Source organism: Centroberyx gerrardi, chromosome 20 (genome assembly GCF_048128805.1).
Source record: "Centroberyx gerrardi isolate f3 chromosome 20, fCenGer3.hap1.cur.20231027, whole genome shotgun sequence".
In the NCBI taxonomy this organism is placed as follows: domain Eukaryota; kingdom Metazoa; phylum Chordata; class Actinopteri; order Beryciformes; family Berycidae; genus Centroberyx; species Centroberyx gerrardi.
In genome coordinates, this window is record NC_136016.1 from 21,172,678 (window position 1) to 21,316,856 (window position 144,179).

The 144,179-nt window shown below is 42.2% G+C and overlaps 6 protein-coding genes and 3 long non-coding RNA genes across 9 annotated transcripts; 5 read left to right on the top strand and 4 right to left on the bottom strand.

Moving 5' to 3' along the window:
* The first annotated feature begins 7,357 nt into the window (after positions 1-7,357).
* On the top strand, positions 7,358-66,428 carry LOC144542973 (uncharacterized). Its single transcript, XR_013507550.1, has 2 exons — positions 7,358-7,432; positions 65,978-66,428. It is a non-coding gene; the product is annotated as an uncharacterized LOC144542973 (long non-coding RNA).
* Positions 14,201-14,653, top strand: LOC139919880 (transmembrane protein 100-like). The gene has a single exon (XM_071909747.2). It carries the CDS (start codon positions 14,201-14,203, stop codon positions 14,651-14,653), a length of 453 nt encoding a protein of 150 aa, XP_071765848.1.
* LOC139919893 (solute carrier family 2, facilitated glucose transporter member 11) lies at positions 56,117-58,531 on the bottom strand. Its single transcript, XM_071909767.2, has one exon. It carries the CDS (start codon positions 58,529-58,531, stop codon positions 56,900-56,902), a length of 1,632 nt encoding a protein of 543 aa, XP_071765868.1. The 3' UTR covers positions 56,117-56,899.
* On the top strand, positions 59,228-66,428 carry LOC139919892 (RNA-binding protein with serine-rich domain 1-like). The gene is made up of 7 exons (XM_071909766.2): positions 59,228-59,267; positions 60,526-60,672; positions 61,263-61,436; positions 61,991-62,093; positions 63,155-63,308; positions 64,139-64,280; positions 65,087-66,428. Coding segments are annotated over exons 1-7 (822 nt in total). The 5' UTR covers positions 59,228-59,265; the 3' UTR covers positions 65,187-66,428.
* Positions 66,429-86,927: 20,499 nt separating this feature from the next.
* On the top strand, positions 86,928-88,105 carry LOC144542961 (uncharacterized). Its single transcript, XR_013507527.1, has 3 exons — positions 86,928-87,005; positions 87,331-87,412; positions 87,955-88,105. It is a non-coding gene; the product is annotated as an uncharacterized LOC144542961 (long non-coding RNA).
* Positions 88,106-96,505: 8,400 nt separating this feature from the next.
* Positions 96,506-98,954, bottom strand: LOC144542998 (uncharacterized). The gene is made up of 4 exons (XR_013507573.1): positions 98,849-98,954; positions 98,178-98,325; positions 97,483-97,564; positions 96,506-96,924 (listed from the first exon to the last, which is right to left on the bottom strand). It is a non-coding gene; the product is annotated as an uncharacterized LOC144542998 (long non-coding RNA).
* A 1,976-nt stretch (positions 98,955-100,930) lies between these two features.
* On the bottom strand, positions 100,931-103,493 carry cox19 (cytochrome c oxidase assembly factor COX19). The gene is made up of 3 exons (XM_071909772.2): positions 103,343-103,493; positions 102,317-102,428; positions 100,931-101,490 (listed from the first exon to the last, which is right to left on the bottom strand). Exons 1-3 carry the CDS (start codon positions 103,422-103,424, stop codon positions 101,397-101,399), a joined length of 288 nt encoding a protein of 95 aa, XP_071765873.1. The 5' UTR covers positions 103,425-103,493; the 3' UTR covers positions 100,931-101,396.
* Positions 103,494-104,713: 1,220 nt separating this feature from the next.
* LOC139919887 (arf-GAP with dual PH domain-containing protein 1) lies at positions 104,714-134,041 on the top strand. The gene is made up of 11 exons (XM_071909755.2): positions 104,714-104,804; positions 117,207-117,334; positions 119,609-119,700; positions 123,521-123,603; positions 127,574-127,686; positions 128,816-128,962; positions 130,126-130,209; positions 131,322-131,384; positions 131,871-131,942; positions 132,962-133,190; positions 133,964-134,041. The coding sequence occupies exons 1-11, from the start codon at positions 104,714-104,716 to the stop codon at positions 133,990-133,992; spliced, it is 1,131 nt and encodes a 376-aa protein (XP_071765856.1). The 3' UTR covers positions 133,993-134,041.
* A 5,454-nt stretch (positions 134,042-139,495) lies between these two features.
* On the bottom strand, positions 139,496-142,847 carry sox8a (SRY-box transcription factor 8a). Its single transcript, XM_071909748.2, has 3 exons — positions 142,311-142,847; positions 141,091-141,344; positions 139,496-140,256 (listed from the first exon to the last, which is right to left on the bottom strand). Exons 1-3 carry the CDS (start codon positions 142,718-142,720, stop codon positions 139,496-139,498), a joined length of 1,425 nt encoding a protein of 474 aa, XP_071765849.1. The 5' UTR covers positions 142,721-142,847.
* Between the last annotated feature and the right edge of the window lie 1,332 nt (positions 142,848-144,179).

Here is a 144,179-nt window from a genome sequence, read left to right on the forward strand (position 1 = left end):
CTCTGACACATAATGTCTTCTCTGAAATGAAACACTGGCGACATCTAGTGACTAACTGCTGCACTACATCTAGTGATCTTTGCTTTATCTAATCTGTAACCTAATCTTTGGGCTAAAATGACAGTGTATATGGGACGCCTGTGTGTCGGTGTACATCACTGATGGCTTTCTGTCTCCCTCCTTTTCCTCTCTCTCTCTCTCTCTCTCTGCCTCTCTTTCACTTTTACCCCTGTCTCTCTCTTCCCCTCATCCCATCTTGTTTATCTGGTGTTTTCTTTTCTTTCAAAGTCGTCCTTTGGAGCGATGTTCCCTTTCTCTCAGCTTTGATGAGGAGTCAAGACTGTGATTCTGCAGACTTGAATGCATAATATATTTTGAAAAAAAAAATGCAAGTGGAGGAAAGTAAGCGGGTCAAGTAATGCTATTTTGTCTCTTTAACATCATTTACAATTTAGCTTTATTTATCTAATTTAGCTAAAAAAAAGACCTCAAATCTACTTTAAAGGAATCAGGCTGTTTCTAAACAACACAATGGCTGAGAAGGCGATAGCTGCTGTGTGGGCGGACTGGGCTGAGTGCTTTTCTTAAACCACTCAGTTTGAATCCCCAAGACAACCCAGTCCACCCCGCACCCGCTCTATCTGCTCCTGCTCTGCTTCCCTTTTCGGGCCAGCTGGAAAAATCTAATTATATCGCCCGTCGAGGTGAGGCTCGTTTTCCCAGAATGCACCCACCACAAATCTGCTGAGACACTGAGTTTCGACTGAGGGTGCGTACACACACAGGCGTGGGTGCGTTTATTTGAGAGGAAGACAGGGAGAGAGATTGGAATATAGACGTGTGTGTGTGTGTGTGTGTGTGTGTGTGTGTCAGTGTGAGCAGGGTGTGTGTGTGTGTGTGTGTGTGTGTGGGGGGGGGGGGGATTCCTACTAAACCCAACTAATTATTAAAGGATAATACCAGTGTCATTTAGAGTCACAGCCCATTTACTTCTGTCTACATCTAGTCATTTTTCAATGCATACCATTAGCATCAGCATCAGCGTTTTTTAAAATACAAACTTTATGGTGTCAAACGTAGCTTGAAATTGTCCCGGCTAACAAAGGCGGCCTAAATAAAAAGCCATGGATGTGACAGTAAAGTGTTTTTTTGAGGGATTATTTTCCTGGAGGAACGGAAGCACATCGTAACGCAGCGCTGAGATAAAAACTCTCAACTTTGACAGAAAGTTTGACCGAACCAAATGCTGGCTTCATGTTTCCTGTGATGGATTCTCTCGCTCTGTGGAAGTTGTTTTTCATACTGAACAAGAACGAACGGCAGCAAACGGCTTCTTCTGATTGGAGGAGAACGAGCGCTGATATCTGCAACTATGCTGCCTGTGTGCAGACGCCAGAGAGGACAGAGGGGAAACTAGACCATTGGCACAATCTTGGCACAAAAAAACCACTTCTATTATCCCTTAAAACGCTGTTTATTAACCCTGAAGCATCAGTAACAAGAAGCAGGGATGCTGGAGCGTAGCGGGGACAGACTGAGTTCACATGCTTTGCGCTTTGTAATTGCGGTTGACCTGGTAAACATCACATCACAGCAAACTAGCAATCATCCCTCCGCGGCGCACAGCATGCTAATCAGCTAGCGGACATTGTGTGGCATGAATAGCGTTGTGTAAAGCCAATCAAAGGGCGCGTTTTTGTGTGTCAGTGTGAGCAGAGCGCTACAGTGTGTTATTAAGACGGAAAAAGAAACACCAGAGAAAAAAAAAGCATTTGCAATTCAGAGTGGAGATTTTCACTACTTCTGCCCTGGGGAGAAGAAAAATAGAGACAGAGCCATGCTGCTGCTGCTGCTGCTACTACTACTACACACACACACACACACACACACACACCACACACACACACACACACTTTTTATACTGTTCTCTATCTCTAATTTCTTCCATCACTCATTTGGCATCATTTCCATTTTCTGAGTCACATTAACTCATATTTTGAAATGTCACTTTCTGTGTCGGACTATCTTGTGTGTGCAGTCTTAATAAGAATAATAATAATAACTTTATTTATATAGCACTTTTCTAAAAACGGTTTACAAAGTGCTTTACAGACCAGAATAAACTCGTACAAGACGATACAGCAGCAATAAAACAACAGTAAATAGAAGCAGTGACACTGTAAGAACAATAAAAGAAGAAACAAATAAAAGAAGGAAACAGTGGTAATAAAACATCAGTAAATAAAAGCAATGAGAACTGTCTTGTTGGCATTCAGTTGATAACCAGTGACAATCAAATACAAAGTCACAGCTGCCAATTCTTGTACTTTGTACATTTCCAAACCCATTTTCAGGACCATTTCTGATACCAAATTCATTCCCAACACGGCCTTCCATGCTAAAATATAAAGTGTGCGCTCATATTACAGTTAGGTGGTTTGAAGAAAAGTATCCTTTAAAAGCAAAAACTCTGCCTATATTCAACCTGGACTCTATTTTCCCATCTTTATCTATCGTACTGACCAAAAAAGCTTCTTACATCTTGCTTGCCTGGTTCCGGCTCTCCAATACGGTCCTCACCAAAATACCAATTTCTCCGCCCACGGTGGCTTCAATTCATAGTATTCTGTTACATCACCACACGGCTCTCTTGGTGGGAGAAATGGCGTGTATTTTAGTGTTATATATATTTCTAAATATGACGTGGGAGGGTGTGAATAGAAACGAGCGAAAACCACAATAACACGATCGTTTAATGGAGAGGGAGAGGTGTTATGACTGTCGTGGGTCCTATTCCAAAATGGGTTTCTTCATTTTTTTTTCACTATATTGTTCCTCATGGGCTTCTGTCCAAGGTAGTTATGGCTTTAATTATGCAGCAGTGCCTCTATGGCCCCCTTGGTAGCACCTAATTAGGTTTGATACCGTTTCCGCAAATCTTAAAATGATCCAGAGAGTATTGTTGCTTGTTCTGACGACTGTGGGTAAATGCTTGGAAGAGCTATCTTTACTTTTTTCTGACCACAAAAAAGCCCGTCTGTTAAACCTAAATCGAATGTACTGAACTACACACACACACACACACACACACACTCTTACAAAGTGTAAAACTGATGCATTAGCCTTATAATATTATCTGATATGTTCGTGATTTCTGCAGCCATTCACATCACTCAGTGAGTCGTGCGTTGTGCCGCGTCATTCCTCAGCGCTGTAGTAAAGAGTCTGGCTGGAACTGCTATTATCGGCTCGCGCTCTATTGTGATCTTCCTTTTTATCAGTGTGTCGTGTGTGTTTTATAATCAGGACGGGGAAAGAAAGCAGGATACAAATGGAGCCATTAGAGCGGTCTGCTCATCTGTAATAGACTGTTTTCAGCAACGGTGACTCATCATCCTATCTGCAGTCTGTCTCTCTCTCTGTCTCTCATTCTCTCCGTCTGTCTGTCTCTCTCTCGCTTCATTAGATCTAATTATCAGTAATGATACCTGTCATCACCTTGTCTCAGCCACCATGCTTTGGGGTTTAATTTATACAAATGGACCACTCTGCTCACTTTGCCTCAGCTTGTCTTGAATGATGTTGGTTGTTAGTAGCAGTTCAAAATGTGCATGCAAACTCTCATACGTGCACACATGCATAAACACATACATTGAGGCATATGCTGTTGCAAGCAGCTACAATGGAGTTTGATATCAGAAAATGTTTCAGCGATCTAAAACATCAGCGGTAAACGTCAGGTTTTGGTGTCAGTCCCTCAGAATCAAAGAGCGAGGGCTTCTTTCTAGAGCCGCCATTTTGCACCAAGAGACGTTCAACAATCATACAGGGAGAAATCCATCGTAGAAGAGGAGAGAGACCAATTTCTCCACCCACAGGAGCAGGAGAGAGACCAGAATGCACTGCAGCAGAGAGACAGGTTGTGTCTCGATTAAGAGGCGAATTCTCTACTGGAAAAACTCTCACTCCACTCTCACTATCACTCTCTCCTCCTACATGTATAACACACAGCTGAATGCAACAAGTTCACACACGTTCTCTGGGCAGTGTTGAAAGGCATTCTGGGAAATGCAGGAAATCACTAACTGAAGTAGAAGTAGATGAGGCAGGCTGAGGGAAAGTGGGTTCACCAAAAGAAGTACATTACAACACTTCATCACAAAATAAACACACACACACACACACACACACACACACACACACACACAAAAATGCCAGAATAAGATTCTATAACAATGAAAAATTTCATGATTATATTATTACATTTCAGTCTATATGTCAGTTTTGATCAACACCAACAGGTGGCCTGCGTGTGCATACAACTTATCCAAACTCTTACTGTCAGTAAATATTTAGGGATGGTATTTTCCTTCCTGGACTATTCAGTTCAATAATACTTGAGATCGCATTGTGCAGTACAGTCTGCAGATTCACTGTAGGCAAACTGTTCATCACGTTTTTTTTGCTGAGCCCAGATAATACGTCACTTATAATTCTCTTTCTCTCTCATATATGCATATGAGACAGCGTATATGTGTGTGGGTGTGTGTGTGTGTGTGTGTGTGTGTGTGTGTCTTCCTCCTGTACTCACTCTAGTGTGCTCCTGTCTTGAAGTGAAACATCCCTCCTTCCTCTCTCCTTATTTTCCCCCTCTTGTTTTTCTCATTTCTTCTGCTGACACTCCTGTCTTACACAGTGATGCAGTGGGAAATAAAGAGGTGAGTAAACTAAGACGTCCGGTCAGAGATCATCATGAGGCAAACAACCACCAAGATGAACACAAAACAAGGAAAAAGTAAACCTGTCGTCCCACACGAACGATGAAGCCCGTCTGGGCCAATCAGTGACAAATATGTCACCTTGTTTTGAGCTTTAGCTGTTCCCCCCTGGGCCAATCAGTCATTTTGAATGTTGGACTGCAGTGCTGAGATGCATCATTTCCCCAAGTTTTGTCAAAATAAAAAAAAAGTGGTGTCTGAGATTTGACACATGGATGAGCAAACGATGCAGTAAGCGACGAGCAGTAGTGTCTAATTTTGAAAATGGGAGAACGCAGCGGTGATAAGCATCATTCCCCCGAGTTTCATCAAAATCCAACAAGTAAACAAACATTGTAGCGCCCCCCTCAGGCCAATCAATGTAATTTTAAAAACCCCAGAATGGAGCAATGAGACACATTATTCCTTTAACTTTCATGAAAATCCAATCAGCGCAAGATATTGTGCGTGACGCACAGACAATTAAACAAATGTTTTAGCGCCCTCCTTTGGCCAATCAGTGCAATTTTAAAAATGCCATAAGGGGGTAATGACATGCATCATTTCCCGAAGTTTCGCCAAAATCCAATTAGTAGCTTCCGAGAAAAGCATTCATTTATTTGCAGGAAGGCATTAAGAAAAGCATCAATTTCTGTATTTTAAAGACCCCATCCTCATATAACTTACATCACTTTGATGCTACCACTATGATGGATACAATACATTTATGTTATGGAGATGGAAGAAGAAGTCTAAAGAGTAATGAGGTGGTGAACTGTAATATTGTGGCTCTGACCCTGACACTCCTTTCTGTTCGCTGCCTCTTATGTTTGCGATCTAGAAATTGAAGCTTTTTCCCCTGCTGCACTCGTTGCAAGTTGCTCTGGATAAAGTGTCAGCTAAATGCCTGAAATGTAAAAATGTAAATGTGTTGTTGTGTGTGTGTGTGTGTGTGTGTGTGTGTGTGTGGGTGTGTTTGGAGAGCGACAGATCGGAAGAGAAACCCCAGCCAATTAGTTCGCAACAGTAGCAGCAGCATCCCCCGTGCGATGGTGTTAGTGTCGCTAACTCAAAGGCTGCCTGACCTCTGTGTGGGCGTGTGTGTGTGTGTGTGTGTGTGTGCGTGTGCGCATGCGTGTGCATGTGTTTAGTGGACTTACCCCAGACACCCACAATTCCTCATAGCCATTAGTATGAGTGATATTCTCGCCTGGTGTTAAGCATATTATGTGAGTAGTGAGTGTGGCTTGCATGCTTACATATGTGTGTGTGTGTGTGTGTGTATGTGTGTTTGTGTGTGAATGAAAGAGAGACACAAGGAGAGAGAGAGAGAGAGAGAGAGCTGTCACTCCGATTTCATGGGTTCTGTGTGTGTTTTTTTTTTACGTGTAAGCATGTGTTACAGTATATGTGTGTGTGTGTTCTTGCATGTGTGTGTGCTTTGCTTTGCTTCAGCCTCATCTGAGTCCATAAATTCTCATTTCCAAGTACATATGATAATAGACCAATAGAATAATAACTAAGCCTCTAATCAAATGAAGGCAGCAGCAGCAATTCATAATCAGTCCGCTTAGAGTCGGCCTGCAGCGCGGACCCAGAATACTGATGTCAGTATGAAGAATTAGAAGTCTGTTAGGAGACTAGCATTGTCCAAAGAAGACAGACCTTTTGGTAATACTAATTTGTTAGTGTTTTTTATTATCTGGCCTCTAGATTCATGCATTTAAAATAATATACACTACTAGTCAATAGTTTGGACACACCTGATTGAATATACTCTGTTTTTCATTCTCTTAAAGCCATTTTGATCTAAAGGCTTCTGCTTAAATGCTTGAAATTAGTTTCTTAGACAAATATAAATAGTGAAGTTGATCCTATGTATAAATTTCTTTCCAAAGCCTTTGCCTTTCCATCAAGGCAAAGGGCGGCTACTTTAAAGAATCTAAAATATAAGATAGTTTGGATTCGTTTAACACTTTTTTTGGTCGCTGCATAATTCCATTTGTGTTATTTCATAGTTTTGATGTCTTTACTGTTATTCTAAACTGTGGAAAATAGTAAAAATAAAGAAAAATGCGTGTATCCAACGTTTTGACTGGTAGTGTAATATCAACGTAAGTAATGTAACCAGGTTTATTTTTGGAACTATTTCAGGTGAGAAACCATGTATTCATCCGCTGCGTAGTGGTTTTTAGCTGTACACAGTCTCCCTTCAGCCATCGTCTTCACTATGGAAACAGGGAAAGTAGTCCCTGGTAGATCAAAACAGCACGCTATTTTTATATTTTATGTAAATTTGACCAGTTTCCTACACAAAACTGCCAGATTTTGCCGCATTTCATTTTGTAATTTTATTTTTTTTCCTACCACCAATAATGTTAGAAGTCAAATACATTGGTGGGTTTAGACTTTTCATGTCTCATTTTCATTCATTTTCATGTCATGTTTTAATGGCGCTTGAAAAAAACACTAAAATTACACCGATGTTAGTCTTTAAGATTACTCACCATTTAACTTTAGAGCTGCTACAAGTTCTCATTTTCTCACTTTTGAGATAATGCTAGTCGCCTACTATCACTCAACATATGCTAAAGTGTTAGCATGGAGCACCAGAGCCAACGATCTACCGGGGACACATGGGTGATTTTGGTGTCTGTGTTCTCATCACTTAACAGGTCAGTTGACCAACGGGCCAAACTCCCAAAAACTTGGAGTGTCCCTCTGAGGTTTTAGTGCTGTAATCCCGGTCTGTCCTGTATTCAAGGTGTGTTGCTGAGAGCGTAGGAAGCGGTAAAAGTGGTTTCCAGCGCTTACAGATTGTTCTCAGTTCCATTTTAAACGTATTACAGGTTAACGAGGCCTACTGTGGAGGAGGAGGAGGAGGAGGGGGAGGAGGAGGAGGAGGAGGAGGAGGAGTGTGTGGGCGGCGGCACTTATAGATGTTACATATGACGGCTGACTTGACCAGCTGATTCTGCAGAAACACGTTCCACTGACATCGCTAATTAAGCTGCAGCTCTCACCAGCTTCAAATATAGACTTCAGCTCATTTTTCCTAATTAACGCAACACTCATCATTCTCATCTCTCTCTCTCTCTTTAAACACACACACACACACACACACAGACACACTCACCCTCCCTGTTAAAATATACTCACTTTCCTTGCATGAGGGTTATTTTCATTTACTTTTCTTCTGCTACTCGTGTGCATTTCTGTTCTCCGTGTGCCAGCCTTCCCTGGGTTGAGTTTTGAGTATGAATTTTGTTCCTGTGCCGAGTTTATTTATGTCTGATTATCTTTTATAGAAGCCTCCTGGGGTTTCTTTGCCTCACCCACACAGTTTGTATTTATTCTGTCTTGTTCCATTTTTTTTTTAATCATTTGTATCATTTGTGTTGCGCAAGTAAAACTCAGCCTGAATGTTAAGTGTTGGAGTTGTGATATGACAAAGGGATGCAGGGAGAGCTGGGTTAGTGACGTGTTTTGCGGAGGTGGAGGGAAACTTCACCTCACAAATTGAAGGATGGAAACTTAAAAGAATCATTGTTCCCTTGTGTGTGCAGGCGGCGACAATAGAATAATATGAGGTGGATAAATACAAATAAAGTTTTAAGTGTAATCCTTGAGATATTTTTTTTTGTTATTATTTTGTCCCCATCTTTGTCACTAAGCGAGCGCTCATCACTGTGGTGTTTCTGCGCTGCACTTCCCACAGATCACCTGTCAATCAAACAGTGTGGGCGGAGCTTGGATTTTCTGTTGCTGCAGTTTGAGTTTCTCTTCTCTTTGTCTGTTCAGCCATGGTGGCTATCGCTGCTCATGCTAACTACCCAGTTCTTCTTCTTCTGTTTATTGCAAACAAACCAGAAGTGCAAAAACAGATTTTTCCCAGTAAAGACCTATCAGTGAGGATGGAGAGTCGACTCTAAAAGTCGATTCCATCACGTTGATTTTGAGAATCGATTCTACTAATAAACGGAATTAGAGTCGACTCCTGTTGCAATCTTGACTCCAAACTCTGGAAACTGTTTAATTTAAACAAACTTGTAATTAATTAATTCTGATTTAGGCCTATCTATACTAATCTGTGTTCGATTGCCTGGTCTGATCCATTTCACAACAAGTGTGTGCTGGGGGGTGGGGGTGGGGGGCAGATTGTCATAGATTTTTATTTCAATGTTGTCTTATGCAGTGTCGGGAGACTGCGTTACTTTGTAAGTTTATTACTTTGTAATTTGTGAGTACTCTGATTACTTTTTTGTCTAATGTGTTTTTCCAATTCTTGTAGTAAGTTATTTTTTTTTTTTTAGAATTAGAATGGTGTTACTTTAATTTGTCTTTCATATTGTTTCATTTTTAGCGTACATTCTTTTCAAAACGTAGAAAAAAGTCCCACAGCAGCTCATGCAGACAACATGCTGCAGTCGGAGTCTGCTTGCATTTTAAACAGTGATCGACAACACACTTGGCAGCACAAGTTGCACTGCTACAGTGTGGGTAACGCAGTAACTAGTTCGTTTTCAAGGTAATGAAGTAAAAAAAACAACTTCCTTTAATAACTAACTTCCCCCGGCACTGGCCTTATGTTATTTAAAAATTGTTATTGCCAAATTATGTCCATTGCGGGTGCAAACATGAGCGCTGTAGGCGATAATCAAGACTCAGTAACACAAAACAAAGCTCACGCTGAGCAGCAGGTGTTTACACGAACTGAGAGGGACGGGACGGGAGGGGGGAGCGCAGGTTACATCACGAAGGTGTTTGTGTGGATGTGGGTGGGTGACAGTATAGGCGAGGCTGACGGGGCACGAATTGGCACCGGTGGCCCGCCAGATGGGCTTGACAGGAGGAACCTCGAGGCGACAGTCAACCTGCCAAAGCCTGTCTCAGCAGCTCCGCCGCCGCCGCGCCGCTTCGCCCTCTTGAAAATCCTGCCGGCTTCCTGTCGGTCCAACGGGCGCCACACAGGACCCGTCTCAGGTACGGCTTTTCATGTGGTGATGGACGATTTGGTTCCACCGGAGACATATGCTGGTTTGTTCCCAGCAGAGGAGAGGCATGGACGAGGGACTGGGCACAAACAGGCGACACACAACAGTGTAAACGCACACAAACACACAGACTGATTTTTATGTAAAAATGCAGCCGTCTAATCAGCTTAAATCACAAAGTGGGACTGCAGTGGAGAAGAGCATCACATCATCACTAACTGAGACCCTGTAGATTCTCCCAAATTAAATTCTGCTGTCATCCACCCACAGAAAGTGACTAATTGAAACTTATGAGTGAAATCCAAACTGTCTCCTAATCAGCAGTGAGCTCATCTCTTTGGTTTCCTCTGGTATAAAGCATCACAGACCGGCTGGGTTGGTAAACAGTTAACGATGTCATGTCTTCTGGGTATTGAAGTTCATATTCTTGAAACAGTCACCTCTTGGATGCCATTTGGAGCTGCCAACATGCAAAGTTGCCTAGTGCAGCTTTAAATATGTGAAAAATATATTGTAAAGTACTGGCAGAGAGAAATGTATTTCATTAGAATGTGTGTATTTTGTATGTAAAAATTGATTGACAAAAGATATCCGATGTGCAGTGCAGTTATTCTCCACCTTTTTCATATCAAGGACCCCTTATGTAGTCCACATTAGGGCCACGGACCCCCGTTTGATGAGATTTTGTCTCTCAAACCCAAATCTGAGAGTATTTTTATTGCTACATACAATTTTGTCCAGAATTCCAAGACTATCTGTATTGCAGGTAGAGAGATAACAGAGAAACTATGATCAAAACAGTCATTCTTCTGCATTCTCTAATTGTTTTAACTTCTTGTAAATGAAATAATGGTGAAGTTTAACAATTGATCAATTTGCTGGGGACCCCCTGGAACCCCCTCAAGGACCCCTGGTGGTCCCCAGACCCCACGTTGAGAACCACTGCGATAGTGTGTGGATCACATTAAAGTAAATTGATAATTAATTAGGTCTGTATGTCACCATGCGCTGTAGGACTGTTTTTTTCATTTTCAAATTTGGCTGGTTAAACAGTGACAGTGGCAGGTGTGTTTTGGAATCCATCTTCCAGTCTGACCAGTAGTTAGTTTCCTATCTTGTTTATGATATATAATACAGGCAGGCAGGCAGTAGAGAGTCCATGACATCCACTGAACAGGACGTTCTGTCTGTGTAGTCTGACTGGTGAATCAGTTCAGCTCAGGTCGCTCTACAAGGACGAAATGTTTCACAAATCAAAGCTTTAAAAAGAAGATTTTCAGTATTTTTAAGTCCAGGTACAGATTCCATGAAATGTTTTGAGACCACAAAATATGCAATTCATGCACACACACACACACACACACACACACACACACACACACACACACACGCACATACACAAACCACATTTCTCCCACAATTGCCAACTTCCTGGGTTGATTGGTTTTCAGAAAGATGTTTTCTCTTGGTTCTTTTCACCATCAACAGCTCCTCCGACCCAGAAGCAAATCTGTGTGTGTGTTTATCTGTCTGTATGTATATGCATGGTGTGTGTGTGTGTGTGTGTGTGTTGTGTGTATATGTACAGTAGGCGGGTGCGTGTGTGTGGGTATGTGTTTTTGTGCATGTGTATCTTAGGAACAAAGCTCCTCTTTGTTACTGAGCAGTGAAACACAAATGGGTAATGTGTGGGATCTTTCTATAGCTCTCTCTTCCTCCTCCTCCTCCTCTTCCTCCTCTTCTGCTCACTTCTCCTTTTCGTCTTTTGCCCTCCCTCATTCCTCCTTCCATCCCTACCGCTGTATTTTTTCTCGCTGTGTGTGTGCTGATGCACTCGCACCATCCATTACTAACGGCTGCTATCTGTTATTAGAATGACCTTCTTACACAAATGGACACACGCACACACCAGCCAGCGCTACACACACACACACACACACACACACACGCCTTTATTGGTATGCCAAGGTAACAGCACAATGTCACGATCAATCTCATTGCTTTACCGAGTGATTACGTCTCCAGAATAGCAGTGTTTTTTCAGCCTTTGCTTCATAGTATCAGGCGCTCTCATTCAAGCCGTATCAAGGCTCCACTGTGGCTTTGGCTAACAATAAACTTACTGCCTCAAGACGAGAAGTTGCATATTGTAGATTTAAACTGGCACAGATTAAAGCTGCACTTTAATTACTACAGCTTTAAGGATTTCATTACCCAGAAATCATGTAATGTGATTGGTATAGCAAATATATATTATTGATATGAATGACATCAACTGCCAACTCTAGACTGGCAAACTTGAATGGCAAATAATATAAATGAATAATAAAATATAAATGGCAATGTTTCATTCATTCATGTCCATGACATTCATGATGTTGAAGGTCAGCAGCTAGCTAACTAGCTTACCTAGATAGCTATAGGCTAGTATGGCTAGTTTGAACATGAAGGTCAGCTAGCTAACTAGCTAACCTAGATAACTAGGGTTAGGGTTAGATGTATGGATAGATTGTATTTTTTCAGTTAGTAGCAGAGCGCTAGGCTTCATAATATTAGCTTCCTTCTCTCTTACCTCTTTTACGTCTTTACCTCTCTTACATCTTTTTCATTGGGCTTACTTAGCCAGAAAAACTGTGGTTCTATGGCTCCGCCCATTGAGGTTTAACTCAACCAATCAGGTTATCTCTGCCTCCAGCAGCTCTGCCTCTGAAAAATCTGCCAAATAGCAGCAAGAGATAGTTACAGCAGATCCTGTGATAGATAAATTTCACTGCTTCAAGGCGAATTATGGAGTATATGGATCAACACAGGTACACACACACACACACACACACACACACACACACACACTCACACACACTGTCTGCCCTGTGACTGGTGATATGAGCCGTCCCCTGGGATGCACGGGGGCCGGCTCATGTGTCTCCCTGTCATTGTCTGAGAGGAGAAAGCAGAGCATGAACAGGGGGATGTGTTTGGGGTGAATGTGACGGGGAGACGACCGTGACAACCGACACGCTAACTCGACGGCTTTGTGTTGGGGAACACGTATGACGCACACGAAGAGGGGAAGAGAGAGAGGAGGCGGGGGAGCCTGAGAGTTTTTTTTTAATATGTGTGCATGTGTTTGCTCATACTGACATATCGCTACATATCGCTGTTGTCATGTGAAAACCCCGTAACTCCAATTTTGGCAATTTCATGTAGTCAGGATTACATGCATGAGAAAATTCAGCAACTGTTCAAAACCCCATTGAAGAATGCATTGTGGTCCAGCTAAAAACAAGGCTGTTTGTCTTATTTCCTGCTTCTGAAAAGGTGACATTTTGGAGATACAAGGTTTTCACCCAAAGGCGACAATAGTAGTGTGTAGTGTGTGACAGCAACTGTGAAATATGGAGAGCGAGACATGGAGACAGAGACACACAGTATGCACATAAATAGTGTGTGATTGTGTGCGTGTACACCCAAAACAGTATAACAATGTTGATAGCGTGTTATGACACACTGACACACGTTTGTGTGTGTCTGAGCGAGCGAGAGAGAGCGATTGAGAACAATATTGATGCCTGTTCTAGTTTGTGTTTGAACGCCATCTATGTCTCATTTCATCATCTTTGCCTTTGCAAGATGAACCAGCAGAGCGTTATTTTGATTCAGCAGCCTACAGCAGACGAAGTCGTGTCAGATTCCTCGTCGCGCCTCAACAATGAATTGAAATCTCAGAATGAGGCCACCGAACAGTTAACTTCACCCCCAGCGCCCCTCCCTGCCCCATCTCCCATGAAGTCGCTCTGCCGAAGGAGCCAATCAGAATCCTGCATCCCGCCTACCGCTTCCTATTGGCCCCGCCTCCTCATCTCTGTGTTTATATAGTCCGCGGACGTCGGCATCACAACACACACCGCGCTGCTGCTGCTGCTGCTGGGAGCAGCCTGGGGAAGGAGGCTGCGCTGCATTCATTCACACACTGACAGACGCTGAGACGACAGGGTGAGTGCATCCTCTTTGGAGATGGTCTTTGAGGCTAAAGATTCATACAATAATAATGTATTTCTGTCTTTTGGCTTGTATTCTCTCTTTAATCTTCCGCTTTTTCTCTATGACTGTGTCATTCTGTGGCTCAGCTCAAGTGCTGCTCTGTTCGTCGTTTCTTTCCGTTGTTCCTCCCTCCCAATCTCACGCCACGTCTCATGCTCATGCTGTATTTTTTTGCTACACCTCCTACTCCGGATTTTTAGACGTTCTTCTCTGTCTCTCCAACTGCAGGCACATGCTGGCTACTGTTGACAGCAACAACAATAGCAACCTCACAGGTGGCGGCAGCACCAGCAGCAGCTTCAGAGGAATCCCCCGCAGCGTCACAAGCAGCTGTAGAAGACAGCAGACGCCCGCCAAGAGGACCGGGCCGCCTTTCTCGCCTCGTTAGCCCAGGACAGCGGCTCGGAGATGGGCTGCTCCTCAGGCCGCCAGCCCCCTGCCCCGGTACTTCACCCGGATCTGGACTGCGGCAACGGCAGCGAGAGCAACACCTTGCCCCAGGACTCTGAGAACCAGAACCAGGGCTTGAATGGAGAAGGAGGCGTGGGAAGAGACCCGGCGAAACCCCCCGAGACGCTCCCCACGCTGGAGCGCCTGGCCCAGGCCACGGGCGGCACGGAGAAGTCCTGGTACCGCTGCGTGTTCCCGTTCGGCGTGATCTCGCTGGTGATCGGGGTGGCGGGCACCGGGGTGACGTTCACCTTCAACACGCTGCCCCAGACCAAGGTGGTGTCGGTGGCGCTGCTGTGCGTCGGCGTGGTGATGCTGCTGGTGGCCGCCGTGTGCTGGAGGGCCCACAGACTGAGGAGGAGGAAGAAGAAGGAGGGGGGGTTCTTCAGCTCCGAACAGGGCACTTTGTGACAGAGCGGTGGGCGGGACGGAGGGGTGGACACACAGTACAGGCGCTTCCCTCTGAGTCGGGACGGGGCGCTTCGAGACGGAGGGGGTCGACTGATACGCAGAAAGACCGGAGAGAACTTAATGAGAAGGATGAGGAGTGTGGATGAACAAACTTTTCTTCTCTGCACTAGGATGGAGGGATGGAGAGGGGAGAAGAGATGGATCGATGAAGCAATGCCGTCATATTTTGGTCCGATGGGAACTTTGTGATGGTGTTGATTGAGGGAGAAGCAGACAGATGCGTATTCAGACCTAAGCAGGAGGAATCAAGTGGATACCTGAAATGTCAGTTCATCATAGCCATCATTTAGACATCCTAAGGAGATGAAGAGGGGAAAGAAACGTCACACTAAAAATTCCCTATGTTGAGAGAGACTCCAACCCTCCTCTCTCGTCTTAATCTTTCCATACGGTAACTATGGATTTGCCTGATGGAGATCTGGTGGAGCGGGGAACCCAGGGGACTTGAATAGATCATATATCTCCATTACTGGCCTCTTTGCATCAGGGAAATGGATGAGAGAGAGGCTCCTCAGGACCTGGGAAATGGGACTTGTAGCAGAATACAGTATATGTGACTTATTTAACACCAGATTTGATTGACAGAGCCCAGCGGCCAGGACAGATTGGACCCTCCCAGTCGAGGTGTGCCTGTTTGGGGCTAGATGTGTTACGATGGACAGATGTCTGCTTGACTGATGTCCTGCCAAGCACCATCTGGATCAGCCTCAATCAAAGTCTGACAGAAACTGGAAAAGTCAAACTTGTGGTGTGTGTGTTTGTGCGAGTTTGTGTGTGCAGTTTTTTTTTTTTACAGAGACAATATTCGTACACTGTTTCATACCGAGGGAAACAGTAGCCTAAAGGTTAGAGAAGCTCATGACCAAAAGGTTGCCGGTTTGAAACCTGGCTGAGTAAATCTGGCAAGGAGAAGTGAATGAAACATGCTTTCCCCTCCGTAAGCAACCACTCTTTTGGTGCCTGTTAGCAAGTTAGTGACTCACACCAACTGCTCCAGTGGAGCTGCTCATTAGGCAAAAGTAGAAGACAGGTTGCACTGGGCAGCTCTCCGGTGTGAAAGTTTGTATCTGAAAGTGAAGCAGGGCATGGGAGAAAAAAGTGTGTATGCACAGCAAATTGTCCTGTGGTAAATAAGGCTTAAAGACCCCATGAACTGAAAAAGAACTTAATTTTACCTTTTTGCCAATGTTGCTGTACACCTATTCACCAATACAAGCCAAAAGAAAAGTAAAAAATTTTGATTTCTAGAAATTTTATATCAAAATGAGCAGACCGTCTCTTTCTAGTAAACAGCACATTTCTGTTGATGACTCATCCTGCACTCAAGGGCGGATACAAAATTTTCATCCAATGAAATTTTGATAACCGTTGGGATTATTCCCCCACCTGTTTTTTTCAGTTCAGCTAGCAACATGGACAGACAAAGGTGTGTTTTTGGCTTCCCAGACGGGGCGACGGAGTGTAGACTGCTGTCCATGTTTGATCTGAGCGGGTTTGACTTCCTACATATCTCATTAATATTCAAATAACCCCCTCCCGCTGGTGTTTCCCGTCCTAACTTTGTTTCATCGGAAATACATCAATACATGGAAGCAAATCACGCTCTCTGTGCCACTTCATGGGGTCTTTAAAGAATTATATACACACACACAGTCTCCCTTTCGTGTTCTTTATTTTTCTGTCAACATCTCCTCTTTGTGGTACCAGACACAAAGGTCAACACTCCACCTTCCCCCCCACCAAGGTAAACCATCCATCAAGAGTTAAAGTGGATCAATATAAACCACCAGTCTGTGAAGTATGAAGCTTTGGAGCGAGTGGGCTGCACTTTCAGTCCCTGCAGCCCCAGAGAGAGCAGACTCTGTGGGGCGACAGATGAAAAGCCGTTCCCCTTGGCTCTTGCACGTGTCATGGATGACCGGGGCATCGTTTGACCGCGGCGATAAATGACAAACGGCGAGGGAATCCCGTTCCAAGCAGACCGACAAAGAAAAAGTGTATGTCTGTCTCTTCCTTCGCTATCGATCCTCTACAGCAAAGCTATTCCCCTCCTCCATCCCTCTGCTCCTCGCCTCCTGCTGAACCCAACAGAGCCGATGCTGATGGACATTTGTCAAACCTTCTCCTCCTTCTCTTCCTTCTCCCCTCCGTTCTCATTTTTCTCCGGCTCTCCAGGGAAGGATTGTTTATAAACTGGATGTGAAAAATGGACGTTAAGTAAACTTTTCCCAGGGTGCAGATTTAACCAGATCTTTCCTCATGGATCGAGTTTGCTTTTTAACACCTGATGTACAGCGGTAGCCATTGTAGAAGCCCTCCTTAATGCATTTCTCCTGCGTCTATCTTGCATTAGCACTGGAAATAACTCAAACAGTAGGACCAAATTACTCTAACTCAGAAGTGTCTCTCAACTAACTAGCTACCAGACCGTTCCTTGTAAATTGCAACAGGACGGAGCCAAGATGTAGCAGTAATTCAGTGAGCATACAGGAGAATAAAGTAGGACTACAATGGCTATAGTAGTGTAATTTAATTTAATTCATGGGGGAACTACATGTACCATGGTCCTTAGCAACAGGGGGTTGAGGATTCGAGGAAGACCCAGCAGTTTCCTGTCAGCTGTAGCGATGTTATTGTGTTTGATTGCTGACTTTTTGATCGTTATCTGATGAAATGTCAGTGGGAATCAGATGTGGTCTAGTTAGTTTTTGTTAGTTCATTTATTTTTCATTTTAGAAATTTAAAGCCCGATCACTACAGTTATCATGTGGAGCAACAGCTGTGGAAGTGTGTGCTTGTGTTTGTGTGTGTGTGTGTGTGTGTGTGTGTGTGTGTGTCATAAAGACCACCCTTGGACCGTTTAATTTTTCCCGTTTTTCCCTCCCTCCTTCTCCATGCCGATTTTCCAGTTTCATGCGGTGCTTACTTGATTTGTTCATAAAACCTGAGCTGATCTAAGATAATCCGTCACAGTAATGTATCCATTAAACTGCATACATACTCCCTCTTAAATACTGAATATTATCCTAAACGACATATCATAAATTATAGGTACTGTGTCTAACCAAGAAAGTAGCCACATTTCTGAATGTATACCGTGTTTACAGTAAATGTCTTATGAGCATCTTTGTATAGACTGTAAAGACTATTTATGTATAATCTATTTTCACTAGACAGAAGACATATCTATCTCTTTGAGGGAGTTGACTGTGTCAGACAACTATTTATTTCTGTCTCAGCTGATCTAATTACAGTTCTCTTCGTCGTAATGATTTCACGTCTGTTGCTATGAGTATAAATTGAAATTGTTTCATTCCAAAATGAGATATCCGCCATTTGGATAAATACAGTAAAGCACATTATGGGTTACGATTATGAGTCATCCCTTGCTTACAGAATAGTTACATTTTTAAGTATTTAATGATCCGTTGTTGTTTTTTAATATTGACTGATTAATTTGACATGTATTTTTTTCCCCCCAAAACGGATATATATAGTTTTGGAATGAAACTATTCAGTTGTCCAAGTGGTTGTGATCAACTAGCTTTCAGTTTGTTGGCATGGCCCAGCTTTTCTTTCAGTGCCTTTTACTTGCGACGTCGATATTCCTCTGTAATAGGTGCAGTTACTGTAAGCTGTGCAGCAGTACCAGTGCCAGTAATAGAGTAGCCCAAGAGAAGCAGAGATGTTTCCATTTATTTCAGTCAAGTCACTTTGGGTGTTAATGGTATGCATGAAATTACCTTGACTCACACTTTGATACAGCTCCTTTCATAAATGACCAGAAATACCAAATATATTTGTCGAGTTGTTTATTTTTCTGTCTCTCTTAAATGTCCGTAAGATTGTACATTTTTGCTGTTTACTGTAAGTTGATAGAAGCCTATTTGCAAGCACTGAATTAAATGCAAAATGTGATTTTGGAAACAAGCCGTATGATTATTATTGCTGTCAGTTTGCAAAGAGTTTCTTTTCACCATGCTGGGAAAGTGAGTCATTATAGTGTCATTACAGAAGACTTTTATGGAACGTTTAGAGAGTCGTTAACAATGGCGCCATTGAGGGACATGCCACCATGTTGGAAGAGTGACAACAAAAGGAAAGATTGAACCATTATCACCTCTTCTTCGCTGACCTTTTCACTCATTTTATAGTATAGAAGCAGTTGCGTCACACATCTCCTAGCGACCACAACTGTTGTCATGGAGGTCCAGTAGAGCACTGGCTCTGTGCAAATAATGGCTAAATATATAACCGGAGTAGAAAAAGAGAGATAGCCTAACTGAAAAAGATTGTTGTGGTGTGGGTGCAGGCCAATTAATGTTATAGGTAAAAGTGAATGGTCCGATACGGTATATTTGACCTGAACAAACTCTTAGCTAGGTAAATAGCCAGCAGACTTATTTAGCAAAGACATTGATGGTAACATGCGAGTGACCAGCCACCACTAATGCTAATGCTCACTTTTACTAGATACGTTAGCGCTCAAATCAGATGTGTTAAACAGTAATGGTTAGCTGATCACATACTATGGTTAGCTAGCTAACAAGCTGACATTATCTAAACACAAGTCTATCTGATGTACAAGTGGCAAAATTATCATCTCCCAGTCAAAAACAGCACAGATATTAGCCATTAGCCAGCCCTATTCTGTTGAGACGGACAAGTTGTATGTTGAGAAATGCAATCAGCCATTCACAGCCACTGTTCCCCAAGAGGGGACCTCCAATATGGCCGCCAGACGGTTTGTTACATCACCTGAAAGGCCGCCTATAGTCCTCTCGAGCGTGACATCATTTTTCAGCCCAAATCCTACCCTCATTTAGTCTAATGTGAAAATGAAAAGGGGTGTAAAAACATTGCCTTTAACTGCATCCAATGATAATATTGACTATTTCTACTTTCAAGAGTTCCTTTGTTATGCATTTCTTTATTTGTTGAGATGAATTCTGAAAAAAAAAATGGCTAGCCATACTTAGCTTAGCATTCCAGCATTTCGAGGCTTTGTGAAGCGATGATAACGCAACATCCACACCATGGCTGTAAGGAAAATATTTTTAAAAATTCAGTAAGGTGTTAAAATATGTAATAACTCAGTCATTTCTATTTCTATTATTTCACCCATTTTAAGAGCAGAACAATTGGCAAATGGGATTTAAAAATCCAAGTCATTTTCGCTACTAAAAAAACCCCACATGGAAACGAATATAATCTGAAAGCCTGGAAATGACACTTTAGAGAACAATATTTTGAACACTGACTGTACCACCACCTAGGCGATTGTAACTGGTTTTGTTGTCACTCCTCCATCACGCTGGCTTTTCCCACATAACCTCTCATTAGCATGTCCAACTAATTGTGGACTAATCCAAACACTCAGCGGTGCAGGCCTCTATTGATTCCCACAAATGCAGCCGTGCTCATCGTCATCTCAGCAGCTTTGTGAACACAGCTGTGAAGATTTCTATGAATATTCAAATGAGCACCCATCCTGAACGCACTCGCCTTTTCTCCTCTTCCTCCACGTTTTCTCTACATCCACCCTCACATATCTATAAAGGATTGTGTCATCTTCTCTCTCTCTCCCTCTGGACGGAGCTAAAAATAGCCCAGGCTGTTGAAAGCAGGAGAGAAAGACGGCGAGGGTGGTGGTCTGCTGGTGGGGAGCAGGTGTGGGGCAACCTAAATTGCAACTCACAAATTACACTGTAATTACTGGTTAGTTGACAGCAACAGATCGGAATTAGATCAAATGTAGATATAGCCGATTAATGACACCGAATTGCAGCTACCACTTGTATCTATACGGGCAAATTAACAGTTACTGTATGAATATGCATTATTGATTTACTTTGGTTTCTAAATAGTGATAACTTTGTGTATAAAAACTCCATACCAGTATCTTCTTGTCTCTAAATATAACTTATCATATGCTATTAATAAAAAATGGGATATAAGGAAGCAAGGATTTAGAGATGGGAACTAGCCTAGAGCAAAAAGATAGCAGATTGGAGTTTTAATTGTACAAACATTTATCGGAGTCGTAGCCTGAGGCAGAAATAATCTCATTGGTTGAGTTAAACTTCAGTGGGCGGAGCCAAAGAGCCACAGTGTTTTGGAACACAAGTTAGCGAACTGGCAAATTTTAATGGCAAAGAAGGAACTCTGGTCAAAATATAAATAAAAATCTAAATGGCAATGACATTTTTTAATTCATTCATGTCCATCTCATTCATGAAGCTCAGCAGCTAGCTAACTAGCTTACCTAGATAGCTATAGGCTAGTATGGCCAGTTTGAACATGGAAGGTCAGCTAGGCTAACTAGCTAACCTAGATAACTTAGTATGGATAGATTGTATTTTTTCAGTTGGTAGTAGAGCGACAGGCTTCATAATATTAGCTTCCTCATTACCTCTTGTCTTTTTCACTGGGTTTCAGTGAAACTTTACTTAGCCCAAAAAGATACAATCATTAAAAGGCCAAGGAAAAGAGTGAGAGAGAGAGAGAGATTTTTTCTCTGGAGAGAGAAAGAGAGATTGCCTGTTTGTTCTTCCTCATTGATTTAGGCTAAATAATTACACTCAGTGCCCTACTTACAGTTCCACATAATTTCCACCTGTGGTCAAGCAGACTAGAGGGCAAAGCTTTAGTAATTAGTTTAAGTAACATTTAAATATCACTCTCTATTCTACCATCCCCCCCCCCCCCCCCCCCCTCATTTTTTCATTAAACTCATTTTCCCTCCTGTGGTTAAAGTCACTGTCACGGACAAATCATCTCATTAGCGCGTTCTGCTAATTAGCCAGGCATGGATTCCTTCTGCTTAGCTGCTACTCATGCCTGGCAGGTCCAGTGTCAAAGGTTGGTAATTATCATGGTGTGAAGTCACCTCACATGTTCTCCAGATCTGTCGACACATCTCTCTTCCTCTCTGCCTTCCATCCTTCTGCTCCCTCTACTTTCAATTTAGCTGCTTAATGTGAAACCACACGTGAAAAAAATCAAGTATTCTCACTGGAAAAGTTACGCATTTCCCTCGCCTTCCCATTTTCAAAGCAAACTCCTGGTAAGGCAGATGGTAAAATATCACATAATTACACACTCACGCATGCATGTGCACAAGCACAAAGGAACTACTCAGATAAGATGAGTACATGATAGACTCTAAGAAATGAGGCTAGAGCTTGTGTGTCTATGTGTGTGTGTGTGTGTGTGTGTGTGTGCAAATCTGTGTGACTGCGCCACATGCGTTCAGTCTTTATTCATTTCCCCAAGGGGCAATTTATTTGCAGAAAGTAAAACCAAAGGGCAAAATACAATGTTGTACACACAAACATGAATGCATACATACTGTACATCCATACATAGTAAAAAAAAAAAAGGAGCCCATAGTAAAAACAAACACCAATCAACACTAGGGCAATCTGTAGGTAAGTATTAAGCCTTGAAGCCAATGTGATTCGTGAACTCTTTATTTTTGCTACACACTCATATCTTGGAGTTAAGAAATGTACGACAACGGTCTTAACGCTTCACCAGGCAAGCCGCAGCTGATGGGTAGAGCCATGTGCGGCGATCACGAATGCTCATTGGTCGAGAGCCCAGGTAGAACTAGGCGTTAATATAGTGGAGAGAGAGAGAGCGGCCGTAGACTTTGGGGGAAAGAGGAAGAAAAGTCAGTGAGTGTGACAGACTTTTTAACATTAGGCAAAAGGAAAGGAATGGCTGGTAAGGTGGGAAACCCCGATGAGCTTGTGCTTTCAGTTCTATGGAAGGAAATGAGTGGTTCAGTGGGTATTTGCACAGCAGTAGGCACATGGTGTGGGGAGAAAACAGACATGGGGCCATCACTAACATGAGGGTCTGCAGTGGCTCAGTTTCCATCCCTCAGGCAAATGTCTTCAAAGTTCCTGACCAGAAGCTTTGTGCCCTTGTGGTTAGGATGCAGACCGTCTTTGTTCTGCCACCAGAACAGGTCGAAGTTGTCTATAAAATGCAGACCAACAGCAATGCAATATTTCTGTAGCCAAGTGTGAAGAGGCAGCTGAACCGCTCTGAGCTGTGAGTCGATCTCCCTGTATGATTGTTGGACGTCTCTTGGTGCAAAATGGCGGCTCTAGAAAGAAGCCCTCGCTCTTTGATTCTGAGGGACTGACACCAAAACCTGACGTTTACCGCTGATGCAAACCATGTACCCAGAAATGCAAAGTGCTTTGGCGGTTAGATATTATGGAAAACACAAGAATACAGCCCATGTGTCATGGAAGGTTGAGAGTCTGCAGGTTCACTTTCCAACAAAACATTATACCAGGTGATTTCACTGATTAGTTCCTCCTCTCTGGCTGAAGGTATCAATCAGTGAAATCACCTGCTGTAGGCCTTGGTTGGAATAAAAACCTGTCAGACTCTCTGCCCTCCGTGGCTCACGGTTTGACGCCCCTGCTGTCCCGTGTCAGACTCCCCACCCCGAACCCCCCTGCTGTACCGCTCCCCCTAAATCCTGTTTCACCCCTGGGTTTAGGTGGATTTACTGGTAGAATCCCATTTTCACCTGCTGGTAGTACTTGTGGAGGTGGAAATTGAAAAGATTTGAGCTCTCTCTCTTACCCATTACCTCCTATTGAGTTACTTATCTGCAGTTGCATGACACTCTCACTCTCTCTCTCTCTCTCTCTCTCTCTCTCTCTCTCTCTCTCTCTCTCTCTCTCTCTCTCTCTCTCTCTCTCTCTCTCTCTCTCCTGTTTCTTCTTTCTTTTATTTCTCAACTGGCAAGCCTCATTAGCACAACGATGCTTCCTAACTGTCTCATACTTCAATGAAAAAAAACAAACCCAACCAAAATGTAAAATCTTTTTCTGAAGTTATTTATAAAGTTATTAGAATATCTGCAGGGGAAGAGATGACTAAAATTCTTTGTATGGGTAGAGAAGAAGGAAATAAAATGCTAAACTGTTGCCATGGGAAACTTGGGTCGACATGGAGGAAGCAGGATAAATATATATATATAAAGAAACTGTTTCTAGTTTGTAAGCATCAATCTGCTGCTCTTTATCTCTTTCTTGAAATCATTCTGTCTTCTATCTCTCCCTTCATCTTACTTCCTTTCTCAGAGACTTCTCAAAATAGTAAAGAGGCAGTAAAAGGCAGTAAAAGAGAGAAAAAAAAGGAAAGCATAGCGGCTGAGTGGCATTTGACTTTTAATTGGAAAGAGCTAGTTAGGTGTTGCAAGTAATGACTTTATTTAACTGATTATGTTCTCTCCTCTGCCATCAGGGATGAGAGAATCAGGAGTGCGGCTTGGTTTCGCATCACTTAATGAGGAGTAGAAAGAGGTTCAACACCCGCAAAGTGTTAGCTGCCTTTTTCCTATTTATCCCGAAACATTTGGACTCAGCGTGGAAGTGTGTTAAGGTCACTGGAGCTGCTGTGTATCTTTCTCTCTCCATTTCTGTCACCGTCTTGTGTTATTTTTAATAGACATCAGAGTTTCGCGCGAACTCCGATGCTCTTTCTCTAAATCTTTTTTGAGCCTGTGTGATGTGAGCAAACCGAGAGCGTTTGTTCCCCTTTCAGATGAATCAGCAGTGAGTGACAGGAGAGCAATTCAGTTCTCATCTTTGGTTCTTTATCTCTCTCGCTCGCTCCCTCGCTCTCTGTGTTTTACGTGTGTGTGTGTGTTACGTTTCTGTATAGGAAGCTAATAAAAGGCAGCGCGTATCCGGAGAGAGCAGCTGGCTCTGTCTGACTCACTAATCAATGACCATCTACTGCAGGCTGCTACGGTGAAAATCCTCTGGACAGTTCAATTACACACACTCACACACACATGCAAGCACACACACATGCACAAACACACACTGGCCCGTTCAATTATGCACACACACTCTCTCTCACACGCTGGACAGTTCAATTACAGTGCAGCTTGGGCCTGTCACTGCCTGCAATTGATGCTATTTCTTCAGCGCACACACCCACATGGCACAGATGGCCAGACAGATGTACAGAACTGCACACACACACATTCACAAGTTGGCATGCTCACACACACACGCTTACATTTACATTTTTACATTTTATGCATTTATCTGATGCTCTTATTAAAAGTGACTTACAACGAGTTCAACTGTAGAATAAGTTTAAATTCCCAGATCGCCAGTTTTATCAACAGTAAGGAGTATAACTGAGAGCGACTTGCATGATGTGTCGCTCTATTCTGACCGATTGTGGGCGGGGCCAGACGCTCTGATTGTATCTATGTAGCGGTCTGCAGCTGCAAAGTTTTGATCAGGCAAACTATGTATTTTTTGCTGTTTGGGTATTGCCTTTGATAATGTTATGTTGTTTTATAAAGTTAACATAGCAAGCTAGCAAGCGCTAATTATGTAGCATTAATCAAAAGAACAGAAAAAAACGAAATTAAATGACTTTCAAGTTTACCATCGACTCCAACAATGGATGTACCCGTTCTCCAAAGATGTTTATTCCTGTAGTCTTTCAAATAAAAGTTATAGAGAACTGGGAAGCTTTGAATGGCTGGAATCAAGTTCTCGTCCATTCTTGTCTTTTTGAGGCAGAACTGTTGTTCATGAAACCAAATCGCATCGAAAGGGAAACAAGGATGCTTGGAAATTGGATTGGCTGTAGACCGATGACCGTAAAAAGTTCAGCTGCAGCCAACTTTTCTGCGAGCGACGTGATCAACAAGTCACCAGACGTCTCATTCATTTCCTACAGAGCTGAGCGACCGGGGCAATGTGTGGACGCTCAACAAGCTTGTTGGCTGAGTTTCCCTGGTCGCTCAGCTCTGTAGGAAATGAATGAGACTTCTGGTGACTTGTTGATCACATGTGAGCATGGGGTAAAATGCCCTAACAGTGTTCCTGTGATCCTAAAATGATCACGTAAGAGAGAAGTGCTAGGAGAAGAAATGAGAAAAATAAGAGGAGCAAAGAAAAATAGTGGGGATTTTCTTTACTTAAGATGAAAGTGAGTAGTGGAGTGACACACACACAGAAAAACACACACACACACACATACTCACTTCCATTCTTTACTCTATGTTGTGACTCACTTCAGAAAAAGGAGCCACTTATCTAAAAGTCAACAGCGCCCATCTCTTACCGGCACCATCACACTCAATAATTGATGCTTTATCTGATAGCTTCCATAAACCTGAATGATCACACCTCAATTATTCATGACTCATTTTCTTGTGCCAGGTCAGATTGTATGTTTCTTGTCAGGGACATCATTTTTTGTTACAGAGTAGAAGAAGGTAGAGATAAAATACACATTATTTCTTTGGGTTAAAAAGAAATAATGGGGAGGGTCCTATGTTCCCAGGGTCCTATGTTCCCCAGTTCAATATTCTATTAACACACATTAACCCTCCTATTGTGTTCGGGTCAAATTTGACCCGTTTCAAGTTCAAATATTTCATAAATATTAGTTTTTTTTATTGGAACAAGGCTTCAAAACAGCTATATAGACACAACAAAACCAATGGTTATCATTTTATTTGATTTTGAAGGTCCCTAACCCTAACCCTAACCCTAGAACTGGGGAACATATGGGACCCTGGGAAAATAGGACCCTTTGTCATGTTCCCATTATGTGAAGAAAGAAAAGCCAGCACTCTTAATGTCCTTTTGTCATATTTGAATGGGCAGCTATAGAGCATAAACGACGGACGCGTTTCAGCAATAAGCCATCATCAGCGTTGATGGCTTATTGCTGAAACGCGTCCATTGTTTGTGCTTTATAGCTGCCCATTCAAATATATCAGGTTGGAGTTTTAGTTAGATAAATATTTCTGGAGCCAGAAATAATCTCACTGGTTGATTTAAACCTCAGTGGGCGGAGCCAAAGAGTTTTTCAGAGCGCAAGTTAGCTAACTGGCAAACTTGAATGGCATAAAAGGAACTCTGGTCAAAATATGAATAAAAAATATAAATACCAATGTTTTAGTTTTTTCATTCATTCATCACCATGGCATTCATGATGTTGGAATCTCAGCAGCTACCTAACTAGCTTACCTAGATAGCTATAGTCTAGTATGGCTAGTTTGAACTTGAAGGTCAGCTAGCTAACTAGCTAACCTAGATAACTTAGTATGGATAGATTGTATTTTTTCAGTTAGTAGTAGAGCGCTAGGCCTCATAATATTAGCTTCCTCCTCTCTTACCTCTTGTCTTTTTCACTGGGCTTCAGGCTAACGCTACTATTAGCCAGAAAAACTGGTTCTTTGGCTCCGCCCACTGAGGTTTAACTCAACCAATCAGATTATTTCTGCCTCCAGAGCAGCTTGAATTTGAACTTATATTGCTGGCTATATAGAAACTCTTTTTTTTTCTTTTTTTTTTACGGTGTTCCACATTGCCATTATCGCACCTAATGGTTATTCCTATTTACCAAAACCACTGCACTGCCTTTTTACTACAATAATTTACGATGACATTTACAGTAATTACAATAAAGGGGTTGACTAACTAACAGCTCTGACCTAATTTCTTGGAGTTTGTATTTGCTCTAGATCTTCTTTTCACTAGCCACTGTAGTGTAACAAAACAACTAAATTATGTATCAGTGGTTGTGAGATCATGTGGCTCGGTCCGCTGTCAGCCTTCACTTACTGTAGCCCCGGGTAGGAACGCTTATAAAAGCTTCTAAATACTACCGACCTCATGCCGTCCTCTCCCTGTGGAATAATTTCCCCTCTCTCACTCTAATTGCTTTCTGAAAAAGAAAATCACTTCAATCTCTCTCCTTAGCTCTTATTTAATTTCTTTTTTTAGTATTTTGCTCCTTCGTGATCATGCTGCGGCCTCAGGAATATTACAGGTGCACCATCGCACTGACCTTTTGCAATTTCGGTCATCTGGGAACTGCTGTTTATTCTACTGTTGCACTCACTGTTTGTCGCTCTGGATAAGTGCATCACCTGAACATAAATGTCAGTGCGCGCTGTACTCTCAGCTGTTACGCTTTTCTTTAGTACCCTGTTGACTTCCCTCCAGTGTAAATGAAGTGTAAATGCACAGGGGTGGAAGCCTGCCCGCTCTCCTTCGATGAAATGTCAAAACTCTCACAGCAGAATCAATATCTGTGTTATTTAATGTCATTTCTTAAATGGCCTCACTGAAAGCAGCAAATTAAAAATGGATTAGCCGTAGCTCCGACATCCACATGAAGCACGCGCCGGTGATGGAACTGCCATAAAGCGGAGTGCTGCTTGACACTCGCCTGGTATTCATCTTGGAAATCTTGAAGCTGCAGTGCATATTCAATTTCAAAGCTTTCCCTTCAAAGGAAAATGTTAGCGCTAAGGTTTTAATGGTGTAAGCACTCTGTCTTTCTGTGTCGGGGTTTTTTAGATGAACCATCTCACACTTGCCTTTGTTTGACTCACACGTCGAGTCAGTGACATCAAAACAACAGCAGTGAAGATGATGACGAGGAAGATGATTTCTTAAGCTTTATTTACCCAGGGGTTTTTCTGAGCATGTTTGCTCTTTTTCAGCATCGCTCTGTCACTTCCACACATTCACACCTGCTGCCCGTTGTTGTTTGGTGGTGTATTTTTCTTCTATAACTGGCCAAATGTAGACGATGTAACGTCATGTCGAGATATTTCCAGCAGCTCCAATGTTGAGTTTGATAGCAGAAAATGTTTCAGCGATCTAAAACATCAGCGGTAAACGTCAGGTTTTGGTGTCAGTCCCTCAGAATCAAAGAGCGAGGGCTTCTTTCTAGAGCCGCCATTTTGCACCGAGAGACGTTCAACAATCATACAGGGAGAAATCCATCGTAGAAGAGGAGAGAGACCAGTTTCTCCACCCACAGGAGCAGGAGAGAGACCAGAATGCACTGCAGCCACGAGACATGTTGGGTTTTGTTTTCTCGACTGTAAAAAAAAACCTCACTTTCTTGCTCTTCTGCTCTTATCTAAAAGCTTGGTCTTGCTCTCTCCACCTACATGTCTAACCCACGGCTGAAAGCAACAAGTTCACACTTGTTCTCTGGGGGGTTGTTGAAAGGCATTCTGGGAAATGTAGGAAATCACTAACTGAAGTAGAAGTAGACGAGGCAAGCTGAGGGAAAAGTGGGTTCATCTTCATCTTCATCACAAAATAACTGACGATATCTAACAATGTAAGAGAATTGGTGGGAGGATTTTTTTTTTTCTTCAATTCAACGGTAGCTGAGGTAGTGGAAAGTGTTACTCATTTATTTTTGCATTTTGGAATTTGAATTGGCAACTTTCTGGTCACGTGCTTCACTTCATGATGATGGTGATGATGATGGTGATGGAGGCGGTGACGTCATTTGCTTATGTCCCATGCTGTGGAAGGAAATAAAACTCCTCAAAGCACATATTCGGCCTGTGCGGACCATCTGCTGCCTCTCTGTTTATAGTTCTGTATAAAGGCTGAAGTGGGATGTAAGTGTTCGCTCTGGAAGGTTGCCATGGATCCTTCTACGGCTGAAGACAGAATCTATTTTTTCCAGACGTCTCTCTCCCTCTCTCTCTCTCTCTCTCTCTCTCTCTCCCCCTCCTCGTTTCCCATTATATCTTCCTCTGATTCAGAAAAAAATATCTCCTCTTTCTCTTCCCTTTCTCCCTCAATTTTTGGTCACTTCCGCTTCACTTTTTCTTCCCTGATTCTATTCTATCTTGCCTTCACTCATTTCTTTTCCTCTCCCCTTCTCCCCCTCTTCTCTCATTCCCTCTCCTCTTTTCCTCTCCTCTTGCCTTCACTGCATCTCTTCTCATTCCCTCTCCTTTCTCTTCTCCGCCCCTCTCCTTGCCTTCACTCCATCTCTTCTCTTCATTCCCTCTCCTTTCTCTTCTCCTTTTCTCTCCTCCCCTCTCCTCTTGCTTTCACTCATCTCTTTTCCTCGTTTCTGATCTCCTCCTCTTCTCCTTTCCTCTTTTTACTCGCCCCTCGTCTCCTCTCCTTTCCTCTCTCCTCATTTCCTCTTCTTTTCCTCTCCTCCCCTCTCCTTTGCCTTCACTCATCTCTTTTCCTTGTTCCCTCTCCTCTCCTATTCTCTTTCCTCTTCTCCTCTCCTCTCGTTTTACTCTCCTCTTTCCATGCCTCCTTTCTCCTCTCCTCCCCTCTTCTCTTGCCTTCACTCATCTCTTTGCCTTGCTTCCTTTCCTCCTGATTTCCTCTCTTCTTTTCCACTTCTCTCCTCTTTCTCCTTTTTTACTCTCCTCTCTCCTCGCCTCCTTTCTCGTTTCTCCTCATGTCCTCTCTTCTTTTCCTCTTGTCTCCTCCTCTCTTCTCTCCTCTTTCTCTGCTCCTCCTCATTTCCTCTTCTTTTCCTCTCCTCTCCATTTTCTCCTCTCACTTCCTCTGCCGTTGCCTCGTTTCTACTCATTTCCTCTCTCCTTTTCCCCCTCTCCTCCCCTCTCCTCCCCTCTCCTCCTCTCCTCCTCCTCTCCTTTGTCCTTTATCTGACATATATCCAGTTCCAACCTGTGCTCTGCAGATGACAGCTTACCCACAAGGCCACTGGGGTCGGAATCTGGTGGCTGGCATCTGTTGTGTCGGACACACACACACACACACACACACACGCGCGCACGCACACACACATACACACACATCCTGGCACAGCATAGTCTATCTTTCTGGCCTCTGTAGACCTCCATGCTACGCCGGCTGAATTCATAACAGAGTGTGTGTCTGTGTGTGTGTGTCTGGTCTGTTCTTATGAATGGACTGTAGCTGTGGCACAGGTACAAAAGGCACACACTCACAATACATTTACACACACACACACACGCTTACATGCATGAGGGGGGTTATTAATCCGTTCATCTGTCAAACGTGAGATCTCAAGTGATATTTCAGACAAAACTGGTCCTATTTTGATGAAACTTGGAGAGATGACGCATTTTCACACTGTTCCAAAGTTTAGAAAATGACAATTAAAGGTCAACATTTTTAACTCCAACATGACATCTCAGACATCACTGGTCTGATTTGGATGAAAGGGATGACGTGTTGTGTTTTAATTTTTTTTTTCAAAAAATTATCCTATTTGGCCTGATGGGGGCGTTATAATTAAAGGTCATAATTTCCAACAGCTACATCACTACACCGGGATGATGTATGTTGGCACTGTGTTCTAGCTTTTCTAAAATAATGCTATTTGGCCTGATGTTGGCGCTATAATTAAAGGTCAAAATATAAAATGTTTAAGTGCTGTAACTGCTACTCTACTGGATCAATTATGAAAAAAACTTGGCAGGATGACGCACTTTGGCACTGTATCCTGGCATTTTAAAAAATGACACTGATTGGCCTGATGAGGATGATATCATTAAAGGTCAGAATTTCTAAATTTGAAAAGCCCTAATAAGTCTGATTGGCACAAAACGAGCTTACAAATTAAACTGATTGGCCTAATGAGGGCGCTGTGATTAAAGGTCAAAATTCTCAACTCAAAACTCAAATACCACTGGACTGATTTTGATGAAAATTGGAGGGATGATGCATTTTGGCACTGTGTTGTGGAGTTTCATAAATTATGCTAATTGGCCTGATGCCGATACAATTAAAGGTAATAATTTCCAGCTCCATCTGGGCCGTAACTGCTACACCACTGCACTGATTTTATGAAACTTGGAGAGATGAAGCATCTTGTTACTGATTGGCCCAAGGAGTGCCTGCATCATTTGCGGGGGACAACATGTTTACTGTTGCCTTTTAAATGGCCTAACAAACAAAAAACAAAGTGCTATTTTGCAAAACATCTCAGTCAGTCTGTATCATACTTAGAGAGGTCAGTCTTAATCAGAGAGGAGACGGCACTTCGAGACGCTCAGCTCCCAAACAGATGTTCACAGCTTTGTTTCTCTCACAAAGACCCGGTTATTACAGTCATCTTCCATTTGTCTATATGTTCAGCGGATTTGTATCATCCTCCTCAAAACGGACACTTATTTATATGAAAAATGTCACAGATTATTGCTTTAATTGCAACCTGCGCTGCGGATCCCCTCTCACACTGTGTGGGAGTGTGGGAGGGCTGGATGTGTTTTCCTGGATTGTTTGGGGAAAATGTCACAGGAGACAGAAAGAGAGATAGAGAGGAGGAAACAGCATTAGAGTTGATATTGATCTACCTTTAAAACCAGATCAGTCTCTCCTTTATACTGCTGCATATTGCATGACTCACTCATTGGTGAGGGGGCGTATGAGTGTGTGTGTGGGTGTGTATCCATGTCTGTGTGTGACTTTATGTGTGTCCTTGTATGTGTGTGTGTCTTGTGGTCGTATATGTTTGAGTCTAGTGTGTGTGTGTGCATTTTAAGCTGATTTGTTGCATAGTATGTACTACTTCTAGAAGGTTTTTTAATCATCTCAAGTGTCTCCCAAGAGCTTATGTGTTCCATCTTCAGTTGTCTTGCTCACATGTCTGGCTATAGCTTTATTCATTTTCAGTCTCTGCTACTAAAACGCTGTGAAAGGGCACCAGGACCTGACCTGCGGATACACACAATAAACCAAAAGTGAGTGGAGCCGTGTGACCGCCAGGCTCACAAGAAATAAAGAAGGCAGAAATCAATAGCCACGACACATCGATCTGGAGCCAAATCAAAAATATCAATGAGTTTCGCCTCATGCATGCAAAATCTCATTTGACCCTTACATACATTGATCTGGACAGAGAGACGGAGAGGAAGACAAAAAGTGTGGGTGGACAATTGAAACCAATGGATAACACACAGCACACTGAACTAGCTACTACCACTGGAAAGTACATTTATTCAAGTACTGTACTACATTTTGAGTACTTGAGTATTCCCATTGTGTGAGACTTTCTACTTTTCCTCCACTACATGTCAGAGGGAAATATTGTATTTTTTACTCCTCTACATTTATCTGACGGCTGGAGTTACTAGTTAGTTTGCAGAATAAGGTTTTACATGCAAAACACACGATAAGCTCATAAAATATGTTGCATTGCTAGAGTTTAAACTCCCCAACAGTATATGGAGCAGTTAGACCGACAACATTAAAATACTTCTTACAAGTTAATGCATCAATAACACTCTGAAATGGACCGTTCTTCAGAATGAGTTTTTTGAAACATTTCTTTATTAATTATATATTCAATACATAGCAAACACATATACACATTTTCCTTTTTTTCCCCTCCCCCCTCCCATAGCGAGTACTTTTACTTTTGATACTTAAGTTCATTTTACTGCTAATACTTCGATTTGAGTACTTTTTCCACCACTGCCAGCAAATATACTGCAGTTGCTACATGATTATTAATCTGACAGAGTTTGTGTGGGCTCCATCGTGTGTGTGTGTGTGTGTGTGTGGAGGAGGGTGCTGTGCGAGCGAGCGCACCCTTGTGTAATGAGATCTTCAATTTCAAAGGGAAAGGAAAAAGAAAAAAAAAAACGCCAAGAAGAACAAACCTCCTGTCTTCTTTCTGGAGCAGGAAGGATGTCAGCCTCCTGCCCACCTGCTCCTCTCCCCCTCCCACCTCTCCTCCTCACGCCGCTCCGTCCCCGGTGTGAAGTGGAGGGAACGGCTCCCCCGCCGCTCCTCCTGCCTCCTTCAGCTGCTGCAGCGGTCCGCCCACCGCCGCTGAGAGCAAGGTGTGAATTAACATCAACAGTCATTACAGCCTCGGCCCCGCTCCCTCCGGTCGCCATATGGTTCCTCCGTTCGTGAACACAATCGGTGGGAAGTCGAAATCCACTTTTGATACGTAGAAGTCACAGAGAGGCCGAGTTTTTTCTGGTGAAGTTGAATCAAATCTACAGTTCCAACAGTTGATATTATTGCATTTGTTTGGTTCGTTTAGCTTCACGCTGCCCAATTACAAGCAAACCAGGGCTTGTAAACAAAAGAGTTTAACCTGGTTCCAGTCCATGTAACTTTATCTAAACATGATTGTCTGCGTTCTTCTTCTCTGGTGTTCAAACCAGTTAAGAACACATGAAGAAATAGCTGAATATGAGCATCAGTCCAGACTTCATCTTGTTCTGCTCGGCTTTCCGAGCATGAGGAACTGCTGGCTATCAGATGTCAACATCCGTCTCCTTATACCCATAATGCCTTGCTTCGATTCTGTTGTCAGTCTCAGTGAACCACACCAAAGTTCGCTTGGAAGAGAACAGAGACCCATATTTTCAGGTTCGTTTCTGCCAAAAATGAACCATATTAAAGGAGTAAACACTCCAGCGTTTGAATAAACCTCTCCAGACATGCTTGGTGTGCTAAGGATTTGTTGCTTGGTGAATGGTTGGGAATTAAGTTGAGAGAAACACCTTTTTTCAGCTGAGTTGTATGACACACACACCTATGCATCTCTACACAAGCTGGCTCCTATGAGTCTGTTAGATTAGAGCGCAGCCCTTCCACACAGGTGCAGCGCCGAGTTGAATATTTTAACCTTTATTTATCCAGTGAAGGGTTTTTCTGAGCACACATGCCCTTTTTCAGCAGCTCCACATTCACACTGCCCGGTGTACGCACAGCCTTCTGTAGCCTTCTACGGCTGATAAGTGGCTTCCCAGCATCCCCCTCTCTCTCACCTGTCCCCCTCCCACCTACTCCCTCTGCTCTTCGTGACACTTCAAGCCCCTCTCACGCACGCTGTAAGGCAGGATTCACATTTTTAAAGTGGTATGGATGGGGTGTGGGAGGGGATTGGCTTGAATGAATCACCTTTTATTCACTCCCAGGTTCACCCTCACTCTTGGACAGGAAGCCATTTTAACGGATAGTTTTGAGTGCGTAGATGTTTATCATGGCTGTACTGCTGAAAATAACTGAGTTTTGAATCAAGTTAAACTGCTGCAAAATGTATTTACACTAGTTTTTGATCTACATGTAGTTAACTTCTCCCCAGAATTGCTTATTTGTAAATCATTAACAAAAAATTAACCATTATTGGCCTATTTCTTTTTTAAAGGTCCCATATTCTACACTTTCCAGTGTTTTATTTTCTGTCTTGAGGTCCATTCAAAGCTGTGTGTGTGGTGTCATGTACCAAAAACACTCTCAATCCAATTTTCCAGCATCTCTCTGAGCCTTACCAAGAACAGGCTGTTTCTGTCGCTGTGTCTTTAAGGCTCATTAATATTAACGACCCCTCTGTTCCGATTGGCTAACCGTTTCAAGAGTGAAACGTGAGACACCGCGGCCCAGCGGCTACAGGTAGGGAAAACTCTCCGGTAATAAACAATGACAACCGCTCAACCGCTTTGAAAAAAACACTTTGTTAGTCTATTATTTCTTACAGAAATGATAATGAGCGAACCTTTGTGACGCCACAAAGTTACGGAAGTCCAAACGGCTCGTTTAGAGGCTCGCTTTTCTAATATGGATTGTGTGGATTTAGTTGGCGACCGTGCGTTTTGATACTTTCACCATGTTTAGATAGACCATCCAACTCCTTTATCATCACAGAGGCAAGGGAAATCCTGTTTTAAACCATATGGGACCTTTAAATGTCATTTTACTAGACAAATGTTTTTTATGAAGCACATTGAATTTGCCTTGAGTGAAATATGCTATATAAGTAAAGTTTGCCTTGCCTAAAGAATGGAAGCTAATTGGTAAATCATCATCAAGCAAGGCAAAGTTTGTCCCATATTTTTTTAGGCAAAGTAACAAAGTTCTCCTAGTTGACCTGACATAGTGGGAACTGAACTGATCAGCTGTGAGATTTCCCCGTACAGAGCGCGCTCAGCCTGCTGCTTCCTGACGACGAGCCGCGAGCTCATTGAAAATTCACAGTTCTTGAGATAGATTGGATATTTCATAGAATATGAGTGCCGCTTTAACCCAGAGCTGTTAGGAAGCTCATTTCCTCTGAGTGGGAGTGTGATACTAGTAGGTTTTGGATGTGGAGTGGGTTAGATATTTGTTTCCTGGTCAAGAGTCAGTTGATGTTGCGAGCTGAGAACGGGGATTTGTGCAGCAGCAATAGGAACTAAATAGAGTCTCTGTTGTACTCTGTAATCCTTAAACTTAATAGAGATGTTACCTGGTGCAGAAAAAACACAAGTTAGAGAAACTGAAGCCATGCGTAATGAAAAGCAATCACTCATAATATGTTGTGTGTGTGTTTCTCCACATCCAAAGCAAAAGTGCGTGGTTATGAGTAGCTTGCAGCTCTGGTGAATATGCAATGGTAGACAACCCACTCACATTTCACATTTCACTCTCACACACACACACACACACACACACACACACACTCTTACTCTACACATATCCACTCCATCGAGAGAGAAAGTGTTCATTCAAGTGCTATCCTGTATCGCTGGTATCATGTTACGCCTCAGTACGCCTACACAGTCAAGTAATGAAGCACTTACATGCATATTAATTCACCACACCTCTCTTGAGGCATCGCTTTCAAAATGAGGCTTTGCTTCACGCAGTCCCCCCCGACCCCCCGCCTGAACCACTTTCCCCTCTGTCACAGCTTCCTACTTTACTTGCATGTTAATATGAAACCTCCTTAGAATGAACATGCTCTTGTCTTGATCAAAGTAAGAAGAAACCTCTCTATTCGCTTTATTCGCATGGCGGACATATTTTATTTACGTCATAGCACTGTTGCCAACGCAGCTTTATTTATGAAAAGTGAGTAGTGACAAGACTAGCTTCTTTTTCAGACCATGGGGGAAAATGTTAATGTGTTGACTAAAAGCATTCAGCAACAAATCAGTACGGTTGATGTAGGCTACTTACCTTGCGAGGCAGCTGGATTCGCGAGATCACGATCACGCGAGAATCCATCTTGCCAGGCTTCAAGTTATGCGTTTGTGGCCCAACCACAGTGGTTCGGACCAATCAGCGTCCTATGAGGGCAGCTACGGGCGTGGTTTAGGTGTGATGACAGCGAGAAGCGACTGTTCGTTCACAACAATGGCGGCTCCTAAAGAGGCTAGCGTAGATGCTGCTATAACATCAGTTATTTCTGAACTGGAGAGTATTTCTTCATTGAAAGAAGAGCAAACATCTTTGGATGGAAAAGATGTTTTCGCTCTTCTCCCGACTGGCTTCGGCAATCTGATCTGATTGGTTGAAGTTAGCCGGTGATAGACAGATGGTTCATCCAATCACCTGCCAAGTATTTTTTGAAAGTGCCTGCCCTTTTCCAAACAGTTTCCAAGGATGACTTCCCAGATGGTTCTGTGTAACAAACCATCTGGCGCGTCAGGTTAGTAGGCTACAGCGCTTCCCATACACAGTGTAGCCCCTCCCCCTGCTGAGAGCGGGGGCCTGTAGCAAGTATATTCATTCAAATTAGCATATGATGTCATCTAGCAACTTCTCATATCTTTTTGAGCTGCCAATAGCTGCTTTCCTTGAATAAGAGTTGGCAACACTGGCGGGAAGACCTGTACCCAGAAAACAGCAGATGGGGCTTCTTTGACAGTTGAATTGAGTTGTGTCTGCTAGCTGATGCTAGGTGTGTTTAGCTGGTTAAAACTGCTACTCCACCAATTACACTATTAGACCTGATTGATTTGGAGATAAATATATCATTATAGCAAGATAAATACAACGTTACAACAAACACAACAAATACAACAGACCTACCCAGAAAACAGCAAAGCAGATGGAAACTAGTCTTTGGACAAACAAAATTAAATACACTGATCTTTTCATAGCATTAACAGCCTTTATTTTTAATTTTAGTGATAGGCTAATGTTATGCTTCATATCTTTAGCAGGGTTTTGTAATAGTTAAATTGTTTATGCTAGCTGTGTCTGCTATAGCTGATGCTAGCATTAGCTTGGTGACTTTAGCTAGGTGAAACTGCTACTGTTAAAACTAGTTGTTGGCTACAACTTACACAATTAGACCCAGTTGATTCAGAGATAAATATATCAACAATACAACAATGTAAGTCACTCTGAATGAGTGTGTTAGTTAAATTTGTGAAATGTTATGCAAACATAAACGTTGAGAAAGGTTCAGCAGGTGGCATTTCACATTATAGGTCGATCTCATTTCTAAGTTTCTATGTTTACTCAAATAGGAAAAAAAAATTGTTACGGTAATTGTTCATAGTCTGTCTGCTGTTGTGTTCCAGGTATTATCTGGGACGCTGCTGTCTGGGGTTTGATACATGAGGCATACAAGAGGAGAGAGAGAGAGACAGAGGGAGAGAGAAAGAGAGAGAGACAGAGAGAGGTAGAGAGAGGTAGAGAGCAGGTGGCCATGTTAATCACACCTCCCGTCAGTAAGATGGATGTGGCTGCAGCGAGGCGCAGCGGCTCTTCAGGCAACCTCTCCTCTCTCCATCATCTCCTCCCCTCTCTCTCTCTCTTTCTCTCTCTCTCTCTTTCTCTCTCTCTCTACCTGCCTCATGTTTCATCCATAAGTGGTACGACCCACTTCCACTGAGCACACACATGCATGGAGGCAGTCATGACACACACACACACACACGTTTGTATTGCTATACTTGTGAAGACTCATTCTCTATCCCCTAACTCTAACCTTAACCCCTCGCACCCTGAGTTTCCCCTTAAATTTACTCTTAAGTAGCTTCAAAGTTCGATTTTTTTTTCCCATACTGTACGACAATGTCACATCCATATTCTGTATCTGCTCCTTCCAACGCTTCATTGAAGCTTTAGCTGCTTTTATTGAATGAAATATTTAAACCCAAGGCGCTATTTTCTTATGGCTGCACCATTACATCAAATGGACACATTTCCCTGTAATTCAGCCTGATATATTTGGTATCTTTGGAAACCTTGGGATCTTGACTAGAATTTAAAATAAAACTCAAACTGTGGGTTTGAACAAAGCTTAGCTGCAAAACATGTGTTTGGGTAGAAGTTAACCCTCTTCACTATATGCCTAAACTTAAGGGAAATCCCGGTTATTTTCAACCTGGGCCTTATTTTCCTTGTTGCCATCATGACAATTGATTGCATTCAAAATTTCGTCAACATTTTTTGCTGGTTCTGTTATCTCCCACCTGGCGTCACGAATAGTGGAAGTGTGTCAAGCAGTAAACATTGCAGGGAATCCACTGATGTCGGTGGTCCAAGGTAATAAAAATCACAATTATCAGTTATTTTCACACTAATGCAATCAACTGCACTCATGAAAAGTGAGAAATATCTGCTGTAGTTTGTTTATGGTTGACTTTAAATTCATGAATACAAAGGATTTTTGGAAGTAAAACACACAAAGAACACTTTCAAGCCAAAGCAACAAAATCCTGATGTGACCTGAACGCAGCAGAAAAGTGAACAAGGAAAAAAGTATCAAGAACTGAAATGTGGTGATGATGGTTTGATCACAGTTATTTATTTAAAGACGTGTGACTGCAGTGTGAGTGTTATTGTGTTGAAAGGACGTGTTTTAATCACTTTTTGGGTTCAACTGTTCAAACTGGAGGTATGTAAAGCTCTAGTGATAACATTTTGAACACAATCAATCGTCATCATGGCAAAAACTAGGAAAATAAGGCCCAGGTTGAAAATAACCAGAATTATCCTTTAACCTTTACCCTAACCTAAACCTAATCCTAATTCTAATCTTAACCTCAAACCCAAATTCTAATCCTATATACATACTGTTATACAGTTAAATTATCTTATGGCTATTACTAAATACATTATAAAATGATATATACCTTACCTCTTGGATGTATTTACATTCTTTTTTTCCCCTCTATTGATAAAACCTATGCCACTGCATCACACAATACAAACTGTGTTGTCAGTCCCATTACCTAAACTAACCTTAATCTTAACCTTAATCTTAACCTTAACCTTTACCCTAACCTAATCAAAATCCTAATTCTAACCTTAAACCCGAGTCCTGACCCTAAACCAGCTCGTCAAACAAGTGAGGAGTGGCACGCACGCATGCACGCACGCACGCACACACACACACACACACACACACACACACACAGAGACACAATCCTTGGTGTGATTTGCTGGTCATCATGGCCTCAATTTCTCGCTATTACCTTGCTTATTTTGTCTGTGTGAAGTATTGGCTTTGGGAATAGATGTCTCCTAGAGAGACAGAAAAAAACACACTGGGTGCCTGTATCCTGTGTGTGTGTGTGTGTGTGTGTGTTGCAGAGAGAGAGAGAAAGAGAAGGAGCTTCCATATCCATCTGCTAGTGACAGTGATTGGTGAGTCATATATCAGGCCAGCTGACGGACAAATGGGCCGCATGTTTTCTCTCATTCACAGAATTTTTTTCCTGCCTTACTTTCCAGATGTCATGAATAATTCAATATAGTGTGTGTGTGTGTGTGTGTGTGTGTGTGAGAGAGAGAGAGAGAGAGAGGGAGAGAGAGAGAGAGAGAAGGATAGATAGGATAGAGAAAGGAAATAGCTGCAAATATCCAAACGCTTCCTCCTGCTCAAAGTAATGTATTATGAAAGGTATAAAGTCTGCTATGGGATTTGGTGTTGTCATCATTATGCGTGTGTGTGTGTGTGTGTGGATGTGATAAGAATCATCACTCTGCTGTACACCAGAATATCTTTGTCTCTCTTTTAAATGGCAGCAGTCAGTGTTGCAGGTGAAGGCTGACAGGTTTCCCTGCCTCTCCTTCATGTTTGTGTTCACCTGTCCAGTTGGAAAACAGAATTTCTTGTTCGATCACAACAAGCCTGAGCAGAATCAGCCTCAGGCAGAGTTTACACTCTCCCTGACCTCTCAATGGAGATGTACAAAGAAATAGATGCAGGCTGGCAGCGTTTTCGCTCCTAAAACACCGTCTGTTGTCAGTTTTTGTCTCTGCCTCCATCCTCTGACAGCCATTAGCTTGGTTTCCATCCAGTTAATTTCCTGTGAATTATGAGGCATCCGATTAGAGGCTGACTGGAAAGAACAAGTTTTGATCGCCAAATATTATTAAGTTGTTACGCTGGCTTGAGGCAGAAAAAGTGGCAGCTAGGTTTATGGGAAATGTGGGCAAAAGTAATCATGTGAGGACATGTGAGTTGCTAATATGACTCTCAGCAATATTAACAGCGTCATTGCTCTGCTAATTGCGTTTTTTTTTTTTGAGCCACAAGCATCAGACAAATGAGGCAAAGTCTGAAACCGGAGGGTGTAGCCCCATGCTGTCAATCATCTGCCGCTCGCTGCTATCTCCTCACCTCAATGTTAGCTGCTTTTAATGTCAGCTCATGTTTTGAAATTAATTATTAGTTGTCACTCTAGCTGGACTTTGATTTCTTACCTGCACACAGCTAGTAGGGATGGAAAAAACGTTTTAATTTAAACTCAGTTTGGGCGTTTGAGCTTGTGTCTTTCAGATTGCTCTGTCTGGTCAGCATGCTAACGCTTTAGCATACAGTAGCCTATGTTAAGTGATCGTAGCTGATTAGCATTATCCAAAGTATGAAGATAAACCTTTTAGTAAACAATAGAGGTTATTACTCTATTGCCTGAAGATTCATAACTTCTGAAAACAAAATCTCAATCTTCATCATCAGTGAAGTCCATTATGAATCAACAGTAGAAAAAGTCTAATGGGAAGAGAGATCTTCAGCTGTTGAAAATGGTTCTAAACAGTTAATTCTTTTTTGTGGTATTGTATGTCTATTTACCAATCCCCTAAACAAGTCTGGTAGGGTTAGATGGGTAAACTTAACTAACTATCCAGCCTTAAAAAGCTGCTTCAAGTTCTCATTGTCTCACTTTTAGGTCAATGCTAGTCACCTACAACTACTTAACATACTGTAAGGTAAAGCGTTAGCATGTACACCAGACAGATATCTAAGGGACTGTTCATTATTTATGAGGGGGGGGTGCAAAACAGGGGAGGCACATCAAATAATTTTTTAAGCACTGGGGAGGGACTTATGTTTTTTATTTTGGCTTTAAGGGAGGGACATACAACTTTAAATGGTTGTACTTAGGTGGTACAGCTTCGACTACAACTGATACTGGCATAGTTAAGTGGTGTATATACTAAAATATTTAATGCAAAATACAGTGCGTTCCCGTAGCCTACTGGTTAAAACGCATACCTCATGACTGCAATGTCTGTGGTTTGAATCCGGTAGTGGACTTTTGTTGCATGTCGCCCCCCATCTCTCTCTCTCCCTTTATTTTTCCTGTCTTTGAACGTTGAACGTTCACATTCAGACCATATTTCACCGGTGTAATATCCCGGTGAAATATGGTCTAAATGTGAACGTTCAATCAACGTCTTCAAACAGTCGGTGAAAAAACTTTAACTTTTAAACCTGTTTTGAACGTCTTTTCACCGGTGACCATAGTCATTTTTAAACGTCTTTTCAACGGAAAAATGCTCACTGGGGAGGGTCATGCATTTTCCCCCAGTCACTCAGGGAGGCTCAAGGAAAAATATTTGTAGCTCCGGGGAGGGTCAAGATAAAAAAAACAAAAACAAAGTCACACCCCAGCCATATCATAAATCATGTTCATGTTCATAAATAATGAACAGTCCCTAACAGAGACAGAGATGATTTTGGTGCCAATCAGATATTGGGGAAGTTGACCAATGGAAGCACACAAACTCCCAACAAGTCAGTGTAGTCCTTTAAGTCTTGGCTTCAATAGTACGCCCCCCTCTTGAACCTCTGGACCTCCCTCATTCAAACAGACTAACTGACATTATAACCTGAAGAGCCTGATAACAGCTGCTCTCTGTTCTCTACACTGTATGTTAGGTAAGGCCAACAGATCTGCCCTGAAGCACTGAAGGACTGCCTCCTTCAGAAATGTATAGCATTTGAATCAGTCTCCCCATAAAAGCCTATTAAGTGTGTTATTGATTTTGCAATACATCACAGGCCTGTCTTTCTGCTTTCCTGCTCTCGCTCTCTTTGTTTTTTCTTGCTCTCTCTCTCTTTCACATAACTCACAGGAAATTCAATGAATTCAGCGAATTATACCAGTGGAGCTGAGCAAGCCTGTCTACTTAGTCAAAATAAAGCTTCTAACAAATTACCAACTGCAAAGATAACACATAAAAACTCATTTAAGGCTTATTGCAAACAAATTTTAACACATTTTAACTTAAATGAATTGCATGTGCATGTGTCGAAATTAGTTTGGAACAAGACATAAATGAGTTTTTAGGTATTATATTGAGTTGAAACTTATGTGAAAATGTCTATACATTTGAATGATGAAGATATTTCAAAAAGCACAATGAAATGATAAAGTAGGTTTTCACCATGTTAGCTACATTTCCATGTCATAATATATACCTATTTAACAATTTCTCTTCCTAACTGATATCCCATTGGTTTACACTTTTGAATGATGTCTCCCTGTGTTATTAAACCACAGGTGAATTCTGAAGCCAATACTGAAGTACAGCAGCAGTTCCTCTAACGTCCGCTAGAGTCCGGCTCCAAAAACACTCCAAACTGCCCAACTCCATGCAAGTCAATGGGACCACAACCCAACTTCTGCTAAAAATATAAAGTCAGTACATTAGTTTCTGTTCTCAGTAGCTAATTTCACTTCTTCTAATGTGTGTCCTTATGGCAATTTTCAAAACAGTTATGTCATTAACAGGATATAACGGATATAACACAGGGTTGTGTTGGGTTGTGTTTGCCTAATGATTGACAGGTCGCCTATGCATCGCCGATTACGGGCCAGCGTCCTGTTTCAACAGGAGATCCATCAAATTTCGGAAGCAAGATGCTCTCAAAAAGCGTTTTCACTGGGACTTTAAGACATTGATAGTTCTTTATCACTCATTGATCTTTTTGAGATGGTTGTAGCTTTTAGACACTAGTTAACAAAGTATTGACCCGTCCTGTTCAGGGTGGCACCAACTCTACATGGCTGTCGCCCTTATATTGTCTGTGTTCTTTGTCTTTGCAGCACCCTGAGGAATACATATTGCCAAAACATATTGTTGTTATTTTAATCTCTCTCTGCCCTCCAAATAAAGGCATTTCATATATACAGCATATATATACAACTCTCAGTTGTGTCTGGACCTGGATTTTTGTACTTTGACATACACCAGAAGTACATTTTTTTCTCCATTTTGCTCTTCAAATTGCCAACTGCCTTTATGAAATTGGGCAGTCAGAGACACACTGCACAGCAGACTGATTACAGATAGCTGAGGACAGCCTTCCTGGTGACTCATCCAGGGGCTTCCGCTCCACCATTTTTTGTTTTTTTTGTTTTTTTTTCTTATCTGTGACACAGCTGTCTCCTCCTCTCCCTGCTTTCTACATCGCTGCCCAGCAGGGACGCCGATTTCTCATCCTCAACCATCTCCTGTCATTATTTTCCATTACCCGCAAACCCCCATCACTCTTCCTGCTCCCCCATATCTCTTCTCCAGTCTCCCCCTCATCCATCTCCCTCTCTCTCCAGCCTCTTTTTCTCTCCCTCCTTTATTCTTTTTCCCCTCCGACTCTAACCAGTGACCCAGCCCGCCTGTGTCTGTACCCAAGATAAATGCTTCTAAAGGGGGGCCGAATGAGTCAGCAGGTGTCTGTTTCTTCTGGAGGTCTTTGGTATGCGTGCCAGTGGTAGGATGGGCAGATGGCCGGTGTCTGGGCAGAGAGGAGGGCAGGAGGGCAGCAGCGCTACACTGAACCAGAGGGCAGATTCGACTTTCTGCGGTCAGTGAGGGCAGAGAGCTGGGCGAGAGGGATAAATACAGCGATAAACCAGCTGACAGTTGTGTTGTAGCGAGCAGAGGTGGTCTTCCTCACCCGCCTGATACATGTATATGTTACGGTTTTAACGGTCAGTCCACTTGTCTGGTGTCCAGCCCCCATGAATCTCAGTCTTTAGCACTTTTTGAATTTGCATGGTGATTCATAGCAGTCTGGTCAAGCCGATCCACCACTGATTCACTGAAGTAATTTCTCACCCCGACCGATTGGTTATCAAAATCTTTGACCAATCACAGTAGCAAAGCAGATTAATGTAATCGGGAAACGCCTCAGAACGACAACAATCATGGCGGCGTTCACTTACCAGGCTTAAACATACTGGTTGTTCCTGGTGTGATTCAATGATGCTATTACGTTTTTTAAGGACTGACAAAATCGCTAAATCTAGCTCGCTATCATCCAGCTCCTTTGCCGGCTGCCATTTTGGTCGTTGTTGTCGCTCTGTAACGCTTGTCATAAGTAGGTTTGTCCCGCCTACATCGACCATCCAATCAGGTTTGTTGGATAGTATCTGTCTGAAATAACGGTTGATGGATAGGCTTGTGTCCAGACCACTATGAATCACCATGCAAATTCAAAAAGTGCTAAAGAGATACTGAGATTCATGGGAGCTGGACCCCAGGCAATCTGCGTATACATTTCCCAGTCAATCTGTATATTTACCGACAGCGTGGTACATGTATACATGGAGCGGTCAGTTTGTTCATTTATCAGGGATGTGGTAAATGTAGAAATAGCTCGTGCGGTTCATGTGAAAACTACTCACATTTACCGGTTTGTTTGCAGATTCCCCTCCGAGCTCGTAGTTCAGCGATCTCTCACAGCCTCGCTCCGATGTGAACAAGACGCACCTGTTTTCCACATAAACCGTCACATATACAAAGAGTCTCACAGCACAGAATTGAACCCTTAACTCTGGCAGTGTGAGCGCCTTTCTCTACCTATTGATCTACACAGGCCCGCTGCTGACTCTGCATCTTCTACAATACCTGACTGCATGGTGACATTTTCGAGGATGTGCATGATGTCTCGGCACACTGTTAAAACATTACTCAGACTGTAATTACTCATCTCTCCGTTGGAAAGATGTTGTGGGTAAAGAACAAGCTGGTAATCAAAGAAGAAAACGACATTGAAGAAAAGGAAAGCTATGCGTCCTCAAACTGACAGCGTATTGAGACCCATGTCTCATTTTTGGTGTCTAAAATTGTGACAGCACACATTTGTGCTACTTTCCAGCGCAAGCATATGTTGTTGTTAACGTCTGTTGTGTTGGAAAGTAAGGCAAAATGTGTCTGGTCCAAATCTGATACATGGAAGTATTGAAGATGACACATTCTCTTTAAATATCGACTCCAAGGCCTGAGGACATCGATCCTGTCTGTGAACGCCTTGTCCACACAGAGATATATTCATGACCAAAAGGTAAAATCGATCTTTACTGAGGCATGTTGGCAGTTTATTGATATAAACTGAGGTTCCCAGATGTGAGGACCTTGGATTTGGATTGTGTGTTGTTGTGTTTCAGATGCCTTCAGTCTCATAATCCATCCTGTCTGCTGTTGGACTTCTGCCTTCTGAATGTTGACTTTGCTCCAAGCTTTAATGCGATTTTGGATCATGTTTTGCTTTTGTACATTATTTTATAAACTTTTACGTTTGTCTTGATGCTGCACTTTTGGCCAGGTCTCTCTTGACAAACAGTCAATCTGAATGGACAACCTGGTTAAATGAAGGATAATGTTAAATCATTCTGCAGATATCAGGCTCTCAGGTTTGGATTTTGTGTTGTTTCTGGTTTGTACGTGAATATACATTAAAGTCACTGAAATGAAAAATAAAAATGTTTTTCGCCTCTTTGACTCATTCTATCATACCCATTTGACAATTTATGCCAAAAATTAAGACAAAAAATGTATTTTCTTGTATTTATATATTAAAATCTCATTACTTTAATTTCCTGGAAAACAGAAAATCTTCAGTGGTGACATCATCATGTACCAATCCAAACTATCAAAGATTTTGATAGTATCAAATCAAACTGCCTTTGTCTCCCTAACTGATCTCCCATTGGTTTACATGTTTGAATGATGCCTCCCCGCGTTATGTCCCGCCCCCAAACATCCTGTTTGAACAGGAAATACATCACATTAAGGAAGCAAGATGCTCTCAAAATGCCGTTTCATTGTGACTCTGCAGGCGAAGGCAGATCCTGTGTCTATAGTCTGCTTGTCCACATCACAGAGAGCGAGACAGACAAGAGAAATGAAGGTAAAACACCGCCCCACTCCAAAATACACCCAACAACTTTAAATGGAATTTTTAAGAAAGTTTCTGTATGTATATTTGCACTGTAAGTAATAAAACTTTGTCAGCCTCTTCCACTTTTAACAAGCCACCCAGCCTTCATCCCTCATGACTGCATATTTTGCATTTATGTAAAAGAGCCAGAAAACTAATCACATCAAATTCTTTTTTTTTTCTTTCCTTCTCCAAGACACTAAATGGAAATCCAATGTCCCAGAAAAAAATAATAATTTCCAGTCACACTCAATGAGCATTGACTAGACGGCCTTTTCTTCTTCTTCTTCTTCTTCTTCTTCTTCTTCTTCTTCTCCTGCTCCTGTGCACGGGGCCGAAGCGTCTCATCTCATCCCTCCTCCACTTGTATGTCTTCCTCTTCCACGTTTAACATGTGCGAGCGCTTTGACGTGATTCATACTTTCCAATTCGCAGCTGCGGCCCTGTACAGCAGCAGCTGCCTATAGCAATCATGACAAAGTGCCCTTGAGTCGTAAAAAAAATCCCACATTATGCATTCAGATTACATCGCTGTCTCCTTTGTGAAGCCGAGGATGAAGCGCCGATGATATTGAATCGAAAATCTTCTGTGCCGCAGATGGTTGAGATTAACGGACGAGCGGCTGCTTTGACTGATGAAGGATTTCTTATTGGTTTAGAAACTCTATGAGGCCCGGACGAATTATAACTGAATTATTTCCAATCCATTTATTCCTCAGCACTATCATTTTATCTTTAATGATGATAATGATGATTAGTCTTCCGGTGGGGATTGCGTCTTCCTGCCACCTCAGAGCAGATAAAAAAAAAATCATCACAAAATTTAGACAGAGGCTTCACAATGCAAAATCCACATCGTAAAAATTAATCATTTCATACCGTCTGTCCCTACTAAATCTCATCACACTTCTCTACTTCGCTCTAATCTGCTCTTGACTGGATTGTTTTAATCCGTTCTCTTCAGCTAATTTAATTTAACCAATCCCTCCTGCCTCTCTCCTCGGCGCTTATTTCTCTAATTTACTCTTATTGGAAGAAAGTCCAGTTGTGCACGTAATCCAGACTCTCTCCCACACACACAGTCTACTTAATGTGTGTTGAATTGACAGCTGTGTGTATTTATGTAGCTCCATACTTTCTGTCTCTATATTTAGATTCTATTTTTCCACTGCTGTATTTTATTCGTTTTGCTGCTGCGATGAAGCTTTCCCTTTCCCTATATGCCTTCATTCCTTATAGTGTTATCCAGTATATAGACCTATTTATATTAGATATGTAAAGTACTATTGATTCTTTCTGTATTATTTTATGTAATATTAAATGATGTATTTTTGATTGTCGATTTCCTACTCTGTTTTGTTTGCGTAGGTTATGCATTGTATGTGTGTGTGTGTGTGTGTGTGTACATGTGCGTGTGTGTGTGTGTTCACACGTGTGTGCACATGTATGTGGATGTTGTTTGTATATGTATGACATATGTATGTGAATTTATGTATGTAGGCTGGGTTTTACTACTTACGTTTTGTTTATACCACCTTTCCTTTGTATACTGTTGCATATATTTGTTCATATTTTCTCTTTTCCAAACTGCACAAATAAACAAAACAAACAAAAATAAATGAAGGGTTTAATTCCTAAACGTTATATTTTGGAACAAGTTTGCTACCTGAAATTCATCAAGCAAAAAATGAACTTTTTTGTAAGCAAATGTCTTCTAACTTCAACACAAACCCATTAGGTGTTTAATTTTCATGCCAGCAGTGCATATGGGAGAGTTGGTGTCATTTTCTAAAATGACGGATATCTCATTTTGGAACGAAACTCATCAAATGTAAAAACGAAACGAGGCCTTTCCACCTCCGCTCAGAGAGAGAGAGAGAGAGAGAGAGAGAGAGCGAGAGAGAGAGAGCGAGAGAGAGAGAGGCGGATTGGGCTCCTGCAGCAAACACCTTCCTCCCCTCCTGCAGCAGGACCGACTGTCCATTATGTGGAGCTGATGACAGCTACAGCCAAATTGGATGAAAATCTGCTGTTGCGGCGCTTGCCAGGTGCCTTATTATGATCGCAGCGGCCCTCATCCGCTGCTAAATGCGTTCTCTCTCAGCGAGGAGGGGGGGAGGGGGGAGGAAAGAGAGAGACGAGGCCATTTTTCTCCATCATGGTGTCAGGAGATCCAGAGAGAAAGCCGCGGGGGGAACTGCCTGAGGAGCTCGAACGGCTCTCTTGCTCCCCCAGCTCTCTCGCTCCCCCGGCTGCACCCTATCAGTCCCCCCCCACCCACCCTATCAGTCCCCCCCCCTCCCTCTTGAAACGCCCCGGGCCTCCCTTGGGTGCCAGTCATGTTGTGAGAGTGAGTAAGCATCGATTTAGCTGTCCGCCCCACGAGAAATGATCATGTTTCCCCCCCTTCAGGACGCGACATCTTCAGCTACAGGTGACATTTTACGACGAGCTTGTTTTCTATCCTTCCCTCTTTTCTCTTCCTCTATTTGTCTGTTTTTCGTCTGATTCTTATCGGGGGATAAATGAGGCCGCGAGCAAATCGATGTTCTTGTTAAATAAGATTGAGTTTTCCCCCGTGGACCCCTGAAGTCCCTGAGTGATGGCTGCTGACACGGCCTGTGTCAGATAGACGTATCAAGGCCATCGAGATGGAGGGTTGTTCATGGAATCACACACACACACACACACACACACACACACACTGACTGAGGAGTGTGCAGAGAAATTGGCAGCAGTGTTGTGCGTCATCCATTTTCAAACCAAAAGTACTATATGGTGACTGGATTAACCCTTACAATGTTTAATATTTAACAGTCTGTGAAACTGCTTTACACCAATTTTCTGTAGAATTAAAAAGCAGCTCAGCCAAAGATCATATATTGGTAGCTGGTATCCAAGGAAACTCCAAGAGAAGATTTTAATGTAAAAAATACACCTAAAAATACACCTGTTTTATCAGTCACAATCACAAAGTGGAGCTGTAATACGCTCTGTAAGCTCCGCCCCCGGCTCCACTTTGTAGTCATTGTAGTCATTTTCCTCAGATGAACAGTTCCACTCAACACCGATTTTCTGATTGCGTCCGTTTCAAGGTAAGTGGTGGAAGACGTCAGTGATTACCTAACGCATTAAAGACAACTGTTGAGTGGAGACATTTTGAACTAGATGTCCCTCAGTAGAGCTCATACCTCCGCCAACGTTATGCAATTGTGAAGACTCACTCAGCTCTATATCTGTTCAGTTTCCATTAGAGCTGCCCTTCTACCACTGGACCAAGTTTTGGAAAAATTAGCAGGACAGTTATGAGCTCTCCAGTGCCTCCATGTTGTTTGATAGGTCCACTAATGGAGGGTTTGCCTCTTCTTCTGTCTGCTGATTGGCCACAAAGGTTGATGGCGTTGAATGAGGTGAATCCATTCAGAAGTTATGTGCCTTTTTATGAGAAGCCACGCCCACTGCCACGCCCCCTTGTGGCCAATCGGTGTGAAAAGTTGCTCAGTTCTTCCTCGCCCCGTGACCAAACTTTCCACAAAGTCTCATGCAAATCCATTCATATCTTTTGGAGTAATGGGACGAAAACATGCTGTCTGTGAACCTCCAGTCTTTTACCACTATCACATTACAGAAAGATAAAAAAAAAAATAGGGGAAAAGAAGGATTACATTTATTTTTGCTTGTGGCTGAGAACATTCAAGGACATTTACTGTTATCAGGGTGGAAAAGCCTCTTAATCAGCATTTAGATTGTCTCTTAATCAGGGATTTAGATTGGCGACACAAAACTCTCCACTGATGCCCAGAATAATAAAAAAACAAAAACATCCACGCATACTTGTGCTGAATCTGATCAAAATATCACCTTAGAATCAATTCAGATTAAAGGCTTTCCATAGACAACCAGTGCAGTATTGATCAATTATACAAAAAAAACAACAATTCAAGCAAACTGCATCACAGCCATCCTATCAGAGGTGAAACAACTGACCGGCCCATATAACATTTTTTAATAAAAGTGCAATATGTGACACATCGGTCTCAGGTCTGCTTATGGGACACATATGAAGCCAGTGTGTAACTCTCTCTCTCTCTGTTCTCTCTCTCATAACGGTGTCTCCCCTCCAACAGCAAAGGTCAAACAGTAATAAAGACTCAATTTCTCGGTGCTATCTGCTCACCTCGGAGGTTCGGGCCGGCCGGCGCTGATGACAATGGCGGCGATGATGAGACTCTCCGCCGGTCCGCTGTGACCCGCTGTCTGCTGCCTAATGGCATCATCAGCCTGCTTTGCTGCACTGGGACAAGCACACACAAAGACCAAGGCACTTAGACACTTTTTATTATACACACTATTCTTGTACCTGGCGTGTGTGTGTGTGTGTGTGTGTGTGTGCGCGCGTACACAAGCACATACAAAGGCAGAGAGAAAATATGGTGTTTCTCACTGGTGGAGAGAGTACTAGAATGTCCTACTCAGGTAGAAGTACTGTTACTTTGCTGGTATTTTATTACTTAAAGGATAAGTTTGGTGATTTTGGACCTATATATAATTTGTCTCTTAGTACTTGGACCCACAGACAATATTGGCTCCAGAGTCAGCCGTCGGTTCTGGTTGTTTTACAGTATAATTTCACAGTCTCTCCCTCTCTCTGTGGTTTTCTTGGCCTGTGAAATCGTGTTCAGCCTCAGCTCCCTCGTCCCTCGCTCTCCTCCTCCCAGGTGCCAGGCAACGTCCTCCTGAGCCTCAGCGGGAATTCACAGAAAGAAGTGCAATTTAAAGGCGAGGATCTCAACTCCCACAGCATTCCTGTGCTGCACCTCTGGTCGCCAAAGGAAACCCCCTTCCTCTTCAGTCGACTAGACCGAGGAAAACAAATGCAGCGGACTGAAGATTTTTTTTTTTTTTTTTTTTTAAATCAAAAACATCAAAGTAAATTCGTTGACTTAGAAGGTACAGAGGACAGAGCATATATAAAATTTAACATGCAAGTACAAAAAAACCCATAATAATAAATAAAGAAAAAACAAGAACAAGAAGAAAGTACATAAAAAATAGGGTTGAGGGAAACAATATTTAAAAAAAGAATGCTATTGGCTGGTCTTTGGTGCCAGGTGATGTCACCGTCTATAGAGTACAACAGGTGGTGACATCACCTGGAACCAAAGATCAGCCAATAGCAGATGGCAATTTCAGTAGCGTGCTCTTTACCAGCAGATGTCAGGCTTTAGACAGATTTGGGTTTGGAGTTCAGCATCTGATTACTAAAAACAATAACCAAAAAAAAAAAGTTAGTTGGCTCTGGCTTTTCCCAGACTTCTAAAGAAATCAAGATCAAAGAGAGAGCAGATATTAGGTAATAACTGTTGCTTGTTGTCTCTCTGGTCTGTATGGTGAGTCACTGTGTGTGTGACCCTGTTGGTCCTCAGCTGAACCCACAAAGCTCCTGAAATCATTATCCAAACCCCAAACCGGACCGGAGTGTGTTCAGAATGTAACCGGAGCTGATAAAAAGTGTTTGAACATGCTGCTGTAAATGAATTCTGACTTTGTCTGGTCCACCTCTCAGGACCAGACTAATCTCTGGAGCGATACACAGGAGACGGTGAGCTGGTAGAAAGCATCTTTTGATTCTGTCAAGTCCTTCATCTCTGAGTCTCTTAACTGGAACGGCCTTTTTAGGAGTTAAAGGACAATTCCAGTGTGGTTTGAGTTTTTGGTCCATTTTTAGTTTCCATCCCTTTAATGTTAGTTGTGACAGATATTTTGAATCAGTTTTGCCAAATCTCTCTGGCTCATTCACTCCCAGTCAATCCCAAACGGCATAGAAAACAACTGGAGACTTCTAATTCAGTCAGTAAAGGTAATCCATCACTGTGAACGAGGGGCCAACGATGGCTTTTTGAATAGTTGCATTAGAACACTATAAACTTTTACATTTTGAAATAAGTTCCAGTCACTGTTTCATATTAATGCGTCACATTCAGGAACACTGCGAGAGCCGAGACGAGGCAGCAGGGGGGCGTCTTACTTCCACTTCTCGCTTCTCTCATTTCCGCGTTTTCCTCTCCAAATTAAAACTTTCAACCAATAGCTAATGTTCTCTGCAGTTACGTTAGGCCCCGCCTCCTGTCAATCACAACCCAGTCAAGCCAACAGACAAACCAAAGCAAGACGCTTCTGCCAGCTATTAAATGAAACAGAAAACAAAGCTTGATTTTACACCATTACCAACTGAAATTTGGATCCCTCCTCTTTACTGGGAGTAACTTGTAATATTTAGACAGTGTTTTTGTCAAAATATTCACTTTGAAAAACAACTAAGATGAGAGAAAAATAGTAAATATCTCCTAACGTGAGCAAAGCACTGGAAAATGATCCACAGTGAAGTAAAACAGTAAGGGAATGCAGGAAATGAGCGCAAACTCCAATCACACTAATACTGTTTCCTGGTGTGATTTGTACAGAAAGTGGATCATTTTGAAAACTGATAAAACACAAAATAACAATCTATTGATGGTGGCTTGGCCTTTCTATTGTTGTTATTTCCCTCTCTTTCTCTCTCTCTCACACACACACACACACAAACAAACCCCTCGTTGGTGTAGACATCTCAATCTAAATCCACCGTTTCCAACTGCAATTAAAATGGCCGGGAGACATTGTTCAATTATAAATGACGTGATGCAGCACAATAAAACCTCTCACCGCTGTAGAGTGAGACGATCTCAAACAGCACTTGCTTCCATAAATACACAGCATTACGCTAACAGTTTGTATATGAGCGGATGGATTAAAGTGCAGAGGAGCGACGGCAGCCAACGTAATGTGATTAAACGTAATTAAGAAAGCGATAAAGCCTGGTGCGTTGGCGTCGGCGGGCCAGATCAATCTAGCTAACTGAATCGTGAAGGAAAAGACGGCCTCGGGTCAGCACTTTTGTTTTTTATTGTTATACATAATGTTTGTCACATCTTTGAATAAATCAGAATAAATATCATTACAGTGTTTTACAGACCATAAAAAGAATAAAGCAGCTACATAATACAGCCTGAGCTCGACACAGTAAGGCTTTTTCCAAACTGACCTCATGTCAAGGAGTCATTACATGCTTTGGGAAGACAGTATAATATCTTCATTATCAGTGCATAGCAGGAAATACAGGAAAACCCAGCATATAAAGAGGTCATACGGAGATATATAGACATGATTTAAAAGAGCTCATTTAAAGAATGTGGAAAAAATATATATTTTATACAATAACATCATAATATATTAGCACATTATCTTTAGTTAAATGCCACTTATGACAAATAATCTGCAGTCCCTGGGCTTCTTCTCATAATTAATCAAGTGGAATAGCCTGGAGAAAAATATATACAGTAAAACAAAATCATTGTTTTGTGTCAGTTCACCATTCTGTCATTTCTGTCCCATGCCAGACGGTCGACAGCAGGCATTTTGTCTGTTTTCAGAGGTTGTGAGATCAGAGGTATTGAATTTAAAACGTCAGCTTCCTCGGGGTGTTTTCAACTGTCATTCATTTCCGACAATAAACTGATTTTATAAGCAGATAAAGGACAGTAAACCCGAGGAGAAATTACATCAATGCTGACATCTACTGACCACTTTGTGAAGCTGCATTCATTGGTTTATTTATAAAGCATTTATACATTGTGAAAAGTGAAAGCCAGACACTTTAGCAAACAAAATCACGTACAGACGATCCAAGTGGTAAACACCACTTTGAAAACCTCATCAGCACCAAGTCAACAAACATTAAATAGAACATATGATTTGCCAATATTCCTCTTTTCATAACAAGTGCAAAAGTGCAACCGTACTTTATCGAGCAAAAGTGCAACCGATTCCTGCTTAGTCCAGCTTGCGGTCGACAACAGAGCAGAAACAGTAAGAGGTGTGAAGTGTTGGGAGCGTTTGGACCGGTGTGTCCGCTGCCGCCTGCGTCCCCCGGCAGCGTTTACAGCAACGACACCCAGACTTCAGTTTGTTTGAGGCGTTTTTCTTCCAGGGGCGGAGTCGTGATTTGGGGGGCCTGAGGCAAGTGCAAGCATGGGGCCCCCGAATCCCAACATGCACTCTTTTCCAATCCATCCTATCTATACATTCAGTGTATTCATCACACTGGGGCTGAGCTTGGAGGCAGTGGGAATATTTTTAGCAGAAACACTAGCAACAGTTGAGTCTTTGATGAACTTCAATTTGCCTCTTTTTTTTGTTTTTCTGCACCACTTGGGGAGCTTAAAAAGTAGATTAGCTCTCTACCACTAGACTGAGTAGGGAGGGTGGCCATGACTCAAGATTAAAATAACTTTATTCTAACAAAAATAGGGGTTTTTCAATATGTCACTTTCTGTTAAACTGATGAAAAACATGTTTATATTTGTACTTTTCTTGTCTTCTCTGGGTCCCTCTGGCTGCTGGGGCCTGAGGCAGTTTGCCTGCCTAGTGGAAAAACCAGTCAACCAGAATGTGTGTGTATTTTAAATATTTTAATTGGTCACTCCCGTCACATTTTTCGATTTCGGTCAGTGGCTTCAGTCAGGTTATTCAACTCTTGGCACAATAAAGTGGTTTATATATTATTCTTTATATATTAATTTACAGTCACAGAACTGACAAGACAGACAACAAACCAGGCTACAGAGCAGCTAGAGGATAAAAGGCTGTCAGCAGTCATTCATTGGTTTCAACCGGGACAGGGAAATAATATATTATAAATAAAGATTTTCTGTTTTTTAATGTGTATAGATACAATTGCGCTGCATTTTGTGCCGGTTCGCCTGCCTGTGAAAGGTGGAAATACTTTTTTTTTTTACTTGTACTATATATCTTATCATATCTTAAATTATTGCACCAAATCAAACCAATAAATGAATGTTGACAGCCTTTAATCCTCAATTGCTCTGTGGCCTCGTTTGCCCTCTGTCGTGTCAATATATAAACCAATTTACTGTGCAAACTGTCCAGTGTCCGGACTGAAGCCACTGACTGAAACGAAAACATGTGAGGGGGGTGACCAATTAAAATATTTAAAATAAACAGTCTGGTTGATGCATGGCTCACCTATAACTGACGTAAATAACGAAAAAACACTGAAGAAAAAGCCGGCAAACAAACACAAGTCTGCCTGTCGTTCCTGTAAATGCTGCTGGTCGACGTCATGCTTGGATTTATGTAGTTGCAAAGGATTGTGGTCCTGCGTAGATCAGAGAGTACAGCATGGCACCAATACTATCAGGGGTTAAGGGTTCAAATCCCGCTTGGACCACGATCACCCCATGCCGAACATGTATGACACACACATGCAAGGATCTTTGGATAAAAATACCTACTAAATGGCCTCATATAATCAGATTACACAAATAAAGAAACTGTAATCCACCCAGTGAGTTATTTAAATTTGTTACAGCAACATTTCTGATTACCTCATACACTGGTAATCAAACCGGTTTTTGGATAACTGGATATAAATATTAACTCAGCCTGACTAGTGTATATTGACACAGCCAAAGGCCACAAGCAATGCAGCTGATTACTTTGGATTTCTACAGTGCAAACACAGCTATTAGTGTAAAGGCCTTGAGGGAGTTTGAGTGGGTGTGAAAAGCAGTTATGCGGCTACATTTGAAGTATAATATCCTCTTGACCGCTTGTTTGATATTGCAACTACATCACTTACTCACTAAAGCTTTCACACTGAAGGGCTGAACCACATTTCAGTCAGGAGAGACTCGGAAACAAATTAGTTACACTGAATTCAAACATTGATCAAAACTTTGGCGTAGACTCTATTTGAAGCTATTGCCCGATTACGGGGAGAGAAACCGCATAAATGGGCCAAAATAATGAACCCATTCGGCAGGAATTGGTAAATGAAGGGTAGATTTGTGATTGAAGTCGTCGTCCTGATTGATTTTACGCTGATTGTTTTTGACAAGCTGTGTGAAGTAAATGTTTGGAGTAGTAATACATGGAATTCCTGCTATACGGATTCAGTAAACATACAGAACAGCAAATTGGGCCGACTCATGAAACCAGAATTAATTTCAATTTCCAGAGATTATTTTTCATTTATAGGACACCCCAGATTACATCTCTGGAGTAATCTGCCCAACTCTGGAGGTAGGACACACAAAGTGACCGTAAAGGCACGACCTGTCGCACATCCTCGGATACTGGATGTGTGTCAAATTAACCCCCTTCGTTCCCCTCGTTCCCTGGTTCCGGGTCAGGATCTTGCTCCAGGGCCGTGAAGGAGCAAGCCTTACCCAGCTGATAGTGCTCCGTACCGGGCTCGTCCCCCTCCGGCCTCTCCCTCTCCTTCTTCCCTCCATTCTTCTTATCGAACTCTGCTGTGATCTCAGCCAGCGTCCTGCCTTTAGTCTCTGGTAAGGAGAACCCCAGAAACACCACGGCCGCCACACACACGGCGAAGAACGGCAGGAAGCAGTAGTTCCCCAGGCCGCCGACGATGAAGGGGAACATCATCCCCACCAGGAGGAGGCTGATCCACATGAGCGAACCGGCGACCATGTACGCCGCCGGCCGAGCCGCCTGGTCGAAGATCTCAGCCGGTAAGATGCCCGTCACCCCGGCGGGGCCGATGCCGAAGCTGAGGATGTAGGCGAACACGCACGCCATGCTGAGGTAGGGCATCCCCGCCACGCCTCGGCCCTGGAGCGTGAGCGCTATGGTGAAGACCACCGCCCAGACGGCCATGAGGCTGTACCCGCCCAGCAGAAGGCGCCGGCGGCCCGCATGCTCGATCAGCAGGTTGCTCACTATGGAGGCGGTGAACTCTGAGGCCCCCGTGCCGATGGCGGCGTACTGCACTTTATCCGGAGGGATCCCCGCTTCCAGGAAGATGTAAGAAGCGTAGAAGTAGATGGAGTCGTTGCCGCAGAGCATCATGGCGCTGCTGGCAGCCATGACCGTTCTGAGCTGAGGTCGGAGGTCGCGATCCCTAAACAGGGCCCAGGGCGTCTTGGCGGCAGCTGTAGATCCAGATTTAGAAGCTATGGCCTTCTGCTGTTGTTGTTGCTCCTGAATCATCTCCTCCATCTCCCAGCCGGGCGCCTCCCCGCCGCGCAGCCTGCCCAGCGCCCGGACGCACGCCTCCTTGTCGCCCCGGTCGATGAGGAGGTATCTGGGACTTTCGGGGAACCAAGGTAAGGTGAGCAGCTGGATCACCCCCGGCAGAGCGTTACTAGCTAGCAGGTACGGCCAGAGAGGCTCCGAGCCCAGCAGCTCGGTGAGTCCCACCACCTGACCCAAAAAGATCCCAAATGCAGTGAAAACGGCAGAGGAGAACGCGACGGCGCCTCGGAGGTGTTTGGGGGCGCTCTCTCCAAAGTACATCGGCTGGACGTTCATGCTGACCCCCGAGTTGACCCCGACGAAAAAGCGAGCGAGGATGATCATCTCAAACGACTTCGCCGCCCTGCTCGTCAGCACAAGGACAGCGCCGACAAACAGGAAGACGTTGTTGAGAAGCAGCGAGTACTTCCTCCCGAAGCGGACTGCCATTGGCCCCGCCAGCAGGGCCCCGACCAAACCGCCCAATGAGAAAGCGGACACGATTAAAGTCCACATCAGGGTGACCTGCGGGGTGTCCAGGCCGGTGCCCCAGCGCTCCCTGTAGGTGTCATTGATGAAGCCCTGGATGTGGCTGGTGGGAGAGTTGATGATTGAGATGTTGTAGCCGTACTGGAAGGTGCCGCCGATGGCAGCAGAGCACACAGTTAAAGCAAGAGTCCTGGCACTGCCTGAGCCGTTTTCTGTGTCTTCTGTGTCTTCCACCTCATTATCACCTTTAGAGTTCATCTACAGACCGGCTGCTTCACCTGGAAAAAGAAACGGGTATTTCCCCCAGTCCAGCAGCACTAGGCTCTTTAAGGACTGCACTTTGTCCTTGCTAGCTTTATTTTAAATTTAAACTAATCTTGTTTCCGCGTGTTTAAAGCCAGAGGAAGCAGAAAGAGAGGTAGTCTTCCTTCCTAAAACGCGACAGAATGGACGGTATGTTGAAAACGTGGTCAGGTGGTATGAAAAGAAGGGAGAAGCTTGCGTTCAACCGGTAAAAACGCTCATCTGCCGAGGGATTTTTATTCCCTCAGTCCGGTCTGTCAGGTAATCCTCTTTCTGCAATGAGCTAACCGCCAAGCGATGATCAAACTGCACCATGTGGTCTTCGGTGTAATCACTTTGCTTATGAAATATATTTTTAAAAAAAGTCTGTGTTCTCAGAAGAAATCATGTAACTCAACCGCACCTCTCCAAAACTTTAGCTACTAGGTTAGCTAGCTAGCCAGCTAACATATCGTGTTGAGCAGGTTTCTCACCACTGGTTGACTGCAGATAGAAGCGGCCTGGCGGTTAGTCTTGTAGGAGACCGGACAGCCTGACAGTCGTTACTGAGGGAACTAAACGCCCCCGGGCCCTTTGCTCTTGTCGCATGTCTCTTGCATAGGGCGCATCAATGTCCTTTTTGATTGGTTCACATCTACCAATAACATTACGTCATCCCTCTGCGACTACTCGCGCGGACAAGAGGAAAGATGTAAGTTAGCGCTAGCATTTACATTCATTATTACACCCAATTTTCTTTAATATTAACGACTAACTCGGTACTTAATAACTTCTGTTTGGCAAAAGCTCATTATTTAAAAAAATCTTACGTTTTTGTTTGCTTAAATACATAATGCATAGTTTGATTCAAGCAGCACGACGAGGAGTCAATGTTAACTAATGCTAACTTAGCTAAGCGTTGCTTAGCTAGCGAGTGTTAGCTTCAGTCTACTAATAAAATGAATGTCCTCAAAAATAATTAGTTTATCTATCTTACCCAGTACAGTAGTATTGCCAATATAGTTTTATCTGGTGATTAGCCAATTAATGACATTATATGATGATATAAACCAGTAACGGCACATCTAAGTTAAGATTAAACGGCTCCGAAGGGAAATTGTAGCCGACCAATATTTGTTTGTAGCGCCATTGAAAACACCGCAGGTCAGGCACTTTCAGAATAACCGGTTGAAGTAAATTCACATGAATACAGCTAGATGGCTTTCCTGGATCTTTGATACCTGTCTTAGTGACATTTTCCTACTGCAAAATTATTAATTTCCCTTTCCTTCTCCTTTCATCTTCCGTTAGTAAAGAGTTGGCACAGATCAAACTTGGAGCAAAAATAGTATTTTATCCTCTAGCAGTCTATATTGGTTAGTTAAAGTTATTTTTAACTAACGTTACAGTGGACATTCAAAATGAAATTATAAACTTCAGTGTTTTCACTATGTCAGTATTCTTTGATTTATTCATTCTGGAAACTAAACCTATGATGTATGATTATACATTATTAATTGTGCAGCCCTAATGGCGTTTTACAAAATCCTGCAGTGAGAGACTGCCATGAATTTAGTAAAAAAAAACAACTTTGTATCCATTTTGGAAAAATAATCTCACCTGTTGATTATTGCTCAATATTTCAAAAATGCAGATTATTACATTATTCAAAATGTTAATATTATGTCTTTGAAGGACTCAGGGTAGCTATTAACTTCTATAATATCTAATAATAAGCTTTACTTTCATGCCAACAATCATCTTGTCACCTTAGGTGTCACCTTTTTTAAATGGTGGATGAAGCACTATATCTATTTTATTATGACCCTGGGAAAAGCTGTCTTATTGCAGACCTGTTATGTCCACAGTGCAGTAAGACAGCAGTACATGTTTTTATTTCCGTGTACAAACAGTTTTCCAGCCTGACTCTGTCCCTCTCGTTCCTTCCCCTCCTCCCTCTCCTCCATCAGGGCGCCGTCTCCGACAAAGAGGAAGGACGACGACAAGACTAAAGAGCGAGGGAAGGAGAAGACAGGATCCACGAAGGAAGGAGCTGAGAAAGACCGGGGCAGAGACAAGAACCGCAAGCGGCGCAGCGCTTCCAGCGGGAGCAGCAGGTCAGACGCTGTTTTGGCTTCCATTTTCCATTTTGAAAGGTGCAGCCATGCAGGCTGACAGCTGACAGAGAGGGAGGGGGCAAGCAGATACTGAAGTACTGTCGACTAACTCCTCAGTAATTGTGTCAACATTACAAAAACACATAAATACGTGCATACATACAGTACAGGACCCACAGTAACGTAATTTTGTACTCAGTCTGTTATGGCGGAAATCTATCAATATTCAGCTAAAACTGAATTGTCCCAGTGTGTCCTACACAGTTTAATTGATGACATTTTAGGCAAATGAGGCAGTTGAGCAAAAACACACAGGGTCACAGACTGATACTGTATAATATATCCTATTTATTGCTGTTTTAATGTGAAAAAAGTTGCATATTGCACCTTTAACATTGCATGGAGACTGTTCAGTGCTTCACAAGTCACTACACAATATCTGATTTCAAACATGGGCCTAGCTTTTTATTGAAATAACTATTGTGTATTCTGTGTTTCTTAAGGCAGGGTTACGTTAGTGTTTATCCTAAATAGTTCCTTGGGCCACAGAGTTAACACTTGGGCTAACACTAAACCCCGTCTTCCTGTAGGTCGAGCTCCAGCTCCAGCAGCAGCTCGGGCTCCAGCTCCGGCTCTTCCAGCGGCTCCAGCTCCTCTGCCTCCAGCCGCTCCGGTTCATCCAGCTCCCGCTCCTCTTCCTCCTCCTCCTCCTCGCCGAGCCCCAGCCGCCGGCGCCACGACAACAGACGACGCTCACGCTCCAAGTATGGGATTGGTTTCTTGGCAGAGGAAATAGTTTAAAAAAGAAAATAATTAAGCAAATGGTGAACAGACTGTTAAAATTTACTTCTTGTACCCTCCAACTTTGAAAAGGAGCTACTGCAATGTTTTTTTCCCGTTTTACTGCAAAGCAATTTTTTAATTATTTCCAGTGTTACAACAGTGATGAAAAACCAGGCCTAGGACTAACTAGGAAGTGGAAAGAATAACATACTCCCATTTAAGACTAAGAATAAGAGAGAACATCTGTTTCTCCCATATCTTCCTCCTCTACTTACTTTAGTATGCTCTTGTCTTTTAAGTTTAAAAAAAGAATACCTCTCTCTTCAGCTCTTCTTTCATACATGATCATTTTAGAGTCACATGACAGGAATATTTTGTTTCCTGAGGCTCTGACCCTCTCACTCGATTCACTTGTAATGTTGGTGATAAAGGAATTTAAAAGTATTCCTGTGTTGCTGTCATTGTAAGTTCCCCCGGGTAAGACATCATCACATCAATGCCTGAAACGTTAAATGTAATGTAAATGTTACTGTAGGTCCAAGTCACTGAAGAAGGATGACAGGGACCGGCGCCGGAGAAGCCCCACCCCCAAACCCACCAAGGTCTACCTGGGCCGCCTGACCAGGAACGTCATCAAGGTGAGCAACTAAACCGCAGTGCTGACCTCCAGACACGTGTCTGTCTTTAAATCACATCTGACTGAGGCAATGAAGGCAACACAGGCCTGTCGGTGAAGGTCTGAAGGGTGGTTACCGATGGTTACGAGGGTCACGTGACAACAAAAGGAGATGCAGTAACATTTGGAAAAAATGGAAAAGCCTAATTTCTAACCACTGGTAACCACTCTGCAGAAATTCTATGACAGGACCTTTATTATATGACTGATATTCAGTATTATTAAAAATCAGATTTCAGCCAGTCAGTGTCTTCCACCTCCGATGTGATGGATAAGATGCAGCTTGTTTGATTGCTTATTTATTGTAGAAATGATCAATACTGCACTGGTTGTCTATGGTTGTCAACCCGAATTGATTGAAATGAGGCATTTTGATCAGATGCCACATAAGCATGTATAAATATGTTTTATTCTAACTTATGGCCGTGGGTTTCAGTGGAGAGTTTTAGTTTGTCATGGTGTAAATGCTGCTTATGAGGCTTTTCCAGCCTGCCAAGAATACAATTCTGGGGGAGGGAATTTATATTTTATTCTCACTGAATACTTGGAGTGTTTTGGAGTTTTTGTAGTGAACATGGCCAATTTGAAGACATAGGAAAAACAAATATTGGTTATCGGCAGCTTCAGTGAAAAATATCGGTATCAGCTTTTAAAAACACATATCTGTCAAACCCAACCCTAACTTTTATTATACGTTAAGAGAGTCGACCTGAGCAGAAGAGGCTTCGCCGCCTCAGACATTTCTGATCTAACCAATAATCTTCTATTGTGGTGACTTGAAATCCAGTGCAGTAAGATGTTCTCTCAGAAGGGAATATTTTGTATTTCTGGCTTTATGGTTGTAATCTGCATCAAGCTGTTCTCGTACGGTGTAAATCACCTTCCATACTATTTTGGTGATCTAGGAATTAAAGTGCATTCTACTTACTTTGTGTAAGTTGCAGCAGATAAGAGTCTCAGTACCTGAAAATGTAAGTAGAAGTAGTGCCAAATTTCAAAACTTTCTCTGTCGTCTCTTTGCAGGAACACATCCAGGAGATCTTCTCCACCTACGGCAAGATCAAGATGATTGACATGCCTATGAACCGCGTCCACCCCCACCTGTCCAAGGGCTACGCCTACGTGGAGTTTGAGACGCCCGAGGAGGCAGAGAAGGCCCTCAAACACATGGATGGAGGTGGGAGAGAGTGGAGGAAGAAGGAACTGAAAGACTGAACAGACAAATGTTTGATTAGAGACACAAGAGGGCGTGCTTTACACTGACTTTAGGACCGGTTAGAGGCTCGGTGCAAAGTAGACTGCCTGAAACCCTTTTAGCTGTTCTGAAATCAGTGTAAAGCACCCAACGCTGTGTTGGGGTGGTTTATTGCTTTTACAAAACAGCAGCCAGTAACACACTTGTATTAAAAATATAGAATGAAAGTGCTAGTTTCAATCAATATCAGTAGAATTCAATGATAATAAAATGTTATTCCCTGACAAGCAACATAGTTCTTGATTATCAGCTAAGCAAAGTGGTTGATAAGCAACATATGAGCAGCGGTTTGAGCGGTGATTTTCAGTTAATGCATTAATATTTAAATCAGCTGTTATGTGGTTACAGATGTGAGTTTATTGGGTATTTTACAGCAGTTTTGAACACATAAGTCCGTACTGAGGACTGGAACCTTCTGTCTTAAAAATTTCGTATCACCTTTATCATCCATCCCTTCACAGATGAGATTTAGTCCATATGCTGAGACACTTTCTTAGGTTAAAAGTGCCATGTGTTGCATTTTAAAACATCATTATGTCAGATTAATTGTGATTGCCAGTGGTATTGTTGGTGCTAGTGTTTTTCAAAATTAAGACCACATTAAGACCACATTTCCCATAAGCCCCTGTAGCTTTATTTTTTATTTTTTTCCAATAATTCTACTGTCTCAAAATGAATGTGGTAGTGATTTATTGATGCTAACATGCTGCACGTCGCACCTTTAACGTTCCTGATCTTCCGGTTTTCTTCAGGTCAGATTGATGGGCAGGAGATCACAGCCACAGCTGTGCTGACTCCCACGGTGCGCCCTCCCCCCCGCAGGCTCACCCCGCCCCGCAGGATGCCCCCTCCGCCCCCCATGTGGCGACGCACCCCGCCTCGAATGAGGAGAAGGTGAGCGGCGTGTGATGTTGCTCAGAGTACCGTGTACACTGGTAGTGGTGTTTTGTAGTGTTTCACATCATATTCACTGTTATTGGTTAGTATGGAATTCAAACACACATATACTGTATGTATCATTGTAAAAACTTGTTTATTTACCACAGTTTGTCATACATTTTTACCAGAAAATTATGCTCCAGATGACTTAAGTGGACAATCATATGCTTGGTTGAATTTACAAAAGTTTACAAGTGAAATTACTTATTATTTAATTATTATTTATCATTATTCTATTTTCTCAGTTTTTTCCATGTATTATTTTGGGATTAAAGCCATTATAGTAGGCGAATCAGTACCAAATTCAGAATTTTGGAAAACGGCAAAGATAATTTCAATCCCGGGATCAACAAAGTATTACATGATGAAATACTGTAGGAAGTGGAAAAGAAATATGGTCTCTCACTCACTTTTTCTCGCATTCTCTTTCTCTTTTTATTCATTCATTTGCATTAATTATTGTATATATCCTTTAGTCGTCTTTCTAAGGGTTTTATAATAATTTAAAAGAATTGCACTAGTGAGACAGTCAAGATTGAAGACCAGTTGCTTGTGAAGAGTTTATAAAATTCAGTCTTTACAGTCTTTACTAATTTTCACCTTTGTAAGTGATATTTTCTAACTTCCTAACAACTCTCATTCTTTCATTTTCCCTTATTCTCCCTCGTCTCCATTATCTGTCTTACTCTTTCACTCTCTCATTCTCTACGTCTCTCTCACACTCTTTATCTCACTTTGATTCTCACTCTCTCTCCCCGCAGGTCTCGGTCTCCACGGCGACGCTCTCCGGTGCGTCGCAGGTCTCGGTCGCCCGGCCGCCGGCGCCACCGGTCACGCTCCAGTTCTAACTCCTCCCGCTAGACAGAGAGACAACCCAACCCTCCCTCCACACACACACACACACACACACACACACACACACACACACACACAGCCCCTCCCCTCTGGATTGGCTCCTTTACTGTTCCCTCTTGATCGTTTACACCAAAAGTTCAAGTAATACGGCAAGTTTTTCAGAGTTTGGCCTGTTGGTCGACTTACCTTACTGACACCAAAATCATCCATGTGTCCCTGGTAGATCTTTGCCTCTGGTGCTCCATGCTAACACTTTAGCTACACTATGTTGAGTGATAGTAGGCAGCAGGTAGCATTATCTCAAAGTGAAGAAATGAGAACTTGTAGCAGCTCTAAAGCTAAATGTTAAGTAATCTTAAATTATATGCAGCCAAGTCTTCAGGTTTTGTGTAGGAGACTGGTAAAATTTACATGAAATATGATGCAAAAATATCATTCTGTTTTGAACTAGCAGGAACTACTTTCCCTGAAGGTGGTGGCTGATAGGAGACTGTGTACAGCTAAAAATCACTGGGCAGCGGATGAATACATGGTTTCTCACCTGAAATAGTTCCAACAATAAACCTGGCTACATCAGCTGTATTTAGTTACTGATATTTCATTTTAAACATTTATCTACAGGCCATATAATAAAAAAACACAATTTTATTACCAAAAGGTCAGTTTTCTTACTTTGAGATAATGCTAGTCTCCTACTATCACTCGACCTGGTGTAGCTAAAGTGTTAGCATGGAGCGGCAGAGCCAGTGATCTCCTGTGGACACATGGATGATTTTGGTGTCTGTGTCAGTTAACAGGTCAGTTGACCACAGAGCCAGTCTCCCGAAAACTCTCCCACTCTATGCTCTGAAATCCATTTCACAGGGCATTTGTCCACATTTTTAGGGCGTAGAAGTTTCCAGTGTAATTTTATTAGTCTGCAGATATATTTAATGGTGTCTGATCATTTAGTTATAGGCCAGTGTTTCAGAAGAAAACCCCTCCCCCCCCCTCGCTGTGAATCTGCCACGATGATGAACCTATCATCTGTACGATTATGGTCTTTTGATCCAGGAATTTGTGTTTTTATGGGATTTGGGAATAAGATGTGTGCTCTGTTATTCCTTCTTAACTTGTTTTCCTTGGTGGTGGACTGATGCAAATCGCATGAGCTGTATGTTTTGTTTTTAAATACAAGTGTCGTTCAGCTGGCGCAGTGTGTGGCTCAACTCGCCTTGACAATAAAGTTCATGGTTCAAACTGTGATAAGTCGTTGGTTTTATTGTCCTCACCACTATGGATTTTTACTGCATAGGAATATATATACAGTATATATACAGTGGGGTCCAAAAGTCTGAGACCACTACCAAGAACTGTTTGTTTTCATCATTTATCAAAAACTAATACGATTTTTTTACTCAGTTGATTTTTATTCAAGAATACATTATTTAGAATATTTAGAATTGGTACTGCAGTTTCTTTCTTCCCCCTAGGGTGTCCTGAAAGACCAATTCACTGGTGGAGGCTTGCTATGCCTAGGCCCCACTTACAAACCCCGTATTAGCCTCACGCGTCCCTAAGGCCCTTGGTTTGGTGTGGGCGGGAGTCCCTTCCCCTTCAGGTCACTAACCCGACCTTAGCTCCCATAGGCCTAGAAGCTGGAAAAGGGATATTCCCTGAGTTCCCCCAAGAGACAGGGCTAGTAGTTTTACTTTGCTAGATTTATGACCTATCCTTGTATCTAGACTTTATTTTAGCCAACCAAGTTTAAAGTGCAGGTCATCCTGGCGAGAGCAAACTATTACCCCTGAAAAAGTGTCAGTAGGCTTACCTTTTGTGGTCCCAGGCTCAGAGAAAAGGAAAAATAAAAATAAAAGAACGGTGCAGTCTTGGCTTTGTTTTTCAGAGTTTTTATTAAAGCTAAGTTCACTACACAACAATCCCTGTCAGAGGGTTCAGCTGTCTAACAAAAAAAGGAAGTGGTCTCTGTCTATCTGCAAGAGAAGAAGCACACTACATTTTTCTAGCAGCAGCAGCAACAGGCTGGATATACAGTATATAGCATGCGTCTGTGGGGTGTTTCCCCTCTCCTCTAAACACAAGTTATTATCATACATCAGCCACATGACTACAGTCATAGGCGGTTCTTCATTTCTTTTGTCACTTGTTCTTGAGTTATAGTAAGCTTTGTTATTCTCTGCCATATGGTTTTTAATCCCAGGCGGTACATATCTTAATCATTTCTCCATACATTTCAGTGTCTGCAAGCGAAGCAAAAGGCATAATACAAAGCTTAATATTGTTACACATAATCACTTGTGTACAGAGCAGTGGGCAGCAATTGTTGCGATGATGGCTAAGGTGACCCGTTCAATGGGTAAATGAACCTAAGTCAGCTAGCTAACTTGACATTGTCACATTGCATTGTACAATTTGTTTTTTCTGGTCACCTCACGTAGCGATAACACCAGTAACCACTAGATGGCAACATAAGACAAGGATTGTTCCTTAGGCCAGAGGTTCTCCTTAGGCCAAAGGTTCTCAATTGTTTTTCAGCCAAGGACCCCTTACAAGATAGAGAACATACCGGGGACCCCCTCATTCTGATTTGTGATTTTGGGCTATATAAATAAAAATTGACTTGACAGTATGTCCTTTGGAATAATCTGACGTAGCCTATTTTTTACACTTCTATAGTCTTAGTTATGTGAAAGAACAACACAAGAGAAATGTATTAGAAAGATATTAGATATGTATTAAAAATATTTGCACCATCTCAACACAGAATACCCATAAAACAATCAATCAATTAGCTGCAAGTAACACTGTACCGAAACAAATTATCAAAGGGAAATCAAGAGAAAAGTGCTAATTTGAAGTGCATTTCAGAACATACACACACACACACACACACACACACACACACACACACATATATCAAGATAAAGTGTTTCACTCTTAGTTCATAGTAATGATTGATAAAAGTCTAATCATAAAATAAATGCAGGCTATAACAAACTGAACACATGCCTGCATTGCAACATATGTATCAAGTAGATTGCAAAACATCTGCAACATTGCTACAATCCCAAACCACTTTGTCAGCATCCGTCGTTGTTGCTGGCGGTAGTCCTCGCCCTTCCTCGACCTTCCTCGACCTTCCTCGCCCATCCTCGCCCTTCTCGCCCTTCCTCACCCTTCCTCGACCTTCCTCGACCTTCCTCTTAATGTAAAGAAAGACCGGTCTTTTATTACATAATCTGGATGCTTGGTCTCGAGGTGCCTCTTCAATTTGGCTTCATTGCCTCATTGGCAAGACACTGCAGGCATATAAAACATTTCGGCCTCCCTTCCACTTCAGTAAATCCATATTGGAGATACTCCTCATCGTATTTCCTTACTTTTGTTTTTTGTTTTTCATTTACTTCATTTGTAGCTGTAACCGGTCGTTTTAAAAATCTGTCCATTTTTGTAGCATGCTAGCTGCTGGAGGCACTCTCTGACTGACATACCAGTTATTGTTGTTTCCACGGTAACGGGTGAGGTGCTTGACTTTTAAATGTATAGATTCGTTAGATTAGAACGTAATCTATGAACTATTTTAGATTTAAAAAATAAAATATTATTCGTTGAACTATGAAGCCTTTTGTAAAAAAATAAAAAAAAAAATAAAAAAAAAATTGGCTACATACTGTATTTGTGGACAGCTACATCCAGGAGTTCATTGTAAATGTCTTGAATAAAATAATTTTGGCTCTACAATGACTGAACGATCCACTGTGGTCATCAACAGATAAACTGTCATCAGTTTGCCCTCACAAACACCTTTGAATGTGAAGAGAGACCTGCTTTACCATTAATCAAATAAAATTGAGTAAGGTCTTCACTCTCGCAATAATCTGATTCAGTCTTCATCAGATAACATTTTATTTTAGGTGGAGCAAATCTAGAAAATGTATTTTGTAGCTAGTTGTGTCGTGATTAAACAAAAAAATGAACGTAGGCATAAGTTAGCCTACTACTTACTACAGTTACAGCACTCCGCGAAAATCCCCGGTTATACGATTTCCCCCCCTTTGTAGATACTTGCTTGATGTTTAAATTTGGTCTGGGTGGTCCTAATTCTTTAGTTGCCAATTTATCCTGATTACTACGACGACTGAACGGTATTTCTCTTGATGACGCGATCGAGTTGCTCCTCTGAGTTGAGGTAACGTTAGCCATGTTGATCTTGAATGTGACCTCTGCATTCATGTGGTGTCGTCGGAATAATCGGAAAAATGATTTCCCGACCGTAAAGCAAATGTGGAAACGGCTATCAACGTGTTGTTTAAACGCTCTAAGCAATAAAATAAAATACAACACATCTTCTTTGTAGTGTCCATGTTGTTTCCACATTACGACTTAGAAGCTCATGAACACACGGAAGTCGGAAGAACGACTTCCCAACGGAAATGGGACCATCCGAGGAGCACGTGAATGCACCAGGTTATGATGAAAACACGTTAGTGCAAGCCCACCCGGAACCCATAGAGATTGCATTGCAGTGCTTAATACATCCATGTTGCAGTGCCTGCAGTTTGAAAAAAATTGCCTTAACATGAAAGTCTATCAGAGCGATCTGGCGATTTTCAACCAGACTGAAATCGCCCGAAAGGCTCGGTACTCCACGGAACACGACTTGATGCTGCGGCTGATTGGACAATGATATTCAGAGGCAGGACAAACTGTCTTTAAAATTTGTATAATTAGGGCCCGAGCACCGACCGGTGCGAAGCCCTATTGTATTTCAAGGAATTATTATTATTATTATTATTCTCTCCAGTGAATCGCATTTTTGAGGGGCTAAAGCTGCTCGAAAGCTCACCAAACTTTGCACATGCCTCACAAGTGCTGAAAAATTTAATATTGTATGGGTCTTGCGCATGGGTGTGGCAAAATGGCTCAATAGCGCCCCCTACAAAATTTCAACTAAATACCCCTCGCCGTACGTTTCACCTACATGTACCAAATTTTGTAGGCACATGTATCATGTCCAGATTTAAAAAAAAGGTCAATGGGTGCCATGACCTAAACCCAACAGGAAGTCAGCCATTTTGAATTTATTGTGGCATTTTTGGCCATTTACAGGGGTCATACTTTAACGTCATACTATAACTCCTCCTAGACGGTTAATCGGATCCACCTCAAACTTGCTCAGCGTATATAACACACCTTGACGATTACAAATTGGTAAATGCTTGAGTTTTCCTCGAACGGCGTGGGCGTGGCCTGGCGTCGAATTTCCATGTTACGCCACGAAACAGGAAGTGCTTTGTAACTTGGCCGTACATGGTCAAATCTGGCCCAAACTTCACATGTTTGATGAGTGTCCCAGCCTGAACACATCCACAGGCCAATATTCAGTTATAGTCATAGCGCCACCTACTGGTAACACAGGAAGTGGTTTGTAACTCCACTGTACATGGTCAAATCTGCACCAAACTTCACATATGTGATGAGAGTCCCGGCTGAAGACATCGACATGCCAATATTCAGTTATAGCCATAGCGCCACCTACTGGCAACACAGGAAGTGCTTTGTAACTCCACTGTACATGGTCACATCTGCCCCAAACTTCACATGTTTGATGAGTGTCCCAGCCTGAACACATCCACATGCCAATATTCAGTTATAGTCATAGCGCCACCTACTGCCAACACATGAAGTGGTTTGTAACTCCACTGTACATGGTCACATCTGCCCCAAACTTCACATGTTTGATGAGAGTCCCAGCCTGAACACATCCACAGGACAATATTCAGTTATAGTCATAGCGCCACCTACTGGCAACACAGGAAGTGGTTTGTAACTAGGCTGTACGTGGTCAAATCTGCCCCAAACTTCACATGTTTGATGAGACTCCCGGCCTGAACACATCTACAGGCCAATTTTTAATCATAGTCATAGCGCTACCTACTGGCAAAAGGAAATTACATGTTTTATACTGAAAATTCAGAGCCGCATCGACCGGTCGGTGTCCAGTAACGATGCCGCGGCTGCGGCACACCCCGACGTGCGCGAAGTGCGAGGGCCCGATCATCGCTGCTTGCAGCTTTAATTATTATTATTATTATTATTATTATTATTATTCTCTCCAGTGAATCGCATTTTTGAGGGGCTAAAGCTGCTCGAAAGCTCACCAAACTTTGCACATGCCTCACAAGTGCTGAAAAATTTAATATTGTATGGGTCTTGCGCATGGGTGTGGCAAAATGGCTCAATAGCGCCCCCTACAAAATTTCAACTAAATACCCCTCGCCGTACGTTTCACCTACATGTACCAAATTTTGTAGGCACATGTATCATGTCCAGATTTAAAAAAAAGGTCAATGGGTGCCATGACCTAAACCCAACAGGAAGTCAGCCATTTTGCATTTATTGTGGCATTTTTGGCCATTTACAGGGGTCATACTTTAACGAACTCCTCCTAGGAGGTTAATCGGATCCACCTCAAACTTGCTCAGCGTATATAACAGACCTTGACGATTAAAAGTTATGATAAGCTTGAGTTTTCGTCCAACGGCGTGGTCATGGCGAGGCGTTGAATTTCCATGTTTCGCCACGAAACAGGAAGTGCTATGTAACTCGACTGTACATGGTCAAATCTGCCCCAAACTTCACATGTTTGCTAAGTGTCATGGCCTCAAGACATCGACATGGCAATATTCAGTTATAGTCATAGCGCCACCTACTGGCAAAACAGGAAGTGGTTTATAACTCCACTGTACATGGTCAAATCTGCCCCAAACTTCACATGTTTGAAGAGAGTCCCGGCCTGAAGACATCTACATGCCAATATTCAGTTATAGTCATAGCGCCACCTACTGCCAACACAGGAAGTGGTTTGTAAGTCGGCTGTACGTGGTCACATCTGCCCCAAACTTCACATGTTTGATAAGTGTCCCGGCCTGAGCACATCTACAGGCCAATATTCCGTTGCAGTCATAGCACCACCTACTGGCAACACCGGAAGTGGTTTGGAACTCGGCTGTACATGGTCACATCTGCCCCAAACTTCACATGTTTGATGAGTGTCCCAGCCTGAACACATCCACAGGCCAATATTCAGTTATAGTCATAGCGCCACCTACTGGCAACACAGGAAGTGGTTTGTAACTCCACTGTACATGGTCAAATCTGCCCCAAACTTCACATGTTTGATGAGAGTCCCGGCTGAAGACATCAATATGCCAATATTCAGTTATAGTCATAGCGCCACCTACTGGCAACACAGGAAATGACACGTTATATACTGAAAATTCTGAGCCGCGTCGACAGGTCAGTGTCCAGTAACGATGCCGCGGCTGCGGCACACCCCGACGTGCGCGAAGTGCGAGGGCCCGATGATCGCTGCTTGCAGCTTTAATTTATTATTATCATCGTTATTATTATTGTGGCTCAAGGAGGGCGGCGCATGTCCCCAGTTGTATATAATTCACAGGCCCTTCAGTGTACCAAGTTCACAAAACCTCTACGGTGGCTTATATCATTCAGCTTATTTCATCTGAGTCTTGCTGACCCCTGGTCCTGCCCTTTCCAAGGCCCGTTGCATCCTAGTGGAGGGGTCTACAACCCCTCGCGACATTCCAGCAGCGGGCTTAACAATACAAATCAAAGATTTTAGATATTTGAGAAATACCTCCTATGAAATTGAAATATATCTGAATATCTTTGTCAGGACTTTCAAGCTTTGAGACGTTTAAAGCCGGACTTGCTTTCAACACGCTTAATCCACGGTGTAGTTCATGTTTTATGAGTTCTCACTTGTTGAGATGGTTTGATTGATGATCCGGAGGTAGGTATGAGCAAGATATGAATGAGTGTGGAAGTGCATGCGACTATACAGGTGTATAAGTTATCAAAATAAGGCTCAATGCATGCATCTAAAAGGCTAATGTGGATTTCAAAAACGTTCAACAAAAAGCGACTTTAGTTCAAAACCAAACGAAACTAAAGCGAAAAAACGTGTGTGAGCATGCGGTTGAAAAACAATATCTGCCGGGCGTCCCCCAACAGTTAGACACACCTGTGTCAATTATTAGATGGTGGACGCACGGTGACTGCGTCATCTCGCGCTCATAACTAGGCGACTGCCTGTGTAGTTCTCTTTTACAAACCAAAACAAAAAGGCTCCTACAATCTTGTTGGTAAGGTTTTCTCAATTTGTTGTCACACCATATATTTAATTCACAGTGTGATTAATTGAATTCACACAGTGTGAATTGTTTTGGTCTTTTAACAAACTAGTGCAGTCCCCGTTCAAAACGTGCCTGTCCGGAACGGGCCGACTGCTGCTTGCAGCTTTCTCGAGAACCGCGCGTGCCCGTACCGCTTGAGCCCCGCTGCTGCACAGAGGCTGTCCCCTTGATTATTCAATTCTATTATTATTCTATTTAGTAATATTGAATGTGTTGTGTGTCCAAATTGCACCAAATCCGACACTGCACGTCCTTGGGTCCCCAGCAATACACCCGCCAAGTGTGAAGTCGATCGGACGAAAGGTTCTCGAGATATGCAAAGGACACACTCACACACACACTCACACACTCACTCACTCACTCACTCACAGACAGAGATTCCTCGCTTTATAGTTAGATAATACCAGATATTGACTAATGTAATTTTGAAAAAGGACTTGAAAAAGTTGCAGTTAAATTGAAAGGCAGTACAACGCATGCTGGAGAGATTTTCACAAACCAAGTCATTTTCATCCAAAGCAAGACCAGGCAGACCTAAAGTGAACAACCCATCTGAAGACCAGTATATCAAGCTAACATCTTTACAAGACAGAACAGCATACCTACTCCATTTAGTAAAAGTACAGTCAAAAGACGATTGGCAAATTGTGGCCTTAATGGGAGAGTAGCCATTTCCAAACCACTTCTTCTATGACAAAACAAGTCTAAATGTTTAGCAAACAGTACCACAATTTCACTGTTGAAGACTGGAAGAAAGTCTTGTTTAAGAAAGTCTTGCATGGCTTTCCCTCCACAGTCACCAGACCTCACCTCATTGACCATCTTTGGGAACATTTGAGAAGTGGCAAAGCGAAACAAACTGTAACATCACAATACATTCTCTTGGATGCTCTAAAAGAGTGCTGGAAAAATATGGATTCTCAAATTTTGCAAAAACTTGTAGAATCGATGCTAGACAGAGTGTAAGCTGTGATTAAGGCAAATGGTGGACATATCAAATATTGAGAAATTTTGACTTTCAGTAAATGGTAACAAACTTTTTCTGACTTATATTAGTGAAAAATTATGTAATCTTGTATGAGAAATATAATTTGAGTACAAATCTTTATTCGTTTTTGATAAATGATGAAACAAAAGAGTTCTTGGTAGTGGTCTCAGACTTTTGGACCCCACTGTATATATAATATATTCTCATGGCTCTGAGGCGCCGTCATCGTGGGTAGCAGCCCGTCACAGCAGCTCCCAATTTTTCTATATTTCTCTATTTGGCTTTTCTTTTGACTGACTGGGTGTAGAGGTCTGATAGTTGGGCTGGAGCGCGAGTATCAGGAGAGCAGCGTGTTGTTTCACAGAGACATGGCTGATAGACAAACAGTTAAAAACATGATTTAAGCAAAGGAAACCTCAGAAAACTAGAAATATTACTAGATTAGGATTAGCATCATTTCAGGCTATATAGAATCCAAAGTACAAATATTCTTAAAAAATGCAACCCCCCCCCCCCCCCCCCCCCAAAAAAAAAAAAACAGTATATAAATAATATCAAAATGAAAGCTCATGTACTCCTTTGATTTTATTTTATTTTTTAATGTAACTTATACTAACAAATTGAAAAAATGTCAAGATTCAACACTAGATGTAAACCAACTGTTTATGCAGCCAACTTGCAGCCAACGTCAGCGTCGCTTTTTCCACTGAACATTTCCCTCTCTGTTGGAGGCAGTGTGCCGAAATAATTCTTTGACATACTTGTTTGTCTACTCGGTTTGTTAGAGATATTGTTTTCCCCCACGGTGGGCGTGGCTTTCCAAGTATGACGCGCTCTGCTCACTCTTCTATTCACCATACATCAAATAATTCAAACAGCACTTGTTCCAATAAAGTTTCTACTAACCCACACACTACAAACCCTAACCCTGACGTTACAGTGGACATTCAAAATGAAATCAATATGTCAGTATTCTTTGATTTATTAATTCTTGGGACTAAACCTATACGGCACGTGTGTTCAATTCTATGCACTGAAGAACTGCAACACGGTTAAATTACATAATTCCGCTAACGTTACTTAAATACCACAGGGTAATAACGTCACCTACCGTTAAAGCTTTGTAGGGCAGCAGAAGACGAGGTATTGTCTAAATCCTGTTACTAACACAGGCGAGTTTGGAGCAAATTGTGGAATGTTAAGTTTCACTTTTGTTTTCACACCGGGAGACTCTGTGGGATTGAGTTCAATGCTGCTGGTCGGTCTGTCTGTGCTTCTCCAAATGACAGACATGACGTGATGCGCACATCACGCATCAGACAACATAGCAACTGAGGTTCAGCAGTGTATCGGCCCCTTGTCTTCTAATGTGAGTTCAAGCTGTCAACAGGGCGTGGTGTCACACTCCCCGCACCCCTACTTCCAACGTCTGTGCCTGCCATCCTTTAAAAATACCTGAATCTGAGTCGATTTTATGCCATCAGTCATTTTGAAAACTCATGTGACAAACGACAAATACCTCATTTTGAAATGGAACTCTTAAAATATCGATGACTTGTTTTACATTGTAACATGTCACAATAACTGTACTTTTTCTGAGTTAAAATTACATGTTTCCTCAGCATGAGAAATGACTCCTCTTTCTCTGTAGAAAGCAGTGTGTGTGTGTGTGTGTGTGTGTGTGTGTGTAGTGTGCATGCTCCCACACATAGGATGCATTACAGTTTTTCACAATTGTTTACACACTAAAATTGGGACTTCGGACACAATCACTGAAACCTAAAACTCATTTATCAAATTCCTAAACCAAGTCTGCAAAACTACAAGCACATTTTCTGCTTTTCACTCAGTTTGCAATTCTCTATCACACTTTTTGCAAAACACTACACACAATAATGTGTAGTTTTCTCTCGTTCTCCACCTTAGGCACAACATTCAAAAACTAAAATCATGTGTTCATTTGGAAGCACTGCCATCAACATCGGCAACATCCACTCATCACACATATAAACACAAATATCTGAATTGTTCACTCAGAAATCAGAGCTTTAGCATAAAAAAGGCCACAGGTGAGCTCTCCTGTTTTTGAGAACAATGGAAACCAATGTTGCACTGAGAGCTAGAGGAAGAGGAGTGAGAGGAAGAGGAGGAAGAGGACAAAGAAGAGCAAGGAGAACAGTTATCTCAGATGAGATCCGGGTCACTTTGGTTCACCGTGTGGTCCGCATGGGTTGAGCATGAGGGAGGCTGGGCAGAGAGTCCAGTCCAACCTGAGCTACACTGCTGCTTCCATCATCCAGACATTCAGAAACAGGACTACAGTATACTATAAAGAACAGTAGCATGGTGTAGAGAGTGGGCTGCATGCCTGTTACGCCTCTCTACACCATGCTACTGTTCTTTATAGTATACTGTAGTCCTACATATCACTAGGCCTGTGCTACTCAGTGATGGTTGGCCAATGTTACAGTAATGTGTCATTTCATATTGAAAAATAGAAATATTCTTGGACCATAACCAATCACATCATGTTTTTAGATCTTCTGCAGAACTGAGAGACGAGCAGTCTGTGTGAACTGTCTCTGTTTTTTTCCTACTGCATTGTGTTTTGTATGTAGAACACTTCACATATCCATCTCATGAGATCATTATCTGTCATTAATTATCTTATTTCTGACAAAAACAATCTTCCTTTACATACCAAGTTTAATATTGTGTGTGTGTGTGTGTGTGTGTGTGTGTGTGTGTGTGTGTGTGTGCTGCATTACAGCATCTCCTCAGAAGTGGAAAGAAGAAAGAACACGTCGTATTGTAATGTTCATGCATACATGTAAGGAAAAGTATCTGCATGCGCACACACACGCACACACACACACACACACACACACACGCTTGCTTAATTTTCTGTCTTCATGTCTTCAGACACCACAACAGTGTGGTGTCTCAGCAAACTGTTTCTTCTGAAGGAGGAAAACAAGTGCTGAAATCTACAACTATTACTTTTATCTGTTTTAATTTGCTGTTGTTTTTAACTTGCTTTTTGTAAAGCGCTTGTTTTAAAAAGTGCTATATAAATTAAGTCTATTACAGTTTTTTACGATTGCTAGCAACCTTTTATCAGTTCTGTAGTCACATTTTCATAACTCTTAACACAGTTAGCCCAACATCGGTCTGTTGCGGGCCATACCATTAACACATTTCTTGTTCCTTTGACACAAAATGCATTCAGTGAACACATTTTAAAAACTCTTGAATTTCTTTTACACACAAGCTCAACCAAGACCAAAACTATGGAGTTTTACTGCCAAATTTACAAATGCTTGCACACTGTATGTCAGAACAGATAACCTCATGTTCTAAACCTAACTTATAGGCTAAAGTTGAAGTGAACAGCAGTTGAGCAATTGAAACACAAATATATGTCCTATATTTTTTTATTGCTATTGAGAAACAGCTGATTGAAGTTATGCAAATAGACCCATCACAGCTAAACACTGCCAGGGGTGGATAAGGCACGCCAAAAGATACTTCCCAAGGTGCATAGCCAGAGAAAATATAAGGAGTGATGTGGACGAGAACATGGCCAAATGCAGAAGACCGGGTAGATTAGAAAAGGACTGTGTATTTTTCTTTTTTTTTCTTCTGTGCCTTTTTCTGTTTGCATATTTTATTTTTACATTGTAACTGTAACCAGCAGCTATACTGCAGATTTTTGTTGATCTCTTGCAGTAATTTCCTATTGCAAATACTGTAAAGCCTTTACTGCAGCAATTCTGTCACTTATTCCTTTTTCATATACTGTACATTCTATAAAGTAAAGATGAGTCATTCACTTTTGATATAGAATGTTTGCAAAAAAGAAGAAAAAAATGCATACATTTACTACACTCAACAAAAGAAAAATGTAGAGTGACTTCAAAAGAAACTGCAATGCGAAAAACAATTGATTATCAATATACTGTCTATTGTATAAGGGTAGAACTGACACATGTAAAGTAATGCATTTTCTGTAATACCATCTGCTGTTAGTATTTTGTATGTCATTGTGCTGTGATTGACTAAATGTTCCTGTTGGAAGAAAACGTGCTAGTGTTTTGAAAGAATTATTTGATTTTGAGACATGTTTGCAGTGTTTTGGTAGAGTTAGTGTATTTTGACAAAGTATTCTTGCATTTTGAAAATTAGTGTTGGTGTTTAATTTACAATATGTGATTTTGAGCATAAAATTAACTGTTTTGCCAACTGTGTGTTGTAGGTGAGTTGGTGTGTGAAGAGTTTAGAAAAAGTATTATAAGTATTGAAAAACGCTTGCTAGCGATCGTAAAAAACTGTAAGAAAGGGGAACAAACTTTTAAAAAACCCAATGGTATTATCCTTTAAACCTGTGATGTCATTTTCTGGAAGTGTTACTAGTCAGTGAATGGGATTTTGTGGACCTTTATGATGAGAAAAGCTCCCTTTTACCCAGAAGAATCAGCACTGAGGACACAGGAATCACTTTTGTTAAAGTGGAATTCCTCTTTCACAACAGCAGCTCGCCGCCCAGCAAGTCACTTCTCACGAAAGAGATCGCTTCTTTCCCTCTCTCTTACAGTTTTTTACGATTGCTTAAGCACGATTTTGAAAACAGGGTTCATTTTGTCAAAACACTACACACAATTCACACAACCACACACACAAGTAGCAGAACACCTCAGATCTTTTGCATTTAATTAAACACTTCATTCAAAACTATACAATAATTTATAAAAACCCAATTTTGTCACCGTATGGCACACACATGGTTCATACGATCTGATTCTGTTTGAACCAGTTACACACTGCTGTGCTCAATCTAAAACACTTTTAACATTTCTACTTTTCTAATAATATAGTCTGGGTTTGATTTTTTCAGAGATATTGTTAGAGTAAAGAACATGAATATATTGACCAAACACAACACACAAGACCAGTACTGCACACTGATGAAAATTTTATTTCTCTCCACATTGTAAAATCAGTCAATACATCCATGCATTTCCAAAGGTTGCATTTTGCACTGAAAATCAGAACAGAACATATTCTAAATAGAATATAGTACATAAACACAGCAAAAACATTTGTGGAGACAAAAAAGAAAGCGCTGCAACGTTGCCTTCCATTTTCCAGACAGGTACACTCACCTGTTGCCTTTTTATAGTGCTTACGCCTGATTGGTGAGTTTACAATTAAGCACCTAAGTGTCTGTACACCTGATGGCCGTGTTTGATCAATTGGTTATAGGTGTGGTATTTTGAAAGGCAGTGCCTTGAAATGGCAAAGAAGTGACATCATGTTAGATTTCTGTGTCTAATGTAGAGAAGTGTGTTTAGTGTTCTGCAGAACACTGTGTGTAGTGTTTTGCAGAAAGTGTGAGGCTGAGAATGTGCTTATAGTTGTGCAGATCTGGGCTGAGGTTTTGCTCTCTGAGTGTCAGTTTCAATAATTGTGCTTTATGTGTCATTTTAGTGTGTAAGCAATTGTAAAAAACTGTAATATTTCTCTTTCTTTGCAACCCCACAGTTTCATCACTGTTGATAAGGAAAAGCACTGCATGGATCCAACAGCAGACTGGGTCAAAGAAAGAGTGGAGCAGCTAGAGGAAGTAAGTCTGGAATACACACTTTAATGTTAACATTAGTTAAAACATAACAGGGAAATATTGGATATGATTTTAAAGGTCCCATATTATTCAGTTGTCATGATTTTGTTTTCAAATCTACTATAGCTCAGGATAAGTTTAATGTTCTTCATGATGTTTTGTAAATAAATGTAGTTTAGTTAAAAGGGAATTTATTGAAGGAATCTGAAGACTAAATATTCACAATACTGGACTCTGATTGGCCGACAGCAGCAGCTCCTCTAATTCAAATGAGTGGAGGCTTTCCACTTCAAATGCTGCAAACTGTCCTGACTGGGCGGATTTCAGTAATTCTTTACTGAGGGAGCCAATCAGGATCAAGTGCAGTTGTGATGCGTTGACTGGTTAGTCTGAAACTGCCTGGGAAAAAAAGGATGGATTTTTGAAAATGCAATAACTTTAAATTGAACCATTCGAAGAAATTTCAACCATAACTTCATATAATCAGAGGGAAATCTGAATTCTGATAATATGGGACGTTTAAATTTCCACAGATGAACTTACACTGTTTCTCTCCTCCAGAGCGGAATGAAATGCATACCCTTCCGCCAGTGAAAGGCCTCCACTTCCACAGCCACAGCCAAGACGACGCATCGCCACCGTCTGACCAGAAACCTTCACCAACAATTATCTAATTATTATTTCATTATTATTTAATTACAATAATTCCCTCACAGTTTTCTTTATGCATGTCAAAGAAAACAGCTGTGTCTTTCTAAGAATATTTATCGTTTTCTGAACTGAGGAATCATTTTATTCACCAAGTCCAATCAATGTGCAGGAATTTGTCTTGGTGAAGTTGGTGCATCGACATATTAAATGATTATATTATTATTATATTAAATTTAATTATACCAGAGTTCCCACGGGCCTGGAAAATCCTTGAAAGTTTGTGGATTTGAGAAAAATAAAATAAAGCTTCAAATGTTTTTGAGAATGAATGGTTGGTCTTGAAAGTACTTGATGTTTTCTTAAACTACAGCACCCAAATTCATCAACATGCCTCAGCTCTCTCCATCCTAGGATCAACACTTCACCTCCTGAGGAAAAACTCTGTGATGGAGATTTGTGTTGATACAGCAGCAGTTTTAAAATTAATGAAATAAAACAAATGATTTCACCAGGATTTCTTGATTCGACAAGATCAGGAGGAAAACATGAGGCCTCTGACGTCTAATTCTGACCAATATCACGTCTTAACTCAAAACATGGCAATTTTGAATCCTTGAATTTCACCAAAATACCTTAAAAGTCATGGAAAAGTCCTAGTAACAGTGTAAAGCAACAGCGCAAGACATACACAGTACATATATAAACAGTATGTATCTATTGTTGTTTGATTGACTGTAACGTTAGATAAATATGTTGCAGTGGTGTGTCATATATTATCTTTGAGTTAATCTGAATATAGTGATTTAAAAAGACAGTCATCCGTCTTGTAACTTCAGAATACATGCACTGCTGTATTCACGCATTCTTTATTATTTTTTTTTTTTCTACAGTGGAAAAAAAAACCCATTTCTTAAAACATGATCATAAAACCAATCAAAAGCACTGACTCTGTGGAGCCCTTTAACAGTTAACCATTGCAGTGGCATTTCAAATAATTGTGCATTTACACTAATTTAGTTGCTTCATCTGCAGATAAGTGGTAGAAGCTGCAGTTACAGTAACACTACTAGCTAAGTAGCTGACATAGTTCCCTTGCGATGCAGTGTAGGCTAATAACAGGAGCTTTGTTTAGCCAGACAGCAAAATATTCAATCAATCACTAAATATAGTACAGGGAAGTTGGGCTGCAAGTCTTTTATGAGATAGTAACGAAAATAGATGTGAATTTGAGATGGTTGTTTGCAGTTGAAAGTTTAATGACAGGTTTAACTGATTTGTACTATTGTGTTTATTGTGTTTTTGTAAAATTAGTTTTCTGTTAATATTTTACTGGATTCTACAGTATCAGAACTTTGTCAAGTTCATTTAGGCTAGTTGTAGAGAAGGTATGTAATGATTTCCAATTTAGAGTAGTATTATGTACATTCAGTGGAATTTCACTTTTTGCTCTCCAGTCTGTTATTTTCTGATATTTTACTGTAATGTTGACACACATGCTACATTTCATAGGAACAATGATGAAACTCTTGGGCAGAACTGAGGCAGCAAGGTCAGTATTGGTCAAGAGAAGTGACATCACCGTTCTTCTGTTACAGTAACAGCTCTAAAGCCACTGCGGTCTTGAAGGTCCTCATTTTAAGCTCATGTCCACACAAGAGGAGAGAGACACATTCACTTTTGTATTTATTACATTTTATTTTGATATTCATGTGCTCTATCTTATAATGGCAAACAAAAAACAAAATCGAAAAAAAATCTTTCATTTCAAGAATACAATTTATTCATACGTTTTTTTCTTAGGAAGAAACATAAGAAGAAAGTTAAGAAAATATATAAGAACTGTTTTTGAGAATAGCATTTTTTCCTATTTTTTTTCTTAAGACTAAAGTTAAGAAAAAAATGGCACTTGAGAAGATTTTTTTTCTTAAGAGGGTTTTGTGAATCCGGCCCCACGTTGTGGGAATGTGCGAACCCTGCTTGTCCCATGAGCCAGATGTAGGGGAGAGTGGGGTAAGTTGTCACGTGGGTTAAGTTGTCTCAGTGGCTTTATTTCTGAAACGAAATATTTTGGAGCCAAAAGTCCAAATACAAAAATGTTTACTTTCTTAATAAGAGGTTATATGTTGAGTACAGCAGTCCAAGTCAAAAGACTCACATAAAAGCAATTTGTATAGCTGAAAGTAAATAATGAAAATCATACTCATTTTCTTCTCATTTTTTTCCTATAAAGGAATCAAAATAATTATACATTGTGACACATAAAAGCAAGGGTCAGCTATAACCTGATCATCTATAACCTGATCATCTATAACCTGATCATCTATAACCTGATCATCAATTTGAATGGTTTAGTGAAGCTGTGTGCTCAGGGAAGGGACCTTTGTCAGGAATGCCTGGGTGGGGCTTGTTGTCACATTGTTTTGGGGACATGTTGTCACATTGTTTTGGGGACATGTTGTCACATTGTTTTGGGGCATGTTGTCACATTGTTTTGGGGACATGTTGTCACATTGTTTTGGGGTCTTGTTGTCACATTGTTTTGGGGTCTTGTTGTCACATTGTTTTGGGGCTTGTTGTCACATTGTTTTGGGGGCTTGTTGTCACATTGTTTTGGGGACATGTTGTCACATTGTTTTGGGGCATGTTGTCACATTGTTTTGGGGACATGTTGTCACATTGTTTTGGGGTCTTGTTGTCACATTGTTTTGGGGTCTTGTTGTCACATTGTTTTGGGGACATGTTGTCACATTGTTTTGGGGGCTTGTTGTCACATTGTTTTGGGGGCTTGTTGTCACATTGTTTTGGGGACATGTCACATTGTTTTGGGGGCATGTTGTCACATTGTTTTGGGGACATGTCACATTGTTTTGGAGACATGTTGTCACATTGTTTTGGGGACATGTCACATTGTTTTGGGGACATGTCACATTGTTTTGGAGACATGTTGTCACATTGTTTTGGGGACATGTCACATTGTTTTGGGGACATGTCACATTGTTTTGGAGACATGTTGTCACATTGTTTTGGGGACATGTCACATTGTTTTGGGGGCTTGTTGTCACATTGTTTTGGGGACATGTCACATTGTTTTGGGGGCATGTTGTCACATTGTTTTGGGGACATGTCACATTGTTTTGGGGACATGTCACATTGTTTTGGGGGCATGTCACATTGTTTTGGGGACATGTCACATTGTTTTGGGGACATGTCACATTGTTTTGGGGGCATGTCACATTGTTTTGGGGACATGTCACATTGTTTTGGGGGCTTGTTGTCACATTGTTTTGGGGACATGTCACATTGTTTTGGGGGCATGTTGTCACATTGTTTTGGGGACATGTCACATTGTTTTGGGGGCTTGTTGTCACATTGTTTTGGGGGCATGTTGTCACATTGTTTTGGGACATGTTGTCACATTGTTTTGGGGGCATGTTGTCACATTGTTTTGGGACATGTTGTCACATTGTTTTGGGGGCATGTTGTCACATTGTTTTGGGACATGTTGTCACATTGTTTTGGGGGCATGTTGTCACATTGTTTTGGGGGCATGTTGTCACATTGTTTTGGGACATGTTGTCACATTGTTTTGGAGACATGTTGTCACATTGTTTTCGGGACATGTTGTCACATTGTTTTGGGGACATGTTGTCACATTGTTTTGGGGGCTTGTTGTCACATTGTTTTGGGACATGTTGTCACATTGTTTTGGGGGCTTGTTGTCACATTGTTTTGGGACATGTTGTCACATTGTTTTGGGGTCTTGTTGTCACATTGTTTTGGGGACATGTTGTCACATTGTTTTGGGACATGTTGTCTATCCAACTATCCAAATCCTTTTTTTGGTTACAAATAGCTTTACATTCATTCTTTTCTGAATAAATAAGATTTTGGTACTTGCACCCACAAACCTTTGGCTGCTGAACCAGCCTCAAATACAGTCACAGAGGCAGATTACTATTAGTACTGTTTTCTTTAAGTGACTAAGAAGCCATTTTACATAATAAAACATCAATTAAAAATGTGTATATGTTACATTAATATATCATACTGTAATTGTATTAGAATTTATGTTTGTCTGAGCATCCCAGGATAGGTGATGGGGGGGAGGGCACCATACCTGGTGTGTGTGTGGGGGGGGCACCATACCTGGTGTGTGGTGGGTGCTGATTTCTGAGATGAAGTATGTAAATATAAAACTCTTCCCAACCGAAGCCCGGTCACATTGAACAAACGCACAATCAAATGACAAGCACAGACAGTTTAATCTGAGCTGCGGAGCTGACAGGTTGTGTTGTGAAAATGTCGGGAAAGAAGAAACAAGACATTCTGTCTTATTTTCAACCCAATGTGAGTTTTCACATTGGGAGTGAATTTTCACATGAAATTAGGCAACTCCTGTAAAGTTTGCGACTGGAGAGTGAAGGAATACTGTATATACCATCAGAAGTACCCATAATGCATTTTGATAGCCTTATAAACCCCTTGGATTGTTATTTTTGTAATCATTTTTGATATTTCAGACGTGTGACGTTTGTTTCGATGTGAGACATTTCTGTGTACACCAGTTAGTTAAACTTTGCCAAGACCAAATACGTTATACAAACCGAAGGACAATCCAGGCACTCCAAATATAGAAATATAATCACGAGGAAGAAAAAATTCTTAAAAAGCCTTTATTGTAGTGGCTAAATCATTAAAAAAGCCAACATGTTTCGACCACTGTAGGTCTTCTTCAGGGCTTTAAACATAAACAACGCGGGTGTGGCCTCACCTATATAATAGCAACAGCCAATGGGAGGCAGGCACATGACCTGGATAATCACATAACAGGTTGAAAATAATGAAAAATATATATGTATATGTATATATATATATATATATATAAATATACATATATATAATTAAACCGAATAACATGAGAATAGATTACACAGAAATACAACATGTACATCATACATAGGGAATAGATACCCATATATAAGTTTTTCATAGGCTGTGAGAGAAAAGGAGAGCCTACACAGAGAAAAATGACAGAAAACATGTGAAGTCTATATCCTCACTGAGACCAGGATGCTGTAACGCATCCAGCCGATGGATCCAAAAAGCTTCCCTTTGGTTAAGTTTCCGTATTCTGTCACCACCCCTGACCATCGGTTTAATGTGCTCAATGCCCTCTATGCGCAATAATGAATCATTAGCATTGTGGCAAATACGTTATGTCTATTTAAGGGGAAAATTAAGTTTATCAATGAATATCCAAACGTTTGAGTAACAAGTCTGGAAAGGGGACTTGAGCTACCTGCTATCCTTTAAAATAAATACCAGAATCTGAGTTGACTTTATGCCATATCATTTTGAAAACTCATGTTTCTCACCTGACAAATACCTCATTTTGAAACGGAACTCTTAAAATATCTCACACTTGCTAATAACTTCTTTTTCTGAGGTAAAATGACATGTTTCCCCTTTCACTGGAGAAAGTGTGTGTGTGTGTGTGTGGAGGATTGCAGTTCCTCTTCATGCGTTGGACCAATCACAGTCCAGAATCAGACTGTTCATTCACTATTTAAGGACTGCCTCCAGATTCCCGCTGCACATTGCTCTCATCCAGCTCTCATCCCAAGACCCACAATGCCTTTCTCCGTCAGCCGCGTCCTGTGTCTCATCTCTTTAACCGTGCTGGTTTTCCTCTCTGCACAAGGTGAGTGTGTGGCTTTGTATCTGAGTAACTGAGGAGAGACTGTACATACAGGAGGAGATGTACCGAAGCCTGTTGCATTCATCTGGGGAAACAATCAGCCCATTTTTTTGTTTTTTTTTAATTGTTTTTAATGTTATCTTTTCTCATAATTCAGAGAAAATATCTCATACTTCTGAGATAATTATCTCATAATTCTGAGAAAACATAGAAAAAGATAGAAAGAGAAAAAAATCTGTAAGAATTATGAGATGAGCTCATTATCTCAGAATGATGAGAAAAGATTAAATTGAAAAAATAAAAAACCTAGGCTGATTTTTTTTATTTTCCAGGTGAATGCAACATATCTCCAATTGGATTTATAAAGAAATAATTTTCTTTATATATCAGAATTATGAGAAAAGATGTAATTAATGATCTTATTTCTTATTTCTGAAAAAAATCTTCCTTTACATACCAATTAATGTGTGTGTGTGTGTGTGTGTGTGCGCTGCATTACAGGGCATCCTGTGGCTCAGAAGCCGACGGGGGCTAAGCATAAAGCTCCCACATGCTGTACATCAGCCAGAGAGGAAATCGTAACCAAAGGCATCAAAAAATGCGTTGAACAGAAAGAAAACGACACGCACTGTAAAATTCAAGCATACATGTAAGGAAAAGTATACACACAAACACACAAACACACACACACACACACACACACACTCAGTTGTCTCGGTGAGGGACATTGAGCAATCACACTGTAAAATAAAACGCCCTGGATGTGAGAGTAAAGTGTTTTGAGGATTATTTCCTGGACGAGACTTCTATTTCTTCCTAACGAGCGCTGATATCTGCAACTATTACTTTTATCTGTTTTAATTTTCTGTTGTTTTTAACTTGCCAGCAGCTCGCCGCCCAGCAAGTCACTTCTCAAGAAAGAGATTGCTTCTTTCCCTCTCTCTTAATATTTCTCTTTCTTTGCAACCCCACAGTTTCATCACTGTTGATGACAAAAAGCACTGCATGGATCCAACAGCAGACTGGGTCAAAGAAAGAGTGAAGCAGCTAGAGCAAGTAAGTCTGGAATACACACTTTAATGTTAACATTAGTTAAAACATAACAGGGAAATATTGGATATGATTTTAAAGGTCCCATATTATTCAGTTGTCATGATTTTGTTTTCAAATCTACTATAGCTCAGGATAAGTTTAATGTTCTTCATGATGTTTTGTAAATAAATGTAGTTTAGTTAAAAGGGAATTTATTGAAGGAATCTGAAGACTAAATATTCACAATACTGGACTCTGATTGGCCGACAGCAGCAGCTCCTCTAATTCAAATGAGTGGAGGCTTTCCACTGTCCTGACTGGGCGGATTTCAGTAATTCTTTACTGAGGGAGCCAATCAGGATCAAGTGCAGTTGTGATGCGTTGGCTGATTAGTCTGAAACTGCCTGGGAAAAAAAGGATGGATTTTTGAAAATGCAATAACTTTAAATTGAACCATTCGAAGAAATTTCAACCATAACTTCATATAATCAGAGGGAAATCTGAATTCTGATAATATGGGACGTTTAAATTTCCACAGATGAACTTACACTGTTTCTCTCCTCCAGAGCGGACCAAAATGCATACCCTTCCGCCGCCAGTGAAAGGCCTCCACTTCCACAGCCACAGCCAAGACGACGCATCGCCACCGTCTGACCAGAAACCTTCACAATTATCTAATTATTACTTAAAGCACTGTTTTTTTGTTAGCTATTATAAGATAGAGCACATGAATATCAAAATAAAATGTAATAAATACAAAAGTGAATGTGTCTCTCTCCTCTTGTGTGGACATGAGCTTAAAATGAAGACCTTCAAGACCGCAGTGGCTTTAGAGCTGTTACTGTAACAGAAGAACGGTGATGTCACTTCTCTTGACCAATACTGACCTTGCTGCCTCAGTTCTGCCCAAGAGTTTCATCATTGTTCCTATGAAATGTAACATGTGTGTCAACATTACAGTAAAATATCAGAAAATAACAGACTGGAGAGCAAAAAGTGAAATTCCACTGAATGTACATAATACTACTCTAAATTGGAAATCATTACATACCTTCTCTACAACTAGCCTAAATGAACTTGACAAAGTTCTGATACTGTAGAATCCAGTAAAATATTAACAGAAAACTAATTTTACAAAAACACAATAAACACAATAATACAAATCAGTTAAACCTGTCATTAAACTTTCAACTGCAAACAACCATCTCAAATTCACATCTATTTTCGTTACTATCTCATAAAAGACTTGCAGCCCAACTTCCCTGTACTATATTTAGTGATTGATTGAATATTTTGCTGTCTGGCTAAACAAAGCTCCTGTTATTAGCCTACACTGCATCGCAAGGGAACTATGTCAGCTACTTAGCTAGTAGTGTTACTGTAACTGCAGCTTCTACCACTTATCTGCAGATGAAGCAACTAAATTAGTGTAAATGCACAATTATTTGAAATGCCACTGCAATGGTTAACTGTTAAAACCATCATTAAGACCATCATTACAAACGCATCATTACACCCCCGAGGGGTGTTTTCTCTTTGGCGGAGTGTCACGGGGATGCCCGATGCCCTATATTAACATACACCGCCAAACATTACCTGCATTAACTTTCATTTCTTTATCATAGATTACATCTTGGCGCCACTAAGAGATGTTAGTTAAGTGTTACTGTGTTTTGGTTTTGATTGTTAGATTTTCGCATTTTCATTGTAGTCTGTGTCTCACTGCAGTGTTCCAGCCATACTAGGAGGCCTACCGGCATTGGCGTTATTTAACATTCCCGCCTACATTGTTGACGTAATTCCTCAATCTTTACACATTATATAATTCATTCAAAAGTTAAATAAAGAAGCGGAGACATTTCATTATTTATCATGTTTAATGAAACAGTTTGCAAATTACTCTTACCCCATGTATTTTTCTTCTCCTGCACTTGGCAGTTCTAGTTTTAGACCCAGAGTGCGAAACTGAGGCGGAGGAGTCCAACCTCATTTGTAGAGAGGGGTGGCAGTGGAATGTGCCAAGTGTGGTTGAGTAGAGGGGGGTCCAAATTGATAAAAGTATACATCTATTTTTTTATGCATCAGACTGATGATAGGGTCATTGCAATTTATTATGTGTGTCACATAGTTATATCAATGTAATAATAATTGTATTGAATCAGACCCTTGATGTATTGTTGCATTAATTGAAGACTAATTATGTTTTGTCTTCATAGGAGGGGCTTAGAGTATATAGGAGGCCAGCACCCATGGGTGCCCGCTCACTCTGCCTCGTTCCAGCCAGGAATTGGGACCAGGACTGCTGGCCTAATAGCATAGGGCCCACGTCAGGGGCTTAGCCTATGTTTTGGTTTATAGCTTAGTTCTGCCTTTGTTATTTTTGGAGTTTTCTTGATTTATTATCTATTTCTTTATTTTTCTTTTCAAAACATTTTGAGTATTTTTCATTTTTGTGTTTTTTTACAACTCATCTTGTAAATACTCCTGGTTTCTCCACAATAAATCCCACGTGGTGATATTGAAGCCTGCCTCAGCCTGTGCCTTCCTCTTCTACCCACTCGCCATCCTAACACTTGGTGTCAGAAGTAACGGGTCTTGTTGGGATGCCTCCGAAGAAGAAGCAGCAGCAGCAGCAGATGGGGCCAGAGGCTGATGATGGAGCTGCTGGGAGTCCACTGGAAGAAGGCCTCCATTCCACCGTCAACACAGAGGTCGCTGCTGAGTCTACCCTCACAACCCTGGCAAGAATGTTTGAAAGTTTTATGCATCTCCAAATGGAGAGAGACAAGAGGCAAGGCAAAGAGGCTGCAAAGCAGGAGCAGAAATTCAGTGTGCTTAACCACCAGATTACTCAGCTCCAGTTGGACCTAGAGTCGGCGAGGGCTGGTTGGCCTGCTCCACGGACAGGAACCAGCTGGGGAACCCAAATTGGTGAGGCTAGAAGACACTGATGATATTGAACATTTCCTGACTACATTTGAGCGTCTGGCAGCAGTCTACAACTGGCCATGTCAAGAGTGGGCCATCCGCCTCATCCCGCTGTTGACTGGTAGGCCCAGGAGTGCCTTTGTTGCCATGGACGCCACCCAAGCTGTGAACTATGACATGTTGAAAGATGCAGTGTTGATAAAGTATGAAATCAACAGAGATACGTACCGTCAGCGGTTCCGCTCCCTTGACGCCCCGCTCGAAGAGTCTCCTCAGGAACTGTACACCCGCCTCAAAGACTTATTCTGCAAATGGGTGGAGTATGAGGCCTGCACCAAGGAGCAACTGATGGAGAAGCTGGTCCTGGAACAGTATCTCAGAGTGTTGTTCCCGGAAGTGAGAGCCTGGGTCAGAGAGCACAACCCAGGGACTGCCGCAGATGCTGCCAAGCTGGTTGACACATACGTGACTGCTCACCGAGGATCAGGGGCCTATCGCTACGCAGGACAACTACGACAAGCCAGGGGTGAGTCTGTTGGGTTGGGGAAAGGTGGTGGTTCGCAGAAGTACTCTCCCAGTCAGCCCAGGTTCACCAAGCCCCTAGTGGTAGAATCCTCCAAGTATAGGTCTCAGTCAGGCAGTATGTCTCAGTCAGACAGTAAGGCTGAAGTTGTCTGTTATAACTGTGGGGAAGTGGGTCATACTCGTCCAGTCTGTCCTGTCAAAAAGCCTAACGCTACCAGTTTGTGCTATGTCCCCAGACCTGAGGTCATTTCTCTCTCTGAGTCTCCTGAGCCACTAACAGCCACTGTTTTGTTAAATGGCAAGCCTTTGTCTGCACTATTAGACACAGGCTGTGGACAGACACTTGTCCAGGCTGAATTCATTGCCAGGGAGACATGGAATATGGAAGAGACAGTGCCAGTTATCTGTGTTCATGGGCATAGTGTAGATGTCCCTACTGCTGAAGTCTACATCGAGGTTCACAACCAACCTTACCTGATGAAAGTTGGGGTAGCCACTGAGTTACCATATCCTATTTTATTGGGAACAGATCTGCCTATCTTGCTAGACTTGATCCAAGACACAAAAAGGCAGTTGTGTGGAGTTGTGACACGGTCTAAGGCAAGGCAGGGCACCATTCCACCAGTCCCACAGGAAACAGTCTCAGCTGAGGTAGATCCTGTAGTACAGCTCATTACCCCTGTCTTCATTCAGCCAACTCCTGTCATGCCCGTCCCTGCTTCTGTGACCACTGCAACAACAGAGGCAGAGGTTAGTGATAGTCAAGTTGTTGATATGCTTGTTGCTGATGAGTCAGTTGCCCATGCACCAGCTACCAACCCAGACACGTTGCAGTTTTTGCCTTTTTATGAGGAGGTAGATGGGATGCCCACAGTCACACAAGAAGACAGGTGGAGCAGACGTAGAGAGCAAGTGGGGGAAACAATAGCTGAGTCAGTTGACCAGTCAGACCAAGAAATCGAGGCTCCAGAGCTATCTGCTGCAGATGTCCCTTTCCCTGTTGACCTGGCCCAAAAGCAGAGAGAAGATCCCAGCCTGATAGAGTGTTTTAGGCAGGCAGAGGAGGTCACTGGTGGCAGTACTCTTAAGGACTGTTTTGTGCTGGAGAATGGACTGTTGTATAGACAGTCAGAATATGGCAAGCAGCTTGTCCTCCCACGGGTGTGTAGAGGGGAAGTGCTGAGGGTAGGCCATACAATCCCTTGGGCTGGCCATTTAGCCTTCATGAAAACATATATGCGCATAGCCAGGAGATTTTATTGGCCAGGAATGTATACTGAAGTCAAGGAGTACATTAAAACATGCCCAGAATGCCAGCTCACTGCAGGAAAGCAGACAGCCCCTGTACCTCTCATCCCACTCCCTGTCATTAGCACTCCGTTTGAACATATCGGTGTAGACATTGTTGGCCCAGTGGAGAGAAGCCAGTCAGGCAACAAGTTTATTCTGGTAATTTGTGATTACGCTACCAGATATCCTGAAGCTTTTCCCTTGAGAGAGGTGACTGCTAAGCAGATAGCAACAGCAATGCTAAGGTTTTTCTCCCAGGTAGGCATCCCCAAGGAGGTGCTCACAGACCAGGGCCCAAATTTCATGAGTCGAACACTCTCCCAAGTTTATCAGCTGTTAGGGATAAAAAGGGTGAGAACCACCCCTTACCACCCTCAGACTGATGGCTTGGTCGAGCGTTTTAATCAAACCCTCAAAGGCATGCTGAGGAAGTTTGTTTCAGACACTGGCAAAGACTGGGACAAGTGGCTGCCGTTCTTGCTTTTTGCATATCGTGAGGTTCCACAAAGCTCTACTGGTTTTTCACCCTTTGAGCTCCTTTATGCCCATCAGGTCAGAGGTCCCCTGGATGTGCTGAGAGAGACCTGGGAGGAGTCGGACAAGCCCCAGAGTATGAACATAATTTCCTATGTCCTGAAAATGAGAGAGCGGCTCATGAACACCACAGCCTTGGCCAGAGAGAACCTGCTGAAATCGCAAGCAAGACAAAAAGTGGTATGATCGTTCAGCCCGGAAGAGGAGCTTGGAACCTGGTGAGGAAGCCCTGTTGCTTTTGCCAACGTCAGACCACAAGCTGTTGGCGAAGTGGCAGGGCCCTTATCAGGTCAAGCAGAAGATGGGTCCGGTGACCTACCAGGTATACATACCGGACCGAAAGAAGCCCCTTCAGACCTTCCACATTAACATGCTGAAGAAATGGCACCCTCGCAATGTCCCTGCAGCGCCTGCAGTCCATGCTCTCTTTATTCGCGCTGTACAGGAAGAGGAGGAGCCTGTGGAACAGTATCTGCCTTGTCAAGAGGAGGGTAAGAGACTTGATTTAGACCATCTAGCAGATGAGAGGAGAAAAGAGCTCCTTCAGATCTTTCCACTTCACCTCTTTGTTGAGTCCCCAGGCAAAACCAATGTTACGTACCATCACATCACCCTGAAGGATCCAACACCCCTCCGGCAGCCAGTGTACAGAGTCCCGGAGTGCCTGTTGCCTGTGTTGAAAAAAGAGCTGGAGATGATGAGAGAGCTGGGGGTGATCGAGCCTTCCTCCAGTGAGTGGAGCAGCCCAATCATCCTTGTCCCTAAGAAGGATGGCACACTGAGGTTCTGCCTGGACTTCAGGAAAGTCAATGGGGTCAATAAGTTCGACCTGTATCCCATGCCCAGGGTGGATGACCTGGTGGAGAGGCTGGGCAGTGCCAGCTTCATCAGTACCCTTGACCTGTGTAAAGGCTACTGGCAGGTTCCCCTTACTGAGGAGAGCAAAGTAATCACGGCCTTCAGAACCCCCTTTGGTCATTTTCAGTTCACTGTCCTACCATTTGGTCTTCATGGGGCTCCAGCAACATTTCAGAAAATGATGGACAAAATCCTGGGGGGCACTGAATCCTTCGCTGCAGCATACCTAGATGACATTGTCGTGTACAGTGGTAGCTGGGAGGAACACCTGTGTCATCTAAAGGAGGTGTTGTCACGCATCAAAGAAGCTGGACTGACAATTCGCCCTGACAAGTGCTCCCTGGCAAGAGAGGAGGTCCAGTACCTAGGATTTGTGCTGGGAAAAGGTATGATCCGGCCTCAAGTGGGGAAAGTGGAAGCTATCAGGTCAGCTGAATGCCCCAGGACCAAGTCCCAAGTGAAGTCCTTTATGGGCCTTGTTGGTTGGTACAGCCGTTTCATCCCCAACTTGTCAGCACAGGCAGTGGCCCTGTTGAACCTCACCAAAAAGAACCAGCCCAACAAGGTGCGGTGGACCAAGGATTGTGAGGCAGCATTTCAACGCTTAAAAAATTGTCTGTGCACTGAACCACTTCTTAAGAGCCCTGACTTCAACCAGACCTTTACAGTTCAAACAGATGCCTCTGAGTTTGGAATTGGAGCGGGACTGTTGCAGGGAGAACCAGAGAACCTCCAGCCGGTTGCCTACATAAGCAGAAAGCTTAAACCACATGAACTTAGGTACTCAGTTGTGGAGAAAGAATGCCTGGCCATCAAGTGGTCCCTGGACTCTCTACGATATTACCTGCTGGGAAGGCAGTTCTTCCTAGAGACTGACCACCGGGCATTGTCATGGCTGAAGACCATGAAAGATACCAACTCCAGGATCACAAGGTGGTTCCTTGCCTTGCAACCCTTCGACTTTGAGGTGCGGTACAGGAAGGGTAAGGAGAACTGTACTGCTGACTATCTCTCCAGGACGCCACAAGTGTCGTCTCCAGAAGGGGGGGGGGGAATGTCACGGGGATGCCCGATGCCCTATATTAACATACACCGCCAAACATTACCTGCATTAACTTTCATTTCTTTATCATAGATTACATCTTGGCGCCACTAAGAGATGTTAGTTAAGTGTTACTGTGTTTTGGTTTTGATTGTTAGATTCTCGCATTTTCATTGTAGTCTGTGTCTCACTGCAGTGTTCCAGCCATACTGGGAGGCCTACCGGCATTGGCGTTATTTAACATTCCCGCCTGCATTGTTGACGTAATTCCGCAATCTTTACACATTATATAATTCATTCAAAAGTTAAATAAAGAAGCGGAGACATTTCATTATTTATCATGTTTAATGAAACAGTTTGCAAATTACTCTTACCCCGTGTATTTTTCTTCTCCTGCACTTGGCAGTTCCAGTTTTAGACCCAGAGTGCGAAACTGAGGCGGAGGAGTCCAACCTCATTTGTAGAGAGGGGTGGCAGTGGAATGTGCCAAGTGTGGTTGAGTAGAGGGGGGTCCAAATTGATAAAAGTATACATCTATTTTTTATGCATCAGACTGATGATAGGGTCATTGCAATTTATTATGTGTGTCACATAGTTATATCAATGTAATAATAATTGTATTGAATCAGACCCTTGATGTATTGTTGCATTAATTGAAGACTAATTATGTTTTGTCTTCATAGGAGGGGCTTAGAGTATATAGGAGGCCAGCACCCATGGGTGCCCGCTCACTCTGCCTCGCTCCAGCCAGGAATTGGGACCAGGACTGCTGGCCTAATAGCATAGGGCCCACGTCAGGGGCTTAGCCTATGTTTTGGTTTATAGCTTAGTTCTGCCTTTGTTATTTTTGTAGTTTTCTTGATTCATTATCTATGTCTTTATTTTTCTTTTCAAAACATTTTGAGTATTTTTCATTTTTGTGTTTTTTTACAACTCATCTTGTAAATACTCCTGGTTTCTCCACAATAAATCCCACGTGGTGATATTGAAGCCTGCCTCAGCCTGTGCCTTCCTCTTCTACCCACTCGCCATCCTAACACGGAGCCATACTGCATCATCACCAGTAACGTTGCTCTTGCACTTGACTTCTAGGGTCCGCTTGTAATTGTCACCGGCATACGCCGAAACTGGCCCGCCGGCTGGGCTCTACTCCTGAATGGTTGTTATGGAGCATGTGACGCACCCTCGCTGGGTGCCTACATCAAGCCCGAGCGCCCCGGAGTTACTGTAATAACAAGTGACTACCTACCTGAGCATCATTTTTTGGGGGGCCTCAGCCAATAAGATCTATCTCTTGCTGGGGCGGGGGGGTGGGGGGCTCCACAGAGTCAGTGCTTTTGATTGGTTTTATGATCACATTTTAAGAAATGTTTTTTTTTTTTCCACTGTAGAAAAAAATAAATAAAGGATGCGTGAATACAGCAGTGCATGTATTCTGAAGTTACAAGACGGATGACTGTCTTTTTAAATCACTATATTCAGATTAACTCAAAGATAATATGACACACCACTGCAACATATTTATCTAACGTTACAGTCAATCAAACAACAATAGATACATACTGTTTATATATGTACTGTGTATGTCTTGCGCTGTTGCTTTACACTGTTACTAGGACTTTTCCATGACTTTTAAGGTATTTTGGTGAAATTCAAGGATTCAAAATTGCCATGTTTTGAGTTAAGACGTGATATTGGTCAGAATTAGACATCAGAGGCCTCATGTTTTCCTCCTGATCTTGTCGAATCAAGAAATCCTGGTGAAATAATTTGTTTTATTTCATTAATTTTAAAACTGCTGCTGTATCAACACAAATCTCCATCACAGAGTTTTTCCTCAGGAGGTGAAGTGTTGATCCTAGGATGGAGAGAGCTGAGGCATGTTGATGAATTTGGGTGCTGTAGTTTAAGAAAACATCAAGTACTTTCAAGACCAACCATTCATTCTCAAAAACATTTGAAGCTTTATTTTATTTTTCTCAAATCCACAAACTTTCAAGGATTTTCCAGGCCCGTGGGAACTCTGGTATAACTGAATTTAATATAATAATAATATAATCATTTAATATGTCGATGCACCAACTTCACCAAGACAAATTCCTGCACATTGATTGGACTTGGTGAATACAATGATTCCTCAGTTCAGAAAACGATGAATATTCTTAGAAAGACACAGCTGTTTTCTTTGACATGCATAAAGAAAACTGTGAGGGAATTATTGTAATTAAATAATAATGAAATAATAATTAGATAATTGTTGGTGAAGGTTTCTGGTCAGACGGTGGCGATGCGTCGTCTTGGCTGTGGCTGTGGAAGTGGAGGCCTTTCACTGGCGGAAGGGTATGCATTTTGGTCCGCTCTGGAGGAGAGAAACAGTGTAAGTTCATCTGTGGAAATTTAAACGTCCCATATTATCAGAATTCAGATTTCCCTCTGTTTATATGAAGTTATGGTTGAAATTTCTTCGAATGGTTCAATTTAAAGTTATTGCATTTTCAAAAATCCATCCTTTTTTTCCCAGGCAGTTTCAGACTAACCAGTCAACGCATCACAACTGCACTTGATCCTGATTGGCTCCCTCAGTAAAGAATTACTGAAATCCGCCCAGTCAGGACAGTTTGCAGCATTTGAAGTGGAAAGCCTCCACTCATTTGAATTAGAGGAGCTGCTGCTGTCGGCCAATCAGAGTCCAGTATTGTGAATATTTAGTCTTCAGATTCCTTCAATAAATTCCCTTTTAACTAAACTACATTTATTTACAAAACATCATGAAGAACATTAAACTTATCCTGAGCTATAGTAGATTTGAAAACAAAATCATGACAACTGAATAATATGGGACCTTTAAAATCATACCCAATATTTCCCTGTTATGTTTTAACTAATGTTAACATTAAAGTGTGTATTCCAGACTTACTTCCTCTAGCTGCTCCACTCTTTCTCTGACCCAGTCTGCTGTTGGATCCATGCAGTGCTTTTCCTTATCAACAGTGATGAAACTGTGGGGTTGCAAAGAAAGAGAAATATTAAGAGAGAGGGAAAGAAGCGATCTCTTTCTTGAGAAGTGACTTGCTGGGCGGCGAGCTGCTGTTGTGAAAGAGGAATTCCACTGAATTTTAACAAAAGTGATTCCTGTGTCCTCAGTGCTAACTCTTCTGGGTAAAAGGGAGATTTTCTCATCATAAAGGTCCACAAAATCCCATTCACTGACTAGTAACACTTCCAGAAAATGACATCACAGGTTTAAAGGATAATACTGGTGTGGTTTTTTTTTTTGCTGGTTTCTGCACACAGTCAGCATAGTTCAGTAAGTCAGATTTAGTTTATATAGCACTTTTTGAAACAAGAGTTGTGTGCCTTACAAAAGGAAATAAAACAAAAGGCAAGTTAAAAACAACAGAAAATTAAAACAGATAAAAGTAATAGTTGCAGATATCAGCGCTCGTTAGGAAGAAATAGAAGTCTCGTCCAGGAAATAATCCTCAAAACACTTTACTCTCACATCCAGGGCGTTTTATTTTACAGTGTGATTGCTCAATGTCCCTCACCGAGACAACTGAGTGTGTGTGTGTGTGTCTGTGTGTGTGTGTTTGTGTGTATACTTTTCCTTACATGTATGCATGAGTTCTACAGGGCGTGTCGTTTATTTTCTGTTCAACGCATTTATTGATGTCTTCGGTTATGGTGTCATTTTTGGTTGATGTACAGCATCTGGGAGCTTTATGGCTAGCCCTCGACGGCTTGTGAGCCACAGGATGCCCTGTAATGCAGCGCACGCACACACACACACACACACACACACACACACACCCACACACACATTAATTGGTATGTAAAGGAAGATTTTTTTCAGAAATAAGAAATAAGATCATTAATTACATCTTTTCTCATAATTCTGATATATAAAGAAAATTATTTCTTTATAAATCCAATTGGAGATATGTTGCATTCACCTGGAAAATAAAAAAAAATCAGCCTAGGTTTTTTATTTTTTCAAATTAATCTTTTCTCATAATTCTGAGATAATGAGCTCATCTCATAATTCTTACAGATTTTTTTCTCTTTCTATCTTTTTCTATGTTTTCTCAGAATTATGAGATAATTATCTCAGAAGTAGGATAAATTTTCTCTGAATTATGAGAAAAGATAACATTAAAAACAATAAAAAAAAAAAAAAAAAATGGGCTGATTGTTTCCCCAGATGAATGCAACAGGCTTCGGTACATCTCCTCCTGTATGTACAGTCTCTCCTCAGTTACTCAGATACAAAGCCACACACTCACCTTGTGCAGAGAGGAAAACCAGCACGGTTAAAGAGATGAGACACAGGACGCGGCTGACGGAGAAAGGCATTGTGGGTCTTGGGATGAGAGCTGGATGAGAGCAATGTGCAGCGGGAATCTGGAGGCAGTCCTTAAATAGTGAATGAACAGCCTGATTCTGGACTGTGATTGGTCCAACGCATGAAGAGGAACTGCAATCCTTCACACACACACACACACACACACAGACACACACACACATACACATTCTCCAGTGAAAGAGGAAACATGTCAGTTCACCTCAGAAAAAGAAGTTATTAGCAAGTGTGAGATATTTTAAGTTCCTCAAAATGAGGTATTTGTCAGTTGAGAAACATGAGTTTTCAAATAATATGGCATAAAGTCAACTCAGATTCTGGTATTTATTTTAAAGGATAGCAGGTAGCTCAAGTCCCCTTTACAGACTCGTTACTCAAACGTTTGGATATTCATTGATAAACTTAATTTTCCCCTTAAATAGACATAACGTATTTGCCACAATGCTAATGATTCATTATTGCACATAGAGGGCATTGAGCACATTAAACCGTTGGTCAGGGGTGGGGCAGAATACGGAAACTTAACCAAAGGGAAGCTTTTGGTTAGAAGAAAAAAAATTGGAAAAAATGCTATTCTCAAAAACGGTTCTTATATATTTTCTTAACTTTCTTCTTATGTTTCTTCCTAAGAAAAAAACTTATGAATAAATGGTATTCTTGAAATGAAAGTTCTCAAATTTGTTTTTGATTTTTTTCTGTCCTGTCTTAAAATTCCTACAGTGAAAAGGTAAGCCTCTAATATCATATATTTAACCAAATTTTAGACAAGTAGGTTATAGTTCAAAGTCTTCATAGGTTCCCCTACACCTAACATTAAGATTAACATTTATTGTAAAGCTTTATTTGGTGTAGGGCCAAGTGCCTCTGTGTCATGTTTATTGAAAATAAGCTAGTAAATTTTACAGTTACCAACAGCAACCAATGTTTAAATCTTTGCCCTAGTTGCCCTAAATAGGTTTTTCCCCAATTGTTTTGTAGATGGAAGCACTTTGGGTTTCCTCCTAGCCTCAATGGCAGTAAGCCTAAAGTTTATTAACCAGAATTCATTCAGGCCCTATTTTGAGAAGTTCTCAAGTTGGAAAATGAAAGAAATTCATAAGAAATGAGACTGTTACTAAGAAAATACTGAGGAATTGCACTTAAGAGCCTTCTTAAGAACTTCCCAAAATGTCCTCTTATGTCATTTCTTAAGAACTATCTTGAGAACACATTGGTGAATCCGGCCCCTGGTTATTATCTTGTTAATGTGTTTTCTTCATATTTAGAAAAACACTGCTTCATCTTGAAACTGTGCACCTGTTGATTGATCACACGTGAGTAGGTCTAATTTATGTTACGATATGTGCAATATTCTTATTTCCACATTACAGTAGGCTTTTGGTGACATTATGTAGCCTAAACCTGTTTACTCATGCTAGAATAAAAATCCTGCTGTAGAAAAAAGGATGAGGACGAAGATGAACTTGTTGGAGCTGTCGCAGCTCTCAGGAACAGGAAGGTGAAGTTGTTCCAGACAGGACCATGGATTAGCAAAATGGTCTTATTTTTTTTAATTTTCTATCAGAAATAAAGTTTACTATATTTATTACTGAATTACCCTCCTGTGTTTTACAAAGGAGAAAAGGAAAATCAAGTCCTTTATAAATGTTGTAGGCTATCTGCCGTTTCTGACCAGGAAAACGATAAATGCCTTCTATTTCCGTTTTTCATTTGTAGATTTTGAAATGGAAAATCAAATCACCATTCATTTTTCATTTTTCAATTTCTGTTTCTGAAAAGCAAATAGAATGACCAAAAAATACACGGACGTTTGGACGCTCTGTCATTGTCAAACTCTAGGAGGGAAATAATAGTAATAGTAAGCTTTACTTTTTTGACAAAAATGTGGAATTGGGTGTTCAGCCTCGATCTTTCAACACCTGAGAAGGATGCATCAGCCTGTCTGCGGTGAATCTACACACACACACACACACAGCAGAGTTTAATTATAAAATATTTATTGATAAACCAAAACAGCACTTCCATATATTATACTACATTCTCATCTTATGTACACAAGCCATTCATAAAACAAGGTCAAAGGTCAGACTCTGTTCACTCACACAAAGCCCAGCCTGAGTTGGTTGAACCAAAATGTCCGCCTTCAGACCCGCTCTTGGACAAAATGTATCTTCTGCCCTCTACAGGACACAGGCAGTAACTTCAATTTAGGTTGAAATTGAGATTTTGGGATGAGAGGATACAGAATAACCTCTTCTTCAAAAGATCCTCTTACAAGTCATTAGGATTGGCATTAAAAAATATACAGTATTTACAGCCATTTTTCTCAGTTTCACACTCGGAGCGGTTACTGCTTTTTCCCTTGCTGGGACTTCTGTTGTCGCGTTGTTCCCCAACAAATTATCGAGTGTTTTAAGTGCAGAGCAACAGCATCACTGCATTACAGAAACAGCGGTCACAGTGTAGGCAGTTCATGGTTTGGTGTCACTGCCTGCTTGGCTGGAAGGAGGCTCCAACAGGTCCTTGAACCCCAGTTTCTCCAGCGGCTCCTTGGCCATCAGCTGACTGGAAGGGGACACAGTATTAGAACATGACAGTATACGTGTCTATGGTGTAAGTGTATGACAGCATTTAAGTGTCACAGCTAAGACTGGGCTCTAGCCTGGAAAAGCCTTTGGATGGGATCATTTTATTATCAAGGTTCACTTTTTTTTTAAAATTAAACCCAAAGGTAAACTGGTATTGCAGTCAGGTAAATTCAGCCAGCTCTAGAGTTAAAAACAAAATACACAATAATAAATAGGGCTGCAACTAACGATTATTTTCATTGTCGATTAATCTGTCGATTATTTTCTCGATTAATCGATTAGTTGTTTGGTCTATAAAATGTCAGAAAATGGTGAAAAATGTCGATCAGTGTTTCCCAAAGCCCAAGATGACGTCCTCAAATGTCTTGTTTTGTCCACAACCCAAAGATATTCAGTTTACTGTCATAGAGGAGTAAAGAAACCAGAAAATATTCACATTTAAGAAGCTGGAATCAGAGAATTTTGACTTATTTTTCTTAAAAACCGATTAATTAATTATCAAAATAGTAGGCGATTAATTTAATAGTTGACAACTAATCGATTAATCGTTGCAGCTCTAATAATAAATACACAATACATGACACTCCACATATAATTCAATACAATATGGACAGGCGTTTAAAAAATGTAAAATAACAACATGAAAAGTTCAGCATAAAGTGCAGAAAGCTAAGAAATAAGCTATCTTTTATTCAACAGTGTCATAGCTGCCAGTGCAAAGGCATCCCTGACCAGCTGTAATGATAATGGATACTGTAGCTTTCGTGCACAGCAGGCTATAAAGTTTGAAGTGTGGCTCTTACTTGTCCATCCGGCACTGCAGGTAGTCTTTGGACTGCAGGCGGCACTTGGCGTTGTCAAATCTGTTGTCTCTCAGGCATCTCATGAACGTCTCCTTGAAGGCTTTGCACTCTCCTGAAACAAGCAGCAGGCAGCCAGAGAGCGGGTCAACTCAGACAGGAAATCAGCCATGAAGGTTTATAATGTAGAAAAGGTTTGACATGATGGAGATAGTGTTTGAGTTCACTTTAAAAATATAAACCAGTAGGAAAACACTCTTTGTCCACCAGACACAGAAGCTAGTACATCCTTTTGTTTCCATCCAGCTAGATCTCTAGAATAAAATATTATTCATGACCAAGTAATGGGTGAATATCTTCCAAAGTGGCTGTTAAATTTGACAAACTTTACAGCCAAAATTACAACAATTTGGTTGGTGGTAATTCCCCACTCTGGTTATAAAGTCAAACCTTACAAGTAAGTCTTCTTTACAGCTGGCAGTGTGGCAGTTGTCCAACTAGCTGACACGCAAATGGAAGATTATCTGGGTTTGATAGGTTCCGTGGTTTTTTGGAAAAACTTCGCGCTAAACTCCATTCAAAAATGTGGCAATTTAACGTGGTCGCACTTACAAACATTGCAGAAACTGATTTAAGACCTTTTACGCAATCGATTGAAGTCACTCTTATATTCGGCATTCATCGAATACTGTAAACAGCACTTGTTCCAGTAGAGTTTCTACTTTTGGAATTGGTTCGCCTGATACTCCCACAGCACAATCATCTTTCTCCACCAAAATACACCGTGTAATGTGAACCAGTAAGTGCTGCTTGGTGGATTATATGTATGCCGAATTGAAGGGCTGCTCCTATCTTTTCGGAAAAGGTCTTGATTCACATTTCATATCTCTTTGCCGATAAATTACATTAAGCTGTCAGATTTTTGAATGGAGTTTGGTGTATGTCTTCTGCATACGAGTTCGAACTGCGTGTATCAAGGCTACAATGTTACCAGCCAGGACAAACACGCATGTCTGTGTCTTAACTCACCGAAATGATCCAGAGGGAAAGCTCCTTTGTCGGGAGCCCGAGGCTTAAAAGTCTTAGATCCGAAATTCATGGCTGTAGACATTTCTGCGTTTAAAGAGTTTGATTTAATAAACTCTGCAAGTCCTCTGTGCGAGACAGTTGCTGTGCCCCCGATGTCGCCTAAATATGACGTTTTGTTTTGGGGCCGTCTGATTGGACAGGCGTTAGTAGTCGATGGAAACGACGCATCGATCATAATTTCGATAATCTCCTAATAACCTAATCATTTTAATGAGAAACGATGAATTACACTCAGCAATTTAAAGAGCCTAAAATAATTACCAATGTCACTTCTTTCTTTATAAACAAGTTGGCCTCTGGAAAAACTCAAAATGTCGATGCACGCCACATTTATCCCTTATGATAAAGATCTAGTAAAGAAGGAGTAATCCTAGGCTAGAAAAAATAAAAGGATACTATATAAATATCACAGTAAAAGTACAGGTCCGTATAGAAATATTATGCATTATAGTGATACCATAAGAGATACAAATATCATTAACGACAAAGAAACCACTAGGTTATAAACTTACTATTGAGTACCACAGACACACTATAGGAATATTGTAGTGATATAGGAGATTTAAAAAAATACCTTAAAGTACAATAAGGTCACTATATACTCACTATGTAGTAGGCATACCACAGACACTCTATAGGAATATTATAGCAATATTATAGTGATACCTAAATGGATTTAAAAAAATACCATGAAGTACAGTTAGGTCACTAAACTCACTGTTCGGATTCGGTACCACTGGCAGATTATAGGAATATTATAAGGAATATTATGATTTTTGTTTTGTTAGGGCTCGAGAGATACTGTATCTATTTGTGATGGCTTCATTTGAACATAGAAACACAGTGAGCTGCTGGACAGGATCCAGGTAGAAGTGGGATGTGAGCTAAATGATTTTTAAACTATTTTAGATATTTGTTTATCTGCCTTTACACATACAGAGGGTTTATTAGGGGAAGCGCAAGTGTGTTGAGGTAAACCACCGCTGGATGTCTCACTTTGACAGCAGAAGAGTGGAGAGAGGAGACAGACAGGCAGGCAGGGAGGAGGAAGAGGAGGAGGAGGAGGAGGAGGTGATGGCAACACGGGCTCGAGATTATGCAGTCAGCGAGACCCGGTAATAGAGCTATCAGAGAGAGAGAGAGATAGATAGAGAGAGAGAGAGAGTGAGAGAGAGAGAGAGAGAGAGAGAGAAATTTCAGATTCAGTCTAGTCCCGTCTGCATTTTTTTTCTTTCTTTCTCTCATTCCAGACTATAGGTGAGAAGGAATCGGTAGTGTTCGGGAGTCTGAGGCTGGACCGGTAAAGTCACCATGGCCCAGGAACCGGAGGGGGAGAACCGGCTCCTGCAAGACGTGCTGGTGAGACCCGGCAACGATACATGCGCGGACTGCGGCAATCCAGGTAGGAGAGACATATGCAACTGCAACCAGTAAAGCCCTCCGAGCCGTGCCGTGCCGTGCCGTGCCGTGCAGTGCCGGCCGGCTCTGATGCATGCGCTTGCTGCTGCAGTTGTGCATGTGAGCGATGCATGCGTCCAAGATAAGAGCTTCAAAAACCAACAGGCAGGAATCTGATGACAGTCCTCCTGCTGGATGAATTCAGATGCTGGTGTGATGTCAAAGGCCTGGTGGCAATACATGAAACCTCAGAAAAAGCCTCACTGCTGTGTTTCTGAATCCAGTCTGGAAAGGCAGTGTTACAGATTACACACCTTTTAGGATCAGAAGACAGACTGGACTCTGGACTCTGTGGAGAGCCATAAACACTCCCATGTCTTACCTGTCATGGTGTGTGTGTGTGTGTGTGTGTGTGTGTGTGTGTGTGTAGACAAACATGTCAAGCCACTCGATACAGCCTGACCTGTATGTTGAGTCAGCCAGCTGTCCTCACCACCTTAGTTGTTGTGGTATGTATGCTGTGTGTGTGTGTGTGTGTGTGTGTGTGTGTGTGTCCACGGAGTGTGATTGTCGGTGTTGTGGTCTGGTGTCATCATGTTCGACACAGTCAGCACCCTCCATGTGGCTCGGTGGGTAATTATTAAGTGTGTGTTTCTGTGTGTTTTCATCTGTGGAGTCAAGTGATTCTTTTTTTTTGTTTTTCCTCTACTAGTCCCCTCTATTTCCAAATGACATGTTAAGTGACTCTATTAAATTAATTATAAATTTCACCCAGGTCACTCAAATATTATTTTACCACTTCTGCATTACAGAGTGACTTCATTCCTTTCTTTGCCTCTCCCATCCTCTCTCCTCGCTCTCTTCCCCCTCCATCCTGTCTTTCCTTCCCCCCTCCATCCTTTTTCTTCCATCTCCTCTCTCTTCCTTCTCCATCTTCTCTCTCTTTTCCCCTCAATTCTCTTTCTCTTCCCCCTCTATCCCCTCTCTTTCCCCCCTCCATCCTGTTTCCATCTCCCTTTCCTGTCCATCTCCTCTCTTTCCCTTCCATCCCCTCTCTTCACCTCAATCTCCTCTCTCTTTTCCCCCTCCAGCCCCTCTCTCTTTCCCCCTCCATCACTTCTCTCTTCCCCATCCATCCCCTCTCTTTTCCCCATCTCTCATCCCCTTCCATCCTGTCTCTCTTCCCCCTCCATCTCCTGTCTCTTTCCCCTCCATTCGGTCTCTCTTTTCCCCCTTCATACCCTCTATTTTCCCCCTTTATCCCCTCTCTGTTCCCCCTCCATCTCCCCTCTCTTTCCCCTCCACCCTCTCCCTCTTCCCCTCTCTCTCCCCGCTCCTTTCTTTGTACTGAAATGGTAATAAACCAGTGAGTGTGTTTGGAGGCTCCAGTATGGGACGAACGCCCAGTGCTTGGAGCCGAGCCCACCCAGGATGCCTGTTCCTTGGCCCTGGATTCGGCTCCTCTGAGGACTGGCTGTAGCGGAGCGGGTCTGGAGCCAACGCCGCTCTCGCAAAATAAGATGGTTTTGTCTGAGGCGATGGATGCTTCAAGAGGGATTTCTCTTTGACCGACGGGTGTTTTGAGTCCTGTAATCTGGTTTTGGAATGCCAGAGAGAGGGGTTTGATCATGGTTGGTCATGTGTGTGTTGGCTAGCTTCTTTAAAGTTGTAATCCGTGACATTTTCATGTAAATAAATGTCAGTTTTTCAGTGATTGAACCTATGTCCAGTTCATAAAAGCTTTTCCATTTACTGTTCTAAACAGCCGGTGTCTGGTAGCTCTTTCCTGGGAAAAAACCCTCTGCTGCACATGAAGTGATGCGTTTTACGTTTCTGGTTTGTTTGGAATAAATCGAAGAAGAAGAACTGGGTAGTTAGTATGGGCAGTGATAGCCACCATGGCTGAACAGACAAAGAAAAGAGCCCCACACTGTTTGATTGACAGGTGATCTGTGGGAAGTGCAGTGCAGAAACACCACAGTAATGAGCGCTTAGCACCAAAGATGGAGACAGTGTAAAAAAAACAAGGCTCTTGCAGATTACCCCTTTAAAGATTTACAGCACTGAGACTATGATATCACATACTACATCCATCTGAGGAGTCATCACTTCACTGCAGGGGCATCAATTCACTAAACCCTAAGGTATGGCAATGTAATATCATTTGCCTCCAAAAAGGAGAAACCCAGTTTTATCTTCTGATTTTCTGGGGAAAATTGGCACAATAACCGATAACAAGATATTATTATTGGGCCCATGGGATACGTTATTAGATGTAGTTCACCAATCTGTCCTGCAAAGATGCACACAGCCTGGAGGAAGCACTGGCTCTGAATGTTCACCCGCTGAGACTGTTGTTCGGTTTTGCTCGGCGTGTATGCGGTTTTCTCCTTTGTAATCATGAACACTACATGATCAGATTTGGCCTCGCTGGAGCGCAGGTAGGGCAGGTGTTCTGTGTTGTGCAGCTGTGGAAAATACATCTGTGGATAGTATAATGCGACAGTCCTGCTGTTTGGAGGGCGGCGGTGGAGAAACAAAGCTTGTAATTGGAGGATTAGCGGTCCAATTCTCAGCTAGGGAAATCTGGGCAGGGGAAGAGACTGAGAAATGCTCTCTGGTCCCTCAGCAACAGCTGTCCACGTGGCCCTTGAGCAAGGCACTTCAACCCTTACTTGCAGCGGTTGACAGTAGATGAATGTGGCTGAATGTCTGAAGCCACGAATGTCTTAAACTGAATGAGTGTGAAGCAGAGTGATGACGAAGTAAATTCCTACTTTGCTTCGCTGAGTTCATGTCAAGTTCACAATGACTGATCAGAAGAACTAGAGGGATGTGGAGGAGGGTATTTTGTAAAAAGAAGGAAGTAGTTTAAATGCCGTATATAGCACACGCACACACTGATGCAACACAGACTCATAAAATTTCATGAAGTGGGCACGAACTCTGAAACTGTGATTACGTGTCACCACAATCTAAAAAAATCTGAAGATTACGTTCCTCCACCACAAATTGGATTATGTGACAATAACACAAACAGGACAGGCCATTTTCACCTGTTGAAACATGAAAAGATTAGCTAACGGTTAAGTTAAGGCCAGTTAAAACAACTTTGGTTAGGGATAGGGTTACGTTTAGGTTTAGGCAACTAAAACTTTGGTGAAGTTGGATGTGCTATCTAAACATCGTTAAAGTATTAAAACGCACGGTCGCCAACTAAATCCATTATCATTTCTGTAAGAAATAATAGACTAACAAAGTGTTTTTTTCAAAGCGGTTGAGCGGTTGTCATTGTTTATTACCGGAGAGTTTTCCCTACCTGTAGCCGCCGGGCCGCGGCGTCTCACGTTTCACTCTTGAAACGGTTAGCCAATCAGGACAGAGGGGTCGTTAATATTAATGAGCCTTAAAGACACGGCGACAGAAACAGCCTGTTCTTGGTAAGGCTCAGAGAGATGCTGGAAAATGAACGTGTAGAAATGGATTGAGAGTGTTTTTGGTTCATGACACCACACACACAGCTTTGAATGGACCTGAAGACAGAAAATAAAACACTGGAAAAGTGTAGAAGATAGGACCTTTAAGATTAGTGTAAGGATTTTCTCATGGTTAATAAGAAAAACTTAAGCTAAATATGTAAACTTAGCACACAGCAGAAAACGTCTTGGCCTGAATTGGGAATTTAACCCGTGTCGTCGGAGTTGAAGGTAGGCCTAACGCCCATCCACCAAATCCGACCTCCACACCCGTACTTTCCATCACACTATTTCGATGTCAAAATACTTCCTGTTTCTAGCTGTGTCTCCTGCATGTAATCCTTTTGTTGCATCGTCAGAAACGTATTTATCTCATTTTTCGTGTACGGAGGACGTGTTTGCATTTGGAGACATCGTGCTCATTTCATGAAATTTTCGACAGTGGCTCCACAGATGATGTCATGATGAGTTGCTCCAGTCTCCCCTGTGTCGTTATTTGTTTCTGAAGAGCAGTGAAAACGCAGAAAGAGTGTTAGAATACCCATCCATCAGCCCGAACCGTTATCTCAGCCCCCGCTACCGGATCAGGAATTCCCCGGCTCATAATTCATCACTCATAATGGTCACGATATGAATTATTGATGCCGTTTCGTCGACCCTATCCCAGATGGGGACAGGATCTTATCTCAGTGGCTTTTTTCTTTTTTTAAATTACAGTTTTATTACAGCTCAAAACACCACAAATCATCTCACTACAGCCACATATACAGGCTGTATTGGAGTAGGTGGGTGAGCTCAGGTCGCTTGGTAGACACATCGTCTGATAGACAGACAGACAGGCAGGCAGATAGATGGATAGCTAGATAGATAGGTTGATAAATGATAGATGTCTGTTTTTCTGTCTAGTCTGTATCATTGGTTTTTTGCCTTTTTCTGGCTCTATGTATAGAGACTTGGCAGTTGTGTCACAAATCTCCTAGCAAACACAGCTGGCTCCATCATGGAGGTTCAGTGGAGAATTGTCTGTTAGTTAATTATGTCTAAACATATAACAACCTGGCTAGAAAAACAGAGATATCTGAAAGAAAATGTTGTGGTGTGTGCGTAGGCCAGTTAGTAACATTATAATTAAAAGGGAATAGTCTGTTTTTTTTTGTTTTCCAAATGTAGGTTACTGTGACACGACTGTGACACACAAGTCTCTACTCAAAAACAGCTGCTGTAGCTTAGAGAGAGTCAGCTTATTTTATTTATTACATTTTTTTTATTGGAATTTTTATCAAATTTTATATCACAATAACAACCAGTGTACGAGTCAGCTTACGTAAACTAAACAAACCGCAGTTTTTTTTGGCTTTGTTAGTTAGCTAACTAGCCAGCGTGCTACTTTTAGCAAAGCAACTGATGCTAATACAACTAGTCACTACTTACGCTAGCTTTTACTATGCTAGCTAATGTGGAAATTAGCTGACCAGATACTATGGTTAGCTAGCTAACTATTATCTAAACACAAAATCAATTAGATATATCAGTGGCAAAATAGCATAGAAATAAACCATGTCTTTTGTACGTTTAGAAGAGGTGAGGACTTCCAATATGGCCGCCACAGGGTGCATTACGTCACCTGAAAGCCCTCTATTGTGTGTGAATCAGCAGACCTGCAGAGAAAGGTGTGTATCACTTCCTCAGCAGTGACCTGGCTGTCCTCCCTCACCCCCGTCTTATCTTCCCATCACCAATACGCATTAACCGGACAGGAAACCTGGGCGAGTGGGTCTGAAAACGCACAGCCTCGGTTGTGCATTTTTTATGCCTAGTCATTCTTACTCTGCCCTTCCTTACCTTTACATTTTTTTTTTCTATCTTCCCTCTGCTGGTGTGCACAGATGAGGCTGCTCGGTGGCTGAGCCGGGAGCTTATACGGCAGGGTTTCTCTGTAGCTCAGCAGCGTTGTGGTTCTGCCCTTCGCTGAGGACACACAAACGAGTTATTCCCCCCAGGGAGAAGCCTCAGAAACCCTCTGTGGGACGGGGCTGGGGGAAAGGCAAAAGACGGCAGGAACTCTGATGAGATAGGAGGAGGTTTAGGCTCCCACGGCAGGCTGCTCCTGGCTTTCCAGAATATTTGTATGCAGTTGCAGCCAGTCAGGTGCTTTTAAACCTTTATTTTCTGCAAATTTCTGCCTTGATGAAAACTGTCACGAACACACGATTGAAAGGCCTGATCAATCAAAGCAGACCCAGGCACATTTCATATTTTTGAAATCAAATAACTAGATCTACAACACGGCCTTTGCAGGGTGAACTAGACCGTTTGAGTCTTTCTTTTCCTGAAGGTCATCTGACCAAACGTTCATCTGTCTGATTTGATCGCTTGACTTGAAAAATCAGCAGCGAAATTGGCGTCAGGACACACAAGCACACTTGATGACGCCACTTGACACAGCAGAAGGCAGCCACAGCCTTTCTGATCAGTGGTTTTGGTTGACATCTCCTCTTGACTTCTGTGTGAGGAATGACGAGACGATGTAGATGACTTGAAACTATGCTTCAGCATTATATTTTTTATTCTATCATGCTTGCATTTTAATTCTTTTGTGTGGTTTAGCAACCGGATCACCAATGTCTTCTTTTGGGAATCTAGCTTTTCTAAAATGTTTATGCAGATATCATTTGTGTTATTGGACTTGGGGGTGGAGTGTGGGGGATTTGTCAGTGCCTAGACAGAGTCCTGCTTGAAGCTGATTGGCTTCACTGCGTCAGGCGAATTTCTGCGAACTTCAACATGACCAAAGGCCTCTTCGCCTTAAGAGCAAAGTTGCGTCCATCTTGTTCCGTTCATCTCCTTCCATTGAAACCGGAAAAGCTTTGTGTTCTGTCTGAATGTGGAATGAGTCAGAGTTTTAATTGAAAAAAAAAAAAAAAACTGTGTTCATTTTTGTGACGTCAGTGGAGGCAGAGGCGCTGCACCTCCGCCGTAAATGTTTGGGGGAAACGCGGCTGACAGTGTATGGTCTCTTTCAGAAACACCCTGCTTCACACTCACACAGTTACATATTCACACCCAGGAGCCGGCCTGTGAAATCACAGTCTTGTACTGTTGGCCACTGAGCAGCTCCACTGGAGTAATTCAGGGTTTAGAGCCTTGATCAAGGGCAATTCGATGGTAGTTGAGGTCGACCAGCCTTTCTTACAGCCGGTGACTTTCCGATCACGAGCCTACTTGTCAAACTCTGGGCTGCTGCTGCTGATTCACACTCATTGTAAGATGCTTGTAGCCTCTCTAAGAAACAGCTACAAAAACTGTCTGTCTGGCTCTGCTCTACTGCTCTACTTAAGTGTAGCACAATCGTTCCTCACTGTGCTTTGCATTTTAATGAGCTACAGCTGTATGAGAAGTGGTATAGCAATATTCTGCTATGCAACGTTCAGATGGCTCTACAGGTGTTTGAATATCGCTGCTGTCATGTGAAAACCTCTTGTAACTCTCAATTTTGGTGATTTTCATGTTTTAGCTTCAATTGAAGGATTACATGTTGCTCTATGGGTTGAGGAAATTCGACAACTCTTGTGTTTATAAAACCGTTTCAAAACTCATTGGATGAAGTCAAAAATGCATGGTGGTTGAGCTGAAAAGGCTGTTTTTTTCCACACTAATTTTAGTACTATATTGTTTTTGGATGTTGTTTTTAGTCTTGTGATCTTATCTGTTTGGTGTGATGTGTGATGTATGTTGTTCCGGTGCTGGTCGAAAAACTAATTTCCATGAAATTATGAGGAAATTGACATTTTAGAGATACAAGGTTTTCACCGGACAGTAACAATATGCTTAGTGTGTTTGCTGTTTTTAAAATGTCCACTCCTGCAAAAACCTTACATCCAAAACGTCAACGTTTTAGTAATGAAGAAAAACAACTTGATTTTCTCATAAATGCCTGGAGCATTTTTGACATTTCACAGTGGTTTTGTCAAAATGAAATGAATGAAATCGAAGACAAATGCCAATCTGTGCAGTAGAAGGAAGTGTCTGCGCTGTCGGCTGAGGGAGTTAGCTCATCAGCGAGAGACCAAGACAGGGTCAGAGCGTCAACTGGCCTCATTAGCCCCCCGCTGTCTAATCATTAACTCCCACCAGACAGTCGCTGACAGACAGGCAGACCGCCCAGACGCTTGATGTGTAGCCTATAGATAGAAACATACAAATGAACATGTGCAGACGCAGGAAAGTGCCTGCAAATGTACACAGACGCTGGTAGAGTGGCAGTCGGCGTAGAAATCCTTCTTCATGCATTTGTCGTTCCTGTAATTATGATCCATTAGAGAACATTGAGGTTCCTTCCTATGTTCCAAGAAGCCGATTGATAAGTTGTATAGGCAATGTGGTAAATCATAGGTATAGAGGTTCGTTAATATTTCTATTTTTTCTATTGTTATCCTTACTTTGCTATTTTTATCTATCTTTCTTTCTTTCTGGCTTTCTTTCTAATGTCATTTTATGAGACAAATTACATATTTTTTGTGTTTTATGTGAAGCACATTGAATTTTGCCTTGCGTATTAAATAATATATAAATAAAGTTTGCCTTGCCTTGCCTTGTCCTGCATCTGTCCTGCAGTAATGCCACAGGCAATTATTTCTTGAATCTTTTCCAGTCGAATCAAAAGTTGTTTTGTCTCTCCACTAACAAGCCATCAGACCATTCGCTGTAACTCCTGCAAAAGTTGGTTTCTTTCCAAACAGTTCCTCTGGGGGGTGGAGCCAGAGTGCAGCAGTAGTTCGGCAAACATGCGGTAAAATGTAAGACTTCTGCAACGGCTTCATCTGCACAGGATGAACAGCAGAGTCACACTGTATCAGGGATTTTCCTCCTCCTGTATGTTGCGACTATGGATCTGTTGTTCTCAGTAATCCTGTTGAAACATCTTCTACATGTAGAGGGGGAAGCCCTGTGTGTGTGTGTGTGTGTGTGTGTGTGTGTGGTAGTAGTTAGTCAGTCATGTGGCCACAGTAATCTTCGTGAGTGCTGTCTGCTTCTCCGTGAAGCCTGACTCAGACGGCAGTGACCTCATCTCTGAAAGACTGATTGTGTGTTTTGTGTTAGCAGTGTGTGTGTGCGTGTGTGTGTGTGTGTGTGTGTGTGTGTGTGTGTGTGGGGGGGGTTGTACGTGTACGCATGTGTCTTGGCAATAAGGAGACAATGAAGGAACATAGTACATAGAAACAGCGAGAGATTTGATTTCTTCCCATCAAAGCACCATCTTTGGAGCCTCTTGCGCTTGATCATATTCAAAAAATGAGTAAAAGATGAGCTGATATATTTAGAAAATTATTTATTACGTGTCATGGTTTAAAAGAGATTAAGCTAAGAAAGCTTAATGAGAGGTGGCAGTGACACCCTAGGGAGTCTTCTTTACTGTGATTATGGCTGCTGCTAGGTATGAGGCTGCGCTTTATAATACAGCGGTTACCAATACATGTGTACTGTCTGAAATAGTTTCATTAAAGGAGAATACTGGTGTCATTTACAGTTAGAGCCTGTTTACTTCTGTCTACGTCTAGTTTACATTTCCCCCATTCATTTTGCAAGGGAGGAAAACAAGCGCTGATTTCTGCAAGTATGCTGACTGTGTGCAGAATTTATGTATTTAAGACTAAAATCAGGAAATGGCTGGAATGGAGATGGCTGAAGCAACTTGTTGTCAAATAGAGCTGAAGCCACACCTTTACTGTTAGATATTAGAGAATCAGGCTTGTGACTGGAAGCAGGTTGCAGGTTTGAATCCCTGGACCCGCTCAGAAAATTAATGAGAAACACTCAGTAGAAGACTATGAATCAGAGTATTGCAGAAAAAGAAAAAAACATGCAATCAACTTTCCCTGGATAAATACAGGTAAAATAAATTCTGTCTCGGTTTCACTTTCTGGCCAAGCAGCAAACTGAATATTCTTCAGCAAACTGTTTCATTGATATTTAGGATTAGAAGTCAGTATAAGGTCTGCAGTGAGGTTAAGGTTAGGGTTAAGGTAAAGATTAAGGTAAAGGTGACAATTAGGATGAGTTGTGGCTGAGCAGAAGAGGGGACAAAGTCTCCAAAGGGCGTGGCCGCTTTTTTCTTGTTTGTCTTCCTTCCCCTCTTTCTCATTCATTCTTTTTATGAGTTTACATCATCCCTCTGCGTGATGAGGAACGTACACTCTTCCTCCCCGTCCTTCCTCCTCTCTCCATCTCTCTCGTCTATCTTTTTTTCTTCCATCACCTCGTTTACCGGACTCCGTCCTCCTCTGCTCAGCAGGCGGTTATGTGGCGTCTTCGTCTTTGCTTTCTCCAAACCCCAAGAGGACCGAGAAATACTAGAATATTTCTTTGCCCTCCTCCCCCTCTTCTCTCTTCCTCGCTCTCCTTCGGCTCTCATATGACTCCCATGAGTATTACACACTCTCATCGTGTCCTGGGCGTGAGTGTGTGTGTGTGAGTGTGCGTGTGTGTGTGTGTGTATTCACATGGCTGCGGTACACCACGCTAAGGGCCTCCTTGTGTGAGAAATGGGAGCTACAGAGAGCGTGAGATGGAGAGAGAATGTGGCGACTTTCTGAGTGTTAGCCGTTGAAGACATGGTGTGCTTGTGCGCTTGTACCCATGTGCACATTTCATACATGTTAATACGTGTGCATACACAGTACAACACACACACACACAGAAATAATGTGCACACACTCATCCATGTCAGCTGGGTCGCCTACAATAGACGGTGTCAACGTTTTCAAATCTTGGAAAAGGTCGCTGTGAATCCAGGATAAATGTTCCCTCTTGGAGAGTTGTTTACTTTCTGTCTGTTTATGTCAGATTGGAGTTTTAGTTATGCAAACGTTTCTTGGAGGCAGAGCTGCTCCGGAGGCAGAGATAATCTCATTGGTTCAGTTAAACCTCAGTGGGCGGAGCCAACGTACCAACGTTTTTCTAGCTAAGTAATGTTGGACTGAAGCCCAGTGAAAAAGACAAGAGTTAAAGTCGAGATGAAATGAAAAATGCCTTTTTAACCCTTTTAGATCACATCCCCGGTCATATTGTGCACCTATTTAACAATATATGCCAAAAAAAATACAAAAAATCAATTTCTTTGTATTCTTATATCAAAATTCAATCATGTTTTCTTCCTGTAAAACAAAATATGCCGTGTGCTTACGTAAGCATGCCTCAACCAATAATGTCATGACATCCACCCATCAATCAATCTTCAACTTTTAGCGCACAGAGCTAAGATTCATTAGTTAGCTAGCTAGCAACAGCATGTCTTCGGGTGTTATGACACACCCACTTTTCAACGTTCAAATCAAATTCCTCCCAACGTTATGTCCCGCCTGTCTTTCCTGTTTCACTCGGAAATACGTCACGATACGGAAGTTAGATGCCGTTTCATCTCGACTTTAAGAGAGGAGGAAGCTAATATTATGAAGCCTAGCGCTCTGCTGCTAACTGAAACAATGCTATCTAGCCATACTAAGTTATCTAGGTTAGCTAGTTAGCTAGCTGCTGACCTTCTAATATCATGATGCCATGGTAATGAATGAATCATATACTGTATTTTTTATATATATATATTTTTAATATTTTGACCCAAGTTCCTTCTTTGCCATTCAAGTTTGTCAGTTAGCTAACTTGCACTCCAAAATACCAAACATTTTTTCTTTGGCTCCACCCACATTGGTTTAGCTCAGCCAATCAGATTATTTCTGCCTCCAGAGCAGCTTGTTTAAACTCCAGTCAGCGTTTATATGTCTCTCTCTCTCTTTCTCTCTCTCTCTAGCTTTCTATCACTCATTTTCTCACTACTCTCTCTTTCCCTCTCACTCTCTCTCTCTGTCACACTGTCTCAGTAGAATCAAACTCCATGTGTGATATCATGACTCAAATGTACCTTTGCTAACACCCACAGATACATTTGCTGTGTCACGCTGCAGAGTGAAGCCTCTTTGTTTTTTGCTCTGAGTCTGTGACTGCTAATTAGATTATTCGTTTTCTAGCACAACGCTCCAAGTTTGTTTGTTTGTTCTGTGCTCTGTGTTGGCGTTTACCAGCATATGCTCTGCTCAGCGGTGATTCACAGGTGTGCATGCATGCTTGCATGTGTGTGTGTGTGTGTGTATTTGTGTGTATGCATGCCTGCATGTGTGAGTGTATGTTTGGTTTTGCTTTATGCCATGTGCAAATGAATGTGGTTGTGTATATGCAGATTTTTGTGTGTATGTGTGTTTGTGTTTGCATGTGTGCATGCATGTGTGTGTGTGTGTGTGTGTGTGTATGTATGTGTGTTATGTTATTAGAGTGAATTTAGGAGTCTGGTGATCTTGCTAACCTGATAACTACCCTGCTGGGTTCTTATCATATCTCAGTCAGTCTGTTTCCTGTCATTAAGACTAAATAGGATTTCCCCAAATCATATTCTGCTGCACTGCTGTCCTGTCCTTAATGAGCAGGCACACACACACACAGACACACACACAGTCACACACACACAGTCACACATGCAGAACCTACTCTCCTCACACTCGTTATATTTGCTTCATTTACTTTGCACCTATTACCTCTTAGCAGCGCCAGCATCAGCACTTTCAGTATTTATAGCCTGAACCTTGAGCTGTTGTTCCGTTTGTTGCAGCACCTTTATGACAAGTCTTTCTCCCCCTCCTTCTCTCTCTCTCTCTCTCTCTCTCTCTCTTCTATCTCTACCACTGCTCCCTCTATCGTCCTCCTCTATCCCTTTGTATTCCCCCCATTTAATTACCACTGCTCTTATCCGCCCTCTCTCCCCTCCCTATTCACTTCCCCTCCTTCCACCTCCCTGTTTTTATTTTTCCTACCTCATCTGTCTCTCTCTCTCTCTCTCTCCCTCTCTCTTTCCCATCCTCTCTCTCTCTCTCTCTCTCCCGCAGAGCCGGACTGGGCATCGTTGACTTTGGGTGTGTTTGTTTGCCAGGCCTGCTCGCTCCTCCACCGGAGCATCCCCCACATCAGCCGGGTCAAGTCTGTCCAGGACACGTGGGATGCCAGCGAGGTGGAGGTAGGATGGAAACAACAAACATACTGTGGATCGCAAACATCCGACTTCCAAAATATATGAATATCCCCGAAAAACATGTATACGCCCCAAAAACATATCCTGCCGCCCTTCTCATCTAGAGACTAGCAGACATTGTAGCATCGCAGGCTCTGCTCAGGTGCACTGTTGACATTTGATATTTGACTAGTCTAGCGTGGCGTAGTAGTTCTCAACCTGGGGGTCGGGACCCCTCAGAGGGTCACGAAATAATGTCAGGGGGTCGCAAGATGATTTATGGGATAGGAAAAAAGCATATTTCTACTATAAAAATGTCATGTCTATTTTTTCTGATTTTTCTCTAAATTTTGCTTTTTTCTTGTGAAATACTGAATACTTTTTAGCTTCTATGCCTCCTCTGATAATTAATCAATTGAAACAACATGAAAAGGGAAAATCATTCTTTGGTTGAACTCTACACACTTTGTGCCGGGGGGTTGCGAGTAGGCATCGCTTTGTTTTAAGGAGTCACGAGCCAAAAAAAAGTTATGAACCACTGGTTTAGCGGATGTTGGCTGATTGGATAATCCTCCTATTGGCTCCAGCGTTTTTTGGCCGGCCCTCTCCCCTTCCGTTCTGTGCTGTGTGTTCCCTCTTTCAAAATCCCCCTACAATGCGCAATAACAACAACAACGAATCTAGCCGTCCAGCTAGCAGCAGAATGCTAACAAGTTTATGATGGAAAACTCTGGTTCAAGGTTGTGTTGAAACAGAGGAGACTGGGGAAGCTGATATTGATGAGACTTGTGAGGAAAAATGGGTAGAGGTTTTAGATGTAAGGGGACGATAGGGGGAAGGTAATGGGGATGTGGTGGGAGCGAACTGAGGTTTGTTGGTGATAAACCCAAATAGGGAGCACAATGATTAGATAACTAGATGTGACCAATGTTCCTCCCAAAAGGTTTCTGAGATGCCGTTCTGCACACCACTGTTGTACTAAACTGTCTGTTAGCTTGAACAAGTCTTACCATTCTCCTCTGACCTCTCTCATCAACGAGACGCTTTCGCTGACTGGATGTGTTTAATTTATCGCACGATTCTCCGCAAACTCTACACACTGTAGTGCGCAAAAATCCCAGGAGGCCGTCTGTTTCTGAGATACTAGCACCGGCGGTTCTTGCACAAACGATTATACCAAATTCAAAGTCACTTAAATCGCATATGTTGCACATTTTAACTTTTAGTCGGACAGTAACTGAAGCTCTCGACCCTGTCTGGACGCTTTATACTTGCATGTGACTCACTGCAGTTTGCGTAAAAGGGGGAGGTGTACCTAATAAAGTGGATACTCGGTTACCCTAAATGGAAACAGGGCATGATCCTGTGTATTGGTAATATTGATAATATGTTTGAAATGTTACGTCAGAGGCGTCACTATGGTGGCAGATGTGACACATGTTAATGTCTGTTATTATTTTGTAGTTGGACAGCTTTGTGGTGTTGTTGATTTTCCTCGGCTATTAACGTTTGACCTTCACAATAAAAGCGCCGTAGTGCTGCGTCCCTTCCAGAGCCCCTCAGAGGATAAGAGAGACGTGTTGTGAGGTTCAGCCAGCTGGACCGGGTTCAGGGATTATCTCTGGATGAAACGCATGATGGAGGGAGAGAGGGCAGAAGGCAGACGCTTCCCCGACGCAGCTTAGCCATTTCGGCAATTAATCCCTTAGCAAAGCAAGGGGCCGGCACTGTGAACTGCATAACTTCACTTGTAGTATTCTTTAGCCCACTTGTTCTCATCTCATTTAAATTTGAACTCTGTATTCTTCTTCTTCTTGTTATTTTGTTGTCATCATTCTCAGTTTTGATTTTCTTGAATTGTCGTGGCTGTTATGTGTCACCTGCTTTAAAAGTGTTTCCTAATAGCACTTTATTAGTAGTATTAGTATTTGTATTGGTTTTAGTATTAGTATTATTATAGCTGTGCAGTGTAGGTGCACTCATAACTTTTTTGTCCACTGGCTATGGTGGCTGGTGTGGACCAAAAGTCTGCAGCCACTCACTATTTCACCTGCCAGCTAGGTTTTTTGAATAGAAAATAACCTCCAAATGGCTGGTTCCCTGTAAATCTGCTTGTAGGGCAGACAAACAAAATTTCCATGGGTTTTAATTTCCCTCCCTGCAAATTTGAGATGCAGCAATTTACAAACTATGTTCTATTTATGTGTTAATTTGAACGTTAAACATACAGTCAATCATACAAACAACAGTCTTGATATGATCATTTGTCTTCCTTTTCAGCTGGTGGCTGCTATGGGAAACAGTGCAGCCAAGGCCAAGTACGAGCAGAAGGTTCCTGCTTTCTACTACAGACCAACACACACCGACTGCAAGTAAGTTGTCTGGCCTTGGTTTGCTATGACATTAAACAATAATAAGCGTTAGTAGTGGCTATAACAAAGCCAGAAACCAGCTGTTTGTTCAGGTTAACTGAGCTGACTCTTCTCAAGCTACAGCTCAGAGTGTTTTGGAGTAGAGACTAGGGCTAAAGACAAGACAGTTTGCTGTGTCACAGTAACCTACATTTGGAAATTAATCCACCTTATCACAATATTCACTTTTACTGAGAACGTTACTGAATGGCTCCACAGCCACACCACAACAAGTTTTTCAGGTTTCTCTATTTTTCTAGCCTGGCTGTTGTATATTTAGCCATTATTTGCATACAGCCAATTTTCCAGTGAATCCTCATGATGACACCACACATAGTTGCTGGGAGATCTGTAACGCAGCTGCAACGCCTCTATAACATGCAGCATAATAACTGTGTAATGCATTATTGCAGCGCATTCACAGGTATAATGTGGTTTTTGTATAGTTCATGAGCTTTGCGCTAACACTGCCACAGTCAGGCGTTCAGTTCCCACCCATGGTAAAAATGTAAGCAGTCATGGTGCTGTAAGGTGCTTTGGATAAAAGCGTCCTGAGTGTCCTGAGATTCAAACAACAAAGACTGCACTGTGTGAGGCAGTTAATCCCCTTTGGAGTGAGTAACTTAACTTTTTAGTGTCTTTTTATTGAGAGTATATTATCTTTTATTACCTGGTCCGCAAGTATCAATCAGTAGGACAGAAACAGGCTCTCTGGCCCTGTCAGCACATGCTCCATAATCATTGGATTACCTCGGAGAAGACTCAGAGAGTTTTACTCTCAGCACAGGCAATATTAGATTAGATATGAGATGACAAGTCACATATACTATACTCAATGAAGTCAGCCTCCTCCCATCAGGCAGGTGCTTTCTGGCTCCCCAGTGTCAGACAAACCAAAGGAAAAACAACTTTGTACCAGAAGCAATAAAAAATTTACATAAGAATTGGGAGGTTTCCAACATACTATTATAATTTCAGCTATATGCATTTCACTCCTGAGCTCTGCCTGCATTCTGCACTTAACAAAAATATACATCTACTGTCCTGTGTGTTTTTGCTATGTGATGTGTATTCTGTGTTTTGTTTTTAATTATTGTTTATACCTATAATTGCGTTTTTTTTTTAATTTCCCCATATGTGGGATAAATAAAGTTGCTTTATTGCTTTTCTCTAACTTCTTCTCAATCTTTTAAAATCTTTTCACATATGATAAGAACAGGCAGAGGTAGTGGAAGTTACACCGCACGTTGATAAGTGTTAAAGTGAAAAAATCGTTACTGTATATTGAGCTTCATCGTTTCACACCTCTGACTGTGGCTGTCACTTTGCTTCTGCTTCTCGTGTGTGTGTGTGTGTTTGAATGTGTGAGTGTGTGTGTTTGACTGTGTGTGTGTGTGTGTGTGTGAAAGAGAGTAGAGGGGGATGCTGAAAGTGATGTAACGAAAATAATGACGCAGCATTTTGTGTGGGTAATCTAGGTTTGCAGAAAGAACAAATTTAGCTACTCTTGGAGGCCGATGGATGTCTATTACTGAAACGCCTTGGTTTTTCTGTACCAATAAACATGTTTTTTTTTATAACAATAGCTGTAGAAATAGAATTTGTTCTTCCTTTCTACCTTTTTCCAGTTCATGCACCTTGGTTGTAAGGCGAGGTAGCGACAGTCTTTTTTTCTTAGGTTTGTCCATCCATCTGTTCATCTGCCTCTCTGCCTCTCTGTGAAAGAATACGCTTGAAATGGACAGAAAGAGAGGAAAAAACGACTGAGGAAGGCAGCGTGAGAGAAAGGGAAACGGTAGAGAAACGCAGATGAAAGAGAAGAGGAGCGGAGTCTGAGTCACGGCGTCTGTTTGCACTCACGAGAAAAAAAACCCAAAAGGCGATCTGCTCCTCTAAGAACCGGAGCGTTTGGTGTTTAAGACAGATTTGTCTGAGTGTCACTGGAAGGTGTCGCTCAAAACAAATCTCTAATGAGAGGAAGACATCTTTACTTCCTTGATGCTGATGGAATAGTCGTTTTATTTTTCTAGTGAAGGATGAAGAGAGGAAGATGAAAAGGATAAATGTGTAGAGATGAGAGCAGTCGGGAGCCAGAGGGAAGGGGGGAGAGAGACATAGAGAGACAGAGAGAGAGAGAGCTTGTTGGCATGGTGATGTGCTGACTGTTGCCGTTCGTTCCTCCACACGATGAAAAGAAAGAAGACGGTGTAAAATTGAGATTGCTTCTTTTATTGCAGCATTGGTGAATCATTGAGTCATTGCAGCTCTGAATTAATTTTACTAGGCAGCCATTAGAAATGTGGAAAGATAAGGTCGTGATCACATTGGACGCTTTCTTCTCCCGCTCAAACGCACAAACGAGAGAGGAAGAGCTCAAAGGGCGCGAAGAGCGTGACATCATCCTTGTTGCCGTGCAGCTAACAAAGGGAGTTAACGCTGAAAATAATAATGGACAAGAGAAAGTTAGCGATTGAGGATGAGGATGAGGAGCCCGTTCTGAAACGGAGGATGTAGCTAAAGTGAGGCAAATAGCAGAACCCACTATTGGCAGATCTTTAGAAGTTGGGTTGTGGTCCCATTGACTTCATGGAGTTGGGCGGTTTGGAGTCTTTTTGGAGCCTCTAGCGGACGTTAGAGGAATTGCTGCCTGCCGCCGCTTCCTTATTGGCTTCAAAATTCACCCGTGGTTTTGGCCGCTTGCTTCAAATTGGAGAGCTCATGGCAGCGCCCCAAAATGTGCAGCATCCAAAACTCAAGGCACATTTTGGAGGAGACACGTGCCTGCTGTAACTGAAAAGAAGGTACAGTCTCGTTCAGAAAGTCTCCTGTGTGATCACGGCCCCATTCTCCCCCAGAAGGAAACGTCAGAAACCCAACAGAAGCTGAAAGATGAGATGCTTATTGCCTTCCTCAACCTAATCAAAAGTGCTATAATCCATTAAAAAACTGCTACCTTAAATTTATTAGTCCATATTTCATAAATAGGGATGATTTCATTCTCAGCTGTTGCTATTTTGTAATGGTCTTAGGATCGCTAATAGCTTAGTGATGAGTTGTACCTTCATGCCAGTGATCATTTTCTAAGAGAAGTTTTTTCAAATACTGGAGATCTTATTTTGGAATGAATCGCTTCATGCAAACGTAGATTATCAACGGCTGGGAATTGCTGATTGTGATTAATCTCAATTTTCAGCTGCTACAGTAACTCAAAAATAGATGCATTTTTGCTCCAGTGTCTAGAGATGCAGATCAACCGCTCACAGCTTCAAAACACTTGTTATAGTCATTTTCTTCTCTCACAAACTGCTAGTCTTTGTATGAGGAGCTTAGACAATCCATTTGAGTGTGAAACATGTGTCTGATGCCTGTCGCTGAATGCCTGCAGAGTGGTTTCCAGTGGTTAGCAGGGACACACTGCCATGTTGGAGGAGTGACAACAAAAGGAAAGATGCTAACATTATCACTTCCTCCTCCCTGATCCTTTTCACAGTTTTACAGCATAATGTTTTAGAGCATAATTTGAACACCCTACCACCAAACAGAAGTTACGCATTTTCTTTTGTCAGAGAGGAAGAGGTGATGTGTAGCATTTTTAAACATACGTATATCATTGGCAAATTAATCGTGAAACCTTTCTATAATTACTGTAAATAAATGAGACCATGATCGAGACGATTGGTCGTCTCTATCGAAAAAAAGGAAAGGAAAGAGAATATTCGCAGTGTTTTACTGAATATTCTGCTGATGTGAAAGCTGACTGTGTTTGCTGTTGTGTTTCCAGGCTGCTGAGGGAGCAGTGGATCAGAGCGAGGTACGAGAGGAACGAGTTCGAGTTTATCGAGAAACAGGAGCCTTACTCTGCAGGTGAGCACACACACACACACACACACACACACACACACACACACACACACACACACACACAATTTGTATTACTATACTTGTGAAGACACTCCCTAAACCCTAACCTTAACCTAATTCTAATCTCATTCTATTTCTATCTTTTATTATTATCCTTACTTACCTGTTTTTATCTTTCTTTCTTTCTTTCTTTCTTTCTTTCTTTCTTACTTTCTTGCTTTCACCCAAGTCCTAACCCTAAACTACCATTATCCTTACCCTTAAATGAAGCAGAATTTGTGTGTGAGGACATTTGGCCCTCATAAGTATAGAAATACAAGAACACACACACGCATGCACACACACATACACACGCAGAAGAGTTTCCAAGGTATCTCTACTGAAAGAAGAGAAAATGACGGGTCTGTCGTCCTGTCAGACTTGCATCAGTTACCCTCCGATGAGCAGAACCTTGAAACCTCCTTGGACAAACGTTTCCCAGAAGATGCCGATATCAGGAATTCAATTACGCCGAAACATTCATTGACGACTTTGAAACGTTCATTTTCATCCCTCTTCTTTAAGTGGCTGCGGATTTGTTGGCCAATTTAACGCTGAGTCATCATATTCAAGCAGTGACATTGTAATTGTCACTGTCAAGGGAATACTATAGAGTACAGCTGCCATTGAGACTGTGCATATTTGTGTGTGTGTGTGTGTGTGTGGTTGGTTGGTTGTGTGTGTGCGTTTCTGGGCGGATGTGTGGATTTGTATGTATGTTTGTGTGGAGGCTAGGTGTGTGTGTGTGCATGAATGTGTGTGAGGTTGTGTGTATGTGTGTTGGTGTGTTTATGTGTGCGTATGTGTCTGTTGTTGGCATGTTTGTGTGCGAACTTGTGTTTATCTGTGTGTGTGTGTGTGGTTGGTTGGTTGTGTGTGTGCGTTTCTGGGCGGATGTGTGCATTTGTATGTATGTTTGTGTGGATGCTAGGTGTGTGTGTGTGCATGAATGTGTGTGAGGTGTGTATGTGTGTTGGTGTGTTTATGTGTGCGTATGTGTCTGTTGTTGGCATGTTTGTGTGCGAACTTGTGTTTATTTCTCTGTGTGTGTGTGTGTGTGTGTGTATGGATGGTGAGTGTATTTGTGTGTAGAGGGTATGTGTACGTGTGTGTGTGTGTGTGTGTGTGTCTGTCTCTGTGAGTATACATTTCATGTCTTGTTAAAGATGGAGTTTTCTTATTGGCTAGCAATGACCTCATGTGTTTATCATTAGCCGGAGTGGAGGAGCGTGCGTACACACACACACACACACACACACACACACACACACACAGAAGGCTTCACTTGGTAATTTTGTCGTCTCTATACTTGCATTGTGTATTGCTCATCACTATGTGCATGGCATCAGCTGTTCACTGCTACATTACTGTGTGTGTGCGTGTGTGTGTGTGTGTGTGTGTGTGTGTGTGTGTGTGTGTGACTATTGGGAGTAACCTGGCCTCCACAGCGGTCAATGTCAACATTGATCCAGTGTGCAGAGAAGAGGAGGAGAGAAAAGGGGGTTAGGAAAGGAGGCGAGGGAGGGGAGAAGGAGGGCTATTGATCGATGAGGTAATGCCAGTGTAGGTGAATGTTTCATGTCAGAAAGTCAGACACGAAAGGAGAGAGAGCGTGTACACACACACACACACACACGTTGTAGAGGGATAGGGAAGAGGAGAATGGGAATGGAGGGCAGAGCAGGAAAAAACAGGGGAATGACAAAAAATACAGAAAGAGAGATGGAACGCAGAAAGAAGAAGAGGGGAATAGGGAACAGAAAGTAAGAAAAGAGAGAAAGAGAGAACAGAGGAAGTGTGATTGAGTCGAAATGGAAATGAGGGAAGGGATACAAAGGAAAAATGAGGTGGAGCGGAAGATGCAGATATAGACGGGGGAATATCTGTGAGATTTCTGACTTTTGATGCTCTTCAAAGAAACATCTTACATCACAGCAGAGGAAAAAGTCACTAAAATCAGCTTAAAACCTCACCAACTCCCACACCCACCCACATACACCCACCCACACACCCACACACATCCACCCACCCACACACACACACAGAAAAACACAGCCTTAAACACACTAGCAACGACAACGGAATGGAATATACCAATCTACCAATCAATATACCAACCGTCAACATCTACACACCACTATCTACAATTTCCCATATATCTGTGAGAGTGTGTGTGTGTGTGTGTGTGTGTGTGTGTGTGTGACTGTGCATCTGTGTGAACCAGGCAGGCTACAGTATATTGAATTAGTCACTCCACTTAAGTCAGGACAGCCGCTGTAAACTGAAACTCATCTTGTAAAAGTGAATGGTCCGATAAGAGATTTATTTCCAAATGTAGGTTACTGTGACACAGTAAACTTGTCTTTAGCCCTAATCTCTACTCTAAAACACTCTGAGTTGTAGCTTGAGAAGAGTCAGCTCAGTTATCTGAAGAAACACGTTAATAAAAAAAAAGGTTTTGGCTTTGTTAGCTAACTAGCCAGCAAGCTAACCTAGCAAAGCAACTAATACTAATGTTGACAACTACTAGCCACTAATCGGCAGCTAACATTAGCTGTTGTGTTTTAGGTGTGCTAGCAACAATACAGTGATGATAACTCTAGACACATTAGTGTTAGTTAGCAAGCTGACTAACAAGACAACATTTTCTAAACACAAAATTAGTTTACTGACACAGTATCAGTCTTGTCTTTAACCATAGTCTCTACTTCAAAACACTCAAAGTTTGAGAGGAGTCAGCTCAGTTAATCTGAAGAAATGGGTAAAAGCTTTTTGGCTTTGTTAGCTAGCTAACTAACTAGCCATTAAGCTAACCAAGCAAAGAAGCTAATGCTAATGTTAATATGCAACTACCAGCCACTGCAAGATAGTAGCAATGTTAGCTGTTGTATAAATTAGATGTGTTAGCAACAATACAGTGATGGTATAGTTAGCAAGCTAACTAGCAAGACAACGCAAAATCGATGTTGGCTGGGAAATGATCAGTTCCCAGTCAAAAACAGCACAGAAACAAATCACGTCTATTCAATAGTCGGCCGAGTTGTAAGTTTAGAAATACAACCAGCTGTTGTCAGCCATTGCTGCAAAGATGTAGACCTAAAAAATGGCCGCCAGTGGGCAGGTTACATCACGCCCCTTTTCCGCCGAATCAGATTCCTTCCTCCATATCTTCCTCCTCTACATACTCCAACTGCATGAATTAAAAAACAATTTTATACCTTTATAATTGCTTCTCTCATTTCCTAGCACTTTACTACATGATCATTCTGGGCACAATGTCTCTCTTTAATGCTGATGTAAGAATTGAAGTTCGACAGTCGCGCTCATCGTAAAGTTGCTCTGGAGAAGAGCGTCAGCTAAACGGCTAAAATGTAAATGAGTCACTCCTTTGGTGCGCCACCTCATTATGCGTAGACATCTTCCTCCCATTCAACCCACAGAAATAGATCCGGACTTGAAAGAAAATACTTTGCAGCACGACAGAAATAGAAACATATTGGAAAAAAGACAGAACGGCAGACTGTGTAGGCAGGACTTCTTTCCGAAATAGACTGAAAAAGAAAGGAGACATTACAGGCTATAAATAGAACAGCATATCATTAACATGGAAAAGGATGTTCTTTGGCACGGAGGCAACGTAATCTCTGTCTGTGTCGCCTTATGCTGCATTTCCTCCCACTCTCCTCCCTCCCTGTTTGCTTGTTTCTTGGATGTCAGGCTGTGTTGTTTCTCTCTCTCTCTCTCTCTCTCTCTGTCTCTCTCTCTCTCTTTTCTCCTTTTCCTCTTTCAAATGATCTTTGATTTCAAAATGCTTTTCTGACATATCGTCTTACATCGTCCAGTTTCTCCACATCTCTCCTGTCTCCTCTGATGGGTTTTTGACCGCCCTCTCCCTCTCCCTCTCCCTCTCTTCTCTTCCTCCGTCTCCGCCCAGGGTACCGAGAGGGGTTTCTATGGAAACGAGGGCGAGACAACGGCCAGTTCCTCAGCCGAAAGTTCATCCTGTCGGAGAGGGAGGGAGCCCTCAAATACTTCAACAAGCAGGATGTAAGCAGGATGAATCGGTCCGCTGGGTTGTGTAGCCGCGGACGGACACCAGCCTGCCAGTTCCAACTGAACAGTTTTACATTTAGCGAAATTCCTCTTTGTAGAAGAATTTGTGCCTGGGCTTGTTGTCATGGCATCTATCCTGTGTATAAGCATTTTGAGTCCATCTCATCTCTAAACTCTTATTTTAGAGCGTTAAAAATTGCAGTAACTACAAAATAGGGAGGAAACAGAGGCAGTAACTGTTTTTTTTCCTTTGCATTCTAACATTTTAACTAATTAAAGCAGTCTGCCTCAGACGCTCCATTGATATCAGATAACTAGAACTGCACCAATTATTGGTAAACCTATTCATACATGCAGACCTACAGTAAGTGAGTAATTAGTCAATTTGAAATGTATTACACTACAAAATCATCGACCCTCTGGTCATACCTGAGAAATGTCACAATAACAAACATTGTGACATTTTTTCCATGTTGAAGCTTTTCATGAAATCCTGTGCAGTGAGGTCAGTAAACGTCACACAGCTCATGTTTACCACCCGGCCGGTCTGTGATGCTTTAAACCAAAGGAGATGAGAGAGGAGAAGATCTAATGTCGGTGAGTCCAGCTTTCTCTGGACGGAGCGCTGCTCACCGCTGTTTAGGAGACAGATTTTGATTTGTCACTCCCTGTGGGTGGAGATGTTTTCCTGCCAGGGACCATACCAGACAGCAGAATTTAATTTAGGCAAATAGGGTGAATCTGCAGCGTCTCAATTAGGGGAGGATGGGACACATCACCAAGGCTAACGGTAATTTCTGGGCTGTTAGCATTTTGTGACCCTGAATCAAATCACTTTTTTATAGTCTGACAACAGAAACAGAAATATATGTCAAAGACAACACCTGTATTGTGTTATACACTATGTTGAAACTCAAAATAAGTGATCACAGACAACATTGAAGGCGACAGAAAGCTGGCTTCTTGCTGGCAATGGTGAGAACCGATCTATAAAATGCTAGGATGAAGCGGAACTATGTCACCCATGTTTGTGAAAAAGGTCTATACTCAGGTGTGCAAGAGGACCTACTGTGTTAAAATGTCCTGTCCCCCCCGTGTGTTCTCCCTGCCCCCCTCCACCCAGGCCAGGGAGCCCAAGGCGATGATGAAAATCGAAACGCTCAACGCCACCTTCCAGCCGGCCAAGATCGGCAACCCCTGCGGCCTGCAGATCACCTACCTGAAGGACAACAGCACAAGGAACATCTTCGTCTACCACAGCGACGCCAAGGTACCCAACACACACATTTCACACACACACACACACACACTCACACTAATTGTATTACTGTACTTGTGACAGGGTATCTGCAAGATCTTTAATAAGTCTGAAAAAGTCTTACATTATCTAAATTTAAGGCGTTAAAATGTATTAAAATGTTGTAAACGCAGTTATTAGAAGTCTTAGTTTTTTCACCATGCAATCAGGTTTCTTTGCACTGCATGTCCACTGTTAGATTAACACAGAACAAGGTTTATAGTACAATATGCAGCCTATCTGCTTTACTTTAACACAGTTGGTCTTCATGTCCCTTAACGATTAATTTCCCATTGTCCTTTTTCTTATACTGAAAAATAGGCCGGTTTTGCCAGCTTTGTTTGAATAATTTGGTTTTTAAATTTGTCTTAAATTGAATTCCAGGTAGCGTTAGAAAAGGAGTAGCGTTAAATTTGGCTTTCTGAAACCTGCAGAGACTCTGAGTGAAGACTTTTCCCTAACTCAACCCTCACCATGACATGCGTAGCTTTGTGTCTGTGTGTGTGTGTGTGTGTGTGTGTGTGTGTGCGTGTGTGTGTGTGTCTACCCTCTGTCTCTCTCTGGGGGTTGTTATAGTGCTGAGCACACAAATCATTGCTTCACAACACTGCTGCTCCTCTGGGGTTTATGAAGAAAATAGGAATGAAGGGAAGAGACAGAGAGAGAGAGGAGAGAGAGAGAGAGAGAGAGTCTATCAACAGAGAGAGAGAGAGAGAGAGGGAGCGTTAGAGATAGTCAGTGAAAAGAGAAAGGAGATAAAGAGAAAGAAAGAAAAAGTGACAGAGATTAATAGTCATTCAAGAGAGAGAGAAAGAAAGAGAGAGAGAGTGAAACAGAGAGAGAGAGAGCGTACTGCTCCCTCTGCTGGTCAAGTTGTGTCACAGAAAGCTTTGGGTTCATCGGGTTCATCCGGTGTCACCGTCATCCTGGTGTTGTGCTGGAGTATCGACAGCGCTGCAGCATCCGCACCCCACAGACGCTCCTCACTGCACCTCTCTCTGTGTAGCAGCGATACCTTTAATTCAATCAGTGGATAAACCTCAAAAAGCTCTCGTTCTTCCCACAGAGCCCGGGGTGAATAAATGTCCTGGCTCTCCTGTGTGAATCTCACTGACGGTGTTTTTGTTTCCCCGCAGGAGATGGTCGACTGGTTCAATGCTATCAGAGCGGCCAGGTTCCACTACCTGCAGGTGGCTTTCCCCGGAGCGAGTGACGAGGAGGTGAGGGCGACACGTTGAATCACCCACCATGCTGTTACAGGAGCTGGTGGTCATGAGAAATACCGTCAAAGGTGTACGGTTAAGATAACAGTGGTAATGAGTGTTTCTAATGGGGAAGATGACACAGTAACACCAGAGTAAGGTTCATATTCTGAGTTTTACCACCAGGAATCATCAGTTTTTCACTGGCTAATTATGCAGTGCTGTTATTAATTGTTACCAGATTTTGGGTGACTTTTTGAGTTCCTTTAACATAGATTGAACATTGATCTTGTCTTCCTCTTTTGAGTCAGTTAAGTTGCATTAGAATTGCAAAACCTCATCCATCTTGAAAGATTTCGTTAAAGGTGATACATGTAGAGTTTTAACATCAGTAAATCATTGTCACATTAATTTTGAAACTTGAGTATAATTACTCTAAATAAGCAAGACCATCATCGAGAAGATTGTCAGCCTCCACCTGACTCTACTCTGCATCCTCCATTGTTTCTCCACCTGGTGGATCTGGAGGGAAATCTGCTGGATCGCTTTACGGCACAAAACAGGAAGAGGTTCTGTTCTTCCAGAGCAAACTGAGCTAAAGCTGAAAGAGTTTCTGGCAGCAGATGGTGGAAGGAGGGGAAAGGAAGATGGAGAAATCACTTCCAACATGTTGATCCTTTTCAGGAAAGTATAAAAAGAAAACCAGAGGAAAACAGGAGCGATGCCAGGGAGAGGGAGGAGGGGCAGATAGCAACACACTCTTTGTGACAGAAGCAACAGCGTTTACGGGGAAATGTGGTCTTCATTATGAGAAATAATAGCACTAACAATACTACTGGTGTGAGATGCCTCTATCTCACACCAGTGGTGCCAGTCATCTCCACCATGGTCTCAGTTGTTTACAGTAATTTTACCAAGGTATCACAATTAATTTGACAATGATATATTGATGTTTAAAAATGCAACATATAGCACCTTTAATAATAATACAGATCTAGTTGTCGACTAAAAAGGAAATTGCCTTAAGCGCTCACTCATTGTAAGTCGCTCTTGTCAACTAAGTATGTTTTATATTTCAAGCATGTTTTTTTTTCTTCTCTCATGGTTTTCTCTCGTCTTGCGCTCTTCAGCTGGTGCCCAAACTGACCCGAAACTTCATGAAGGAAGGCTTTATGGAGAAAACAGGTCCAAAGGTTTGTGTTGCTGTTACACGTATTAGAGGGAAATAAATGTTAAAAATGTTGATTACAATTCACTTTCAAAGTTATGCATGTCCTGAAAAAGTCTTGAAAAATGTCTTGAATTTGTCTGGAATTTGCTTATATTCAAAGCCTCAAACGTCCTTGAATAGTAATCTTAAATTCAGTTTTAGAGGCCTTTAATAATGTTGCGGTTTCTTGGTACAATGCTTTTCTAGTGAGAAACCAGTCCAGTCATGTAGACCCATTCTCTAATAGAACAAAAGTATTTTTCTTTTTCATTTTCACGCTCATTTCAGGAGCCAAATTGGTGTTACATTTCATTCTAACTGGCATTAAAAAGATCGTGGAGAAGATTTAAAATGATGAAACTTGCAGACACCCTGCAGACCCCCAACCTGATTCATTTTGTTCACAATGCACTGACTCCCTTTTCTGTTTCCTCTTTCCATCTTATCTCTCTCTCTGGCTCTGCCGCAGCACACAGAGGGCTTTAAGAAGAGGTGGTTCACTATGGACGACAGGAGACTCATGTACTTCAAAGATCCTCTGGTGAGAAGAGACCTGCTCCCTGCTCCACTTTTTGTAGATCTTTTAGTTTCCCATTCCTTATGAGAACAGACCACTAATTTGACGATAAAGTGGTAATCTGTGAGATTCTGGTGTTTCTGCACTGCACTTCCCAGAGATCACCTGTCAATCAAACAGTGTGGGCGGAGCTTGGATTTTCTGTTGATGCAGTTTGAGTTTCTCTTTTCTCTGTCTGTTCAGTCATGGTGGCTATCGCTGCTCATGCTAACTACCCAGTTCTTCTTCTTCTTTTTATTCCAAACAAACCGGAAACATAAAACGCATCACTTCCTGTGAGACCAGGAAAGAGCTACCAGACACCGGCTGTTTAGAACAGACAGTGGAGAAGCTTCCATCAACTGGCATAGGATGAATCACTGTTGTGTTATATCCATCAGCGACAGAGAGTGGTGAAACAGCAATGTATTTATATTAGTATATATTGTATTTAGATTAGTACTTCATTAAAGAAGATTAAAACGCTCATTGTTCATGATTGTGTATGTTTTTTCCCAATTTCAATCTTCCACCTTCTCTCTCTCTCTGTCTCTCCTTCTCTCTCTCCCTCTTTCTCTCTCTCTGTCTCTCCCCCTTTCTCCCCCCTCTATCATTCTCTCTCTCTCTTCTCCCTCTCTCTCTCTCTGCCCCCCCTGTCTCTCCCTCTCCCTCTCTCTCCCGCTCTCTCTCTCTGTCCTTCTCTCTCTCCCTCTCTCTGTCTCTCCCCCCTCTCTCTCTTCTCCCTCTCTCTCTCTCTGCCCCCCTGTCTCTCCCTCTCCCTCTCTCTCTCTTTCTCTCTCTCTGTCCTTCTCTCTCTCCCTCTCTCTGTCTCTCCCCCTCCCTCTCTCTCTCTCTCTCTTTCTCTCTCCCTCCCTCTCTCTCTCTCTCTCCCTCTCCCTCTCTCTCTCTTTCTCTCCCTCTCTCTGTCTCTCCCTCTCTCTCTCTCTCTCTCTCTTTCTCTCTCCCTCCCTCTCTCTCTCTCTCTCTCTCTCTCTCTCTCTCAGGATGCCTACGCCCGGGGCGAGGTGTTCATCGGCAGCAAGGAGAACAGCTACACCGTGCTCTCCGGCTTGCCCCCGACCACCCAGGGGTACCACTGGAACCACGGCATCACCATCGTGACGCCGGACAGGAAGTTCCTGTTCGCCTGCGAGACCGAAGCTGAGCAACGGGATTGGATAGCGGCCTTCCAGAGGGTCATCAATCGACCAATGAGGCCTCAGGAATATGCAGGTAGAGGGAATTGTCCTGTCATTTGTTATGGTGTCTGAAGATATAGTCACAGTTTGAAATGCCTGAGACTTGACTTGCTGAAGAGAAGACTTGAGACTTGACTTGACTTGGGTTCTGGTGACTTGGGACTTGACTCTGACTTGTACTTTGATGACTTGAAAAGGTTTCTAAAGTCTTGACTTGAGATCTTGTGTTTGTGTAAATGACTCAGATTGAAAGTGATGAGATTTGTTCCAGCAGACGACTGAATTTAAATTCTGTTTTCTGAATTTGTATGGAATGATTGAATTTATTGAAGTTGAAACTGATTATAGAAATCAAACTCATGATGCTCTTACCAAGTTTTTATCCTATTAAAACCATATTGCATTGAAAAGTCCTAGATATTTAGTTTTCTTTAAGATATTAAATTGACACTGGACTCTTGATTTGTTCTGACTTGACTTGCTGTTCTACATTTAGACTTGAGACTTGACATTAATGACATGGACTTGACTTGGACTTGACTTGGTAATCTACATGTAGACTTGGGAATTTCATCAGTCTGGGTTTCAGTGGAGAGTTTTAGTGTCCCATGATGGTCTAAATGCTGTTTCAGAGGTTTTTCCACTCTGAAAAGAAGATTCTGGGAAAACACTGAATATGTGTCATATTTTGGGAATAAGAGTTAAACTAGAATAGAAGTTAAACCCATACTGGACGAACCTTTAGGAAAATTGTTCCTTTTGTGCATTGCTATGTATAACTTTTATTTTATCTGGTTGTCTTTGCAGTGGAAGCCCATTTTAAACACAAGCCTTGAAGACTGGGGCTTCATCGAGCCTCAACTCAGCTGGACTGACCCGGTCTCATTCAGATCAGAGAGACAACCCAGTATATGATGATGTATGACTGTATGACCAGAGACCATGAGGGGAGGCGGGGGGTGGAGGGGGGGGGGGGGGGGGGGGGGGGGATGTGGGTATACAGGGAGCCCGGGACGAGGAAAAATGATTGATCAAACAAGAGAGAGAGCGAGATTTTAAAAAATGAGAGAAAAAGGAGGGTCTGTCTGTACTATACTCCAGTTGTAATGGGACTCATGGCTCCTGATGGGGTTAAATGTTAGCGATCAGAGGCCAAAGGTCAGATGATGTCATCACTGTTGCGCCTACCAACCTTGTGCTCTACATTCTCATGCCAAACACGCCTCCCCCCACTCCCTCCCTCCCTCTGCCATGTGGACTTCTTCCCCTGCAGCGACGTCTTGTGAATGGTTCATCCTACCTGTAATCTAGTGTAATTATGTAATCTAGAGTCATTTCACTGTTTGCTTAACGAAGACAATGCATAATTAATTTATTGAATGTACAGTTTCGATGACAGTGGCTTACCGTGTGTGGACTTGTGATGTTTTCGTTTCGCTGAGGAACGCTGTGAGGTTGAATCTCTCTCTGGCTTGAACCTGAATCTACAAGGTGCTGTTAACAACAAATATGCATAAAAAAACACACACACACAAACTCCAAATGATCACCATCTCTCTTAATGTAGCTGGAGTTTCCTGATTTGCATCCGGACAGAGTTATTTTACAACACGATCTGACAGCTGTTCTCTTATTTATTTGGACTGTTGTACATACTGAATCATCGTAGACAGTGAATGCTGCTTCAAAGGATTGTAATGTGACAGGATTGTAATTTATATGACGTAACACTTCAACAATTGTTTTATTTTCTTTCTTTTTCATCTTGTTTTAAAGGCACATTGTTGTGTTGATCCTTTGATCCTAGTGGTAGATTGTTTCATCATAAAAAATCTTAAAATCAATACAGATGAATCTGAAATCAAGTGGAATTCTTTGGTTTGTCTGTTGTGTTTACTCCAGTGTTTTATTATCTATAAAGGTAAAGCTGTTAAGAGAGGCTTGCTGCTCATTTGTTTTCACCTGGCCAGTAGATGGCGCTCCTACATCACATCAAAATGGAGAACTTGACATATTGTTGCTGTCAGGTGAAAACCTTGTATCTTCAAAATATCAACTTTCAGGAAGCTAAGAAAGCAGCCTTGTTTTTAACTTGAACACAATGTATTTTTGAGTTTTTCCCAGAGGTGTGACCAAGTCAACTTTGATCAAGTCCCAAGTCAGTCTCAAGTCTTGAGGAACAAGTCTCAAGTCTAAATGTAGAACAGCAAGTCAAGTCAGAACAAATCAAGAGTCCAGTATCAATTTAATATCTTAAAGAAAACTAAATATCTAGGACTTTTCAATGCAATATGGTTTTAATAGGATAAAAACTTGGTAAGAGCATCATGAGTTTGATTTCTATAATCAGTTTCAACTTCAATACATTCAATCATTCCATACAAATTCAGAAAACAGAATTTAAATTCAGTCGTCCGCTGGAACAAATCTCATCACTTTCAATCTAAGTCATTTACACAAACACAAGATCTCAAGTCAAGACTTTAGAAACCTTTTCAAGTCATCAGAGTACAAGTCAGAGTCAAGTCCCAAGTCTTCTCTTCATGCATCAAGTCAAGACTCAATTAATTCAAACTGTGATCACCCAATGATGGTAGAATCATCTCAACCCACAGAGGAACATCTAATCCTTAAATTGAAGTGAAAACATGAATATTCACTAAAATTGGAGTTATGAGGTTTTCACATGCCATGTTGACTTGGTACCCACAGTGTTTGAGAGAGAGGGGGTATTACTCTGGTACTTTCCAATTTAGGAAGGTAATGAGATAAAGAAAGGCCAGCTGCTCTCTTGTTTTCATCTGTCCAGTAGGTGGCGCTCCTCTATCGCTCATAAAGAGAAACCTTTATGTGTAGATATGCACATTTACAGTTGGCACCCACAGTGTTTGGAGGGTGTGTGAAAGTCTGGTGGCGCAACTGTCTCCTGATGATCTGACCACGCCTACACACACACACACACACACACACACACACACACACACAGGCTCCAGAGTCTTACGGAATCATGGGTAAATCAATGTTGTTTCTGTCTGGCCGGCTTGTTGTCGTTGGCAACCAGGTTGTCATGGTAAACTGCTGAGACAGAGAGCCACTGAGCTGCAGCAGCCAGGTCGGACCCACAGAGGAAGTGTTTAAAACCGGGTGGGACCTCGCTCCGCAGCCGCCATGTTGGTCATGAGGATAATATGGTCAGCTCTGTGTGTGTGTGTGTGTGTGTGCAGTGTAAACATTCATACAGACACATACACACCGCAACATGTGATGCATCTTCTGTGTTTTCTTCCTAACAGAACCGTTCTCAGATCACCATTTGAGAAACATTACATTTATTAATCTGATTAAAACCGTCTTAATGAGAATTTGCATCGCATCTCACAGAGGAAAGAGAGTCTGTGCTCAGGTAATAATTAGCTGTATTACTGCAGATTACTTGTAAAGCCAAGTAATAGTAGTAATTGAAGTAATTAAATTCATAATAAATCAGATCCTGAAATCATAGAAAAATGTGACAATCCAGAGCGCAGGAATACTTTGTCCTCCTGCTTTTCGTTTTTCGTACAGTTTCCTGAGGGTGGGGTCATGGAGTGTGTGTGTGTGTGTGTGTGTGTGTGTGTGGAAGCTGACATTTTGGCTCCATGTCTCCCGCTGGGTGAGCCCTGCGCCCCGGGCCAGCTCTGCCACATGTTGTCCGGTCATGTCCTCCAAACACGTTGACATGTGCAGCAGATGCAGAAGCTCTGATACTGATACTGACACAACACATGGTCATTTAATCCGAATATATGGGTGACATGTTGCTGCTGTCATGTGGAAACACCAGACACTCACTCCTAATTAATTTCCATGTTTTAGCTTCACTTGGAGGAATTCATGGTTCACTATGGACTGAGAAAATTCTTTGAGCCTTTGACTTATAAAACCCTTTCAAACCTGTTCAATAAACTCAAAAATACCTGGTGGTCAAGCTAAAAATGTGTCTGTTTTTCTTAGTTCCTGAAAACATTTTGGACATATAAGGTTTTCACCTGACATTGACAATATGTTGCTTTACAATGGCCTTATTCCACTGTATTGACCTTATGGGTATTTTAATGGGAATCCTCCTACTACATAATCTAATCTTACAAGGATGTAATAACACAATGTCAGTACAATTAGATTGAACTTTGTACTTCAATTTATTTCATTTTTTTTTTACCTTTATTTTACCAGACAAATCAAAATGAGATTAGGAATCTGGTTTCCAAGAGACCCGGCCAAGAAAGCAGCATAAAAAAACTCACATTGTGTTGTTACACCCTTGTAAGTTTATAATGCAGACAGGCAGTGGATTTTGGACATCTAAGAGAAACAGCTGAAAAGGGTAAATGTAATTATGAATGCTATTTCTTTGTATGATTTTGAAAAGTTTTTAACGCTGGTTTGTAGCAAAATTGAGTTTAGGAAAAGTCAAAATTCAAAACAGCTGTCAACTGATCAAGGCTTGGCCTTTTGAGTGTTGACTGAGCCAAAAATATAGTCATAGTTATCATTTTGGATATCGCTGTAGTGGGAACACATACATTATAATTACTTATAACGATTTAAATCTTGTTATAGTTATAGTTGTCTTTATAGTTATCATTCTAGGTGTGAATAAGGACTGGAATAAGGCCATTATCAAGTGTTAAAAACATATGAAATAACACGTTAAATCTTTTGCTCAGTTGTTACATAGTAGGATGTGTTGACTGTTCACTCCTCAGTCTGGTTCCTGGTTAGCGGCACCTCAGCAGATCTCCACTGCATATTATTGCTTTTAGTTATTTACCTCTGTTAAAGCCAGTGCAGCTGTCCTGTCCATCAGGCCCTGCAGCTCACAGTCCAACTGGAGCTGGAACTGTGAAATTAGCTAATCCCCAGCACAGGAAAGCCAACAGGAGCAGCTGTTGGACTGGAAACAAACTGGAAGTGAAGCTGCAGTGAGGAACGGTCAACAGCTACAGCGGGACGTCCAGCCAGGGGAGAATAAGGCCTCGGATAATATCATATTTAGTCTTATTTTATTAATTTATTATCCTTATTATCTGTTCTCAGGACACTGTGACTCTGACCCTGCACTCTGTCCTATTGCTTGTAATGTGATTTGTAATGTAATTGTAATGTGATGAGTTTATTCTACTGCACCCATTGGAAATCGCTTTAAGTGTCAGCTAAAAGCGTGAAAACACAAAAATGTAATGTGAAATATCTGATATGATTTACCCACACATCACATATGCAACGTTTTTATGAAATACTGCATTTCAACAGAACATAGATACAGAAGCAGGACATTTTTATAAACTGCCGAGCAGATAACTTGCTCAAGGGGTCAAACATGAGTTCCATCTTTTCCTCACAGAGGAATCACAGATTTATGTAAATATCCAAGTCTTGAGGAGGCCGTGTCCGCCAGACAGGCTGCAGACGCTTCAGAGACACGTCATCTCGTCTGTCCTTATACAAGCCGATGGGGAACTAAGTCCTGTATTGATCCACCAAGCTGTGCGGTTTCTTCTACTTGAACTCTGAGTCTTGTGCAAAGTCCTCGCTGATACAGTACATGAATTAGAAAGCACAGAGAGTCGTTACTGTTCAGCACATCACTGCTGGCTGAAGAATCCGTATAGAAACTTACATTAGAGCAATTCTGTCCTACAAAGGAAAAAGGCAGTAGCTTCAGTTTTGGTGAAAAATGTCTTTTCTGTTTTTTAGTCAGCATTAGGTCAGCGTTAGCATGGGTAAATAACAGGGTTAGGCCACATATCTGTTTGGCGATATATTGGGCCCATATTGGTCTTTTTATAAAAACTGGATATCTTTCTGTCAATTTCTACTCCCGCCGATATTATGGAGGTTCAGCTTGAGAGGTATCAGTCTGGAAAACCTGTAGTGTAACCTGCCTTATCTGCCTTAAAGAGCTGCTAACCCACCTATGAATTTCATCAGTCTGAGTTTTAGTGTTCCATGATGGACTAAATGCTGTTTCAGAGGCTTTTCCACCCTGACAAGAAGACAATTCTGGGGAAAACACTGAATCCTTGTCATTTTTTGGGGAATTTTTGGCATGAAAATGATCAAATGTAAAGATATTGAATATCGGCACTAAATATCAGCCCACATCAGTATCGTCCCTCAAGAATCCACATTGGCCAAACCCTAGGAAATAATCTCCTCTTGCTCAGTCAGCACATTTTCAAACATGTTCTTACAAGTCTTTGGATGGGCAGTAACAAAAATAACCTTTAAAGCCGTTTTTCTGTTTCACACTCTGCCTTTTTGCAGAGTTTTTTGGGGGGCGTGTCTTCTTCTTCTTCACGGCCTGGTGAGTGTGGTGTAGACGGGCTGCTCCCAGCCGGCCGGCGGGCTGCGGGGGGGCGGAGCCAGGGCCAGGCTGTTGATCAGCGGCGTGGCGTAGGGCCTCCGGGACGAGTGGAAGTACGGGTACTGGTACAGACCGGCGGGGTATCCAGAGAAGGCGCTGTAGAACCCGGGGCTCTGCAGGTCGGCGAAGTCGCACTGGCTGCCGGAGGACGAGGAGGAGGTGGAGGGAGGGCAGGGGGCGTATTCGGGCTGGTGCAGCGGTGGCGGAGGGGTGGAGGAGGAGGAAGAGCAGTGGGAGGAGTGGCTGCTGTAGTGGCCGGGACTCATCTGCTCCGTTTTAATCTGAGGTCTGCCGTCGCCAAGGAGCCCGTGGGTGTCGTGGTTAGAGCAGGAGGGCGGTATTCCAGGTTTAGGCGCCCAAGGGGGAACGCCGTGAGAGTGGGCGTGGCAGCCGGGCGGGACGAAGGGTCCAGAGGGGCTGTTGGTATCCGGCGGGGTCAAAGCGGTGGAGCCGTGGCCGCCGAGCGGCAGGTACTGGTCGAACTCGTGGACGTCGAAGCCCTCCATGGTGCTGATGACGTCGGTGCTGAGCTCGGAGATGTCCACGTTGCTGAAGTCGATGTTCTGGCGGCCGGCGGCGGGAACGGGACCGGCGCCGCTGCCGTCCAGAGGCCGGTGGCCCTCGTGTTTGATCCCCAGGTGCAGGTCGGTTTTAGGGGTGGTGGGAGGTGTTGGAGGGCCGTGAGACTGAGCTGGGAACCAGAACAGAGGAAACACCTTTCAGTACTTTCATGTGATATTCTGACACTGTTGGATATCATCAACCTGTGATGTTCAGTGTGTTCCGAGAGTGTTGTAATTTACTTTTTTGGTGAACCCACTTTCCCTCAACCTGCCTCATCTACTTCTACTCCAGTTAGTGATTTCCTACATTTCCCAGAATGCCTTTTGACAAAACCCAGAGAACGGGCCTGAACTTGTTGATTTCAGCTGTGGGTTAAACATGTAGGTGGAGAGAGGATAGTGGAGTGAGTTTTTCCAGTTGAGAAAAAGCGAGAACCACGCCCCTTACTCAACCCAACCTGTCTCTCTGCTGCATTGCATTCTGGTCTCTCTCCTGCTCCTGTGGGTGGAGAAACTGGTCTCTCTCCTCTTCTACGATGGATTTCTCCCTGTATGATTGTTGAATGTCTCTTGGTGCAAAATGGCGGCTCTAGAAAGAAGCCCTCGCTCTTTGATTCTGAGGGACTGACACCAAAACCTGACGTTTACCGCTGATGTTTTACATCCTGAAACATTTTCTCATATCAAACTCCACTGTAGCTGCCGGAAACATCTAGACATGACATTGTCAATGTTTGGCCAGTTATCCACAAGAATAAGAAAAATACACCAAACAACAAAATGGACCCAGAAATGCAAGTTACATCGCAATTAGCTGATTTTTAACAGAGATTTAGGGTGATTTAGGGGTTTTAGGGTGTTTTTTTCCTTTAACAACCCCTAGGTACATTGCAGCATGTGCTCTATGTGAAGTGAAAAAGTGTATGAGAAATTCAAAACCTGGATGAAATCAGTCCTCTCACCTGTCCTGTCAGAATGGTAATGATGGTGTACTTCCCCCGTGCCGACCAGCCTGGCCGCCCCTGGTTCGGTCTTGTACAGGCCCTGCTGGTGCTGCTGGAGCGGGACGGGTCCGGGTCTGGCCTCCCCCGGTCCGGGTTTGGTGCTCCTGCGTCTCCGGGGCTGGTACTTGTAGTCTGGATAGTCTTTCTTGTGCTGCAGCCTCAGACGCTCTGCCTCCTCCACGAAGGGACGCTTCTCAGTCTCAGACAGCAGGCTGAGGAGGAGAGGAGAGTTTGACTTAGTGGATGTCTGTTAAACAGCAGCATCTAGCAGCAACAACATGCTGATGTAAGCATATAAGTGAAGGGTTTCATCCTTTAATACTATATATCCATATGGAAACAAATATAGATTGTTCTATTCTCTAAAATAACATGCTGGATGTCAAGAACTGTGCTGTAACTGAGTCGCTCTTTGTGTACTTGTAAGTATTTTTTTAAGTTAGTAATTGAACTTTAACTCAATCATGTATTGACTGAAGTATTGTACTTGGCTGCATGTTGCACACCACAGATTTTGTAGACTCTCCATAAACATTGCATTAGAAACTTGGAAACCATTAGCAGTGAATGGCCATTCAGCAGAGGATAGAAGAATAATCTGACTTTACTTTTTATGTGCTTAATTGAAAATAAATGTAAAGGCCTTTTTTTTAAGAACTTAGTTTGAGTTCTCTGTTCTCTCATCCATTTTGCATTGGGAAAGATCACATATAACAATGTTCTCTTTTCTAAAAAGTAACTCAGTAACTTTTACTCTGAGTACATGTTCAATTAGCTGCTTTTTACTTTCACTAAAGTAGATTTTTACACCAGTTAAGTGTTTCAGCAAAGTAACAGTACTTCTACTTGAATAGGATGTTTTAGTAGCCTACTCTTTCCACCCCTGCTAAAATGTTAGTATTGTTTGAGTAAGGGGCGCAATAACTTCAATAATACTGAACTGTGAGTTTACTCCCATGTCAGCTGTCATTTTATCTGAGGAGACGTCACGTAAAAACCTGGATATCTCATTTTAGAATGAAACTGTTTAACTTATAGGCTACTAGAGATAATACTATAAAGTAAAACCCACATTTCGTTTTGGAAACATTAGGTCTAACCTCTTGAAATTGCGCGTAATTTAATTCATAATTGTATAATGCCATAGTTATGCAGTAATTCCCCATCCTCCTACTCACCGCCACAGTTTTCCCAGCGTCTTGCTGAGCTCGGCGTTGTGCAGATGAGGATACTGGTCCGCCAGCTTCCTGCGCGCCGCCTGCGCCCAGACCATGAAGGCGTTCATCGGCCGTTTCACGTGCGGTTTGCTCTTCAGCCCTCTCTCCCCCTGAGTGGGCATCGGCACCAGCGACCAGTCATAGCCTTTCAGCACCTGCGACACCGCGTCGCGGATGCAGGCGGGGAACCGGTCATCCTCCGGGTCACTATCCGGCTTGTGGGTAATCCCGGGCGCGCGCGCTGACCCGTGTCCGTCGGACCCCGCCGGAGAGGCCGGGCACTCTGAATCCGATCCGTGCTGGGACGCGGAGCTGCCGCTGCCCGCTGGACTGCATGGATGGTCGGTGAAGGACTTGCTTTCTTCGGTCATGTTTGGTCAGTAAAAGGTTGCCAGGTGTAGTTTCGCCCGGATTCCCAAAGGGCTTTCCAAGTGCGTAAAGACGCACGGCTCCGCAGGAAGACTGTGACACCACAGAATCAAGTCAAATCCCAAATGTCTCGTCTGTTGCTTGCCATTCCTCTTCACATCCTCCTCAACGGTCAGGCAAAGTTTGATGAGCCACTGTTTTCTTTTTATCACTTTACTTCTCTCGCAGCTCTCCGCCCCTCGCGCCCCATTGGCTTCTGCAAAGTTTTACCAGCAGGGTTCCTCCTATTCTGGCGAAATGAAGCAGGAGGAGACAGAAGCTTGTTAACATCTGGGTCAGTGGGCTACAGTTGCATTTAGGCTTTCAAACGATATTTTATGAGTATTTTGATAGGAGCTGATATTTAATAGCCCATTCCAAAAATGTCCTTAGTGAAATGTACACAGGAAAACCTCTTAAAGGATAGAGATTTTTCTGAGGTTTGATTTGCCCTCTTCCAATTTCCTTCCACATTAATTTTCTTTTTTCCTATGCTCAGCCTGCATTACACCCTCATATACTATAGGCTAATGCACCTATTGGCTGATAAAGTCGCTCAGTGAAGGAGTGTCTCAATCAACCAATCAAATTACGGCTCGTATTCTCGGATGCGGGCAGGTGCTGTGCAGATGTGACCTATTTTCTACATTTTCTACAGTCTGTGGATGTCAGTAGAGATGATGCTGCTCCTTTAATTGGAGAAATCCACAGACTTGCAGTTGGGCGTGTTGACCGTCATGGTCGCAGGGAAACAGTGTAACTTTAGGAAGAGTTGAGCCCTAAAGGTTTATATGAGAATATCTGACCCCAGCAAGGTTCTGACAGCCTATAATAAGTTCATGGGAAAGTTCTACTTAGGCTTTATCCATGAAAATATATATATATATATATAATTCACCAAATTGCTCATTTTGTGATATAACCCCCCCCCCCCAAAAAAAAAAAAAAACAACAACACAATTTCACATGTTTTACAATTGTTCTTTTTCTTCTAAACTCTGGATTGACACTGCATTGCTCGTTTTTGATACTTTTAACAAACGTATTGACATCAAAAGAAAGTTTGGTCTTGTTTCTTGATTGCAGTAGCTACTAGTCTGTCTGCATTAATGCTTTTAAACTTTTATGCCCATTTGGTAAATTCCTACGCATATGCTGCCTTCAGGTGCCGTCGGAAATATCGTAATTATGACATTAACGCACAAGAATGAGCGCAAATACTTGAAAAGAATTTGAAATTTAAATGTAGTTTTTTCATGTCGTCTTCTTTTCTGTGACTTTTTTCCTAATTGAATTCCCCTGTACTTCTGTTCTCTTATAAGATGTAACTCACAATTTATGTGTTATATATGTAACACTTTACTTGTGATGACATGCTATTATTGTTTTAATAAAAAGGAAGAGGCGATGCCATGTGAAGGA

Coding starts and splice junctions, on each gene's coding strand:
- LOC139919887 (XM_071909755.2), top strand. CDS start 104,714: ATGGCCCAGGAACCGGAGGGGGAGAACCGGCTCCTGCAAGACGTGCTG. Junction 117,335..119,608: donor GGGATGCCAGCGAGGTGGAG/GTAGGATGGAAA, acceptor CTTCCTTTTCAG/CTGGTGGCTGCTATGGGAAA. Junction 130,210..131,321: donor CCGGAGCGAGTGACGAGGAG/GTGAGGGCGACA, acceptor TGCGCTCTTCAG/CTGGTGCCCAAACTGACCCG.
- LOC139919892 (XM_071909766.2), top strand. Junction 60,673..61,262: donor GCTTCCAGCGGGAGCAGCAG/GTCAGACGCTGT, acceptor GTCTTCCTGTAG/GTCGAGCTCCAGCTCCAGCA. Junction 62,094..63,154: donor TGACCAGGAACGTCATCAAG/GTGAGCAACTAA, acceptor GTCTCTTTGCAG/GAACACATCCAGGAGATCTT.
- cox19 (XM_071909772.2), bottom strand. CDS start 103,424: ATGTCTACAGCCATGAATTTCGGATCTAAGACTTTTAAGCCTCGGGCT. Junction 102,429..103,342: donor TTTCCCTCTGGATCATTTCG/GTGAGTTAAGAC, acceptor TGCTTGTTTCAG/GAGAGTGCAAAGCCTTCAAG. Junction 101,491..102,316: donor CTGCAGTGCCGGATGGACAA/GTAAGAGCCACA, acceptor GTCCCCTTCCAG/TCAGCTGATGGCCAAGGAGC.
- LOC139919880 (XM_071909747.2), top strand. CDS start 14,201: ATGGGCTGCTCCTCAGGCCGCCAGCCCCCTGCCCCGGTACTTCACCCG.
- LOC139919893 (XM_071909767.2), bottom strand. CDS start 58,531: ATGAACTCTAAAGGTGATAATGAGGTGGAAGACACAGAAGACACAGAA.
- sox8a (XM_071909748.2), bottom strand. CDS start 142,720: ATGACCGAAGAAAGCAAGTCCTTCACCGACCATCCATGCAGTCCAGCG. Junction 141,345..142,310: donor ACGCTGGGAAAACTGTGGCG/GTGAGTAGGAGG, acceptor TCTCCTCCTCAG/CCTGCTGTCTGAGACTGAGA. Junction 140,257..141,090: donor TTACCATTCTGACAGGACAG/GTGAGAGGACTG, acceptor TCTGGTTCCCAG/CTCAGTCTCACGGCCCTCCA.